Here is a 138385-nt window from a genome sequence, read left to right on the forward strand (position 1 = left end):
TCAATCATCAAACATCACTTAACGGAAATGATTTCTAACTTTTTGATATGGCGGTGACCTTTCAACACTATACGATTGACACTACAGCTGTTTGGTAAAGCTGTAGTGATCGTGATTTATTTTCCAGGACATGTTCCCGCTCCCCTTATCAAAGAATTTACCCTTTGTACGCATACAGTTAAAATGTTTTGTTCCGCGAGACGTTCTGAATTTGTCCGACAGGGGCCGCCACACGAAGCTTATAAAACGTCCGTCTTGTGTAGTAATTTTGGCTGAAGTTGGCATTTGAGCACATTCAAGGCTAGAGTGAAACTATTTATAGAACATGGCGCGTAAAACCAGAACGTGTAGTATAATGACTAGGACGGTGTAATTACAATACCACAAATACTTCCCACCAAAGGTCTATTCTGCACAGAGGCTTGAGCAATATTCAGAGATTATTAAAGTAAATGTCTTAACTTACCAGATTAAGTAATTTTCATTACAGTAAAAGGAAATATGATAAATTTGTTTGGAGTTTCATTGTATACATGTACAACTTTTTTGTTGGGTGTTGTACGTCCTCGAAGCAGTTAACGTTCTCTATTGCACGACGAAGTTGTGCAAGGTTGATAGGACCACCGGCGGACGATTTTATAGTACCATCCAACTGAAATGCCATATCTGGTCACGGTAGCATCCAATCCACTCACATCATTTAGACAACGAGCTTACCAGCTCCTACCGCACACTTATTTGAAGCTTAACGTCACACGAAAAACAGTTAGTACAATAAACTTTGGTTAATCTCGGTTCAAAAGATACAGTCCACATAACTAAATAAACTCAATCGCGACATATCGGCAGAGCCTTGACGGTATTGGCCGAATTGTTGGGATTGCCGACTGCTCATAACCCTAATTTCCACGCTACTAAAACAGAAAGCGAAGTGTTGTCAACACAAACATAAGAAATAGATATGTATTCGGTAGGTCAAGATATCGAGAGTGTAATAAAATCATATTGTTACCTCCGTACCGCGCAGTAATGATGCCCGGATAGTTCTAATCATACGGTAATTATTCGTTTGTTGGGTTTATCACCCACCATGAACAGCCATGGTCATCTTGAGACTGGGTCCCAGTGTAGTAGTTGGTGACTACTTCGCTGAACAGCAGACTTGAAGTCAGTCGTATGCGATCTAGAGCGATTAAGGTAAAGTGTCTAAGAACACAACCACAACAGCACAGAGCGGCCAGTTTCTCAGCTTCCCGAGAAACACAAACCGCCACGGGTAAGGAGCGTCGAACCATGTACCACCTGAGGTTACTTGGCCGACACTCTAACGTGGTATATATACATGTACTGTATCTGTATATATATCTGTATATATACTGTATGGTGTACCAATATGAAATTAAGAAACTGATGACTAAGTGTTTTACTTTAGGAATGAAAATGAACTGAAACTGATGACTACTAATAGTAGTATTAATACAAGTATTTGAAAGGTCAAGGTTGTCAAAAAACAAACGGTTAAACGGCCGGCTACACATCTGTTCCACGAGCCATGTATTCTCGTTTGTTCGATCGGTTGAGTGTTAGGCTAGCAAGTCAGAGGTCCCAGGTTCGAGCCCTACAGGACTTTTAAAAACTAAATTTAATTTATCATGGTTTCTGTTCTGTAAATATAAGGGATATTCAAGGCGAATCAGATAATAGTAAGCTTTAATGATAAAGTGTACGTGTAAAAGAATTTTGTTAGATATATCTTATTTTTAATAGAGCCATCGCAAAAAAAAAACAATCCGTGGAATCAGGCTTCCCATCGAGTGATTTCTAGTTTTGAAGACCGACTTTCAGACAGAATCAATACGGACGTCACTGTCTCTATTTGTTCTTGTGATAACGACATGCTTCGACACGTATAGTGGACAAAGCGAGCCTGGTATTGACCTTTTATACCCGGAAATAGCGAGACCTACCGGACATCTCACACTGTGAACATGTTTTAGAGGGAGTGAAATTAGCCCTATCTGACGATGTACAGGAGATAGCGGCAATCAACAACGACTATCTACAGACCAGACAATTTTCTGACAGTTTATAATGTCTACCTGTACGATTCACCACTCCGAGAAAATATATGTAAACAGTCCAACGTACTACACACACGTTAATTGATCTCGTGCGATCTATTGGTAAGGTCGGAGTCGGTTGAATGTTTATAAATAAAACACAGCCATCACTTACAGCTGTACATGTATGTTTATTGTTTCTCCCGATAAGTTTATTCAAATTTATGTAAATCAATGCAAATACCGACTCCTTCAATCGTCAGATCACAGACAGGTTCTCAATGAAGACAAGTAACGTCCGTCTTATTTTATCTTAACAGACAGTCAATCACCCGTTCTTGACCTCAACAAGTGTGTACATGTATCGGACCATAGACAAATTACTATTCAAATATGATACAACAACTTTTGTTATCCTGTTCAATCAAGGATAGGAACCTTATAACAACATTCATGAGCTCTTTGACAGGACGGTATAGAGACCGGAAGTCGATACCGATCTGTACTGCGCAATGTACAACCACAACTGATCTCCAACGAAAGTCCAAGTTGGTTTGAGGTCATACTTATGAGGACTATTCTTTTTATACTGAGTGTAACTATGCATTTACGTTATTTTGACAACAGGGACTGAAAAAGGTTATGTCAGGTACTGTACTGTCGCAAACGGGAAATCTCAAAATGGACTATATTACACTCTCCCAAGGTAACTCTCTCTCCCATGGTACATTGTAACTCTCTCGTGATAACTCTTTCTCTCTCCAATGGTAACTCTTTCTCTCAGGTTAACTCTCCCTCTTTCTCCAAGGCAATTATCCCACGGTAACTATCTGTCCCTGGGTAAATTGTAAATATTGAGAGGCTATCTTAGTCACCTCGTATAATAAGGAAAACAAATTGTCCCCGCGATCCAAATTCTGAACAAGCTCAGAAGCCGTATAAGTCCAGCCCTGTTGGCGGGACTTGGTATGCGGTTGTATTCTTATGTATATTGTTTCGTCAGTCTTAGAGTGTCGTTTATGAGTTTGACTTTTCAACTCATACAATGTTATCATAAATCCTATGTTCTCTTATTCCTTCCTATCTTCCTTACTGTTAATTGCTTTTTTCTTTCTCGTGTCTCATTAGCCAGATAAACCCAGAGAAAAACTCGTAGTTTTCCATAAATACAAACTCCATTACTTAGGGAGTCATGTCATGTACATTTGTACGTTTTAAAACAAAACATTTAAAAGCGCTGTTCATTTCTCTTAAGACTTTTTTTATGGAATGAAGATACTATTTCATCGCCTCGGCAGAATCCGCTTGCATTCTAAACATTTATTATATGTGCGATTTCTGACATTATTTCTCTCGATTAGAAATTCTTGTTTAATAGTGCCGTCAGACCATCAAAAAGTATATAAACATCCCATAATTCCGCTGTCAAAATGGCTCCCGTGGTTCCTTTATCGTGTCGGTATATAACGTTAACGTTAACGTACATAAATATCCGGAATTATATGGCGAGTGATAAATGGGAAAATCAGGTCCATACTACGCGTTTATCTTACAACACACAGGTGCTTAAAACATTGCCGCATTCTGTTTTTCCATATTCCGTATTTTCATATTCTTGGTATTTCAGAAATGAAATAATGATTTGGAACAGAAACTTTGCTATCTGATATACAGTTTTCTGACGCTAATGTCAAATATAATATCGTCTTACAATGAAATAACAACATGCAGGATTCTAAATATTTATTGTTTAAACGTTACAGAGAAAAGTATGTCTCACTAATTATGAAAACATCCTCACAGGAGTAATAAGGTACGAGTCATGCGTGTTGTTTACTATATGTATTATATGGATATGTATTGTGAAAAATATTTACTAATAAGATATAGCTATGTGAGGCTAAAACTAATAATTACGGTATAGTTTATTATTGAAGCGAGGAGTTTTAATTTTTGCTATTATCACAGCTGGTCATTTAATTTCAATACTGCTAAGGAACGACCTAGCTGTAATTATAGAATTGTATACCGATACCCAACCACCCGATTAGGGTTGGATTTGTATCTAAGGTGGTGAAGGAGGGATCCACGAGGATGTAAATGTACATCAACTGACTCGGAACTCCTCGACCCTTACTCAGACACTGTTGGTTTATCGAGACCATTCTCCGCCCGCATCGGCTATCACAGAGAGTCGGATCCCCTTGTCACTTTCTACCAAACTTTGGCAGACGAAGGCGAGGTGTTCCGATTGCTGTCACAGAAGGAAGGGAAGTAACTCTGATAGATAGGAATGATCGAGAGTGGATTTACTTAGACGCATTTCACTCCGCGAGGCTTCGCTCATGAATAGTATCTTTGAAGCTGAAGCCTAGCGGAGAGTAGACAAAGTACGACAGGCAATCCATCTATGGTTTATCTTGTTCATCATGAAAGCACCCCTGATGGAACCCCTGATGAGTTCCGATTGAATTTCAGCCGGTGGTCAAGCGTCTTTTTGAAAAGGATCACATGACAGTACAATATTATTGAAATATTCTGGTACATCAGCCAAACAACGCCCTCTTTTCTTATCACTTCTTGTATCAGATCTAACGCACAATAGCCATAAAACCGGTTTCTTGTACAGGTAGTGTTTTTGAGATATATAAACTTATGATATTCATTTTAATACGCCAGATGTTCATTTTATAAGTCATTATGTAGCTCAAAACCATTTCAAAGAATTTCTTGGTTTGATATGAAATAAGATAATAATTCATAGAAGAATTTGAAGAAAAAAATGCAGTATTAATATTACGTTACTCACCAAAAAAAATTAAGCAGATAACTAAATAGATATAGGTATCTGATTGAAGATTGGCGCGCGATTTTATTTCACTTAATCTTACTAGTGTTATATATGTTTTAGTAAAGGTCATGTCGGTGTGACTACTGAGAAGAGCTTTAATTACCAGTTGTTTACAGTTTCTTTTCTACTCAAAATACTCTCGATCTTTCCAATAACGTACTTAAGTTAATTCCTTAATTTCAAATTTCCCAAAGGAAAGGTTTACGGAATATAAGAAACATTCCTTATCCGATCACGAGATGTTTAGGAAACCGAGATCAGGGTACACTAAACCCGTGCAGAACTTAGTCTACGGCCATAAGACTTGGACAAGTTTTTAAGAACGTTGATTTTGTAGATGTACACGTACCATCAATAGTCTTTAAAACGTTCTGACCGGTCCGACAATGACACATCAACATCAGTGTCATGAGGCGTGGTGTAACCGGGTACCCGATAGCACTTGTCCGGCTATGAGGTCGCCAGGCGGATCTCAGGTTTTATTATATTTACATAGATAGCAAGGATAAACATGTACCATGGCTCCAAACGTTTAACACCATGGTAAGGCTGTGTTTATTGCTTACAAACATGTGGGCGAGACAGTTTATTATAAACTTATGGGTGACAATGATTTAAGCTTGTCCTTGACCTGGAATTATCTCAATGCATACGACGACACTCGTGCCAAAAGTTAAAAATTACTTCTGCTATTTTCTATTCATGAATAGCCTTCTGGAATATTTCAATTTCACTGTTGTCGGTATAATTTCTGACCCAGATAACACATATTTGATAAACTGGTTGTTTTAGTTGCCCACAGAGTTTGATACGTGAGGTAAAATGGTGCCGATCTTCCTACTTATCGCGGCACGAACTTCTGATAAAAACCGGTTATTTTTAGTCTATATTTACTGTTAACGATCGAAACGTTTCGATGTAAAGCATGTGTTCATATTGATGTAAAAAATTCCTATGTAATTCTGTTCATCGTGTATGACGAATCTTACTTTAATAGCGTTTTAGCCCAACCTTTCTGTGTGGCTATACTATACACGTATACAAGTAAACCCGAGCTGGCTAAAGTGTGATCATAGTTACCAAACATTCTATTTTATAGGAATTTATAAACAACGTATACCAGCTTACAATACTCACGCTTGTCTTACTGTGGGAGGATACCGGAGGATACCGGAGAATACCGGAGTATCCAGGGAAAATTAACGTGGTCGGATAGGTGATTACATACATTTTCACATCTGATCGGAGATTCGAACCCCGGTCACCTAGGAGATGATACTTTCTAATGGAATCGAACCCAGGACAACTAGCCTACATTGTGTACATGGTGCTTATCTGACGACATTGTCTATCGAACGAGTGAAGTTATCCCGAAGTTGAGTCTAAATGAAGCGGTTAATATTTCACAGAACACTTAACAGCTAAAAGATATCATAAAATAGTAATTTGAATAGAAATTAGAAACCAAATTAGGAGGCGACTAAATATGAGCACCGTATAAAATATCATATTCTAGCTTGCGTTTACATTGCCAAACCCGAAAATGAACTTGTTTTCCTCTAGGAGAGACCTGGCGGATTTATTAATGTTTCTACCCATAGCAATGTTACCTCACACCCATCCCACCCCCGACATTGTCTTTTGTTCACTTTTCCTTGTTCTGTCCCCATGCTATGCGAAACGCGACAATGCACTATGCGAAGAGAGACAGTGCGCCAATTGACGGACGACAATGCGCCTTGCGAAGAGCGACAATGCGCCAAGCGCAGAGCGTATATTTTGTCGCATGTCGCACTATCACTCTTTGCATGGCGCGCTGTCGCATTGTCACTCTTCGTTTGGCAGGGGCGCCGAAAGGACACATTCACATGTCCAAAATCAGCCACCATAACTGACCGTGGAATAATCATAGCACTTGATGTACTGCTTGACGATCGGTTTAACGGAATGCACACGGAAAATGGAACGGAAGTCATGGCATATCAATGTGCCCCCGATATGATATTTCAGTGAGACTATACTATAACACGGCCCTATTCAAGTAGCATCCTACCATTACGTTGACAGGACGCTTACTTAACAATGACAATCAGCCAGCCTCACAAAATCGATACCCAGTCCGCCGTTCTTATTTCAATCCCTGCACAAGGTCTTCTTTTTACGCACTTTATCCTCTGTTCAGTGTAAGCCAGTTTGTTAATTAGATGTGGGTTATTGTTTTATATATACTTTATCCTCTGTTCAGTGTAAGCCAGTTTGTTAATTAGATGTGGGTTATTGTTTTATATATACTTTATCCTCTGTTCATTGTAAGCCAGTTTGTTAATTAGATGTGGGTTATTGTTTTATATATACTTTATCCTCTGTTCATTGTAAGCCAGTTTGTTAATTAGATGTGGGTTATTGTTTTATATATACTTTATCCTCTGTTCAGTGTAAGCCAGTTTGTTAATTAGATGTGGGTTATTGTTTTATATATACTTTATCCTCTGTTCAGTGTAAGCCAGTTTGTTAATTAGATGTGGGTTATTGTTTTATATATACTTTATCCTCTGTTCAGTGTAAGCCAGTTTGTTAATTAGATGTGGGTTATTGTTTTATATATAACAAAGTTTTTTAATGACTTACTCCCTTAACACATTTGTCATGTGTGGACACCGTCGTAATTTGACGTTATCTGTTACAATGACGTTCGGTGCCACTAATCCACGCTTTAGGGAATCCCTTCTAAGGTTATATTTAGGAACTGAGAGATTCAATATAATATATAATTTTCTGACTCAGCGTCTTATAGTTAAAACAAGTGTTTCTTATTCAATCATGGTTTTAATCAAATGTTTTTATTGGAATATATCTGTTTTTGAATTAAATGATGTATTTTGTTTAAATTAAGATGTTATTACACGTAATTGAAACATTTGTGTACTTTTTGAAAATTCAGATGGAAATGTTTAATTGTGTACAACGTCACCAGATTTCTGCGTTCCGAGTTATCAATATGCTCCACGTCTAATCAAGCATGCATCTCGCGCAAATAGCAGAACATGCACTAGACTTACACAATTTTACTCCGACTGAGGAGCCCACGTCTCGCTCCTGCTGTCTGTATATATCAACACTTCATTTATCACTGAAACTAGTAATTACAAACGCTGTGCACACATTTCACAAGCTGGTGAATACCAGGAGAAAACGATGGTCTAGTCATCGGAGAGATCGCTGAGTCGGCTGGTTGCGAACACCTTGTTGTAGACTCAAAAGTCCCGTGGACAATTTTAATAAGAATACAGACATAGACACATTTGATTCCTCCGCTAGTTAAATCTACCATACATGTGTATAATGTTTCTGAGATATCACAGACTGCCACGCTACAGGGGTCGGAACTACCACAATGACAATGTTGTCACAAGCTGTACCAATGCTAGGTCTTCCTTATCTTTGGCATCGTCTATCACTGCGTCCGGAATGTGTTATTTTTTCGGTGAGAAAGTTAGTTGTGTGTGGGATATTTTTTAGAGTTGTTTTCCTGAATCCTCTATTTTTGTCCGATGACTCTTTCTATGAAGGACATGGGGGCAGCTGTACCCTAAATCATCTAGTATACTGTAAGGGAATTAAATGCAATTAGAAATTGCCTGGTTTACTACTGAAATAAAAGCGAAAAAATGGCGAGGGTACTAAATGACAGAGTGGTTCCCTATCTATCAATTATAACATTGTCACTTTCTGTAACACCTTTTATTTACCCGAAGTAAACTTGGCATTTTCTTATAGCAATTTCTTTTCCTTTCAGTAGAAACTAACCCACACTAATCTTACCTCTGTAAAATGTTGCGATTATGAAGGAAGTAGGCACTATGACTGAGCTGTAACGACGTGGTTAATACTATCATGCTGATGTCATGTCAGTGTGGGTTTTCTATATATATGTTGCAATGACGAGATCAAACTTTTTACCAAAAATGATTATGTATTTGAGTACTTTTGGTTGAAATTCCCGTCATTAAACATATAAAACAGATATTAGCTATAGTTCGATCCTTCCTCTATCCTCGTTAGCCGGTGTTTTTTCTCCGGGTACTCCGGCTTTCCTCCACCTCCAAAACCTGGCACGTCCTTAAATGACCCTGGCTGTTAATAGGACGTTAAACAAAAACAAACCAAACCAAAACCTCGTTAGCCATTTGGAAGTTCACATTTTGAGATACTAACATGATATTTCTATTTTTAGAAACACCGTGTTAATGTTTCGTTTTCGATTCATATCTAATACAAAAATTAAGGACCTTTGGTTCCGTTATCGGTATAACATCATGTAGACCTCGCCAAAGGTCCATAATTGCCGAGAAAAATATCAAATCTCGTCAAATCATGATGTTTACATAAAAAGGCGAAAGTACAAGAATTATGAAATACGTTTTATTTTTATTTATTTATCTTTTTTAGAGGACGAAAGATTCCATGCATACACGTAGGATATTCGCCTAGTGTACACAATGATGAACCCCAAACAAGAATGCAAATACAAAATGTACCAGCTTATTACATGTGACTGATATGGGAAGTATGTATTTAGAGATTAGAATTACATTTGTATGTGTCATGTCGGCGAGAAATATCTATCATTATTAAAATCTGTATGCTATCGTGAATCATGGAACATGTCCATTCCGTAATGTTATTATGACCTCTCGAATCTAAAAAAAAAAATACATTATGTAGCAAGCACTGATGGCATATGGTGATTCATAACGAAATGGACAAGGCGTCAACCGTTCAAATAAAACGTATACATATATCTACTTCAAATTAAAAAAGGCAAAGGAACCGACCGAAAATGTTTTAAACATCCCAGCTCGGCGTCAGAATGTGTCTTTAGTAAAAACAGTGTTATTTATGGGCTAGAGAAGGCAATGATAGTGAAACTACAGACCCTCGAATCAGAGAGCGCCAACGTAAATCCATTTGTGCATGTGCCATTCCCCCCTCCAGCCGCCCTCCTACTCCTCGCCGACTCTACACGTACATTACATGAGCTGGGAACAGCATCTGCAGCATTTATAGATGTTTATCAATCTGCTGACAGTAGGACAGAAAACATACAAAGTCAGGTTTTAATGTAGGCATTCGATATCGTGTACAGGTGAAAATCTCAATGATAAAAGTAGATAAGACGATACCTACTTTATCGTTGTAAACCTATACGGCCGATATAAACTTGATTGTGAAAGTTTAACAAGCTCGGGTACCTATCTAACTACCACCGAATCTGATTGGTCAACCTCGCTCTGGGCTGCAGATTTAAAATCCAATATTTCATTTGTGTACTTTATAGGTACCTAGCGGAGCTTCAGACTCGGTGTTGGTCATTCCATTAAAGCTCGGCCGTCTGTACACAGGTACCCACTAAAGTTTGCAGTCCAAGTTTCGGAGCGCTTGAAAGCGTTTTACTTTTGTCAAATAATATTAGGATTTTCGTGCAGAAGAGAAATACATAATGGCCAAGCCTGAGTTACCCAGGGGTTACCTCGGAGCCCAACCGAAATTCGGAGAGTTTGGATTATGCACCCATAGCCACAAGGATCCTGACGTCGTGTTAACCGGAAATGAGGTAAGTCTCCTTCAGATAGTCATTACCTCTGTACAACGGAACCCTGTCTTATCAGCAAGTATCGTGATACATAAACATTTTAGTAGGAATCCACTTCAGTGTCTCCAATTTCATTTCAATTATATGCACGGTTATCAATTTTTAAAAACAAATTTCATGATGCAGATGTATTAGAAATCATCGCATAATGATATATCTCTTAGTAACTTTATTCATTGAAAGCTTCGAACTATATAATGACACTCCTTTGAAGCTCTTGACGCTTAAATGAATTAAATTGTCGATGAACCGTAAGACAATACAAAAACAACCTATCAAAGCCAATAAAATAACAAAATTCCTTAAAGAACTAAATCGTCCATAGGACAGCGAGCAGATTTGATTTCGATTGAAACATATTTCATTGTTAAATATAACAACAGGAATAGGACACACGTTTTCGCAGATTTTAGCGAACAGAAATGATTCTAAGAAACTTAATAAGTCAACTATTGACTAAATGTCGATAGCGACACCCCTCTACTCTCATCATATCGTTTATAATGAAGTCCATTTAGAATGGCCAAATCCGCAGTAGGACTAGGCCATTTTGAGTATACTTCTAGTGTCTTTCAAATTTATTTGCATGCATAACAGTTAAAGCGATTTGTCAATAATGTGATATTCAATTATTGCGAAACACATTTCAACGTTAGTCTGTTTGCATATTGCGTATACAACTTTTTGTCAATAACGTAATCTTCATTGTGAATAGAGATATGTACGATTTGATATTGCAAATGTTGTCTGTGTGAATAACACTCGCAACATGTTCATGGTGTATGAATTCTCAAATTGCGAATACCGTGTAAGAATTACTTTCTTTGAAGTAAAAAAGGGAAAATTCGAGTGAATTCCCGAAATAGCAACACCCGGGCCCGAAACCCTGACGACATTACGTGTATACAACCGGGCCCGAAACCATGACGACATGGCGTGTTTACAACCGGGCCCGAAACCATGACGACATTACGTGTATACAACCGGGCCCGAAACCCTGACGACATTACGTGTATACAACCGGGCCCGAAACCATGACGACATTACGTGTATACAACCGGGCCCGAAACCATGACGACATTACGTGTATACAACCGGGCCCGAAACCCTGACGACATGGCGTGTTTACAACCGGGCCCGAAACCCTGACGACATGGCGTGTTTACAACCGGGCCCGAAACCATGACGACATTACGTGTTTACACCTGGACTCGAAACCATGACGACATTACGTGTTTACAACCGGGCCCGAAACCCTGACGACATGGCGTGTTGACAACTGGGCTCGAAACCATGACAACATTACGTGTTTACAACCGGGCCCGAAACCATGACGACATGGCGTGTTCAATTCACACGTTATGGTTTTCTCTTAATCAGTGTTGTATGGCTAATCATTTCTATTACAAGCAACATATTCCCCACACCACATCATTTGATAGAACACACCACCTCATTTGATAGAAATTAAAAAGACAATAATGAAAGATGATAACACTAAGATTTTGTTTCATGAAATAAAGTATTTTTGGGAGAAACGTGCATCGCGCATTCATATAGTAATTTTACACTCAGATGGAATAGATTTTAACAGACCTAACGGCATGTTTCCCCGATCAAATAACCGTTTGTCGAGTAAGAATGTTAACATTAGCATGAACGGATCACTACCATGAGAGACGTAAATATTATCTCATTAAACGTAGCACAAAGTTTTTATTCAATATTATTTAATCGAGGAACTTGCTCATTTATGACACCAGTAAATTCACCGACATGGAGTATGTTTTACATCAGCATATTTTGCATTGGTCTTCTAAAAATATACCGAGGCGCGAAAATGAGAGTATCAACACTGATGATAATGATAATGGTGAAAACAATGGTTTACCGCAAGCTTGTACATAGACAGAGCCAAGTGACGTAGGCTTTACGCACATTTCTACCACAATTCGCCATCGTGCTTTATCACTTACCAAATTATCTCGTCATTAGCAAACCTTGGCCAGCCACCCTCATGCTGAAAGTTCGTAAGATTGGATGAAAGAGGACTATACATGTAATAATGTAGTCATGCTTTTTATATAAGGTGTAGAATGTGTCTGTTTACGTGTCTACCGCGCGTGCTTCTATTTTTAGTTTTTATGCATCATAACTTGTAACGAAACAATCACATGTATATGTCTGTGTCATAATTGACATTTCCGATTTTATCTTGATTTCAACAATGCGAAGGTGCCAAATGCTTTTGGCAAGCAACTCTACGACACTGCCGAATCAGAGTGACTACTACAGCTGTACAGCCAGCGAGACCACTACAATATTACCTTTGTATATAAGATACCGATATACCAGTGTTAACAATGTGAACTGTTTTATTACTGTTTAACTCTCTAGTGTTTGGTAATATTTTGTTGATAGCATTTAACAACTTAAGATTAAAATCGTTAAAGATTAACAGCCAACTGCAAAAGGCCATGACACATGTACAAATGTTGGTAGTTTCGGTAAAATGTTTATTCTTGGAGGTTTTTGCTATACGATATCGATACATTGTCGGCGGCTGAAAACTGTTTTACCAGTCGGTTTAGGGTTTCCGTAAAAATGCGTCCAAGTAAAAGAACTTCTGGAACGGAAATGTTTACCCGGCGTTACGAAATATTTTGTAAAGATACGTCAGAACCTTAGAGACTTGCCAACCCGATACAGTAAAGCACGCAGACTGATAGCTGTCGTCTCTCACTCTGGTACCAAGTCCGCAAAGGACTACACCCTGTGACGGGTTTTTTTTTTCTTTCTCGGATATGATTTAAACAAATTGCCGAGCTAGCGATACGATTCTCCGGGAGAAAACCAGATTGCCAGTATCAATACACAAGGATAGCGGAAGTCTGTCTGTATCTTAGTTAATGATGCAGCACATGTTCAGGAAGTAAATGTAAACTCCTCGGGGTGGGAGGAGGAGGAGGAGGAGGAGGAGAGGAGGAGAAGGAGGAGGCAACTGTAGCTTGTGTGGTAGACCACTTTGGTAGAACCACAATGTGTCCGTTTCTGGTGGAGTGTTTTATATGGCCGGGAAATGTCGCAACACTTCATATGTCAAGGCAGGAAGGTTTCATTTTCTTTATGACTTGAGCTGTGCAATTATCGATATACATAAAAAGCGAGATAGAGAAAGAAATTCAATAGAGATGTCTCACTTTAGAATTGGTACGTTATATGATTCCTTAATGAGATAAACATGGTTATCAACGGTCGTTACCACAATCGACTTGTATGGCAGAAATCAGGACATATGATTCTCTTAAAACACTTCTCGTTATTTAATACAAACCTTACGGGTTTCAGTTTCGGTGTAGAATTTTGCTAAAACGCCGTCGTCTGGTACTATATTACGAACTGTATTAACCGAATTTGACCCTACATTTCGCATCCGTAAACTCTAAATACTCATTTTAACATTTTCATACAGTTTCCCTTGACAGTATTCAATTATATCCCGAAATAAACAATATTACAAATGATCGCCGCCATCTTGTTACATGTAAATATAGCTACATCCGTTAGCCGCTTACGGAGATGCCTATTGGTTGGTCATATCGTCGTATCAGCATACACTATGGTGCTTACTTGAATGAGTTCACTGAAGGACTATTTTGTAGCTCAAATTCACAGAAATATCGTGTCGCAGATGAATTGGGAAGAGTAACAATTCTCACATATATTGGCATTCCGCGTAATATCTCTCCCGGATCATTAAACTGACACCGGGTTAGGATTGTCCTATGCATCCTGTTCAGAGTTTCAAACAGTTAGCACCAACCGCTGTTTCAATGACTTTGGTGTGACACGGCCGGGGGAAATAACATGTCTTACAGACTTAAAGTAAGGCAGTATGGAGGGGAAAATAAGGAAGAAAATATGTTCCTACGAATTTTTCAATTAAGAATGCAATTGATTTAAACATGGTTTATTTATTGTCCACAGTAAAAAATGGATAAGAGACATGTTCGTGCAACTTACGGGTTCTTTTCCATAAATACAACATTTCCAATTTAATCTACATCACGTGACATGCATTATTTTGGACAGCTATTCTAAGTCCATTAACCTGCAGAATGTCGCATTAGCGCAAGCACGCGCGAAAATTTGTAAACTAGTCTTTAATTAACATTGTAAACGGAAACTTTGTAAGCACGATTGTTCTGTCAAGAAATGAGGTGTATCCCAATTACTTCGTGTAAACGGTAACAGAGGTAACAGCCTGCTGCCGTTACTTCTCATCATTTTTATTTGTCCATAATTAATTGAAATTAGCCGAACAAAACGCGTATAGCTACGCGGTACTATACACACGACAGTACCCCATACCTGGTTTAAACAGGTGCAGGATTCCACATAAAAACCTCAGAAATACTATACATTCTGTACTTTCATGGACTTACTCGTACCTCTCTTTGGGTCCGGGCTTAAAACTTGATAAGTATTATTCGTGTATCCAGTCTAGTGAAATTTGATTTGTTATGTAATAATGTCATAAAATCTTTTATATAATCTTCATGAAAAATTGATGCTGAGAAACTGATAAAAGATTTTTTTTTCTTGATATTTTTTATTCTATTACAAAAAATCCTTTTATTTATTATTATACCATTATTTGGCCACAACAGATAACCTGAACTTCTTAGCCGAATTTAATTTCAACGGGAATATTTCCTCTTATGTAAGCACACCAAACACATGGCCAGGTCAGAGGTAGTTCACCAGAGAGCGGTTAAAACGCTGGATTATGTCTATCTGAACTTGTCATAACACATATCGGCCGATTCCGCAAAGGCTCCGACTGTCGACAGTCCAATTATTTCAGAAACAAGCTATATTTGAGTGGCGATGCAGAAGGATGGTCAAGGTTATTTGTAATTTGACGATCTTGTGTACTTGTATTAAGTATACTTTAAATATAATATGCATTCAACGTGGTTTTCGGATAGAAGCTGAAGTATATACACCAATGTTTACTGACGACATGTACATTATTCTGAGGATCCTATCCAACCTACAAAAGTAACCCAGCCTTAATTCAAAGAGAGTTAGGCCAGATACATCCTATAATTATTAATTAGGCAATGTTGATTCCTGTTTTATTTATGAATGAACTGTCTGTAGATTATAGACAACAAACCTACACACTAAACACTTCTGAAATATAGAGGAAATCACACTTATAGTACTGTGTTTTAGTAAATTAAATAAAAATTTCAGTTTCCAGATAAAATGCATCCAAATTCATTTTTCAAGAGATGAGATAATACAGCGTTAGTTGTAGTTTTGTACACTTTATCTGTGACGTCACAGCCTCGGTCTGTTTGAGGTTTGGACTACGTCATAAGACACGTGTATATATGCCATTTTCATTGACACTGATGCATGTTTGTATCTACGATGCGGAACGGCACGAGGCACTACCACACATTTATTAGACTTCAATTGGAGTTTTATCAAAGTAATATGATTGAATAGAATTCTGGAGGGCCCTTGCTCTGAAGTCAGTCAACATTTTAGAAAGCTTTATTCTTTAGCGAAGTTGTCCGACAAATCATGTATAGCCCAGACATGAAGTTGGGAACTTTGAGATGGGTAATGCATCTTTTACGACAGTAGACTGTCTTAGTTTAGTAAATAAACACTATTCAACGAGATGCTCCCTGTCCTTCAACCTAACCAGACTTTAGGAATATGCCTATCTTGTGAAACTCGCCAAATCTGTACAGAAATTATTTGTGTTCCTTGTTTTATGACTTTTCATCATTTCAACGTGAATTCACATAAAAGAATGATATGTATCTGACTCACACAGATCGAGTTTCCCAGGTGTTTCCCAAACAAGGACAGAGGCGAGAGGCCAAGCAGAGACGAATTAACACTATCTAGTCACAATAACTGCATTGCATAATAGTTCATTTTAGTTTTTTGTAATTTGAAGGCTGTATATTTTGATAGGACAGATAGCACATTACCTCCTGTGGGGTAGGACAGATAGCACATTACCTCCTGTGGGATAGGACAGATACTACATTACCTCCTGTGGGGTAGGACAGATACCACATTACCTCCTGTGGGGTAGGACAGATACCACATTACCTCCTGTGGGATAGGACATATACCACATTACCTCCTGTGGGATAGGACAGATACCACACTACCTCCTGTGGGGTAGGACAGATACCACACTACCTCCTGTGGGGAAGGACAGATACCACATTACCTCCTGTGGGATAGGACAGATACCACACTACCTCCTGTGGGGTAGGACAGATACCACATTACCCCCTGTGGGGTAGGACAGGGACAGATACCACATTACCTCCTGTGGGGTAGGACAGATACCACATTACCTCCTGTGGGGTAGGACATATACCACATTACCTCCTGTGGGATAGGACAGATTCCACATTACCTCCTGTGGGGTAGGACATATACCACATTACCTCCTGTGGGGTAGGACAGATACCACATTACCTCCTGTGGGGTAGGACAGATACCACATTACCTCCTGTGGGGTAGGACAGATTCCACATTACCTCCTGTGGGGTAGGACAGATTCCACATTACCTCTGTAGGACAGGGACAGATACCACATTACCTCCTGTGGGGTAGGACAGATTCCACATTACCTCCTGTGGGGTAGGACATATACCACATTACCTCCTGTGGGGTAGGACAGATACCACATTACCTCCTGTGGGGTAGGACAGATACCACATTACCTCCTGTGGGGTAGGACAGATTCCACATTACCTCTGTAGGATAGGACAGATACCACATTACCTCCTGTGGGGTAGGACAGATACCACATTACCTCCTGTGGGGTAGGACAGATTCCACATTACCTCTGTAGGATAGGACAGATACCACATTACCTCCTGTGGGGTAGGACAGATACCACATTACCTCCTGTGGGGTAGGACAGATACCACATTACCTCCTGTGGGATAGGACAGATACCACACTACCTCCTGTGGGGTAGGACATATACCACATTACCTCCTGTGGGGTAGGACAGATACCACATTACCTCCTGTGGGGTAGGACAGATACCACATTACCTCATGTGGGGTAGGACAGGGACAGATACCACATTACCTCCTGTGGGATAGGACAGATACCACATTACCTCCTTTGGGGTAGGACAGATACCACATTACCTCCTGTGGGGTAGGACAGATACCACATTACCTCCTTTGGGGTAGGACATATACCACATTACCTCCTGTGGGGTAGGACAGATACCACATTACCTCCTGTGGGGTAGGACAGATACCACATTACCTCCTGTGGGGTAGGACAGATACCACATTACCTCCTGTGGGGTAGGACATATACCACATTACCTCCTGTGGGGTAGGACAGGGACAGATACCACATTACCTCCTGTGGGGTAGGACAGGGACAGATACCACATTACCTCCTGTGGGGTAGGACAGATACCACATTACCTCCTGTGGGGTAGGACAGGGACAGATACCACATTACCTCATGTGGGGTAGGACAGGGACAGATACCACATTACCTCCTGTGGGGTAGGACAGGGACAGATACCACATTACCTCATGTGGGGTAGGACAGATACCACATTACCTCCTGTGGGGTAGGACAGATACCACATTACCTCATGTGGGGTAGGACAGGGACAGATACCACATTACCTCCTGTGGGGTAGGACAGATACCACATTACCTCCTGTGGGGTAGGACAGGGACAGATACCACATTACCTCCTGTGGGGTAGGACAGATACCACATTACCTCCTGTGGGGTAGGACAGATACCACATTACCTCCTGTGGGGTAGGACAGATACCACATTACCTCCTGTGGGGTAGGACAGATACTACACTACCTCCTGTGGGGTAGGACAGATACCACATTACCTCCTGTGGGGTAGGACAGATACCACATTACCTCCTGTGGGGTAGGAAAGATACCACATTACCTCCTGCGGGGTAGGACAGATACCACACTACCTCCTGTGGGGTAGGACAGATACCACATTACCTCCTGTAGGGTAGGACAGATACCATATTACCTCCTGTGGGGTAGGACAGATACCACATTACCTCCTGTGGGGTAGGACAGGGACAGATACCACATTTCCTCCTGTGGGGTAGGACAGATACCATATTACCTCCTGTGGGGTAGGACAGATACCACATTACCTCCTGTGGGGTAGGACAGATACTACACTACCTCCTGTGGGGTAGGACAGATTCCACATTACCTCCTGTGGGGTAGGACAGATACCACATTACCTCCTGTGGGGTAGGACAGATTCCACATTACCTCCTGTGGGGTAGGACATATACCACATTACCTCCTGTGGGGTAGGACAGATACCACATTACCTCCTGTGGGGTAGGACAGATACCACATTACCTCCTGTGGGGTAGGACAGATTCCACATTACCTCTGTAGGATAGGACAGATACCACATTACCTCCTGTGGGGTAGGACAGATACCACATTACCTCCTGTGGGGTAGGACAGATTCCACATTACCTCTGTAGGATAGGACAGATACCACATTACCTCCTGTGGGGTAGGACAGATACCACATTACCTCCTGTGGGATAGGACAGATACCACACTACCTCCTGTGGGGTAGGACATATACCACATTACCTCCTGTGGGGTAGGACAGATACCACATTACCTCCTGTGGGGTAGGACAGATACCACATTACCTCATGTGGGGTAGGACAGGGACAGATACCACATTACCTCCTGTGGGATAGGACAGATACCACATTACCTCCTGTGGGATAGGACAGATACCACATTACCTCCTTTGGGGTAGGACAGATACCACATTACCTCCTGTGGGATAGGACAGATACCACATTACCTCCTGTGGGATAGGACAGTACCACATTACCTCCTGTGGGATAGGACAGATACCACATTACCTCCTGTGGGATAGGACAGATACCACATTACCTCCTGTGGGGTAGGACAGATACCACATTACCTCCTGTGGGATAGGACAGATACCATATTACCTCATGTGGGATAGGACAGGGACAGATACCACATTACCTCATGTGGGGTAGGACAGATACCACATTACCTCCTGTGGGGTAGGACAGATACCACATTACCTCCTGTGGGATAGGACAGGGACAGATACCACATTACCTCCTGTGGGATAGGACAGATACCACATTACCTCCTGTGGGGTAGGACAGATACCACATTACCTCCTGTGGGGTAGGACAGATACCACATTACCTCCTGTGGGATAGGACAGGGACAGATACCACATTACCTCATGTGGGATAGGACAGGGACAGATACCACATTACCTCATGTGGGGTAGGACAGATACCACATTACCTCCTGTGGGGTAGGACAGATACCACATTACCTCCTGTGGGATAGGACAGGGACAGATACCACATTACCTCCTGTGGGATAGGACAGATACCACATTACCTCCTGTGGGGTAGGACAGATACCACATTACCTCCTGTGGGGTAGGACAGATACCACATTACCTCCTGTGGGGTAGGACAGATACCACATTACCTCCTGTGGGATAGGACAGATACCACATTACCTCCTGTGGGGTAGGACAGATACCACATTACCTCCTGTGGGATAGGACAGATACCACATTACCTCCTGTGGGATAGGACAGATACCACATTACCTCCTGTGGGGTAGGACAGATACCACATTACCTCCTGTGGGGTAGGACAGATACCACATTACCTCCTGTGGGATAGGACAGGGACAGATACCACATTACCTCCTGTGGGGTAGGACAGATTTCTCTATGTATTCCACGTGTACGCTACTGATTTTAGAACAGTAAAGACAACAAAACACGATTCAATCCAGAGCGTCTTTACAACATGGTCCCGCTTTCAATTTGGTAGTTTAGCCGCTCCCTAGATTTTTTTTTGTCATGACAGAACTAATGATCACAATATTTCTTTTGTTAATATTTTGAAATATTCTTCTGTTATGAATGTTCAAGTATAAGAAAGCTCGGGAAATTTATGTAAGATTATCAAATTTATTAAATTGACAAAGTCTGTTCTCCTGTGTAAATAAAATACTACAATATATGCTGTTCTGAACACACCAATATATGTATATTATGTTAATAAATTGTATGAGAAATAAATGAATCTTGAATCTTAAAATTTGATAGGCATTGATACATGTAACATTTCGTGGTCTGTGTTGGCACAATGGTAACACAGTTGCTTTTCACCTAGGCGGTCGGTGTTCGATTCCCCGATCCGACGTGAAAAGGTATGGAGTCACGTGCCCGACCACGTGAGTCTCACCGAGTATTCCGGTTCCCTCCCACTAAGGCACTTTGCTTCCATCCGGACAAACAAGAGTGATTGATTTAAGTTGATTTAACTTGTTTCGGAATCGTTGTAAAATATATAAAGTCTATTTTTAAATTTCTTTAGCCACTTCGGTTATTCTATCTACTTATTAGTAATAATTAAAGCGCTACTATACGATTATTTCTATGTATTATGACATCACATTTTCCAGACAAGCTTTCAGATCCTATATTCTTCAACGTGATATTTACATGGACTTTGATTCTCAAATGGCACAGAGTCATCGAGTATATATCAAATCGTTAGATCCGAGTTAATGATATACCACTTATGTGTCGTTATGTTTGCCATACAATGTACCTTAATTATGGTGTTGTATTAAGAGATGTCACCATTTAAGGTTGAGCTACCTGACAAAATCTATATCTGTGTAGTTACGTTTCATTGTGACAACACTACACCAATTGCAAGGGTCGAGCCTTATATGTAATGACCGAGATGTTGGTCGGGCCTTGTCGAAATTGGCCGAGATGTTGCTCGAGCCTTGACGAAATTGGCCGAGATGTTGCTCGAGCCTTGACGAATTAGACCGAGACATTGTTCGGATCTTGGCGGCAGTGTACCAACCCCGTTTTATTAAAATGGATTTGTGACAACTAATGACGCAATTGGATGCGACTAGGATATGTGTACTTTATATACCAGTAAATATTATCAGAGGACAAGACATGGGTGAGATATCGGCAATGTTTCCCCGACTGCTATTGACACTTACAGAGACGTCCTTACACGCAGACCCTGGCTATCTTATCAGGGTGGAACGTTCAACCAAACTTGTGTATTCAATCTGAAAATTAATCACGACATATTTCATATATGAATCATCAGTTTAGACTTCACTGAGAAGGTTTGATATAAAACAAATCGATCTTGTCTCCCTTATCGTACTGGTCAATATCTGTGTTTGACCTGTGGTCAGTTTGGTCAATGACCGTATAAACATGTCGATATAATGGCGGACGTGTGTCTGACTCCGAGTCCGGCTAATCACGTTCTTTGGTATCTTACAAATGTCAATAAGAGATTTGTCGGACAGTAGATTCACCTCGCTCATCACGTCTGTACATCTTCACACCTTTTGTTACTAGCGCGCGATAACAGAGAATGTGAGCACGTGTTCTACAGGTATAGATAGGTGAGGTGAGTTCGATCAGCTCGCTGAAGCCCGTGAGCTATAAATAGGAGACAACTCGCCCGACATAAATCCTGATAAACTCTCACTTTTCGACAATCTTGAATCGTTTTTGATGCTTAATTTGTTACTTTTTGATTAAAACATATTTCATCATGATTAAACAAAAGCATTGGACACGAAATATATCCAAGATGATATATGATCTTACTACAATGTCAGGGTGCACTATGCAAATGATAAGGTATTTGACCATTTTTTTGTCATTCATAGAATCACTAATAGTGATTGATACACTCATTGATTAAGGTATTATCAAAGTTGTGTATCCACATGAAAATCTCCCATAGTCACACTGTCCGAGCATCGCACTCGAACGCACCAACTGTTACAAATTGGCCGATTCCGTCAACGCTTTGATTACAAACGGGTTTGCCGATATGTTGCGATTTATCGAAACATTGTGTCAAACAGAGCCGAATTAACGAAATAAATCTATTAAAAGCAGTTGAGCAAGTAGCTAGCATAGCGATCTGTATTCCAACACAAAAACCTCTTCCCTACATGTTCATACTGTATACATTATAATGTATACCTATGATATTGCTCATTCTACACTATCTACTTTCTGATATTAAATAAAACATCATTCATTAACGTATAATTGTGTAATATAGCCCCATTGTCAGAGATAATATTGTAAGTTACGTATGATTATAGTTACTGACCGTGTATAACATGTTGCGGTGATTTTGAATGCGTAACTGTAAGAGATGAAAACAACATTCAAGAAACAATGTGTTAGTTACTTAAAGACAGACGATATATTATAGCTCCGTTATCAAAAGACGATGGAACGAGCGATAGCGCTAAGAGGGTGAGTCTGTTCATGTAAGTAAAACGCTCGTAAACTTATGAATAGACACTCAGATAGATAATAAATTATGAAAATGTACATATGGGAAAGCTGATAGTTAGATGAAGTACGCCCTGACAGTGTGAGGTGTGCTTCTGCTGCCCATTAGCCCTATGTGCTGACACCGATAAGAAAAGTGTTTATTTATCTTAAACTACAAAATCTAGGCTTTTTTTTTGTTAAATTTTGATATTTTTAAAATTTCATTTAGCCTGTGTGTTACTGATTTTCTTTAAAAAAATAATTTGAAGAACTACAGGACAAACGAGATATAACGGAGTACATTTATAACTCGGCATTACTGTTGTACACGTACATATTTGGCGCTGAAATTTAGCTTATTAGCGGAAGTAATTACAATAATTAACTGGCGCATCCAGTATAAACACAACAGCTAAAATCACATTACCACTCTAATAACAGCTCTCAGTATTAGATCACGATATGCCGGTAATGCCCGGAATCAAGCGTGACGGAATTTGCCGAGTTAAATTTGAATGTTGCTTGAAATGCATAAATGTACAGTTTGGATATCAGATACGTGTATCGATCACAACATCATAAAGAATGGTTCTTTCCCTAATTTATTGATGTTCGTTAACCTTTTTCGCCCTTCCAGACGAAGGAATGGAGGAAATTATCACTCGCCCAACTATAACACACGGCGTTGGCTCTATCACATGGATCCTAATGTATAAACTTTTTTCTAAGCTGTGCTGCCGTCTCTCTTGTACGACCACGTTGGGAGGTATACTGTCAATTAGATGGACGCATTACCTGATGAGTTTGTAATTCTGTAGTTCATTTTAAATCCATTTACCGAGGATTTATTTCACATACACATTTACCCGCGTAAGTTATATGCCCGCGATCATATTAGATATCCAAATCCGCTCCGAGTAGGATTGGATTCATCATACCACCTACCGACACACAATTACAGACAAGCTGAGAAGCACCATGTTCTCCTTCAGAACATTCACTCATCTCTCAAGTATACATCTAAATACAGCGCTTATCATGGAGTCTTGAATGGATATTAAGTGTTTACTCAATCATACAAAAAGTTATATCTGAAAACAAAGATATTTCAGACGGATAAATTATTGTAAATATTATATTTACAGACTTAAAATAGCATTTTTTTTATCATCAACTTATTTTAAAACATGACATTAATTACAGACGGTGGCGTATATACGTGGTACAACAAAATCATTCTGATTGTAAGACTTCTCAACACTAAGGTCATATAGAGATGTCACTCTCCAATGATGGCACTTCTGACGGACTCTTTTATAGCGCTATCACACTGAACTGCCACGCCTGAATTCGGTATTATGCCATCCTTCTCAGTCACATATAACACGGATAAAACACATTTTACTATCAACTTTAAATCCGAATGTCAAGCAGAGAGTACCAATGTTATGGACTCTGGTTGGATACAGCAGGACATTATTCATATGACGTAGATATATTGCTGAGACAGATTATAACAATGGCATCTCGTTCTTTATATTGTCCAATGTCTTTGACAAATTTGTCTTGGCTACATTACCATTTCAGAATGACAGAGAGACAGTGACAGGCTGTGTCCCACATTATCTATGCGTTTCTTTTAATTTTCATAGAATACTCTTCCCTTCCCCACAGCCTAGGCGTCTGCTTCTGGTTAGTATTAATAGAAAAAAAAAATTAAACCCTAGTCAATAAGTTCACTTTCGTTCTTTTTACTTCAGGAATAGATCATGACAAATTGATGGTTCAATGACCCGCACTTTATGGATAAAACGAAAAGACGAGTTTGATACTTTGAAGTAGATCAAACAAATTTCATGGTCGCGGTAGCGTTAGATTCACTGGTGTTGAACTTCGTTGTTTCTCCTCTGTTATCTTCAAAAGAAACGCATCAGTTTAGCGATTGGTCAGCTTTTCTGGCATCAATATAGCAACTCCCCTCTTGTCTTTCCATGACAATGTCAACACATGTAGTAATGTTTTTATTGGTTGTCTGACTCTGAGTGACTACATGTTTCTGATTGGTTGTAGAGTTGTAGGCATATGATTGGCTGTGAAACAACGTCACGGTTTTTATTGGCAGTCAGGCTCTGAATGACTACATGTTTCTGATTGGTTGTATAGTTGTAGGCATATGATTGGCTGTGGGACAACGTCACGATTTTTATTGGCTGTCGGACACCAAGTGACAATTTGTTTTGTTGATTCTCTGGGAGTTTCGTTTCTTGGAATTTTTGCTTCTGTCTAAAAATGGACTTTTTTGTTTAAACATATGTCGTAAAATATGTCGAGAGATCATACAATATGTGCCGATGCAGTTGGTATGTTGTTATAGGACACGTCCGTGAAGTTAGCTACCGAAAGGAATGTACAAAATACAAAAGGCACACAAGGTGTAAACACCATTCACTGTGAAGTTAGATACAGTATAGCCAATCCTAAACGGGGTATGAAGGTTAACAACAGACGAGGACTTAACGTCCTTGTTCCGGTTATAACCGAGCCTAGGACACAATAACAACAAACCCTAAGGACTCCCAATATTATAATCGCAACACATACATGTACATGTGATTTTCTTATTCAGGCACAAGCAGCCATGTTTTGAATGTTGCCGTTTCCCGTTCTTTTATCTAATACACAAACAGACATCTGCTGACGGTAACAGAAATGTTGACTGAGAGAAATATCTTCCTTGACAGCTAAACTTTTTTGGTAGAACATGTCAGGCGAGGAGAATGGGTGATAGACGAGGGAATTAAGATAAAGATAAATGGGCAGACGAAATGGGATGAGAAGAATTTGTATGTAGACAGACAGAATGAATGAAACTAGGTTCAAACAGAAATTAATACATGTCTGAATTCGGTTCCATACGCAAAATTCTGAATTCTGATGTTATGATGAGTCATGTTCTACTGGATTAAATGAAACATTTGCTTACCTAAACAAACTGTCTGTCGATGAAACGCTAACGGTCTGTTGTTTATTGTATACCAGCATTTAATACAGCCTGTATTTATAAACTACTAAACTATTTGAAGTTTAAGGCCGGGTAATGATGGCGATGCCAAACGGTGACGCTTAGTTCGCCAGTCAAGAACAATTCATTTTTGTTACCATGGTAACATTACGTAAAGCTATGAAGACACGATATACACGTGTGTGACGTTGTTCCTGTTGTATATCTTTTATGTAAATCGACCAATTATCAAAATACAATGAAAACAATTATCTACTCACTTTCTCAGTATAGAAGACAACTATATGTACTTCCGGTGTATCACATGGGCATTCCTGGGAATATACGTCATGACAAAGTCAAAGACACGCGACTAGCTGTTTGATATAATGTGATGCGTTTTTATTGATGTTTACGAATGACCAACAACCAAATTCAAAGAAGAATCAAACTGTTTGTATATAGTTTCATCCACAAGGTGGTAGTGACAGAGCCTTCGATTCCTCATTATAATATTTCATGGATTCAAAGTTTAGAGCGAAAGTGAACGTAACCATACTAGAGTATCGAGGATACATTACCTCGCGTGGCAGCAATATACTTCCGTAAGGTTGTGACTAATCGTACAAAGCACTAAGTTCTAAATTATATAATAGATAACTCCAATGACATAGAAAAATACAAAGTTTCAATGCTGTCGATTTTTTTAAATATTTTGTAGGTCGAAATCCAGTTTAAGATGGACCGGCTGGTGAAGGTGACTGGGAAATCTCATTCAGGTGGCCACCCTCAAAGAACACACAGAATGCATCTTTACCCAGACACAGGGAGATATAGTAAGCTTCCTCGTCCAAATACCAGAACCAGGCTACTATAAACTCCAAATATACGCTCTTCCGGTCACTGACGACAGCAAGACACTTCCTGGAGTGTTTAACTATCTTCTTAACTGTCCCGGTATTTCGAAACCCGTTCATCCCTTCCCGAAACAATACGCTCAGTGGAAGGAGGGCTGCTTTATCTACGAACCTCTGGTAATCACTAAAGATGCATTAAATTGCGGAGTGAATTTCCGAGCAGTCGTTCCTAACGCTAAAGCGGTGGCAGCGGTCGTCAACGAGGAGTGGACACAGCTTGACAACAAGGGAGGCAATCTATGGGAAGGAAAGGTCAAAGGTAGTGCGGAAAAGCTTACTCTGAACGCAAACTTCGGAGGAGAAGAATCAAAATATTCCACATTATTGGAATATTCCATGTAGATTTCAATAACTTTTGATAGAAAATAATTAATCAATTTAGAATCGAGGTATTTATAATAGACTGCTTCCGGAAGTGACACACTCTAGTGATTTGAATTGACTTTAGTGATTTTGCACGAGTATTTAATATGATCTAGTATGTTGAGTATACGTTCGTCAACGTAGCATTGAGATATGACTGGATATAGTATAACTGTTCAGCGCATGCCCAACGAACAATCAACAGTGTAGCGCCTTTGTCTATGTGACGCCATTTCCATGTCATATATAGGAAGTCGTGCTCAAGAGAAAATTCTGTCAACAAATTACATGATATAACACTGTTATCTTAATTTTCTATTAAATATCTACAAAATAACCTTGGATGTGGTCATCTATTTTACCTTTAATTATCCACCCTATATGAACTTGATGTGGTCCTGCATTTCCCTGTAAATATCTATCCCATGAACCTAAGCTTAAACCTTTATTTTACCTGTAAATACCTTCGAACGAACTTAAGTGTGATCTTGTGTTTTAAAAGGTAAATATTTACCCAATGAACTAGGCATGGCCTAAAATATTTACCAAAGTTAATAACCACGCTAAGTATTGTTATAAGTCCCCCACCGGCCCCTGCTAAAATAGTAATGGTAAGCTTTACCCAAAAACCCAGTAACTCAAACCGAGATATTGTGGTCTTTTATCATTGTGTGATGTTTGATCAAAATCCCTCAAGGAAAGATTCTGTTACAGTGCAAACAGAATTTGGCTTTACGCGCATGCATACAGAATGGTCGGATGGGACACCTAGCTATAGTCATCCGGTTTCACCTGTAGGGGATTAATAACTACCAAATAAACCCGGTATGAATATCTATATTACTTGTAAATATCAACACAAAAAGCCTAGTTTGAACCTCTTTTAGCATATGAACCTCTACCCAATGAACCGCTTTATATTTAAACTTGTACATACTCAGAATCTGTGATAGAAGGAATTGTTTTGCTTTGCATTACGGAGTTTAACGTCGTCGCAACAGTCAATGTCATATGAAGATGGATGTCAAGAAGACAGAAAGATCGGAAACCAATAACAGAAAAGACGAGTAGACAGAAGAGAAGAGAAATCAAGATCCCGATGATGGCATGACGGGATACATGATAGTAGGATGAATTGAAGTGTAAGAAATTCACGTTCAGTGCCAGCGCAGCTCATACTATAAGAACTTGGCACGAAGTACCAACCCGTGGTCCATAAAACTCGATATAGGTATCATGTATTTAATGCAAATATAAATACCGTGTGTTATAATATATCTTATTAATCACAGACATCTGCTTCTGGTAAGTATTTATAGAAAATAAACTAGCCCCCACCAACTTCTACTTAATCAACAAGGTGTAACACTTTAAAAGTCGGAAGTGGGATGTGAGCTTCGATTCACATTAAATTTAAGTTCAATCCGACTAGAATATCAAATGCACATAAACTACAGTAACGTGCCTTGGTGTAGAATCTTTTGTCGTGTGACAATGATTTAAAGATGAGAAAATGGATCAAAAGTGATCGTGAGAGCCGACGATGCATCGACTGTGGAATGGTAGTAGTCTGAATGATTGGTATGCAAGGGTCAGTCTGATTGGTCGACAGCTCTATAAACAATACTAACTATAATTGTCGACCAATCAAGTCTACTTCCGTTCCCCAGCCGATGCATCGTAGATATTTTTTTCTATTAATACTATCAAGAAACAGACGCCCGTGTATTAATGGACCATGAGTTATAACATATTATATTAATGGGTTTAAACATATCATATTAATGGGTTATCGTTATAACATATTGATTAATAGACCATGGGTTATAACATATTATATTAATGGACCATGGGTTATAACATATTATATTAATGGACCATGGGTTGGGTACCCTTTTTAGTCCCTCTACGCCACACCTCTACCTCCTCACCTTCATAGCCCAATGGCCTCATTAGTTTAAATGGTACTGATTATCTATCCGATTTAATAGAATGTACGTAGCTGGCGAGTCTATCATATGTTACCTACACTGTACTGGTATCCAAGGGGCCACGTAACATCAGGTGAGGGGGCCGCGTTAGCTAAGTCGGTTAGAGCGCCGGCCACGTAACATCAGGTGACGGTCTGAGGTGTGCGGTTCGACGCTCGCTATTGGTTGGTGTTTTTCGGTAAGCTGAGAAACGGGCCCCTATGTGATATTGTGGTTGTGTCTTTGAGCAAGACCATGAACCTTAATTTCTCTGGATGGCATGTGACTGGCCTCCCATATGTTTATCTGTGAGGTAGCCACCAACTATTACAATGATACCCAACCTCAAAATGACCCTGGATGTCCACGGGGTGATAAACAAAACAAACAAAGAAACTTCTGTACACTATCCTAGTAATCATTATACTAATATCCATCGCGTGCCGACACTATTTTAGTATCCATCCGCTACCTACTTTTCTTGTTAGTATCCAAGGAAATCTGTTCAACTATTTTTGGAAATTCCCTTTTCTCATTACGACTCAACTCTTTACCTCTAAAGAAAACAGACTCTCCATTTAGTCTTCCATACGAAAGTTTATCAAATTCAAGGCCATTAAGATAAATATGCATCGAGGTATTTATCTCTAAATCACTTTTGGGCCCTCCTCCCTAAGACCCCACGGTGTCAGCTACATTTTATACAAAACTCGTTCCCCTTCACTCAAGGATGCTCCAGACCAAATTTGTTGGTCCTCTTCACATTTGGACCAAATCCTTTCATTACTGCAGAAAAAGGATTCTTAAGAACTGGCTGTATTACCAGGGGAGGCACGCCTTCCAATTAATACAACATTGCACCTCCTTTGCTAAATAAGCTACATACTACATTTCATCAAAATCCATTCTGTAGTTCAGGACAAGTAGCGATTAAAAGGATTTACCTCAATTTCCCCTATTGGGCACCACATCTCCGGCCCTTAGGGTGACACAGCCTCCATTTACATTGTATATGCATTTCGATCCACTTTGGATACTTATGCTCCAGACAGAATTTGACCGACGTCCATTCAGCTGTTCAGGACGAGTAGCGATTTTACAGGTCCTTCATACCAGGTGAGCCAAAAACCGGGCCATTAACATAAAAATCTTCAATATTTGTTTACATTTAGTCATAAATCATCAAGAACAAGCAAACGCTTGAGACAGAGCAAAAACAATGACAAGTGAAAGTTTACAACTGTCAGACTATACATTTATAAATCTTCCATTTATATAAATGAAATAGACGAAAATTCATTTGAAGCATATTTCATGAATGTTTGATATAGAAACTAAACATGTAATGCCGGTGGATAGAAATGTTATTAAAGTTTGTCAATGCAGGATTTAAGGTTTTAAGGGATACAATAATGCCGTGGTTTAAGTCTTTGGAAAGTAACACGTTATTACTCGTAACCTGCCGGGGGTATCGCTCGTCCGCGTTGTTTTATCTTGTGGACAACATCTTTTGGAGCATTTCCATCAACGGTATAAATATCGACAGACAGATGATGGTTGAAGTTATTGTACAATGGGAGTTTTTTAGATAAAAGTATTGCCGAACTAAAGTAAAATCAGTAGAATGGGCAAGCTACCTCTGATAACGGATATCATGTGACATGTACTGATGTAGGAATACCAGGGACTGGTCACAGCTGTAACGTTTATTGAAGAAATATCAAAACTCTCGTATAAATCACGCCGTTATCATTCACCGGACATTGTTATCTTGTAAAATGAGATTTTGTATTTTCATATCAAAAACGCGTAGTTTTATCCGAACTAAATTGATAGTAAGGCGTTAATAGAAAATACGGAGACTTAGAAATCTGCCAATTGTAACCTCTTGGCCAATTCCGTAAAGACCCGGAATCAACCGACTTGACGGAAATCGCGGCCGTTGAGACGTTGACAAATGTGGATAGTGAACCCTGCATATAAATGCCATATGCAATCTATTTCACCTGATAAGTTCATCCCATGCAGTATATCTGATAGTTTATTTGCATTGACTCTTCTGATACACACAGTACTTCCCGTTTTTGTAAGACTTTAAACTTGCCTTAATTCTGATTTATGGTTAGCCGAGTTTGCATTCGATATTGACTCCTATTTTTAATTATGTCATCATTGAAGTTCTCTACATAATAAAACTGATTGTTTAGCTTTAAGGAGATATAACAGTTTCGGTTGTGGTGTATAACATCTCGCCACGCCCAAGTTTATGACAACAGTTTGGGGAGGATAAAAGGTATAAGTGACACTCATTCAAGGATCTTCTGAAGAATTACCAATTACATGCAAATCTTGACATGTACACAACCCCTGGACGAGACCTAACGGTCTTTATAGCACCACTAACACACACGTGTCGTTAAAAATGTATAAACATAACGTTGATGTATTTAGAAGGGTCTTTGACTGATAAGAAGTTAGCTCGTCTTATAATTGACGATAAATCCAGAGGTAGTCCAATAGTTGCTGTACCTAAAATAGAATGGAATGTAACATCGGTACGAATGAATTCGAAACACAATATCCTTGTTATATCGACAAAACAGCCGTGAATGCTACCATGTACTACGGACGTCTAAAAAACAACACTTTTGACAATATTCCGTCGAGGATCGAAATCAAAACATCCCGATCATTGACGGAATTAGCCGAGATGTTGCGATTTCTGAAGTCCAATGAGCAGCCATATTGTTGAATTATCAGCAAAAGCTCATAGGCGTTGACTTATTCACAAAATTTTAGACCTTTCTTATTATTTGATGTTGTGGAATCTTTCGATTGGCTTTATAATTTGGAGAAAGCATATCATTATAATGTATTGTCCAATGTTTTCGAAAAATATTATGGGTTTTTTCTCAGCGGCATCTCTGATTTCGTTAAGAAGGAATCGTGCTGCACCATAAAAATAAAACTGACAGACAATGTTCTCTTTGTAATCGTACTTTTTAAAGGACTGACATATCAGCTATGGTAATTGATTAGTCAGGTTTTATTTACGTTTTTACTTTTATTATCACAAGGCTAAACCCCAACCCATCGATATTGTCATGACATATTCCACAAGCGTCTAGCAAAAACATGTTATCTTGAGTAGTGCCCTTGAATGATGAATGTATCCAATACTTAAAGGGACTTTCATTCGTTTGAATAAAGTTTAGGTCGTCAAAATTAAAATTACTGGAAAATATGTATTTTTCCCAGTAGTAAAAGTTATTATCTTTACATTAATAATTAATATACTCTCAAGGTAAACCAAAGTTCTTCGAGTATTAAATCCCGAAAATTCTTAATTCGACCCGAAATATCACTAATAACCGCAAAGACATACGGTATTTGTATACGTTACGCCTTTTCCTTGTACATTTCGGCGTCAATTTCATTACATGTAGGCACAGACACTCTTATATTGTATTGTATTGTATTGGTCGGACATTGATTTCACCAATAGAAATTGTGCATGTTTCTGATGTCCGAACGAAGGAATGCCCTTTAAAGTGCGTCTCCGCTTCAATTTACATATTAGCCTATTGCACATGCACATGTACGCCGACTAGCAGTAATTATGAATGCATGTGCGTGCGTGCGTGCGTGCATGTGCAGCATGTGAAATAGATATGCGCGTGAATCATACACTGTGATTCACGTGGGCTCCACAAGCTGATAAACAAGGACGTTTTTGTTACTATCTTGTCATCATAAGTTTTTATCTTTATGTAAACGTAGTGACGACATTGTATCATCATTCCATCTCTCTGACAATAATGAAGATGATGATATCCGTTCCATAGGCCTTAAAGGCATTGGATCCATTGGACATTTGTTTTAATCCCATTCTTTATTTTTGTGATACATATCGACAAAATCCAGACATGAGAACTCAAATTACTACCATTGGGGTCCAACGTATTTAGTATGAGCGTACTCAATCCGGGTACCGATACGGCATCAATCTTTGGCTTCGGAGGCCAGCGATGATATTATACATCAGGGTTCTGTCAACGTTTTAAGATGCCTATTCTTCCAATCATTCGTTCTACAATTCTGAGAGGTTCATAGCTTTCTTACATAATCTTAGATAATAAACTTAAATAAAACCAAGCAAACAATTTTTGGGTGACCACAATGTGCCTTCTAAATCAAATATCGAATTTTTCTTTGACCTTAGCCAGTCATGAAAGGTGACTTTGAAGGAAGCGCAACATATCAAAGATGGGAACACAAGCAAAGTGTCTTCATGTCAATTCGGGTCAAAATTGAGTCAATTTCATGTGAAAACGTTCATGTCAAATTAATCTGAAAAGAGCAGAATAGACAATTCATGTTAAGAAATTGACCTGAAATTAACCTTGACCTGAAAATGACCTAAAATTGACCTGAATTTGACATGAAAATTTCTTCATGTGAAATTGACCTTATTTTCAGGTCATCTTCAGGTCAATTTCAGATGAATATCTTTTTTTCTGGTCATATTCACCTAAAGACATTTTGCCTGTGTATGGCCTTTTTGTGTAATGACTATTGCTTATGGATGGACTTTTTTTTCTATGTTTGACCAATATGACCTTGATTAAATAAATGTCAAATAAGTTCATTCAAATAGCATAACAGGTCAACAACATGTCGTGGTCATAGGTCTTAAGATTCTTTAAAAGTAGACTTTTCCCCATCCAACCCCTGTGGCCCTAAATACGATGATTATTGTAGTTGATTAAGGTACCTCATTTAAATACTTTTGATAGACCTTCGTCCTATAAATTAGAATGTATGTGTTTACTGTAAAATCCCATCGCGTTCTGCAACTTATCATAAGGTGATCTTGTATGGGGGTAATTTGTCAATTTAAGAAATTAGCAATAAGTTATCAAAATATATTCAGCATATATGTTATACGGAGGCATGGCCTCCCTACAGACCTGAGAATGAGGATGACACAATACATTGTGCACGTTACCCACAGGGACTTGGAAAAATGATACATATGCAAAATATACACATATTATTGGAATATCTGAAATCTTAATAAAATATGCTGTCTCTAAATCCTTGGCCAAACAATAATTTGTGTCTTGCATTGGACGTTATCTCAAGCCAAGAAGGTATGGGTTGTGTCCGAGACGTAGGCCTAAACCAAAGTCCTCAGAATTAAGGTTATCACCCTGTACCAAGCACCAGAATTAAAGTATATGGGCTAGTTCGCATACAATAGCAACGACTGCTCGTGTGTGTAAGGAACGACAACTCTGTGAGACGAATTATGCTTGTTAGATCAGTTCACACACCTTGCAGGTATTCATTTCTGATATAAATAAATAAGGAAACTGAAAAGGACCAAAAATAAACAAAATTAACTAGAGATTTAAAAGTAGTTTTTATAACTTTATAAGTTGTTTTTATGAGATAGGAAGTCGTTATTGCGATATCATGAAAAAATCGTTATTACCAGATTTTTTTTTCTTTCATTGTACAATTCAAATTTTATGTTTTTCTTTGTGGTCCTATTCGGCTTCCGTAAATAAATATTTGTTCCTATGTATATATACTGTAAGATACAATATATATGATAAAAGTCACAGTCTCTGGTTTATACCAGAAATGAAAAACTTTCATGGGTTCAGTTTAAAAATACCGTGTGATTGATACCGTTTTGTAAACCACAACACTAGTACTTACAATGTTAGATATCTTATCACTCTTTTTACACTAGTAACTTACCTTGAATCAGAGACGTATATCTGATATACAAGTCTCTGCTTGAATGAAGGTCAATGGTATTAATATGACCGAAGAGGAAATACAGGTGAAACGGCCCATGAAGTATTTTCCAAGAAATACATGTAGCTGTAGTGCTCAAACTTTCAAATTTTAAGATGGCCACCATATGATAAAGATCTATGATGTCTTGAGAAATAACAATAAATAATCAGACGTATAGCTATTATTTACAGGGCGTCTTCACTTCAATTGTCAAAATGTTAGATGGCATCTAATATTTAAGGGACCAAGGGGAACCTACTTAAAAAAGGCTCTTCTGAAGCTGTTTTTTTAGAAATAACAATCTGTAATTGATAATTAGGCAGAGATTTATATGTCTGTTTTTAAGTCTCTGATTAAGCGGCCAACTGTGGGCCCTAATTATAATGGAAGCTGTGAAACGTACATGCAGTACTTCCGAGACAAATTTACATTAGCAATCTTCAAATCTGCAAATCCAAGATTGCCGTTCTTTATTGTGATGTTTTATAATTGAACATTCAGAACTAAGTTCCAGTCTGAACCTACACAGGAAATTTGATTCTTCCCTTTATTTTTCAAGAATAAGGCATCGTAAGCGATACACATCCCCTCGCGGACCAAGTACATATCCTGTTATAAGCTGCCGACTTTGTTGGAGGTATTATCATACATGTACTTGACCAATGTATGAAGCTTGATAGAAACATGTTTAAAGATCACGTGGCGTGATGGGCGACAAATGCTTTTCTTTAAATAGTAAGAGTGACATTGTCCTTGGCACCGTGAAACACGAACTACATGACCAAAGTATTAAGTTTGATTAAAATGCATCGTACGTGTAATTTGATGAAGTTGCTATACAACTGACAAATATTTTCTACAAATGATGGCAGTGGCCTTGTCCTACTCCTATACGTATATGAGGTCATATTCCACCTGATTACATTTGTCCATGACGTTGGCACCTTGAACGCACAAAACTCCTTTGATGAATTTGCATACCTGACTATTAAATGAAGTTTGATTGAAATCACAGTTAAAATGAAGTCACTTGAGCACTGATAAAAAGCGAACATACTGTAGGACGTACACGTGCACATACAAATTGGACAAGAGATGTGCTATGTACCACAGACAAATGGGACAAGAGATGGGCCATGTACATGTACCACAGACAAATGGGACAAGAGATGGGCCATGTACCACAGACAAATGGGACAAGAGATGGGCCAGGTACCACAGACAAATGGGACAAGAGATGGGTCATGTACCCAGACAAATGGGACAAGATATGGGCCATGTACCAGACAAATGGGACAAGAGATGGGCCATGTACCACAGACAAATGGGACAAGATATGGGCTATGTACCACAGACAAATGGGACAAGATATGGGCCATGTACCACAGACAAATGGGACAAGAGATGGGCTATGTACCACAGACAAATGGGACAAGAGATGGGCCATATACCACAGACAAATGGGACAAGAGATGGGCCATGTACCACAGACAAATGGGACAAGAGATGGGCCAGGTACCACAGACAAATGGGACAAGAGATGGGGTCATGTACCCAGACAAATGGGACAAGATATGGGCCATGTACCAGACAAATGGGACAAGAGATGGGCCATGTACATGTACCACAGACAAATGGGACAAGAGATGGTCATGTACCACAGACAAATGGGACAAGAGATGGGCCATGTACCACAGACAAATGGGACAAGAGATCGGCCATGTACCACAGACAAATGGGACAAGAGATCGGCCATGTACCACAGACAAATGGGACAAGATATGGGCCATGTACCACATACAAATGGGACAGGAGATGGGCCATGTACCACAGACAAATGGGACAAGAGATGGGTCATGTACCACAGACAAATGGGACAAGAGATGGGCCATGTACCAGACAAATGGGACAAGATATGGGCCATGTACCACAGACAAATGGAACAAGAGATGGCCCATGTACCACAGACAAATGGGACAAGAGATGGGCTATGTACCACAGACAAATGGGACAAGAGATGGCCCATGTACCACAGACAAATGGGACAAGAGATGGGCCATGTACCAGACAAATGGGACAAGAGATGGGCCATGTACCACAGACAAATGGGACAAGAGATGGGCCATGTACATGTACCACAGACAAATGGGACAAGAGATGGGCCATGTACCACAGACAAAGGGCCAAAATGTACAGCCCATCTTCATCAGATGGCTGGCTAATACAAAACACAAATGCTGTTTAAAATAGTAATTTTTTTATTGCACCTTCTAATGATATACATATATACACAGCATGACTGATGATAACAGTCATGTTTAACAAGAAAACAACAGAATGCGTACCAGGAATGATTTAACCCCTAGTAGTACCAACACCATATTATTTTCTGTTTAGTGAAAGACACTCTCTAGCACATGTTTAAGCAATTAAGTTAATTGTTTTAATTGAATTTTCTATGAAATTGAAGCAATGTTTTACAACCCCTTACTTTTTTTTCAATCTGAATAAAAATATGTTGTAAACATAAATAAGAAATAACAAGTTACTCATTATATATGTACAGTATAGGGTTTGAGTCTTTGATTTATCCTCAAGTGTACATAAAACAACAAGAAAAGGAAGATAATTGTTCCTCGACTTCGCCATGCCATAACAGCCATCTTTCGAAACCTACAGTAGCAGCACATGTACATGTATGCTGGAGCCAGCCAGTCTTGCATAGATAGCACTATTTTCCCAACATCTAGGGCCCTAATGTGGTACATGATGAGGTATATTTACATAAAATGCAGTGAATTATTCTCCAGGCCCTGATGTAGTATATGTAAGCAGTTTTGTCAATGTGTAAATACAAAGTCTTGTACATGGGTATTGTTTCTACACTCAGATGGTAAAACACATGTTCAGTCCTCATTACATCTGTAGGCCCTGATAATGTCTTTGATTGGGGCCCTGCACACTGGACATTTTGACCCACGTTCCATCAGGTTGCGTCCACAAGTGAAGCACACGCACATGTGTCCACACTGGTAGAGAACAGAGTCAGAGTGATTGTCCAGGCAGATCAGACAGTGGGTCTCGTTAACAGGCTTAGACTTTGCTGCCACAGGCAAGGCTGTATTTCCGTCAGCTCCTGTGATTAAAATATGATCATACAATCAATCCATTTCTCAGATTTTCCTAAATATTGGAAGTAGTTGAACATTTTTTTCTGTCGAAGGGAGATAACTCCTGGAATGCATCGTACATCTTTGACTTCTGAAGGGAAATTACTCCTATAATAATGTGTATGTAAAATTTGCCCTATAAATCACAATGCAAAAGACAAGATTGTGTTTTTCAGTACACTAGCTCACAGATTACGCATCATTTGATCTCTTGAACCATTTTGTGTAAATGTCTTTATCTGAACTAGAGGGTTTGTCAAAGAAAACAATCAACTTACGCTTTACGTCATTCATTGCTGCAGCAACTTCCTGTCTGATTGACCTCTGAATGTCCATTTGAAGGTCAAAGCTCAGCTTCATCATGTTTTTCATCTCCATCAGCTGTGCCTTCAAACTCTGAATCTCCCGGCTCATGTATCGACTCGACTGTGGAGGCAAAGATAACCAAAACTCTTAAAATCTAAAACTTAAGCAACATTTGCAATGAAAGGGATTTTTCACTGTTCCACAAGGAAAAGGACCTTTTCTGGGTTTTTTTTTGAGAAAATTAACAAATTCAGAAGAAATTTTTAAGATTAACTGCAAATTTAAGTTAATTATGCAAAAAAAATTCCTATTCTTTAATTAAGGCTGGGGCAAATTATTGGCCACAACGTCATTGGAAATCATCAGCAATTTTATAATAATTTCAAATCATTATCACATTTATGATGTTAGAAATATTTACCTGTGTATAAGGAACTGCATGTGCGCTGACACTTGTTACAGAGATGTTATCCCAGTTGTCAGTTGGAGCATTAACATTAATTCCCAGGTTGGAGAAATCATTCCGTTCAATAGGCTGTGATGGGTTGATATTCTGTACAAATTCTTGGACTCTTGAGCCATCAAAGCCACTGCTGGCAAGTCGTTCCTGTTGATGAAGACAAAGTGCGTAAGAATATATACTAAGGGAGGTAACTCTTACAACATTTTTACTTTTTTACTTTCAAAAAAGATGTGATGCACAGACAAAAAAATAAAAATAAAATAAAAGCAATAAATATATATCACACTATAAAAAGAAAATCATTTGTATTTTATCTCTTAAGTGACATTTCCATTGAATAGTCATTTTTCAGAGGGAAGTATTTCTACATTTAACACTTTTTGAAAGCAGTTGATTTAGAAACTTATTAACTATATTCTGTCTAAAAAGTCTACTCAGATATGTTATAAATGGATATGAACCCTCCTTATAGATATGAAACTTTAATGTGAATGAGTTGACCAGTCTATGAATTCATAAACACTAATCAAAACACCGTTTGATTTCTCATCATAAAACAAAATTAATGAATTGCTTCCCCTTAGATATACATTTACCTGCATGCTTATTTCCAAACGAGTCCTGAAGTCGCCATCAAGGGTAGAGGAGACGATGCGACTGTGGACCAGTTCACTGATCTCCTGGACCACGTCTTCGTGATGTCTGTCCTCCCAGTCGTAGCCCAGAAGCCTCCCGTATGTCCTGTAAAATTAAACACTTCTAATGTCAAGTACAAGTAACATGTTTGCAAAATCTAGAAATCTAAAATCTCGAAAGTTCTTCTGTAACTTCACATTTCTAAATTCTTGTAACAAAATACAAAAAACAACTTATGAAAAAATAGTCAAAATGTTATTGAAGATTAGAAGAAAAAAATCTACTGTTGTGAAGAATAAAACCCACAAATACCAGTTATGTAATATGTCAAAGCTCATCAGAGTTCTGTTTCCCTTTAACCCACAGGCAACCCACTGTATTCTTACAGGCTGGATAAGCAGAGAAACTATAGCCAGATGACATTAATCAATATCTATTAGATTTTTTTTCCTGATGACTTACTGTGGTATAGGATTCCTCACTTCCGGATCTTGTGGAATAGACGCGGTCTCAGAGGCGGTGGTGGTACCTGTAAAAATATTTATTATGATTACCTTTTCAATTTCATCCTGAAAACAATTTTAATACATTGTAATATAATACCATACAGGTGGTTTCACTCTTAAAAAAACAGCCAGTTTTCCTGACAAAAACTTACATAAATATATACATGTATGTAGGTTAATCTGGTTATGCCTATTGTAAGCAATTAAAAAACTTGTGAGACATAATAGTAATACCTGGCCAAACAATAGCTATGAAAATAATGACACACAGGATTTAATATGAAAACAATTAAGCAGATATCATAAGGACTTACTGTGTGTGGTTGAGCTGTTGTTTGAACTAATGGTATTGCTTCTGCTTCTGTCGGTGGTTGTAGCTGCGGTGACAAATGGAGAAGCTTCTGGTACCACAGGTGGAACCTCTGGAGGTTGTGGGATTGCTTGCTCTCGAGGGGATGGTGCAGGTGATGGAGAGGAGGACGGCTGTCTTGAAGAATTGGGACGTGGGGTGTGATTTCTTGCTACTGCTGAAATGCTCCCTCTAATGATGTTTTCGAGATGTCTGCGGAAGTTTGTTCCAAGTGATGTGGACACACGCTGCTGTTCCACAAGTCCCTGAATTTCCACCACAATCGTCTCAGGTCGGTGCTCTTCAACGTTGTCCTCATTTACTGGGACATTTTCTTTCCCATGACTTGCTGCTTGTTCCTGAGCAGACTGTTTCTTGGAGAAGAATTTATTTATCATCTCCTTATGCCCTTGGCTAGACACAGGTTTTGCTCCGTGTTGCAGATTCCGTAATTCATACAGACGCTCACTAAAATAATAATAGTGTAATAAATAGTTTTCTGCGATATCAACCACAAACTATACTAGGTTAACAAACAATATCAATCTGATATTCACAATTTATTTTCAATACATTTGGAAAGTATAAGTTCACCTTACTAGCTCAGGCTAGTGAGGAAATCCCTTTAGCCTTATATATAGTGTATCTCTTTTGGAATTGGAAAATTGATTTGAACATACACAATATAATATATATATATCATGTACCCATTTAGGCATTGAAAATATTTATTTCCTTTTTATGCTAGATCTTACTATGTACAGCAGTCAGCAGTTTTGGACAATATGTCACAAATCTTAAACTGTTAATATATTTGCACATGTGATTAATCAATTATAATAAAAAAAATATATAGTAATTTAAAATTATAATTCTAGAGTATCTGGATATACTGTTGACCGGAGGTAGGTATTGGCCTAAATCGATCCTAAACTCACCATTGTGATTTCTGCAGGAATCGTTGCATTGTTTCCTCGTCAGAACTTGTGTCAGTAGTCAGTCCGGTGTCTCTACTTGTGCTCGCCATATTTTCTGATGACTGCTGCAAGTCTGTAATAATACCAGATGTGTCAACTTCTACTTCAGGTGAACAATATCCTCCCTCTGCCATGGTTGTTTCTTTTATACCTACACCCTTAAATCATACGGTCATGTGCTAAATTTAGCAATGACATGTATTTCACCATGTAGTGATTCATAGATACGGTCTGCAAACATAAACAAATCGATTCAAAGAACACCGGTCAATTCCGCGAATTATTACGACACATCTTAAAATAGATGTAGATAAGTCTAGAGGAGTTCCAAATAATGGGTCGGATAAGTCTAGAGAGATTCCAAACATACAAAATATCGTCATCTTTCTTGCGTTTGATATGAGCGGGTTACAGAAGCTTCCAAGTAACATTGTGTGTAGTTTTTGTGGGAACATTTAAGTAGAAATGTCGTCCTCTCTTAACGATTTGTTTGAGCAGATTATTAATTCGGAACGAAGAACACATGAAAGAAAGAGCTATTTACAAGAAGGTGAGGAGACACGTAACATTATATAATCAAATTATTTTAACTATCAGTGTCACAATGAAATGAGGAGCGGGTGGATTGCGTGTAAACCACAGGGGCATATCTGTTTAAAAAAAATAGCCAAAAACCATGTCCATATATATATAGGTATATCTGGTTACTTATTTAATATAAGACTTTACATCCCCTTGTATTGTGACTGAGAGTAGCAGCACTTATATTCATTTTAAGTTTAAGCTAATTGACGAACACATGCTTATTCAATTGTAGATCTGCCATCCTTTTCTGCCAATAGATATATCTCGGACTTACGGACTAGTGAAAAATACACTGCCGACGCTGGGACTCGAACTAGCGACCTCTCACTCTCTAGACAAATATCATTCTATTAAAGGGAATTTCCCGCTGGTCTGAGCTAGCTAGTATAAAGGCGGCTTATTTGCTTCACTCTTAAAGGCTATTTGATATTGAAACAAACCTAAGTTTGTAGCATGTACAAACTAACACACAGTCACTGACCAAGTGGTCTAAAATACAAATATTGACTATGACGTGATAAAGTCGGACTGCTAAGGCCGCTAGATTTTTCTTGTCATTTTCCTTCCATTTCTATTTTTTGTCGTCTTTTCCTTTTATCTCTGATTTTTTTACTCTTTCCTTTTTTCATATAATCGGAAGCGAAAAATATTAAGTTTGCTCTTATCCGCCTTAATTTCATTCATCGATGTCTGCCTGTTTCCCTGTCCTTTTCATTTTCATCTGCACATAATAATACACGTGTATTTTTTTTCTTCAGTGTGATTTCCTATGATATATATCAGCATTTCAATTGAGTTTCATTGACCTTGTTGAATGGCATGCCAGTGCTCATGATGTATTTATTATAAATGCCATCTTAAAGGTCAAAAGCTGCATTATAAGTCATGCATGCATATAATTTATGTTAAACACTGACATTCGGAAGAATTATTGAAGTTTGTGAAATTGGATCAATAGAAAAACACTGCCCGTTGCCTCCAGGGTCGCTGATATCTGTAATAATGACTAGCAATAAATACGACATTTATCCACACAAATCCCTCTTATTTCAGTCCACTCGCAATTTTTACACTTTAATCGCCATCTATACCTGTAAATTCCGTTTCAAATATCATTAGATGTTTTGTTCGGCCTGTGATATGCCGAAAAAGCTTTCAATTCACGATGATAATAATAAAAAAGATGACGATAGATTATCAGAACGGTTGGTAGTATTTACTGGCTGGTAGATAATATAGAAGATTTGATAGACTAGTCGTTTGGAGGCAGGACCATTTTGTCCCATTTGGGAAGAAACTTGGCAAATTGGTAGAGGAATTTTTCTGGGGAAATTAACATGAAACAATTTCAATTGGTATGTAGTATTAAGTCTCATGTAGTCTATGAACGATGTTAGGCTAGAACAGATGGTATCGTTAAACCAATGCCATCGCATATAAAAGATAAAAACTAGTATTCTAGTCACTAGAGTTAGCAATCTATCATTTGTTGTCGTTTTTGCGACATGCGATCTGATCGTTCAAGGGCAACGCTAATGTGTACCTTCACTAAAATGTCATATCCCGGACAAAAAGTCATATCCCGGACAAAAATGTCATATCCCGGACAAAAGTCATATCCCGGACAAAAATGTCATATCCCGGACAAAAATGTCATATCCCGGACAATGCTTTAGCACTACATCAGGTCCCATTATACCGAAACCTTTCCAGATATGACTTCAGAAACACAACTGAAGGAAGCAGGCTGTGAAAATGACTGATGCAAAGGCCAACATTTGACATATGACAGAAACCCCGTAAGAGCACTAGAATAGAGACGGAAGGGACTGGTAGTAACATTAAGGCCGGTTAACGGTTTGCAAATCTTCAAATCCAAAACGCTGTTCCCGATATTATATATTCTTTGTTAATGAACTTTGCAATGTTTGGCTGGAAAGTAAAATGTTGGGCCCCGGGTTTATTAACAACAAAGGTGAGTGGAAACTAGGGAAAGGGTTTTATTGCAAAATATGATTTGTTGCCAGTTAAAAACAAGATACGACAAAAAGATGCAGACATCATTCAATTAAAACAAGAGAAAGAAGTACTACGGAAGGAACTGGATGTTAAGGTATGTGAACCAACCCTTTTAATATGTAAACACCAACTTGTCATATATTGTTAGCTCGTCTCTGGTACAGTTCTTCACATAGAATCATTGTAGTGTCACGTTCAATGGTATCGCTATCAGAATCATCATACGACCGTTAATTACTGATAGTTGTAAAATGAAATGAAACATGTCCGACTAGAAATTATGGAAATGAGTTTGAATAAAGATGTACATGGTATGCGATGCCCAATAAGTTCTAAATCAATGAAACCGTAAAACACACGTTTTAGAATTAGGTCAAATTGTCATCCCAAATCTTACCACTTCCCTTGCTCGTTCTTGCGAGTAGATTTGTTTGGAAACTTATCCGTCAAAATCATTACTAATGGTCATGCCTTCTGTGCGACACTTTCTGTAATGTAATATATGGGAATGTGAACAAGTCAGAGCTCCGTATAAATTTGTATTTTGGCATGTTAAATTATGTGCAAATGGTATTGGTGTATTGATACTATACCTCTGCTTTTCGCCATCGAATTACACTATATTTAATATAAACGATATTGATGGAGATTATATCAGGAGTGCCAATCTACGTCATAACCCGGTTGTGTTTTGGGTGGAAAGACGGCCTTTTTTTACCGCCTCGTCGGTAAGATAGCCATATAATCATCTTTAGCGATCATTGGTATGAAAAAGATTAGCTCTTGAATATTGCAAAGTCGTACACGGCTACCAAATCGGACACTGTGCGAAAGAAATAAGATGATGCGTAGCTAAACTTCATGTGTCTTGGTTTCACAAAGGCTGTCTTGTTCACACTAATGATAGATACAGATGACTAATATGGAAAACATACCTGCGAGGCTGTCAAATTGGCCGCCTTTCCACCCAAAACATAACCGGGCGACCACGTAGATTTGTACCCATGTATATGTATACAGGCACATAGATACATTTATGTTCTGTGTCGCAGGTGGCCGAACTCAACAAAGTCGAAGTATATTTGACGCTGATAAACAACAAGAAAGAGATTCTCCTGAATCAAAAGTCTCAGTTCCAGAAGGAAAGACAAGGATTGGAAAATCAACTGGTATACCGTTACTTTGGTCTTTTATTACAAGAAAAAATATGTTGTTAATATAATGCATCCGAGTTATTTCTAAAATAATCTCATTCTTTTCAGAAATCATTGAAAATAAATGTTTGAGTGATTATTGCGTAATCAATTAATCATGCAATAAAATTATTAATTTTCTTAAATGAAATATGATACAAAGGATCATTTACAACGTTTATAATTTGATGATTGTCACAGGAACACCTAGAAGAGGAGCTGTTTAGTTTGAATGAGAAATTTTGTTCCGATGTAGAGACATTTGTCACCGAGTTTGGACTGCTGGGTAACGGTGCCGATCAGCGAAGAGAGGAAGCACTTCGCCAACTGGCAGAATTATCGGAAGAGAAAAGCAAACTGCAGCAAGGTATGTACTGGTTTAGTGAAAGTCGATTGTCTTTTGTTCTTAGAGCAATAGTTGATTACATTGAATGGAGTATATTTTGGTGCATGCTTACCTTAGTAATGCTGGGATTAATTGTCATTTATTATTAATTTTTATTCTAAAACGCATAAACAAGAGAGAATACCGTGGGAATCAAAGTAGGTGGTCTTTATAGACAAGTGTTTTCTATACAACAGAAAGTTCTATTGTAGATTTAACATCACGAAGAAAACCGAAAAGTTGTGTCATTCTTTCACCCACCCAAAATGTTCTTTCTTAAAAACAATATAGACATACGGGTTTGCGAAATGCTGCAAAAACGTCAAAGAACAAGAGAATATATATCGACATAGTCAACGAGACCCTAATTCTAACTCAGAATCGATAAAACAAGACGAAATAAGAGCAAAATATAGAGTTTTGATGATATAACGGTGCTTTAAAGGATAATATAACAGGTATAACGATGGTTTAAAGTACTGAAAAAGATATTACCTTACGATGTAGAATTAACATTGATAATGTGTAATTTTCTGGAAATATGGGTGTGTTTCAAACATGTCAGAGGAAGTCTTGATATAGGCGAATAATTTATCATAAACGCGCTGAGGTGGTAGAGTGTAGACATTTCTTCATATAGATAGATTTGTGGACGAAGAAAATTTCTTGACGGAATACACTCTTGTTAATATGATTGTATTAATGTTTATCCACAGATGAAATGGAATGGAAAAAGCATACAAGTGGTACCAGCAAAATCAGATATGATTTGAGACATATTTAGACATATACCGAATGGAAACATTTTTTCGTTAACTCTATTTCCACAATTTTTGCCCCTAGCATCACCGAAAAAGAACGAAACAGCTGTATGGTGCAATTTGTACATTCCTAATTCTGCATACCTTACCTAATTTCTGCTACAGTGTATTTATTTGGGGATTTTTTGTACGATTTTCCTGCATTATGGGATGAAAATGCGAGAATCTGCGATGATTTCCAATTGTCGATTTTAGTTGTTATCTTGTGGCGCAAGAACATGCAAATAGCATACAGTACCTTGAAAAGTCATTCCATGTACTATGTCACAAGAGTCATATTTATTAAGAAACTATGAGAAATGTAAAACATAAGTGCTATTGTTTCTATCGTCTTGTGTTTCACATTTCGTTTTTTTCTTTTCTGTTTTGCATTGTTTAATGTCATATCAAAAACCACGATATCTCCGCTGTTCACGAGTTACATGCGTGTAGTGATTGTGTGCGAATACTAGTAGGCTGCGGTATGTTTGTTGCCTTGGGATAGAGTGAAACTGATGCCGAATCATACTGCCGAAGACGGCAGACAGGACACCCCATTCGGTCACATTGCACTGACAACAAGCAAACCAGTCGTAATATACACAAGATAATACCATTTTAGAAACCGTGGTATATTTTGACCATAACCCAAAGCTTTCCTCATAGGGAGAACGCTCAACTAAATGTCAAAAGTATACATATATATTAAGTATAGTGATCCCCCCCCCCCCCCCCCCCCCCCCCTCAAACCTCAAATTTCATCACTATCTGATACTGTTATCACTTTTTGTAGGTTGTCTTATTTTGTTTACAGATATTCAGGACTACGAGGAACGCATGAAGTCTCTAAGAGAGCTAAGAGACAGAGAGACATGCCTGATGGATTTACTTCAAGATACCAAGTCTCAACACTTAGGTAATGTTTTATCACTTCTGGTCACAGTTGTTCAAAAGGTGATTAGCTTAATCAAATGATTGATGAAAATCTATTATTGTTTCATAACTTTCACAATTTTGTCAAGTTATTTTTATCAGAAATGATTTTATCAGGATTTTAAAATTGTTGGTAAACTGTGATTAGCGTAATCATAGTTGTCAATATATATCAAAACGGTGTATTAAAACCGCTTTGATTTTGTTGTTTAATGTCCTATCAACAGCTACTATAATTTAAGTACGGTGACTTTGCATTTAAAGGATATAAGTTGAAGGGGTAAACTGATGCCTGTTGTGTACTGTATGAATACACTACATGTATTTGACCATTTTGATAGATTGTTTATATGGAACTAGTTTATTTTTCAGAACTATGTGAAAAGGTCGCTGAAGAAAAACTGAAGTTGGTGAAGCAGGAAGAAGAGAAACAAAAAATTCAGCTGCTGCCAACGACGGATGTAGAATTCATCAGGTGATGTTATTAACGTATATAAATGGTAGCTAAGTAGTAACAGCTAATTTATGTTTGTTACTCCATATCAAGTGCCATTATTATATTACTATTTAACATGTTATTTGAAATACACTTCATGTATGTTGCCAGAATTTTTATGGGATGAGACGCCTTGATTAAGTACAGTCTGTATTTTGATAAATATAGGAATAAGACACTTTATAGTATTGATTGGTGGCTGATGACGTGATGGAAATAAGGGACCCCAATTGGCCTCAGAGGTTGCATCACTTACCTCAATCGGCAGCCGTCTTTGAATTGTAAAATAAGAAGAAAACAGTGTTTTAATTACGTTTTTATGTAATTGCTCATGTTGTATGGTTGCAACTACATTGTATTACTTTTGTAGTAATAAATCAAAGTGTCACCCAACTCATCCTTGTGGTTGGCTATTTTCAATTTCACGTTGTTGTTGGTGTTATTCTCGTTATGTGTGGAGTAACATAAAATGTGTATATGTTATGAAATTAAGTTTATGTACTGATGCAATGTCGAGTGAAAACATAGTTTTGTTCCTGGAAGGAATTAACGCCGTTTTTTAATAATAATTAATATAAATTAACCGTTCGGATGTATTATCTAGTGTTTGAACATTTAAAATTTACGTCAGACTTCAGACAGAGTTAGACTCTGCCAAAGAAGAGGATCTAGAGGGAACGTGTCACCGCCTACAACAGCAAGTTCAGAATCTACAACAACAGTTGTGGCAAAGAAAGGTCAAGGACAGACATCAACAGAAACACCAGTCACCAAACCAGACCTATATACCTTCAAATCATCAGCAAACAGCAAGACAGCATCCGACTTCTCAAACAAAAGCAACCCACCAGGTCTGTACATATCATCAAACAGACCAGATTGTTTTAGTACTGTTACTTACATGTGCTTGTATGTATCTTTTGCATAATCATTGACTCGTTAGGAATATGCATTGTTCTAGTTTCATAATTGAGTTTAATCAATAATTTTTGACAGAATGAAGATGTACCGATTGTGTCAACAAGTAATCGTATTTGCGTGTCCAACTTCACCAAGGCTTCATCAGGGACTGACCAACCAGAGGTGTGATTTTATACCAGTCAAATATCCATTTCTAGTCGACATACCACTTTACTGTATTCACATGCAAAATGTTTATTTCAAAGTGCTCTTCAGTTGTAAACATTTTTAAATAGTACTTCCCGTGCTTACTGTAATATTTATGCTTATCTTTAATAACACACAGCTACAATAAAAAAAATGTATTTTTAAAGATAATTACACTCCCTGTGAAGAGTATATAAGCTATGTAAGAACGGGATGTTTTATTTATTTTAGATTGTACATTTGATTGCAAAGCTAAAAACCTTTTTTGTAACAAAAAGAAACGTAATTGACAGGATATTGTGAGCCAATTTGTTACAATGTGTCACTTTGTGACAACTATTTTGCAACAAATCGGGACATACTTGACAAGATACTTTGTTGCGTGCCAAATTGTGACAAGTAATAGATACATAATGGGTACGAGTGATGTATCGGATATATCACACGAGTGCGTAGCACGAGTGTGATATATGCGATATGTCACGAGTACCCATTTTGTATCTGTTTTATCCAATGACAGCCGAGGTTTTGTCACCCACGTGCCTAGGGGTGGAGCTATAAAATTGATAAAAACATGTCACTGTGATATGTTTCCCGCCAATTTCTGACACGTTTCATTCTGTCACAGTAGCCTATTCATTTCTAGTGAGACTGTCAACCATGGCGGATCAGGTACTGATCATTGATGTCGATGTGTTTACCGACCTCGACCAAGTATGAGTATGAACTGGAAGATAGTGACACGGTAGCTACTGACATTGGATTATTTGACCAAGGAATTAACGCAACCAATTGTTGTAAATAAACTGAATGGTAATGTGAAAAACATGTGAAAGACTGCAGAATTCGAGGGAAATTACACAAACGGTAACTGCTCCGGAAAGAGGACTGCGCTACTTCCCTTTACCAAGCAGGTAAGTCTAAAATCATATTGTCTGAACAAATTATGAAATGAAATATTTTTCGTAAATTTCGACGTTCACGATGTCACGAATCTTTCAAAGTCCATGAAATTGTTTAAATACATCGATGAATCGGTTAATCGGCATTTTTATCCACTCGTCCTGTTATCATTTTCATCACTATTTTTTTTATGATAAGATTTTTGTGCAACGAAAATGTATGATTACATTTGGCGTAATCTGCATAACCATTTTTTTTAAATGACTGAAATTGTATATGTAATCATGAATGCGGTTTTTTTTACTGATCTGTTAAAATATATATACTGAACAGGGTTTTATATTCTGTTTCGTCAGGTTTTGATGAACAACTCAATATGGACAGGACGGAACATCGCAGCACGGCTGTACGTTCATACAAGGTGAAGAAAGAAGACAACAAAGAACATTTCTAAACGGCACTCGTATTTCATTAAATTTTATTCAAAATGTATTTCCTGTCTTTGTTCATTTGTCACGCCCACATTTGAAATTGGCCCCGCCTCAAGACTGAGGCATGGACCAATCAGAAATGCCATGTGATATTTCAGATATCACATATGTGATATTTGAAATATCACATAGTATGCAATATATCGCCAACAAAAGATCAAAGAAAAACCGAGGCGTCATTGGATAACGTTCGTTACAACTACATGTTTTTATAACAAATTGAGACGTTCTTCTAAACATCATAGCAAATGCAAAACAATTTACATCAACTTATATGAGTCATACTTGTTGGCCCGGATAGAAGCGCGCGAAACCTATGTGGTCAGGCAGATGACCTCGTACCTTTACACGTCCGATCGGGGAATCGAATTCTGGCGGCCTATGTGAAAGGCAGTTGTATTACCATTGTGTCAACCGATCATTCATTGGACGTACATAACAGGATCAGATGTTGCGTATCAGTTTAGAATTATCTTGGTAACAAATTGAGACTGATACCACAGCCAATGTGTTACAAATACTTATGTAACGATTAGGACGTACGTGACAGGATAAAAAGTGTTGTTACGTCGTCGCAATTTGTTAAAAAAAATGTCTGGCAATATCCTGTCAAATACGCCCCCGTATGTTACAGAAAGTAGCTGTAATACACCGACACGCTTCAAGTGTAACAATCCTTGTTGTTATACCTCTCAGTTGTATACCTTCAGGATGTAGTTATAGAAGAGCTGAAAGTAGACAACTTAGACGACATATTTGATGACGAGCTTGTACACCTTCCTCAGCAGAACAACATTCCACCTGTGAAAAAACAAATTTTTAGAAAAGGTATGTTGGCACTTTCTTGATTTTAATGTTATAGTGACGATTGCAACGGAAATGTATCAAATGTATACATGAATGAAATATATACAACGCGAAATAAATGGAGATTGAACATCTGGCGAACAGATATGTTTGAATTGCGATGTTTCTTATTCTTTTTCTTCTGCCGTATTTTGTGGCCTTTTAGTTAATTGGTAGGTACGATGTTCAAAGTCTGGCAAGTATAAAATAGGACATACAATAAAGAGTCATTGCAATATTCTATATATTAATATATTTATCTATATACAAATGTATTCATATTATTTGAAGATACCCTTTGGTTTATTCAAGGTCACAGGGGTCAAATGTGTTTAAATCGTTTTACGTTTATCCTATTTTGTGGTTAAAGATATCTGTTTAAGATAAATATATTACATGTATACAAAAAAAAAAAAAAACCCATTAAAATCATAGACAATGAACTTTTTATCCCCGAGCATCCCGGTCTATTTTCTACACAGATGAAACGTAAGCTCGCGCTGTCTAGTTTGTGTCAAATACTAACTATGATGAACAAGGGATAACAACTCTTGCTTAATTGTATACTCACTACTCAAAACAATATCAGAAATGAAAATAGACAAAGTAATTAATTGCATACTAAAAGTTGCTGGTTAACAATTTGATGATTTTCTACATGACCTTTATATAGTGGTATCTCTCCTTGCCCAATTCGTTTAATTGCTCTCATCCGTCGAATACCATTTCTTGACACATAGCATCTCCGATGGTGGCTGTATTTGATAATCAAAATCAGAATTTGGACGGGTGCCTATGAAATATTTTACACTAGTTTTTGCTTCTTTTAAAAACATTAAGCCTTTAGGTCTTGTGTGTAATGTACAGTATGTGAAAAGCCCGTCAAATTGTTAGTCAACATTTTTTAGTATTTTATTAACTTATTTTCTATATTTTCATTTCTTGTATTGTTTTAAATTGTTCATTAATTTCTTTTCTATATTTCAGGCCATTCCTCAAAATGATGAGACAAATTATAGATATCCGCGTAAGGACTAAGCCACATCTCTCTACATCCCTGTTTATAATGTAAATATGTATATTACAAGTGTAAATAGAATAGTAAAATATGGCTTTTAACTTGGAAGTTGCTGGTTAAAAACAATTGAAACGATTTATAAGAGAGTATTATTTTATGTTAAAGTCTAGTCATTACGTATGGACGTTTTTCTTGTTTTCTTATACACAGAGAGATAAATAAATAACTGATTTACTGATGAAATTTAATTCGTTATTTATTTCCGAATTTTCATAATATGACCGGATGCGGTGTAATGCTAACGTATCCAGGTTATCAGAATACAGGAACATGCTACTTTACATTGGCTAATGACTATGAATGGTCCCATTGTAAGTGGACGCTGTCATCATATGTCCGTCATAGTTGTTATAAACCAAACTAATTCAAGGGAGAATCTTGTAGTTTGGCCCATGATGAAAACGTCAAGCAATTAAAGTTTGACTAAATATTGGGGTAGTGCACATTCCTATCTTCTCCTGTATAAATCTCCACACTTCCATTCTAGGATTCCACAATGTTGAATCCTAGTCTTACTGACGAGTCCTAGAAGGACGAAACAGCTGTTCGATTGTCACTCGCCTCACTAACGAGTCGTAGAACGAAACAGCTGTTTGATGTCAATAACTAACTGACGAGTCTTAAAATGACGAAACAGTTGGTTTATGTCATTAGCCTTACTGACATGTCATAGAAGGACGAAACGGCTGTTTGATGTCACTAGCCTCATTGACGTGCCTAGAAGTACGAAACAGCCGTATGGTGTCCCTAGCATCACTGATGAGTCCTAGAAGGGCCATATAGCTGTATGATGTCACAAGCATCACTGACGAGTCCTAGAAGGGCCATACAGCTGTATGTTGTCACTAGCACCACTGACGAGTCCTAGATGGGCGAAACAGCTGTATGATGTCACAAGCATCACTGACAGGTCCTAGAAGGACAAACAGCTGTATGATGTCACAAGCATCACTGACAGGTCCTAGAAGGACAAACAGCTGTATGATGTCACAAGCATCACTGACGAGTCCTAGAAGGGCCATACAGCTGTATGATGTCACAAGCATCACTGACGAGTCCTAGAAGGGCCATACAGCTGTATGTTGTCACTAGCACCACTGACGAGTCCTAGATGGGCGAAACAGCTGTATGATGTCACAAGCATCACTGACAGGTCCTAGAAGGACAAACAGCTGTATGATGTCACAAGCATCACTGACAGGTCCTAGAAGGACAAACAGCTGTATGATGTCACAAGCATCACTGACGGGTCCTAGAAGGGCGAAACAGCTGTATGATGTCACAAGCATCACTGACGGCCCTAGAAGGGCGAAACAGCTGTATGATGTCACAAGCATCACTGACGGTCCTAGAAGGGCGAAACAGCTGTATGATGTCACAAGCATCACTGACGGGTCCTAGAAGGGCGAAACAGCTGTATGATGTCACAAGCATCACTGACGAGTCCTAGAAGGGCGAAACAGCTGTATGATGTCACAAGCATCACTGACGAGTCCTAGAAGGGTCATACAGCTGTATGATGTCACAAGCATCACTGACGAGTCCTAGAAGGGCGAAACAGCTGTATGATGTCACAGGCATCACTGACGGGTCCTAGAAGGGTGAAACAGCTGTATGATGTCACTAGCATCACTGACGGGTCCTAGAAGGGCCATATAGCTGTATGATGTCACAAGCACCACTGAAGGGTCCTAGAAGGGCCATACAGCTGTATGATGTCACAAGCATCACTGACAGGTCCTAGAAGGGCCATACAGCTGTATGATGTCACAAGCATCACTGACAGGTCCTAGAAGGGCCATACAGCTGTATGATGTCACTAGCACCACTGACGAGTCCTAGAAGAGCGAAACAGCTGTATGATGTCACAAGCATCACTGACGAGTCCTAGAAAGGCGAAACAGCTGTATGATGTCACAAGCATCACTGACGGGTCCTAGAAGGGCCATACAGCTTATGGTGTCACTGGCATCACTGACGGGTCCTAGAAGGACTAACAGCTGTATGATGTCACTAGCACCACTGACATGTCCTAGAAGGATGAAACAGGAAGAACCCTATACTGACATCTTACATTCATAAGAAAATATTTGCGTTTTTTGTACAACCCTAAGAAAAGCCACATCTAGAATAATTCCTCGTGCCATATCTATGTCAGTTTGGTACAGTGTCCGACATATTTTGATAAAACCTTCATACTACTTTCAACAAATGACCAAGAAAGTAGTAACAAAAACAGGAAGTTTTTTTTGTATGATCTAGTTAAAATGAAATAAGATTTACAATCATTTATTTGAAATTAATCATTTCCAATGGAAAACAAATATGAGAATGTCATTAAGCTAAAATGAAAACCAGTGCAATTTGGAACTAACAGGAGTTGAGATAGAAGGATAAAGAATGGGCCCGGGCCTCTAGTAGAGTAAACAAAAGGCACAATGAAATATACACAACTATAAACCAACGTTAGCCTAGATTAGGATCATGCATGTAGTAAATTTGAAAGAAAGAAAGACACAATAAGCTAAAGTAAAATAACCAAAGCGAGTCAATGTGTTTCTGAAAACAAAGAAAAAAAGCCTTCTAGTATGTTCAGAGCACTTTGTATTAAACCCCTTTTTGTACCAGACAGCTTTCTTAACAATTTCATTCCTCTCCTTATTAGTAATCTGACACGGCAGTGTCTCATGTTTTCTACTACGTGTTCACCCTAGCCATTACGGACGCACCTGGTACACACTTGATATCCTGTATAGAAGACGGTGGGTGACAGTGTCCCAATACAAAACATATCAGGTTACTATTGCGCAATATTACATTCATGTAGATTATGTAGACGTTTAATGCGTAAATGTATTTAATCCAGTCTTAACAAACCTGCCAAGTCCGTCACTGAGAGACCACTCCGTGAATTGACAGACGAGGTATTGTGGTTAGTCTTTACCACCACTGACCGATATCACAGGCGTCTTCTTCTGGTTAGTATTAATAGTATTAATACAGCCTCCATTATCATAGAGGAACTGCTACTTTACATACGAGATCACAGGCGTCTGCTTCTGGTTAGTATTAATAGAAGAAAAAAATGGCCACTACTCCTACTTTTTCAAGTAGTTAGAGTTCTGTTAATACTTTCCAGAAGTAGACGCCGGTGCCCAGATGTTGCAAGATGTCATGGACACCAGCCTCCATTATCATAGAGGAACTGCTACTTTACATATTTCAAACACGCCTCGTGTAAATATTTTATACACGGTTATCCAATCCAACATTGAATGATCTATGCTGGTGCTGTGTAAGTCTGATCTTTTTGCTCTGTGTCCCATGGCAAGGAAAAACTTACTTCGCTCCTTTTTTTTTATATATATAATACAGAAATACAATAAATGATGCGAGCTTTGTTTGCTTTATATACAGATAACAATGACACAGAATCATGGCAAAAATATTTGGGCTCACCTGGGTGGCCTTTAGAGTATTATCTTTATTAAAACGAACATAAAAACACATAAAAAGCAAAGGTGTGCGGCAAAATTACACCAAAATGGCCGGTATGTTTACATATCGGTCATCCGCCACTTTTGCATTCTTCCTTCTTCATCATTTGATAACATGGGCAACTTCCATATGAATCCTAAAAAAGAACTTTCTCAGAAATACAGAGGTTGGCCATCTGTGGGCTGTTTTGTTTTCCCAATCGGACTCATAATTCAATGAGCACAACTAGCGCTTGGACCTTCATATGAAGATTAAGAAATATCATTCAGTACTACTAAAAAAAACCGCTAAAATATTCAATCGCCAAAATTGAATTGCCCGCCTATCATCCGATCCCGATCAGACAAAATTTAACGGGCACAACTAGAGACCAATGGTAATTTCCATATAAAGTTTAAACAATATTCTCAAGATATAGCGATAACAAGAATTGTTTGTAAATAGTGGAACGGGTTCCTAAAAACCATATCCCGAATAAGTCATCATCATCATCATCAAACTTTATTTCCTCCCAAAGGAGATAAGTGGAATACATCAAAATCGACAGAAAAAAAAAGTAATATCAAAATAAGTGAAGAGTTCATTTAGCGCGCTTTCCATGAGTAGCTACTATGTAGCTTACTCACTATCGCGTACTTGCATCAGAATCAGGGCGAGAATAAGCGCGTGACGCTAACAACGAATCGAGCCGCCTTCATAAGGAAGCGATTCCTGCAAATATCATCATCAAATGGAATGTTCTTACTAGCGCCTAGTAGGACTTGAACAAATGATGCGTTGTTCTCGCATGTCATGATGTTGAAAACACGTGGGCCAAAATCGTTCAGAATATCTTGTAGGAAACGTTCACGTGATTCCCTGAAGTGGGGGCAGATGGAGCTGCTATGCACGATGACATCGCTGAAGGGCTGGTTGCACAAGACACACACTGCACTAACATGGCTTGAGGTCAATGTTGCACATAACGATTGAATTATCTGGGTGTCTGGTAGAGATTCCGCGACTTGCCACATAACGTAAGGTCCATATGAGCAGTGGCACGCACGAAACAACTCAAAATCGCGATCAGATGCCATGCGATCCTGTAAGGCTTTGTTTTCGGTACTAGATATAGCCGCCTTTACTAGACGTTTCCATTGCCGTTTCGGAGGAAAGACGTAGGTTTGAGTATATGTAACAAGGTACGGAAATAGTTTATATCTCTGGAGCACATTGGTTATATCTGGGAAGTACCCGTTGGCGCGAGGGCATCCAGGTTTGAAGGCATGCGCACTCAGAAACGTGGATGCCCTCGCGCCAACGGGTACTTCCCAGATATAACCAATGTGCTCCCGAATAAGTGTATCTTCTCTTCTATATCAAACATTTGTCTCAGCCGATTCGGATCTTCCTTACATACTGGGTTCCCATTTTTGTACCCCATCCACCCACCATCAAGGAAATGAGGCCTAAAGGACTGTACAAATTGATGTTGAGATTTCGTTTGTGCCATATGTTGTTAAGGATATGTCAACCTAATATAGATAAATGGGATGTGATACTACTATGTCAACTCAATCTACATCATTTGAGCGTGATGTGTCAACTCAATCCAAATCACTGGAACGTGATGTGTCAACTCAATCTACATGATTGGAGCGTGATGTGTCAACCCAATCTTCATCATTTGAGTGTGATATGTCAACCTTATCTACATTATTGGAGTGTGATATCTCAACCTAATCTACGTTATTGTGGCGTGATATCTCAACCTAATCTACGTTATTGTGGCGTGATATAGCAACCCAATCTACATTATTGAAGTGTTTTACATCAACATAATCTACATTATTGTGAAGAGATATATCAACCTAATCTACATTATTGGTGTGATAAATCAACCCAATCTACATTTTGGGGCGTGATATATCAACCTTATCTTCATTATTGGTGTGTGATGTGTCAACCTAATCTACATTATTGGATTGATATATCAACCCAATCTACATTATTGGGGTGTGATATATCAACCTAATGATGTATTGAGGTTACACAACGAGTGGTTCCTTGATTTAGGTAGTGTCTGTTAAGTATTATTTTAGTGAAGGCCATGTACCCGAAGATGGCAATCGAGTATTATTGCACCAATCCCAAAACCAAAAACCGATAACTTGGATCATTTAACGTTTTCATTTTACACAGGCCTATTTCTTTGATATCGATTCCGTGCAAAATTGCAGAATTTGTACGGATGACTGGAACAGAATGAAATTTTAGTTGAGGAACAAAATGGTTTTCGGGAAAAACGAGGCTGTTTAACAGAAGAATACAGTGAAAGGATATATTCGTATGTTTTATTGATGCAAAGCGGGCTTTTGATAATATTCATCGTGATTGTGGCCTGTAACTGTTGGGGGATAAATTCAATATCACCAAATATTTTGTCTAACAGTATAATTATATGAATATTAATATTTTATTGCTTTGTATTATTCACTGATAATATAATAACCCAGTATTTAAAATTAAGTACCCTTAGCCAAAGGGGTTACTCTCCTAAACCACATTGAATAGTCTAGCAACCTCAAGGAGTTACTTCCCCTTAAGTCAATTTGTCATATCAATGTCTACATATACATTTATTGTCTATATTTCTTACCACCTGTTGTTACTAAGGAGGAGACTTAGATAGGCTATGTCTGATGTTTAATCCTATTGACTTTCCATCCATGTCAATGAAATTTGTTGAAATTGAAACTGAAATTCATCGTGATTTACTGTGGTACAAACTGATGGAGCTTTGGATTACGGGTCTTTCTTTTTAAACGCTATCGTTGAATACATCACCGAGGATTGCTGTGAAGCTAGGAAATTCGTCCGACATCCTCACTTTTAAATTCGGGGCGAAACAAGACTCTAAGTTGTCCCGATGAAGTAAAAACGGACAATTTTGGTTTGTTTTTGTTTAACGTCCTATTAACAGCCAGGGTCATTTAAGGACGTGCCAGGTTTTGGAGGTGGAGGAAAGCCGGAGTACCCGGAGAAAAACCACCGGCCTACGGTCAGTACCTGGCAACTGCCCCACGTAGGTTTCGAACTCGCAACCCAGAGGTGGAGAGCTAGTGATAAAGTGTCGGGAAACCTTAACCACTCGGCCACCGCGGCCCCATATAAACGGACAAAATCTAGCAATCCTATTATGTGCAGATGACATTGCATAAGTTGCTGAAGATGAAAAAGTCTACAAAAAAATGTTAGATGTGGTTAACTCATGTGCCGTAAATGGAGGATATTCTATAAATACTGGAAAAAAAAGGGTTTACACTTCGGGGGAAAAGGTTCGCCCAGATCTAATTACATATTTAAGTGCGGATATAAACATATTGACTATGACACCTGATATCGTTATCTAGGATTAACTTCCAATGAATTTATGGACTTCAAAAACACAGTACAAAATATGACTGATCAGGGCGTTACTTGCCAAGTTCCTATCAAGTGCAGGTTTCCGTTTGATGAGTTCAAACATCTATACCGTACAGTCGTGGAACTTGTACTCTACTATGTACAGGGATATGGGGAATATCAAAATTGACATATGTAAAAATTATACAGAATAAAGTATGTCGATAATTTCTAGGATCATCGAAAAACGCCTGAAGTACAGCGAGTCTGCGATATGGGATTCATGTCGACACATCACAAGTAAAGTATTAAAGTACTACGTCTTCGTCTACGAATACATGGTGAGAGAAACCCGCTAAACTAAACATATTTATAACGCTTCTGAAAATAGTGCGAACTCCTGGAGAAAGAAAATGAGACAATATTATAAACACTATCGGATTAGCTGATGTAATGACTAGACAACGCTCCACAAAAATTAAGCTTCGTGATATTAAACGGATACTGTATGAACGTGGCAAGGTAAACTGGAGAAGGGATCCTTTTAATGATAATAACCGGGAAAATTGAAACAAGTTATGTACCTACCGCCTATATACTAGGGCTGATTGATATGTTGTGAGGCTTCTATTGAAGGATTTGAATTTTGCCGGACATATTGTATTATTTTTCAAAATAATCCCCTTCAGTACCTATACTTTTGTCAGCGGTGTTTAAGGGCATCAATGCCACTTTTATATAACTCCTTTTCTTGGCTGTTCAGAAAGTCATCCACTGCATGTATGACGTCATCATCGGACTGAAAGTGGGTGCCTGAAATAGCTGTTTTCAATTTTGGAAACAGATGAAAGTCTGATGGAGCAAGATCAGGTGAATAAGGCGGATGTTCAATCAATTTAAAGCCACAATCGTGAATGGCAGTCATGACAATGACTTGTGAACAGGAGCATTGTCGTGATCGAATAACACACCTTTAGTGAGCTTTCTGCGCCGCTCAAGTTTAATATTTACCCGTAACTGCCTCAGAAGTGAAGCATAGTATGTTCCATTGATTGTTTATCCCTTTTGCAGATAATCTATCAGCAGAATACCATCTGTATCACAGAAAACCGAGGCCATAACCTGCCCAGCTGATGGAACAGTCTTTGCCTTCTTTGGCAGGGGAAAAGCCAGGGTGCTTCCATTGTTTTGATTGTTGTTTGGCCTCTGGATTAAAATGATGGACCCATGTTTCATCCATAGTGACAAATCTCTGAGGGGAGTTGGAAGAATCTTCCTCAAATAAGTTCAGTGGAGATTAGCACGCGATAATGTGCGCCTGGTGTGCTTCTGATCAACTGTCAGACGTCTTGGTATACCCATCGGACTTTGTCATTGCAAGATCCTCGGTCAGAATGGAATGTACTCTTCCCTGTAGAATGCTAACTCTACTGGCTATATATCTTTATGTGACTCGTCTGTTAGTCATAACAATATCATGAACAGTATTGACCATTTCTTGGGTTGCAACATTGACAGGCCTTCCAGGACGGGGGTTAATCACAAGGCTCTGTCGGCCGCGCTTAAATTCCACCACCCACCTTTTCACTCATTCGGAACACTCTCGGCCTTTTAAAAAAAATTGTCGTTCACGGAAATGGCCGAGTAGTTACGATTGCTTTTCACTGTAGCATATGTCCCTGGTGTTGCTACCATATTATTACGGATATCCCTAGGTGTTAAACCTTGTATTGCATTGTATTGTATTGTATCGCTGCTCTTTCACCGATTTTGTCTATTTGGCAAAAGCCACTTGTCTTCTTTATCCTAGAGTGCTACCTCGTCGATATAAACTAACCAAATGAGACCAGTCCTTGGGTACACGGCCCTATATAGTCAGAGAATAGTAGGACTTAAAAAGAACATCCTTGAGTACCTCCTTCAATACGAGACTCACAACATATCAATCATCCCTCGTAAAAATGAAACTGGTACACGTCACTATGTTAAAATGTTAAATAGATATCGTGGAAGAATTTGGTCTATCTTTAGAAGTGGTTATCTGCCATAAGCTATCGAAACGGGTAGATACGTCAGGCCAAACATAATTTTACAAGAAAGAAAATGTAAATACTGTATTGAGGATGAAACTCACTTTTTTCTTGACTGCGTTTTTTTTATTGACATTAGACTTTTGATTATATCATAACATTTAAATAGTGAAGATAAACGTATCTTTCCTATGAAAGATAATTTACAAAAAAAAAATGAATAAATGAAAATTGACGTCAAATCAATGTTTTGTATGCATCAGCGAATTCGAAGACAGGACCTTTTATCATTTTTTTATTAGCGCGATTTATTAAATTTTCCTGTCGGCTTGATCAGCCGATAACTTCCAACTGAAAGCAGATCAATGCTTCAATAGTCCTTCAACTGTCAGCACGTTTACACAATGGTTCGAGAGTGGAATAATGCAGCATGTTGTTGTAGAAATCGTCCTAATCTACAATATTGGGCCATAGGATATATAACATTTTTGTATATGTGTGAAAGACGTGCATGATTTATCAACCGAATCTACATTATTGGTGCAAGATATGTCATAGATCTTATCTACATTATTGGTGCGTGATATATCAACCTAGTAAATCACGGTAGCGTGGTATTGCTAATTATTAAATAGATCAAATCATAATTTGGTTTGAGCTTTGATTGCAAAACCTTTTCACAACACAAGTGAAAGACAACATTGACAGAAAAAGAAATGATAACAAAGTAGAACATTTCAAAGCAAGATTATTTAATATCAAATAATTAGCATATTTTAAATATCCGGAATATTTTATATGCAACTTTCAACATAAATATCATATTATCATGTAAATACGTGAAGAGACAAGTATACCTTTCCGATATGTGGGTATGTGTAACACTGAAAATTACGGTATTCAGTCTAACAAACACCAGCAGAGACATATATACATCTATGTCTCTGACACCAGTAATACTTTTGACAATTACATCATTTAATCTTATATCTAAAATCCACCTACTTCAAAAAACCTAATTTTAAATCAAGACCCAATCAAGAGTAACCATAAATTGCCAGGAGTTTCAAGTTTTTATATGTACATGTTTGTCGATGTCAGAAAATGGCGTGCTGTTTTAAAGTCTGGTACGTTATCCCGTTTGATAGGGTGCTTATTATATCAGGAACGGTATTATGTATGTTTGGGTGTATTAGGTCGGGTACAGTATTATGTCTGTCAGGGTGTATTAGGTCGGGTACAGTATTATGTCTGTTTGGGTGTATTAGGTCGGGTACGGTATTATGTCTGTTTGGGTGTATTAGGTCGGGTACGGTAATATGTCTGTTTGGGTGTATTAGGTCGGGTACAGTATTATGTCTGTTTGGGTGTATTAGGTGGGGTACAGTATTATGTCTGTTTGGGTGTATTAGGTCGGGTACGGTATTATGTCTGTTTGGGTGTATTAGATCGGGTACGGTATTATGTCTGGTTGGGTGTATTAGGTCGGGTACGGTATTATGTCTGTTTGGGTGTATTAGGTCGGGTACAGTATTGTGTCTGTTTGGGTGTATTAGGTCGGGTACGGTAATATGTCTGTTTGGGTGTATTAGGTCGGGTACAGTATTGTGTCTGTTTGGGTGTATTAGGTCGGGTACAGTATTATGTCTGTTTGGGTGTATTAGGTCGGGTACAGTATTATGTCTGTTTGGGTGTATTAGGTCGGGTACGGTATTATGTCTGTTTGGGTGTATTAGGTCGGGTACGGTATTATGTCTGTTTGGGTGTATTAGGTCGGGTACGGTATTATGTCTGTTTGGGTGTATTAGGTCGGGTACGGTATTATGTCTGTTTGGGTGTATTAGGTCGGGTACGGTATTATGTCTGTTTGGGTGTATTAGGTCGGGTACGGTATTATGTCTGTTTGGGTGTATTAGGTGGGGTACAGTATTATGTCTGTTTGGGTGTATTAGGTCGGGTACGGTATTATGTCTGGTTGGGTGTATTAGGTCGGGTACGGTATTATGTCTGTTTGGGTGTATTAGGTCGGGTACAATATTATGTCTGTTTGGGTGTATTAGGTCGGGTACAATATTATGTCTGTTTGGGTGTATTAGGTCGGGTACGGTATTATGTCTGTTTGGGTGTATTAGGTCGGGTACGGTATTATGTCTGTTTGGGTGTATTAGGTCGGGTACGGTATTATGTCTGTTTGGGTGTATTAGGTCGGGTACGGTATTATGTCTGTTTGGGTGTATTAGGTCGGGTACGGTATTATGTCTGTTTGGGTGTATTAGGTCGGGTACGGTATTATGTCTGTTTGGGTGTATTAGGTCGGGTACGGTATTAGGTCTGTTTGGGTGTATTAGATCGGGTACGGTATTAGGTATGTTTGGGTGTATTAGGTAGGGTACGGTATTATGTCTGTTTGGGTGTATTAGGTCGGGTACAGTATTATGTCTGTTTGGGTGTATTAGGTCGGGTACAGTATTTGTCTGGTTGGGTGTATTAGGTCGGGTACAGTATTATGTCTGTTTGGGTGTATTAGGTCAGGTACGGTATTATGTCTGTTTGGGTGTATTAGGTTGGGTACAGTATTATGTCTGGTTGTGTGTAATAGGTTGGGTACGGTATTATGTCTGTTTGGGTGTATTAGGTCGGGTATGGTATTATGTCTGTTTGGGTGTATTAGGTCGGGTACGGTATTATGTCTGTTTGGGTTATTAGGTCGGGTACGGTATTATGTCTGTTTGGGTGTATTAGGTCGGGTACAGTATTATGTTTGTTTGGGGTGTACATGTATTAGGTCGGGTACGGTATTATGTCTGTTTGGTATGATATCATGCCTGATTGGATGTGTATGGAATACATAAATCTCTGCTTAATGTTAGTAAAAATCAAAACTGTAACACATCAACATACATGTACAAGTGTATTAGCTAAAAATATATTTCCATCCTTAAAAGTCACACCATAATTCATAGGCAAAAATGTCCATGTTTTAAAATAATTTTTTTAGTAACTAAATAAATAATTAACAAAGAGGTCCAATGGGCCTGTATGATGACCTGTTATTTGTTGCTGTTTGCAATTTCACTTTACAAATATGATTTTCAAAAATTTCAAAATTGTGTGATTTTAATCTAAAATCATTGTATTAATATTCTAACAAGTTGTTTCTTTAAATTCACAATGTGTTGTCATTCATTAATTGATTTTTGGTTAAATGTAAAAGAAAAAGTCCACCAGAAGTCATTATTGTATATAATTTATTGATATGGATATAGAGGTTCACAGCCTGCATCCATTATTTTTGTAGTAAATTAAATTCATCAGAAAACAATCAGTCAAGTTTTTTCCCCCTCTGGCTAACAAAGGTCTAAACAACTCTAAAGTAGAAAGGATTAATGTTGACATTTAATCAGAAAAACATTGTGTTCAAGGATCTTCAATAAACAAAATGAGAATTAATTAACCTGTACATGTTTATCATTAAAAATTTGAAGCATTTTTGCCTTCTTTAACAATTAGGTCATCTGGTTAGGAATTAAAAGACTAAAGAATTTTAAAAATATTGCATATGTATTTCTCTTTAAGAGATTGAGAGTCTTAATCAGCAGGTAATAATCAAATAAGTAAAAATGCATGTTAGACAAATGTCATGTTATAAGGGGATGTCAATGTACATATATGAACCCACAGGGACTTGGCACATATCCCATATCTATAGTATAAGTGCCATAGTGTCAGGATTCTATGCCATGCCCCTGTGAACTTGCCACCCCTTCCTCGATAATTCAAAAAAAAAATCAAAAAGAATTTTATTTTTCTCTCTTTAACTGACGTGAATATAACTCCCAGCTTGGGTATACAGGATGATGCCAATCTAAGTCATTCAATCACTATTCATTTAATTTCTTCCAGTTTTATTTCCATTGCAAACAATTAGCAACAGTAGACTTAATCACTGTAATCTTACAGGAAACACTTCTCACGATCAGCTTACAAAATTAAAACTATGTAGCTTATAATCAAACAGCTTGAATCTGATCAGCTTCCCAAATAAGGTGACAGTGTAAAGGACTACGTGTTGTGACTTAATACTGAACAATGGTACAAAACAATTTCACCTCGTAACTTACCTCATTAAACCTTCAATTCATGGCAATGAATCGTGGAATATACTGTTTATACACATATCAAAATACAGAAATGTACATTCATGTAAATTGAATTTATTTGACATAAGTCAATTATATAAGTATAAAGCTTCTTTAAAAATGGAATGTTATTCACAAAAACAATAATATCACACCATAATAATCTTGTAATAAATACTTCTCAAATTCAACTTCTAGTAACCGTAAGAAAAATGCATATATTCACATATTTTCATATATTCGATATGGTCCGATTTTTCCTCAATTCTTAATTTCTAAAACATTATCAGATGTACATGAAATCAATATTTTGAGATATTGACTCAATGTTTTTATTTTTATCAACACCAATTGCAAGTCAATATTGGGTTTATAACGTAATAATTATTTTAACGTCACAATGCTGCAGTGTAAATTTCCTTTTATCAAGATAATAAGAATTCAGCACCTTGCTTTGATTCGGTCTATATGTGGTACACCGACCTAGCAGTGTCTGTAACATTGATATCAGACTTTATCTTCGGTACTTTATTCTACCATGTCGTATTATATAAATACAGACTTTGGTTGAGGGCAATCCATGATTTACGGACCTGACCTGGACAATATTTCCTGAGGCCAAAGGCTGAGGGGGATATAGTTCAGGGCAACATGGATTGCCCGAAACTGCATTTACTTTATTATATGATTTGCATTAATCTAAAAACAAAAAAAGTAAGAAAGTTCCTTTAAAATACCTCATTACATCACCTGGGGGTGAATATAATGTTTCACCAGGTCCATGGAATGTTATATTGACCTCTGCTAAAAACATCTCAACACAGATGACATAATTTCTACTTTTAACGGGATCCAGAGTCAATATAAGATTCCACGGACCTGACAAAACATTATATTAACTCCTCGGGGATGTCATGGGGGAATTTCCAAGGAAATAATTGATGTCATGTGATCTCATTAGGACCAATGAGTGATACAATGTAGTGTTACATACCAATCATATAATAAAACACTATATTCACCTAACTGAAGGTCCACAATTGATCAACAGTAATTCATTACTGTTGTTATTCCATTAAAATTGTTGCAAATACATGAAGTTTTATTATAAAAAGAAGGGGCTTATTGCAGGATAGCATTTCTTAGCATTTTTACTGGATTGCAGTATAGTCAGCAATAATATCCGACATGAGCTTTTTGCTGGACAAACACAGCAATATTTATAACCAAGCTATGTCGTACCGACTGGAACTCACTATAGCTATGATCAGCATAAATTAACAAAACTCCCTGTTTAAAAATGGTACAAAACATTTGTATTGAGATTTTGGGGTTAATTGATTCACAGTTTGTTTGTGTATTAATGTTATTTGCAAATTTTGGGTTGTAAAAGGGTATGTATACATTTACAAATATTTTCTATAAATATAATAACAAAGTAACACAAATGATGGAGGAGGACAATTTTATGACTCGTGCCATGACTGGGCCTCAAAACTCACAATCTACGGCACCTTATCACCTACCTAGCCAGAATTATTATTGGCAGCTTATATTTTATACCGCAGCGTATCCACATTATTGTAGATTATCAAATACCTATTTATCAGAGCAAAAATCAATTGTGTATATATTTTTGATCAGGTGAGCTCAAATTTAGACAATATCCCGATTTTACTTTTATTCACACTGCATGTTGTTTTTTTTTTATTTATTCTTTCAAATATCATATTTACCGGTATATGTAAGGGATCAATAATAAAAGACTTAGAACAACTCACTTATCTTATCCTCTATGTTCTATTATATAATTACCGCATGCAAGATTTTACACTAAGATGTAAGCCAAGTTCCAATCTGGTGTTGTAATTCTTTAGATAAAAACATGAAAACTTCCTTGAATATTCGCCAGTAACAATAGGTCCCAACAGAAGAGCAGAAAAGCCAGGCAAATTCCTCTCATCTTTAGCACAGAATTGCTATAATATCTTCACAGTGTGAGAGACAGATTTATAAAGAAGCTGTTGCCATGGATACCGACAAACCAGGATTAACTGATAATTCTTAATGACTGCAAGTAATATTGCAAGGCAGTTCAATGCTTGCAATTGAATGAAATGTATTTTGTGAGTTATTAGTTACCAAGGTATTGCCAAACAATAATTAAACTTTACAAGTAGGGACTGACTTTCTCAGCCTTGAGTTTGTTTGATTTGGTTTATTTTGTTTAATGTCCTATTAACAGCCAGGGTCATTTAAGGATGTGCCAGGTTTTGGAGGTGGAGAAAAGCCGGAGTACCCGGAGAAAAACCACTGGCCTACGGTCAGTACCTCTAGCAACTGCCCCATGTAGGTTTCCAACTGGCAACCCAGAGATGGAGGGCTAGTGTTAAAGTGTCATGACACCTTGCCCACTCAGCTAGTGTGTTAAGTGGATGGTAAAAAGAGCCAACAATTACCTACTTACATAATGTAAGTAGTATGCTCTATACAATGTATATAATAGATATTGCAACAGGAAGTTGTTCAATGTGTACCAGCTGTCCATGCACTATATTAACAAAACATAAGGTCAAGGATGAAACATTATTCAGTTGTCAGCATTCACCCACCAAAAAAAAGAAAGATGAAAAAAAATCAGCTTACAATTAAAATAGTAAGTTTAATTTTAATTATAATACAAAGCTGAAGGTCAAGTGGGCTGTAAAGCTTCTACCCCATTTTAGTGTTGGTGATCAGAAGACCTATTTTTTTATGTAATTTTCATAAAGAATTTCAAAAACTCCATTTCACAACAGACTTTTCAAATAAGTCTAAAAACTGTTCTAACACACTTGTGAAAGAGAAATAAATGTAAGATAGATCACATAATCTAAAGTCTCAAGCCTCCATTGTACATGTGACATCAGATCACTTTATTTATTATAGGACATATGATCGAGTTCACATGCAAACTACTTTGTATATATGATAACATCAATAGATCTGTGCCTGGTAATAAGCTCATTTTAATATCTAATACATCTCAGTTCCAAAGCTAACAAATTCCAATACTTTGTTTATCATCAAATAAACCCCTTCACTAGTGTAAAAGTTTAGTACTGTATTTATCTTCAAAAAAGACCCCTCCTCTAGTATACATTTTTTTAACCCAATCCTCTAGTGTAAAAGATGAATACCATATTCATTCTCAAATAAGCCCCTTCATCTGGTGTAAAAGTTTAGTACCATATTTATCCTCAAATAATAAGCCCCAACCTCTAGTGTAAAAAGTTTAGTACCATATTTATCCTCAAATAAGCCCCACCCTTGGCATCTAGTGTAAAAGTTTGTTATCATATTCATCCTCAAATAAGACCCAACCTCTAGTGTAAAAGTTAAGTACCATATTTATCCTGAAATGAACCCCATCCTCTAGTGTAAAAGTTTATTACCATATATATTTATCCTCAAATAAGCCCCTTCCTCTAGTGTGAAAGTTAAGTACCATATTCATCCTCAAATAAGCACACCCCCCCCCCCCCCCCACCTTCTAGTCTAAAGTGTAAAAGTTTAGTACCATATTTATCCTCAAATAAGCCCCTTCCTCTAGTGTGAAAGTTAAGTACCATATTCATCCTCAAATAAGCACACACCCCCCCCCCCCCACCTTCTAGTCTAAAGTGTAAAAGTTTAGTACCATATTTATCCTCAATTAAGACCCATCCTCTAGTGTAAAAGTTAAGTACCATATTTATCCTGAAATGAACCCCATCTTCTAGTGTAAAAGTTTAGTACCATATTCATCAAAGTAAGGAGAAGGCTTATTTGTGACCCACATTAAGCTAATTACTATTTTGAAATTGATGATTCTGCAAAAATGAATAATGGCCTTCTTTTTGGGCAGGGTCTTATTTGTAGATAAATGGTATGTTAAATTATCCTGCATTAAGCTCTCTTTTATTACTTTGATTCAACGTTTATGTTAAATTGAAAGTGGGCCATTCATATTACAGAATACATGTTTAAATATATCTAGTATGGTAGTCTTGTTTTATAAAGCTTAACAAATTTCTCAAAAAATAGAATAACTAATATATGATAAAAACAATAAGGCCTACCATATTTATTCTAATAAACGCCCTGGGGGCGTGAAATTTTTCCAAGGGGGGGCGTTTAATGGAGATCAAAATTTCAGAGTCAGTAAGTTGTGAGATCTGTTGTATGTACCCATTTCACACCATGATATAGTTACTGAAACTTTGTTTTGTGGTTTGTGTTAGTTTTATGTTGGATATCCTTTAAATTTTAAATAATTACCTCTGGACACACGTGGATGGATATATAACTGTGCCACGGTAAGTTCTTTTCCTCGAATTGAGGAATTTTTCTATCCAAAAAATTGGGGGGGGGGGGGGCATTTATTAGGGTGGGGGCGTTTATTAGAATAAATACGGTATATATATATGTAATAAGAAAATACTGGATATTAATATATACATGTAAGATACTGGATATTTTATACAAATTGTTCAAAAAATAACTAGGAAACAGATTGCATAGCAATTACAAAATACTGAAAAGTATGTATGTGAATGCTTGGTGAACAAGCTACAGATTAGGGTATTTTTTTAACAGGGTTCACACATGTATGTACAGTTATATATTTACATTGACTCTTAGTACAAAGGTCTACATTTTCTCTCCAATATCCTGGAAGTAAGGATTTAGAATGGAGTTCAAAATATAATGAGAACACCGTATTTGACCTTGGAAGCGTCCCTTATCCATTTTGTGGTCAAAGAGACCTTATTTACAGATTTACTTGAAGAAAAGTTCCTCATTAAATGTAGACATGGCTAAAGAAGGCTCTTCAATCATTCTACTTTAAAAAATTTTCAAATGTTGCTCTGAATGGTTTCCTACAGTTTTCACGATTCAATTGAAACATCTTAAACAATTTCACATCCTTTCGATTATTGCATACATAATTTCTATAATCATGAAATCAATATATTGTAAATGTATACCAAAATTTCCATATGATCTTCTGATAAAATCATAAAACTATCAATCAGCAATATTAGCCCATCATTCCAGGATCTGTAATACTGCATATCATTCTTTACAAACTTTGGATAGTTGAAAACATGTTTGTTTGTTTGTTTTTGTTTAACGTCCTATTAACAACATTAACCAGGGTCATTTAAGGACGTGCCAGGTTTTGGAGGTGGAGGAAAGCCGGAGTACCCGGAGAAAAACCACCGGCCTATATACGGTCAGTACCTGGCAACTGCCCCACGTAGGTTTCGAACTCGCAACCCAGTGGTGGAGGGCTAGTGTTAAAGTGTCGGTACAACTTAACCACTCGGCCACCGCGGCCGGAAAACATGTTTACATGTCCACTAGCCTATAGCTATATCATCTTCAAGATGGCCAAAAAAAAATTGCATCTGGTTAGTATCTATAGGAAAAATTTAGCCTCTACTTACTATATCAATGTGGTATATATACGCGGTAACACTTGAATATCGCACGATGCATCTACTGTAGAACTTATATATCTTAGAGCTGTTTTGAAATGGACAATGTGCAAGTGATTGGTCAACAATTATAGTTATTATTGTTTACAGAGCTGTCGACCAATCAGATTGCCTGTTGCTTAACCGCTCTTATTTATAGCCAACTTTCATTCTACAATTGACACATTGTTGGTTATTCCGACCTCTTCTGGTCCATTTTCTTACTGTATCTTTAAATCATTATCACACTACAAAAGAATAATGTGCATTGATATTTATGGATTCTAAACTAAGGTACATTACTGATATTTTTGTTGGATTGAACTTACTGGTAAAAGTGAATCGAAGCTCAACCCTCATAGCAGAAGAGGCTAATATTTTTTTTTTCTATAAATACTATCCAGATGCATGCAGATGCCATTGGTGCCACCTGGAGTTTATGTTCAACAAAAAATATTTTAAACAGAATAGAGAATGTGTAATATAATTCCAATTTTTTTCTATGTAAGTTGAATTTTTTTCATGCAAACTTGTTGTTGAATTTGTTTTTACAATTCTCCAATCCAATTCCTGGATCTACGGAATATCCACAGTTTCATACTCGCAAGCCTCATCTTCATACTGAATCTGTACATGTGGTTTAGACTGGAAAGATGCCACATCATCATATGTTTCATCATCCAGTTCACTACTTGGTTGAATTCCTTGTAGTGGTCGTCCGCTGGTGTTACCGTAGAGACCCTCCTCCGGGGGCTCACTCCTGGGCTTCTCACCTCCTTTAGGATCCAACATGTCATACAAGTCTTCGTCGTCGTTCTTAAGAGGAGGATCCATCTTATTTCCCTTGTTTTCTTTAGCTGCTGCTAACAAACTACCATAGTTTTCCACATGTATTTCAGATGATCTTTGACCATGAGTTTTCCAGTTACCAGGGTTTTTCTGCACCTCAGAATATACATCGACATCTCCACCAGAAGACAAAATGGGTTGAATTTGGGGAACTGCTTCATCATATATATGATCGTCAAATTTTTGTCTTTGCTGTTTTGGGGAAGATTTACTTTCCACACTTTCTTGTTCCTTTACTTTTTTGTCTTTCTTTTTACCAAACAAATGAAAACCCCCTTTTTTATCCTCTTTCTTGTCTTTTTCATCTTTCTTATCCTTTTCCTTTTCCTCGGTTTTCTTACTGGATTTCTGTTTATCAGATGATTGTCTGGAAGCAATACTTGCAGATAATTCCTTTTGGAATTTTTCAGCTTTACCAGCACCTTTTAAACTTGACCTTGAGACAGCCTCAGTGTTATCAGCCTTTCCCACAGGGCTACTTAAAGGCCGCTTTGATGATGCAGAACTTCGGAGACTTTCTGAACCCGTTTCTGAATCATTGCCCCTGGAATGCTGCATTTTAAGATTAAATTTCCGTTGAGTTTGCAAATCAATAGCCTGGTCAACTGCTTTAGGATTAGCAACTTTGAAAGAAAACTCCCCTTCTCCCGTCTCTGACCGTCGCCCAGAAGATATTGTAAATAACCCTGTGGTTTTTGCAGTTCCATATGATCGTATGAATTCAAACATCCAACGGAAGAGCAACGGATTTTCATCCTGCGATGGATCTTCCAAAGCGATATTTGTCATGGTAACCAGTAGTCGGTAGGGCTTGTCGGGATCAAGGTGTTTCTTATCAGATGCTGGTGTTGGTTCAATCATCACATCAAATGCGATAGCTGAAAAACACAAATGAATTCAAATACATATGTACCAACATTGTACAATTAATACTTTCTTAATATTTTACCCAAAAGAAATATAAGCCCATATACTCAGGCTTGTTACTCCATCCCATCATTTAGATAAAATTTGCTAAAATGAGATAAGTGCTTGAATTGTGGTAAGTGGAATATAGCAGTGACATGTACAGCAGTGTAACGTACGGAAAATGAAAGTGAAAGTGAAGCAATCTTTTTAATTAACACATAACGTATTAAATCAGCTTTAAACCTGATCTTTGTGAGAGTACTGTTACAACATGCAGTATTGAAGGATAGTTACAAATGTAAGTAGTTTATATAGGTAAATATGTATCTCTTTATAATCAATAAATCACAAAACTAACAGAATTTTCACGCACAGCTGACTGTATGGCATGTAATTTTTTTTTTATGTGTATAAACAATCTTATTAAGCTAACTCCAAAATTCACTAAACTTTCAGTATTTTATAAAAAAAAAAAAACAAGTAAAATAAAAACTCGACATAGTATGGAAACACCCTGTATACATTAGACATCGATCTGTAAATGTTGATATATTGCAAAACAAATATCAAATTTTTGCTACCGTCATTCTCAAAATTCACCTAAATATGTCACTTTTACCCCCCCAAAAAACACTCTTTCTGATAAGTGAAAACAAATAAATTATAAATGAACATCTGATTTATTATGGAATTCATTCTGATCATGATTTGGCTTTAAACTACTGTAAATCCTTCTTGTAAATCAATTGGAGAAGGGATACAAATTTTTATATCAATTTCTCAAAATAAATGTTTTTACCCCCAAAATAGAGCTATAAATTAGTGTTCATGTAATTTGTAGGGTATATGATGAAAGTGTCCATATACTACAATGCAACTATACAAGATTTGGTTGGAATAACATTAAATTATACTTTTTGAGAAACTGAGCCAAACACACTTTAAGGGTCCATATTCCAGGGCTTTTTCTCATAGGTTTGGGATGGGCCTTTTTGTGTAATTTTTGGAAGAAATTTGGTGAACCGGGAAAGATTTTTTCAGAAGTAAACTGCAAGTTTTGGGATATTAGCTTAATTAGAAATAATTTTAATTGGGAATCACCGAATGGGGCCCATTAATGACACCAAAAAGCCCTTCAAGCATCCCTAGCTTTCAAAGTCATTGGACCATAATTTCTTGATGATAATATAAAAAAAAGATTAATGTAATTATGATATTGATCGGTCATATTGAGGAATTAAATGTGTAAAAACGTTGAGCCCAGCATGGAGATTCATTCAATGGTCGATTTATTGGAGAGGGTTGTTTACATGTTTCAGCTATAGGGTATAACTAGCCATCATCAGAACAATACTACATTGTGACGTCTAGTAGTATTGATATTCTGATGATGGCTACCCTTTAGCCGAATTATCTCAACAACGTTCTCCAATAAATCAGACCATTGAATGAATCTCAGTGTTGGGCTCACCATTTTTTTAACAATCATAACCTGGATTTTTGGTGAGACCTTGCACAAGTATCCACGGCAGATTCGTCTGGATTTCTACAACTCCCTACCTTCTTGGACGTTGTGCCTAATTAAGGAATTAAGTTTACACAAGCTACTTACTGTCCTCTGAAGACTCATACAGCATGTTGCGTTTGAATGTTGTTCCGTCCTCATCTTCATCCGCCATGTTAGCACCAGAAACCCCGTCCGAAGATATGATCGGAATATAATTATGCAGCATCGTACTCCATGCTTCTAGGTCAGTCTCACATTCAAAGCACAGAGTTAGTCTCTCTTTCTTCATGTGGATATCTATGTAATAATCTTTACTGCTCGATTTATTGACGGTGTCAATGCTTTTCACTTGTTTTAACTGATAGGATTTCTTGTGCTTTTTCTCTTCTTCGGGACTATCATAAAATTCTAAATGCTGGTCGTCATCACTTCTGTTGTAGAAGACACACCACTTTTTCTGTTTTGTTCTCTGAAACACAATCAACAACTCTGTATTATTTCCATGTTATCAATATTTCAATTTATAATAAGATTTTATTATTTGTGACATCAAGTAGTACAGAACCGTAATTAAATATTCCACCGACTAATTATATGTATTTGTTAATCTGAATCGTCCTTGTCAGGATTGTAGACATAGATTTATAAATTTTAAAGTGCATACACCTGTATAATTGATACTTTAAATCACTGCCTCAGCTACGGATTGAACCTAGGACCTCTGAATTAGAGTATTATGCTCAACCGATCAAGCTAAAGAGAAGATCTCTCTAGCCGAGCAGCATATTGCGTCTAGTATTTACCAGGATTACATACTCCCTCTCCTGGAAAGAACTTATACTAAAGCTTTTCCAGATGTATCAGTGATGCCTGTGAAGCAAGGCTGAGTATTTTCCTCGGGTCCCTACATGGGCGCCAATGTAACAGAGTGCATGATTAATTAAATCTAAACCATTGCCTCTGCTAGGAATCAAACCCAGGACCTCTGGCTTACTAGTCTTACACTCAACCGATCGAGCTAAAGAGTATTGTGGCTAATTAATTTACCAGGGTTACATACAAGATACATTCTAAACAATGATTAAATTTGCCATAATTTTCAAATTCATCACATCTGGATTACCACTAGCCTGTGTATAATATGCAAACTGGCCTGTCATAAGAACACCAATTGGGGTTTGCAGGGATTGGTTACTAAAAATAGCAAAAATCACTTAAAACTTATTTAAAACACTTTCAAAATTGTTGTCTGAGTGGCATTTAAGTCATGAAATGTCAAACAATTACTATAATAAAATGTATCAGCATGTGGGAAAGTATACAAAATTGATGCACTACATTGGTGACTGTTACTCTATATATAGCCAATACTTTTTGTAAACATCTTTTAGTTAAATGTTATATGAATATGCAACTTTTAATAATATATTGCGAAAGTCACTGTACATGTTGAAGCATTTTTTTTAATAACAAATCCATATTCCTACTACCATATAAAAGTGTAGCGGGACTGGACTGGGTCGATCATCGGTGACCAGGTAGCTCAATTGGTAGAGCATCCGGCTAGTGTTCGGAGGTCCCGGGTTCAAACCCCGGTCTGGCCACTACATTTTCTCCTCTCCTGTTACAAAATTGGCGCCCAACTAAAATACCCACGGTGGTGGTACCGGGGTATATGGGTCTCGTGTGTCTTTGAGGGCAAAGACTTGGAAAAAAGGAGGGAGGTGTGTAGCGGGACTGGACTGGGTCGATCATCGGTGACCAGGTAGCTCAATTGGTAGAGCATCCGGCTAGTGTTCGGAGGTCCCGGGTTCGAACCCCGGTCTGGCCGCTACATTTTCTCCTCTCCTGTTACAAAAGGACAGTTTGCAATGTGATTATACCTTTCCCTCGATGTTGTCCTGCATATGTGTAACCCTGGTAAAAGCCATAATTTTCTCTGGCCCCGACACCATGCATATGCCTGGTGTTTGACCAGAGTGCACTACTATATGAACATGTGCAGTTCTCAAACTACATTTGGTTTCACTAAGATGTTAGTTCAGATAAATATAAAATAAAACTGTGACATAACACCTACCTTACGGATATCATATATGTGCATAATGCACACCATATCGACACATGAATATAAATAATACACATGTGCACACTATCAAGGACTTGTGGTAAGACTTTTGCTGAATTCAGAAAAAAACGTAGGTAGGCTTATCTGTGTTTACTTCCGTTTCCTGGACCCTTTAAAGAGGCCTGTCCGTGAATGAACTGTACCATATTGATTGGGTAGCATAAATCCAAAAAATACATAAATAAAAATCATCAAAAGGCCAACTCTAGATCTGTTGTTAATGTTCTTATCCAGCTGCTAAATACCAGCTGCAATATATTTAATGCTCGGCTAGAGAAAACTTCTCTTTAGTTCGATCGGATTAAGCGTAAGTTAGAGGGTCCAGGTTTGATTCCTAATGGACGCATTGAAATATTTATCATGCTTTCTGGTACAATGCATTTGTGCAAGTACAATGTATATATGGAGATGTGAGAATTATATTTAGCGTTTCTTGTGAAAGCATCACTGTAACCCCCAAATCTTGAGGACGAATTCTTCCCTGCAGGGGCGAGTATATGTAACCCTGGTAAATACTAGACAGCGTAGCAGCAATAAAACGTTGGCTAGTAAAAACTTCTCTTTAGCTTGATCGTTTAAGAGTAAGACTAGTTAGCCAGAGGTTGATCTCTAGCTAGCAGCTGAGGCATTGAATTCAATTCATCATACTCTGTTCCTGTACAATTAATATGTACCATCAACATCTCCCTCGGCACGTTGGATAACAAATTTTACAAATAACTTTGTAACATTGTCGAAATACAAGTTCATTCGAGCTTATGTTACTGTGTTATATATATTCGACATAAAATAAAGTTTCTGGTAACAACCACATAGAGGAAATCTACTTCTGAAAGTTGTAACTAAGTTTAAATTTTAAATCTTAATACAATCTCTAAAATATCAATAACAGTATCATTAAAACTAGTAATGATGTCATATTAGCAATTCACGATTTAAAGCCAGTAAGAATCCTAATGCCAAACCTGCCGCGGAAGTGGCAGAACATTTGTAAAGTTTTACAACCCGTTTTAAAGATTTCTCATTTCTGAGTTCAGAATAGTTCAACATGTTGGCCTGACATGCAATTGGTTGTTAGACATGTAAAAAAATGCTCACCATTACACCAGCTTTCAATGTAACATGTCCGGCCTTCAATTTCCCGTCCATATTGGAAGAGCATAACTAGAATGGCCTGAGCTCTGCCTCTTTCTTAATTACACTTCCTCGTTGAGCTCTAACGCGGAAGTATTTACAAGGGTTATGGGTCTAGTGCATACTAATATACGGGGCAGTTTCCAATCCGGAATGATTGACGCTATCGAGATTATTATTTTTCTCCAGTAATGTAGATCTAGTTACGTTGATATTATAAAGATATATGTTGATTAGCTAGATAGTCAGTATGGACTGATAACAAAAACAAAAACAAACTCCCAAGAAAAGTGGCAGACGATTCGTCCCAAAACTGAAACGGATAATACTATTTCGCCCCAAAAACTCATAACGCACCATCCGACATCCCAAAATTGTCTCGCCTCGTCCCGCTTTGCCATGATATATAGTAGCCTACGATTTAAGCAAAATCCAAAATTCTATAAAATGGCTGTATCTCCCCCTCTCCCTCATAAACACACAAGCAAACCGCAGCATTAGTTCAATATTCAATATAATTGTTTGTTTTGTTTAACGTCCTATTAAGGGTCTTCTATATACACTGTAGCAGAATAATGTTGAATTTCAAACACGAATAAATATCTTAAAATTTGCACGAAAATAGTCATGTCATATACCAAAATGTTTGTTTGGACATGTAGTGTCTTAAAATCACAAATAATTTGATGTAGATGCTAACAATTTCTTCTATAGAGTTACTTTGTGGTAAGTTGTAGCATGGAATAATTCTAAGTCACAAAAATAACCAAACCTGAAAAATAGCCCAGCTATCATGCTCACTAGTGTCAGTAGCACAGGGTAGGAGCATTTTTTTGACCGGATTTGACTTTATGTACGTATAAACACATATTTTGTTTTGACCTTGAAATGCAAATGGCGGCTGTGGATGATATTACACAAATATGGCATAAAGGGAGGCATTTCAGCCATTAAAAATGCTCCTATATAATACTTTTAAGACATCTGATTATATAGTAAGAATGACTTTTTTTTAAGACGAATTGTTAAACTTGTGAGTTTTGGGCCTTTTTCAGAAATATATATCTTTTACCCCAAACTCAACGGATGAACATTATTTCCTAAAAACAGTCTTCCTGTCATGTCTAGAGTTCTCTATAGTATCTAATATGAGCATTTTTGACGTTTGAAATACCTTCTTATATGCCATAATTGTGTGATATTATTCACAACCGCCATTTGCATTTCAAGGTCTAAATAAAATCAGTGTTAATACATATCATAAAGTCCAATCTTGTCAAACCAATACTCCTATTTTGTGCTTTAGACCCTTGTGAGCAAAACGACATGACTGTTTTGCACAATAAATGCGATACAAATGAGTTAATTATGTCCCCCTGAAACATGCATTTTTCTCATGTTTTGTTGAAATTTACGAACTACTGAACAAATTAAATGTCAACAGCAAGGCCCACAGTTTGACATGATACATATCAAAATTTTATCAAGTTACTTCTATCAAATTGCACCCTAGTACGGATTGATAGCCTTGTAAAATATCAACTGTTTTGGCTGGATTTGCTGTTTAGATGCCCCTTAAGGACGTGCCAGGTTTTGGAGGTGGAAGAAAGCCGGAGTACCCGGAGAAAAACCACCGGCCTGCGCTCAAGTACCTAGCTAGCAACTGCCCCACTTAGGTTTCGAACTCGCAACCTATAACCACTCTGCCACCGCGGCCCCCAATATTCAATAAAATTAATACATTGATACTATTTAAGCACCGACATGCGCGTAAATATTGATACACAATATACATTAATTTATTGTAAAAGAAACAGTTTTTTTTCAAATTCACTTATTCTCAGAATTCACCAATGCATAACAATTTTACCCCCCAAAATTACTCTGTAAAAATTGAATAGAATTAAAATAATCTGATGTATTACAGAACTTGATTGCTATAAATTTGTGTCGACCACATGAATGTAGATCATGTATATAACTCCGATAAAGTATTTCATAAAAAGTTTAGATTGTTCTTCATTACACACAGCATTTATACATTCGATGGAATTCTAGTTTAATTATGACAGGCATGCTAATTTGAAAATTTAACGCGAAATATGCGATTTCTACTCTTTTTATATTTCATGTTCGCAAATTAATTTTCATATTTAAATTACGGCTTTATCAAGTAAATCAAGTATTTGCTTGGTTTCTGATACTCAGGTACTAGATGCTTAAACTAAATAAAGTCAAATTCTTGGCTATCAAGACCGAAGCGAAAAAAGGCGTCGGTGTCAATCTGCTGTACTATACTAATCCAATCACTATTCAGAAATTCATGGTTTGGTTTATTTTGTTTAACGTCCTATTAACAGCTAAGGTCATTTAAGGACGGCCTCCCGTGCGTGCGACATGCATGCGTGTGGTGAGTGCGTATGTGTGTTTTGGGAGGCTGCGGTATGTTCGTGTTAAGTCTCCTTGTGATAGGCCGGAACTTTTGCCGATTTATAGTGCTACCTCACTGAAGCATACTGCCGAAGACACCCAGCAGGACACCCCACCCGGTCACATTATACTGACAACGGGCAATGCAGTCGTCCCACTCCTAATATGCTGAGCGCTTAGCAGGAGCAAGAACTACCATTTTTAAAGACTCTGGTATGTCTCGGCTAGGGGACAGAACCCAAAGCCTTCCTCACAGGGGCGAACGCTCAACTAAAGGCCAAACGTGAGGCATTGTCAAGGGAGACATTAGGAAGAAGAAAGTTGTTCAGAAAGAAGAGAAAAGATAAGATCCCAAATTTAGTCGCCTCTTACGATCATGCAATGTGGGCAGCAGGTACAATTCTTACACCCTACCTGCAGGACAGAGATGCGCCCATCACTAAGTACTAGTATGTAACATGTACTTGATATGGATCATTATCCAAGGCGTCACGAATAAGATATATTACAATTTATTCTTTTCACCACATGTATATGCTAGTTGTTCACTTAAGCTTATTATTAGTCATCCTACATGTATATTGTAAACAAGGAGTGTCCAGATACGAAGATTCATTTGCCTTTGTATGTACTTGGGAAAGGAATCAATATCAGCTTTAGCTTGTTTCCCGATCCGAAATTATAAAAAAAATGTATGTATACTGAAATGAATTTTAAATAAAATATTGTTGAATTAAGAGCCAAAGGAAAGAGTCTTTAACATGTTCACAGTCAAGCCAGTGAAACATTCTCCCCTACACCAATATCCGGCCTTTGCTTCAACATATCAACATCCCTCCTATGGAGCCAGCTCCAGACGTAACATTTTTTCCATTAGTACAAAGAATAAATTACATTTCTTTGGTAGACTGTAGTGATTTCAGAACAGGAGACAATGTTTCCGTGCGTGTTAAGTTGAAACTTTACTTTCGGCAATATTAAAGCTACTGATGACGGGTCGTAGAGGACCTTGTCACCTGTAAAACCCGGAACATCAGAGAAGGGCAGTTTTACCACAGGCGCTTGCATAGAAAATGCGATTTTCAAAAAAAAAAAAAAAAATTGATATGACAGTGGTAAATGTATGTGTAATAACAGATTACACATACCACTGTCATATAATTTTTTTTTTTTTTTTTTTGAAAATCGTATTTCCTATGCAAGCGCCTGTGGTAAAACTGCCCTTCTCTGATGTTCCGGGTTTTTGAGGCTTCCATAAAGTACTTCTCACGTAGCCCCACTCGATTTGCACTCTTCTTCTTATAGAATATATCTTCTGGTCACTCTATTTGTAGCTCTTCTGCTTCTGGAAGATCTTCTACTTCTTCCGTCTCGAAGCTGGAAGATTTATCTTCCAAGATGGCGGCGACCATGTTTTAAGTGTGCGAGTGATGAGTTTCACTAGAGAAGGATTTATGACACATACATGCACGTGTTTGTGTCATAGTGTTTGAGAAAACTTAAAAACTTGTTTATTTTGGGTTATATTCTCCCGGTTTACTCGATTTACATATAACGGAATGTGATCTTCTAAGAAGACTTCTCTTCTGAGAAGAGTGCAAATCGAGTGGGGCTCCGGAACAGACGGTAACCAGAGCCGTTTTCGTTTTTGAGGTCCAAACGATTGGACCAGTTGGACCGATGTTGTTCGTTTATGAAATAAAGAAGGACCTGGGAATTTTATATTGTTTTCCAGCGAGCCATGACAAAGACTTTCAAGGCCTGTATCAACATTTGTAGGTCGGTCAAGACATATGTTTGAAATATTACATTTAAAAACTGAAGAACCGGTTTGTCCGCATAAACGAACACGCCCCAGTTTTCCAAAATCGTTTAGCGAGGTCTGAATAATGCGTTTCTGAAGATGTACACTTGTAGTGAAAAACAAAACAAATAGTCTCCAACAAACAAAAACAGTGATATTATATATATATATAATTACCAAAGGGGTATTTACAGTATCGTTTACGAGGTGAACCCAAATTGTAAAAACTGGGTTGTCAAAGTAAAACACGAGCTGTGCTCACTAGGTATGATGAACACGCGGGGTTCCCAACACGTTACAAATATAAGTTATTTCATAGCTACAGTAAAACAGCGATTGTTAGACAATTTCGAACAAGAATGTGAGAATTTTTTTTGTGTCATCGCCGAAATGTGTTTTATACAGGCATGCTGTAGATCATTTAACGTTGCAAACATATCTTTTAAAACCAATTCCTGCGAATTACAAAAAATCTATTGTTAGATTACGTTTATCTTCCCATTGTCTTCTTATCGAATCAGGTAGACATAGAAACGTACCTAGGCATCTTAGAACCGGCCCTGTTTGTCTTACTGACATCGAGGATGAATATCACTTCATTTTTAAATGCCCATTGTACAGTGAGATGAGAATCAAATATATTAAGCCCTATTTTCGAATAAATCTCTTATATTTCTATCACCTATTAATACAAAAGAATTGTGTAATTTAGGAAAATTTGTTCATCATGCAAACATATTACGAGGAAATTATTTAGCAGAAAATTAGATTTTGTATGATTGTCCCTGTAAATATTTATTGTAATTTAATGTATGCAAATCTTATATCCATGAACTGTATCAGTTTACGATTAATAAAGAAATGAATTGCTGCAAGTTCAAGAAACGGTAGAAGCTCTCTCTCAAAAATAATTCCATCTAGTTATCATAGGACCTCGTAAACCAGTTCGTGTTGTCTGTCGTGGTATTCACTAACACTGCACACATAAAGGCGATGGTAGAACGTAACAGGTCGAGAAACAGAGACTTGATATCAGGGAGGGAGAAAGAGATGTTACGCTGCCGTTTTTGAGGTCAATATTTTCACTGATATGACTGGTTTTTCGTTTTTTGATTTTTGTGGGTTTTTTGTCCAGAATACGATTAATTAAGTACAACAGAGACACACCTTTGTCTTTTATAGCAACAAATTTCTTTCTTTTAGCGTTCCAGTATCTGAAACCTCCATTTCCAGTTCCAGATTATCTACGGAGTCCATGGTGATGATCTGAATTTGATTTCATTAATATTCTTAGACATGACTTTGAAACTATGCGTCCTGTATCCAAGTTGTTCAGATTCGACAGTCAAATTGAGATATCTAACTTTAATACTTAAATGGCAGAGTATATCCCATTTTTGCAACCTGCAAACCAAACTTTGACAGAAATTACAAGTTTCCCTTGCATTGAGTTGCAATAATTTTGATGAAATAAGTACATTCGTGATATTGTCTTCGTCATTGAATTTCTTCAATAACAATACTGATCCCTCCTCTACTTTATGTTGTAATTTCAATAAAATGCAAGTAATATTAAGTGTATAACAGTAAACGAAGACACTCACGTGTTTCCTCGCTTCGTTCTGAAATGAAACCAAATACAAACCTCCTGTATCGGTGTGTAAACCAAACACAAACCTCCTGTATCGGTGTGTAAACCAAACACAAACCTCCTGTATCGATGTGGAAACCAAACACAAACCTCCTGTATCGGTGTGGAAACCAAACACAAACCTCCTGTATCGGTGTGGAAACCAAACACAAACCTCCTGTATCGGTGCGTAAACCAAACACAAACCTCCTGTATCGGTGTGTAAACCAAACACAAACCTCCTGTATCGGTGCGTAAACCAAACACAAACCTCCTGTATCGGTGTGTAAACCAAACACAAACCTCCTGTATCGGTGTGGAAACCAAACACAAACCTCTTGTATCGGTGCGTAAACCAAACACAAACCTCATGTATCGGTGCGTAAACCAAACACAAACCTCCTGTATCGGTGTGGAAACCAAACACAAACCTCCTGTATCGGTGTGTAAACCAAATACAAACCTCTTGTATTGGTGAGGAAACCAAACACAAGCCTCTTGTTTCGGTGTGGCAACCAAACACAAACCTCCTGTATCGGTGTGGAAACCAAACACAAGCCTCCTGTATCGGTGTGTAAACCAAACACAAACCTCCTGTATCGGTGTCTAAACCAAACACAAACCTCCTGTATCGATGTGGAAACCAAACACAAACCTCCTGTATCGGTGTGGAAACCAAACACAAACCTCTTGTATCGGTGTGTAAACCAAATACAAACCTCTTGTATTGGTGAGGAAACCAAACACAAGCCTCTTGTTTCGGTGTGGCAACCAAACACAAACCTCCTGTATTGGTGTGTAAGCCAAATACAAACCTCCTGTATCGGTGTGTAAACCAAACACAAACCTCCTGTATCGGTGTGTAAACCAAACACAAACCTCCTGTATCGGTGTGGAAACCAAACACAAACCTCCTGTATCGATGGGAAACCAAACACAAACCTCCTGTATCGGTGTGTAAACCAAACACAAGCCTCCTGTATCGGTGTGTAAACCAAACACAAACCTCCTGTATCGGTATGGAAACCAAACACAAACCTCCTGTATCGGTGTGTAAACCAAGCACAAACCTCCTGTATCGGTGTGTAAACCAAATACAAACCTCCTGTCTCGATGGGAAACCAAACACAAACCTCCTGTATTGGTGTGGAAACAAAAAAAACCCACAAACTTCCTGTATCGGTGTGTAAACCAAACACAAACCTCCTGTATCGGTGTGGAAACCAAACACAAACCTCCTGTATCGGTGTGGAAACCAAGCACAAACCTCCTGTATCGGTGTGTAAACCAAACACAAACCTCCTGTATCGGTGTGTAAACCAAATACAAACATACTGTCTCGATGGGAAACCAAACACAAACCTCCTGTATTGGTGTGGAAACCAAGCACAAACCTCCTGTATCGGTGTGTAAACCAAATACAAACCTCCTGTCTCGATGGGAAACCAAACACAAACCTCCTGTATTGGTGTGGAAACAAAAAAACCCACAAACTTCCTGTATCGGTGTGTAAACCAAACACAAACCTCCTGTATCGGTGTGGAAACCAAACACAAAGCCTCCTGTATCGGTGTGGAAACCAAGCACAAACCTCCTGTATCGGTGTGTAAACCAAACACAAACCTCCTGTATCGGTGTGTAAACCAAATACAAACATACTGTCTCGATGGGAAACCAAACACAAGCCTCCTGTATCGGTGTGTAAACCAAATACAAACCTCCTGTATTGGTGTGGAAACCAAGCACAAACCTCCTGTATCGGTGTGTAAACCAAACACAAACCTCCTGTATCGGTGTGTAAACCAAATACAAACCTCCTGTCTCGATGGGAAACCAAACACAAACCTCCTGTATTGGTGTGTAAGCCAAACACAAACCTCCTGTATCGGTGTGGAAACCAAACACAAACCTCCTGTATCGAAGGGAAACCAAACACAAACCTCCTGTATCGGTGTGGAAACCAAATACAAACTTCCTGTATCGGTGTGGAAACCAAACACAAACCTCCTGTATCGGTGTGGAAACCAAGCACAAACCTCCTGTATCGGTGTGGAAACCAAACACAAACCTCCTGTATCGATGGGAAACCAAACACAAACCTCCTGTATCGGTGTGGAAACCAAACACAAACCTCTTGTATCGGTGTGGAAACCAAACACAAACCTCCTGTATCGATGGGAAACCAAACACAAACCTCCTGTATCGGTGTGGAAACCAAATACAAACCTCCTGTATCGATGGGAAACCAAACACAAACCTCCTGTATCGGTGTGTAAACCAAACACAAGCCTCCTGTATCGGTGTGGAAACCAAATACAAACCTCCTGTATCGGTGTGGAAACCAAACACAAACCTCCTGTATCGGTGTCTAAACCAAACACAAACCTCCTGTATCGGTGTCTAAACCAAACACAAACATCCTGTATCGGTGTGGAAACCAAACACAAACCTCCTGTATCGGTGTGGAAACCAAAACCAAATACAAACCTCCTGTATCGGTGTGGAAACCAAATACAAACCTCCTGTATCCGTGTGGAAACCAAACACAAACCTCCTGTATCGGTGTGGAAACCAAACACAAACCTCCTGTATCGGTGTGTAAACCAAATACAAACCTCCTGTCTCGGTGTGGAAACCAAATACATGTACAAACCTCCTGTATCGGTGTGGAGTCCTGACATTACTCTTACTCACTGTGGTTCCGATATATGGAGGATCGAACAGAGGCTGTGTATGAGAATAATGGCCATGTCTTAAACTATTTATCGCATATATCTGTTAGAATACAGCAAACGTGTATTACATGTTAATATCACATCTAAACGGGGCCGTGGTGACCTAGTGGTTAATAAAAAGATAAAAAAGAAAGGTTTCTGGACACTTTATCACTAGCCCTCCATATTTCTGGGTCATGGGTCGCGAGTTCGAAACCCACGTTGGCAGTTGCCTGGTACTGACCGTTGGCCGGTGATTTTTTTTTTTGGGGGGGGGGGGGGGCGAATTGCAAGACTCGACATCGATCGAGGCATGAAGACCCCCGTATGACATCCGCTTTTAAGCAATATGATGTTTTGCTCACATCCCTGAGTGAGACGTTGTACTCGTCTCAGTCAGATTGTTCTATAAATAAGTGATTTCGTAGCTCACCATGGCCCGCCATCTTAAAGACCATATGTTGAACGCCAATGTGTTAATTTTTAATATGAAATTACGTTTCGTGGAAATACTTTATAGTGGATCATGTTTCCTGTTGAAATGCGCAGGAAATTTGAGAACAATACAGGGTATATATATACACCGGATAAACTTGGTATTGTTCTATATCTGATTCTACATTATGGTTAATAAATATATATACATGTACATGTATTTCACATTTTTTCTTAAGTAATGTGTGCAATTTTTTTTATCATTATTATTGTCTAGCACGAGCATATGTTCCGAATCTTACTTGTAACCGCCCAATAAGTTCCACTCTAAGTCATATTTATGATGCATAGAAGTAGGCTATATAGAAAAAAACCAACAAGATACGTGGTTCGACGCTCCCTATCCATGTCGGGTTGTGTTTCTCGGGAAGCTGACAAACGGGCATCAAGTTTGTTTTTCAGTGAGGTAGCAAGCAAACAAACGAAATAACCCATCAGGCAAGTACTGGCACTGCCTTGCAATAATCTATACATGTATATTCTCTAGAAGTTGAGCAATACAACCCTTGCATGCTTTCCTGGAAAAGCACTTTTAATTATTTTAAAATCTAAATGACCAGGTGCGAAATTAGAAACGTAAATGTCACACATGTAACATTACATTTGAATAGATGCAGAAGACATCACAAAAGGTGTTTCGACATGCGACTAAAGAAGACTGTCTGTACACGACTCTGTCTGCCTTAGATGCTGCTCCCATGTCCGATCCAAAGTGCCTTGAGAACCTACCAATTAAAGGGTACCACAGCTACTGCCGTGGAAGGAGACAGGAAACCTGTAAACCAGTCTGAACACAACTACTGCCATAGGAGACAGAAACCATGTAAACCAGTCTGAACACATCTACTGCCATAGGCGACGGAAACCCTGTAAATCAGTCTGAACACAGCTACTGACGTAGGAGACGGAAACCCTGTAAATCAGTCTGAACACAGCTACTGACGTAGGTGACGGAAACCCTGTAAACCAGTCTGAACACGGCTACTTACGTAGGAGACGGAAACCCCGTAAACCAGTCTGAACACAGCTACTGTCATAGGAGACAGAAACCCTGTTAACCAGTCTGAACACATCTACTACCATAGGAGACAGAAACCATGTAAACCAGTCTGAACACAGCTACTGATGTAGGAGACGGAAACCCCGTAAACCAGTCTGAACACAGCTACTGTCATAGGAGACAGAAACCCTGTAAACCAGTCTGAACACATCTACTACCATAGGAGACAGAAACCATGTAAACCAGTCTGAACACAGCTACTGATGTAGGAGACGGAAACCCTGTAAACCAGTCTGAACACAGCTACTGACGTAGATGACGGAAACCCTGTAAACCAGTCTGAACACAGCTACTGACGTAGAAGGAGACAGAAACCCTGTAAATCAGTCTGAACACAGCTACTGACGTAGAAGGAGACAGAAACCCTGTAAATCAGTCTGAACACAGCTACTGACGTAGGAGACGGAAACCCTGTAAACCAGTCTGAACACAGCTACTGTCATAGGAGACGGAAACCCTGCAAACCAGTCTGAACACAGCTACTGACGTAGGAGACGGAAACCCTGTAAACCAGTCTGAACACAGCTACTGACGTAGGTGACGGAAACCCTGTAAACCAGTCTGAACACAGCTACTGATGTAGGTGACGGAAACCCTGTAAACCAGTCTGAACACAGCTACTGACGTAGGTGACGGAAACCCTGTAAACCAGTCTGAACACAGCTACTGACGTAGGTGACGGAAACCCTGTAAATCAGCCTGAAATAGCTATACTGACGTAGAAGGATACGGAAACCCTGTATTTTTTCCCTCTGTATAAATTTTCCTCTATTTTGGCTGATTGTTTTCAGACAGACTTCATAAAACAGCAGCTATAGGTATACAGTACTTAAACTTCCGTTTCCGCTCCAAATTATCACTTTTCTCGAGCTGCAAAAATATTGTGTGTTGAGATGCTCATACTACATACTGTACGTATATATTCCGTGTATGCTGGAAAAACACTGATAATCCGAATTCCAAGAAACTGAGCTCAACCCCAAACTTTTAGGTTAAAATTACCCAGCATCCCTAATTTAAAATTTGTTTATCGGGCAGAAATCAAAAATATTAAGAGTGCAATGCCGCTGGAAAAGAAACGGTCTTATTTTTCGTCTTGGTGACTTACATCGCGGACGAAACAACACGTTCATAGATAATAGGCCTATTGGTGCGATGATATTTTGGGTGCGAATCAGTTTGGTGGAGCGATATGGTCGTGATTTTGGGGCGAAATGACTTGTAAATTGGTACGACAACCGGGACGTCAAATCGATATTTATCTTATTGCTTTGTTTTTGTTTTTTCTGATATCCACACATAAAAATTAAATCAAAAATAGATACACGATTAAAATGATAATTTGCAGTTCCATTTTTTGCTCTAAAGTATAAACGCTACTGTAGGTATTCTCCGGATTATGACACCGGTATCTTGTCCGGATCCTTTAGGCATTTTACATTTACCGGAAGTTTGTTTACATATGGCGGCGGTATTTAGAAATCATGTTATCAAACGATAACATTATGCAGAAACAAAACAATCATAACACACCTAGAGGAAATGGATAAAAGTCGCAAAGGACAGGCTGGAGGCGGTAAGCGGAATGTGATATTTCAGCCTGGAAGTAAGAGAATGACTGTTGAAAAAGATGACGAACTTGAACCAACTGGCAAGACCCGTGCGGGTAGGCCTACCACATCAAAACTGTCTGTGCTAAAGGAACTGAATGCAGAGCTTTCCATTCGTGCTGGGCGCATGAAACTCCTTGCTCGAGCAGAGGAGGGGCTTGTCCTAGCATCTGAAAGTTTTAACCCGAACTCTACGAAAACTATCATTGGGAAAACCGGAACTGCTGCAGACGATATCGGGTAATGTGTCCAAACACGTTTTTCGTCGTTAGCGAAACAATTACATGGGGTTATTTTTGCTTATTTGACCACTTTTCTGAAGGGTTTTGTATTGTATAGCCAAAATTATTGTTTTGATTACTTGAATAATATGATACTTATCACGAAATATTAACAAATCCTTCAAATGCCATCAGTGTCAACTCTACTCCATTGAGAAATGTCGACCAATTGGATCAAGGTGAATGTATAGTTAGCTTTTTCATCCAATCAAGAGCTTTTTCAGTGTTGTGTGAATGGCATAAACACTTTAATTGTGTGTTATTGGGCCGGGACAGTATACCAAGTAACATTACAGCGATCATTCATGTGAAAATAGAATTCTCTTAACATTCCTTTCAAAACTTCCCTATTTCAATAAACAAAAAGTAAGAATAGTACTCTAGACTTATTATTCCATTGGAAATTGTATAATACTTACGCTCCTTCAGAATCTTCTCTCTGGACAAAACAATATAATTTAACCAAACTCCCATGTGCAATATCTGTCTACCAGAATGGTAAAAAAGGTTCTATAGACCTAATAATGTATATGAAACTTCCTAAGCATTTTTGTAATTTAATATTTGAACATTGCAATCAAAATTCATTTCTTCTTTATGTGCTGGAGTTGTTAACATGTATCTTGCATTTTTAATTTGTTCTAGAAAAGTTCAGTTAAAGAGATGCTACATTGCTTATATACTGAAAAGGACTTAATTCCCACACTATAGAAATTATATATCTAGTTAACACGAACAACTAAAAAATAATAACAGTGTCCTGAAAATGGTCCCTTGTAAGACTGAAAGCTACATACATACTAAAAAATAGAGACAATGTGTAATATTATTTCTTCGAGATGTAATTTTTTTCCCTCAAAATTTAAAAAGAGACTTAGAGTGTGGTAATAATGTAAAATATGTAGCATTTGATATTGTATGTCTGTGTATGATCATCTATACCAGTGACTGTGATTGTACTCTTTGTCTGAGATGTAGCATCTTTAATGCATATATCTATTCATTTATGTAACAGGGGAAATATCTGGCCAAGTGAAAATAGCAAGGCAAAGAATGGCACGCCAAAGCAGTCATCTAAAATACCGGTATCTGGTGCTAGACAGCGAAGACGAGACAAGATGTCAAATTATACAAAGCCAACTGCTGTCAGGTCAAAGGTCAAGACCTACCGACCAGGTTACACCTGGGATAGAGGCGGAAGGTTGAAAGAAATTAGGATCAGGTACATATATAAGTTTAATTTATAACGTTAGTTCTTGCTCAACAAATCATAGCTTGATTAAATGATATACCACAAAAATAAGTAAAATAAAATCTTTCCTACCTACCGACCCTACCAAATTCGCAACTTGTAACCCTTTACACATATATGCTTTTATTTGGCCTAAACATAATTATGTATATGCACCACCAGTCAGTTTATTACAATTTAAATGGATGCTGTAAAGAAAAATAATTTAAAAGTTGCATGTTGGGGAAATATATTTTCTAGATTTTCCTACATTTAAGTTTTTTATGTTGTTTTACTTGTTAACAGATGCTTAGCTAGAAAATTTTCATCAATTTGGAAAAAGAAAACGTTTGGAAGAATAATGCCTTCAGTTGCAAGGTTTGTATATGTTTGAGGGCAATGGATGTTTTATTGAACCCAAATTGAAGCTGCTGAAATGTTAGAGGTTAAGTTATAGTTATGTTTTAATCATGAGTTCTATGAGATTGTTGTGTTTCTATCAGATTGATCAACCATTAAAGTTAGTTGTAATTTGAATTTGAAATTATCAAAGATCATAATATAATATAACATTGTGAAATGATATTTCAAAGATGCCATGTGAAAGTTTAGTTCAGTATAACCGTTTAAAATATATAGTTAAAGATATGCTACAAACTCATATTGGTCGTTAATTCCATTTTCTTTTTGTCAATAAAATTATAGGGCACACTACCATAGGAAGCTGATGCGAGAAGCTTTCAAGGAATGGTATGACATGTGGTGGGTTGTCCGTAAGGAGTGGCGTCTTCTTGTCCGGGCCGAGTGTCACTACAGGTACATGTACATGTTGTCATGTGCATTTAATGCACCAAAGTTTATCAAATTTAAAGAATGCAATGATAAAATGGTATGTTAACCATGTATGCCAAAGTACTCGTTGATAAGAACTGAAATTAGTACCCTCCTTACCCTCCAAGCCTTATCAAATATTCTACAAAGAATCTTTTTTTGTAACACACACATACACACCCCCCCTCTCTCTCTCTACAATGTATGTAATGTATGCATTAGAGTTATTCAAACTTTGAGCTGCAGTCAAATCACATGCAGTCCAATCACATTGATTTTTACAAGAATGGTCAAGTTAAAAAAACCAAATCTTTTTGTCAGGTACACAATATACTCCAGAACTGTTCATGCATGGAAACGCTTTGTCATCATGCAGAAGATAAAATCAGGTCGATTCTCAATGGCCCAGAGACACTGTAAGTACAAGTACATGTATGTTGATTTTGTTTATTAACAAACTTTGTGCTTTGTTCATTGATTACATGAATTTTCTCATTACATGTACTTCTTATAGAGTGTATAAGTATAATGTCAAGTATCTGGTGATTAATGATATAATTCGTGATATAATGGAAATTTATCAATCTAAATTTTATTTCGTTGTTTCGATTCCATTTGAACAATAATTTTAAACCATAATTGCAAAAATTAAAAAAAGGTAAAATCAAATAAGCTTTATTATGAATAAGTAAGAAGTTTAATATTTTGTTAATGCAATGTAGATTGTATAATGCACTTAAGGATTGATTACTGTAAATCACTTATATTTCGCGAGTACTTAATTTCGCGAACTTGCCTAATTTGACTTATTCGCGAATACATAATTTCGCGAATTCTGATCTCAAAATGACTTTGAATTCGCGAATGATGTTAACAGATCGCCGATATTTCCATGTTGGTAGCCATTTTGTTTATGAGAGTCATGTGACGGTACAAGAAAAGTCATGTGATTCAATCATGTGATATCGGTGTCTGGCCATACTGAATTGTATTTACAGAACCTGTATTCGCCTCTCGGCTATATACAAGTGTATTAAACAAAAGAAACCTGTTGTTTCAAGTGTGTTTATATTTGGAGGGTGAAATGAGTTGTTTTCAATATAAATAAAGCTTTCACGCCCGTTCATATGTAGTTAGTCTGGATTATTTCACCGACATGACCACGCCACAGATCTTAATTTTTAGTGAACAATAACTTGTAGAAAGGGAACTTCAAAAAATGACACTGGACAGTAGTGGGAAAAAAAGGAAACGTGAATATGGAGATTACTCGGCAGAGACCAGGGCTAAAATAGCCCGATACGCTATTGAAAATTACGCAAGTGCTGTCGCTGAACAGTTGAAGACAAAACATGTAAACAAACTTAATATTGACCTTAAACTGTCAACGATCAAACCGTTACATGCTAAATGGCTTACAAAGGCGGTATCAAACATTGAACAAAACCCCATGGCTCATTAAGAATTCCTGGAAGATGACGGGACTACAATAGGTTGTGAGTTAACGAATGTTGTAATTAACGTACATGCGTATATAGTGATACCGATGAACAGTTCTTGGGACAGTCTATTGCAAATTATTTATACTCCAGGCGATTATTTGCTCTGAATGAATTATATAAATAATTTGTTTGATTTCAACTTTGTTATGGTAAATATCTTTTCGAGAATCAAGCGATGTGAAGTGCTATATATACATGTAACCTTACATAACTTACAACAGCGTGGCTAATAAAGTATGACGCATTCCGGGTGACCATCTGGAATCCTCGGGACCGTACATATTGTACTTAATTTAGGTCGAGTTCAACCACAATATCAGTGTTCAGTGCGGTTTTTTGTGTGTGAAATTTTGGTGTTTTGTGATATAAAAACACACTCTGATATAAGTATATAATCTATCATTCTCTCATTACTTAACGGCGACGTTTGCTCACCAACTAAAGATTACGGTAGATTTAAAATGGACACCACTTAGTATTCTTGTCATTCTTATACAAATATTCGCAAGGGATTTTAATTTGCGTTTGACTCTCCTAGCGAATTAACGCGAAAAGAAATACCACAAGGAATATAAGTGATTTACAGTACTTAATTTAAACAGATACTGTAAGAATTTGTCTGTGTTCAAGTAACAGCTCCAGAAACAACACCATTGATTACTACAATCATACTATAGCAATGGCGTAAAACGTGAAAAGTGCTCAAAATAAAATTACCATGAAAATATGTACATTTACAAAAAAACTTTAAAAAAGTCATACTATCTGGATGACCCTACCTGTACATTATAACATTTATAATGAAATATTTGTTAATTTACCTAGATACAGAGAAACTTAGCCATAAAGTGCTGCTGACCTGGATACGGTTCACTGCACAAAGGAGAGAGGAGAGAAAAAGAACCAACATCGCAATCAACTATCACAACACTCGCTGTCTAGGGTAGGGGTCATATGTGGTCATAACGTTAACTAGTCCTGTCTAGGGTAGGGGTCATATGTGGTCATAACGTTAACTAGTCCTGTCTAGGGTAGGGGTCATATGTGGTCATAAGGGTTAACTAGTGCTGTCTAAGGTAGGGGTCATATGTGGTCATAACGTTAACTAGTGCTGTCTAGGGTAGGGGTCATGTGGTCATAAGGGTTAACTAGTCCTGTCTAGGGTAGGGGTCATGTGGTCATAAGGGTTAACTAGTCCTGTCTAGGGTAGGGGTCATGTGGTCATAAGGGTTAACTAGTCTTGTCTAGGGTAGGGGTCATATGTGGTCATAAGGGTTAACTAGTGCTGTCTAGGGTAGGGGTCATATGTGGTCATAACGTTAACTAGTGCTGTCTAGGGTAGGGGTCATATGTGGTCATAACGTTAACTAGTGCTGTCTAGGGTAGGGGTCATATGTGGTCATAAGGGTTAACTAGTCTTGTCTAGGGTAGGGGTCATGTGGTCATAAGGGTTAACTAGTCTTGTCTAGGGTAGGGGTCATGTGGTCATAAGGGTTAACTAGTGCTGTCTAGGGTAGGGGTCATATGTGGTCATAAGGGTTAACTAGTCCTGTCTAGGGTAGGGGTTTTGTGGGTTAATTAGTGCTGTCTAGGGTAGGGGCAATGTGGGTTAATAAGTGCTGTCTAGGGTAGGGGCAATGTGGGTTAATTAGTGCTGTCTAGGGTAGGGGTCATGTGGGTTAATTAGTGCTGTCTAGGGTAGGGGCAATGTGGGTTAATTAGTGCTGTCTAGGGTAGGGGTCATGTGGGTTAATTAGTGCTGTCTAGGGTAGGGGTCATGTGAGTTAATTAGTGCTGTCTAGGGTATACGTAGGGGTCATGTGGGTTAATTAGTATTGTCTAGGGTAGAGGTCATGTGGGTTAATTAGTACTGTCTAGGGTAGAGGTCATGTGGGTTAATTAGTGCTGTCTAGGGTATGGGTCATGTAGGTTAATTAGTGCTGTCTAGGGTAAGGGTATGTGGGTTCATTAGAGTTCGGGGACTGTGCTGAAATGTTTCATGGATTGTACTTTACTTTTATTTGGGGAAATAGCATCATTTTACTCTAACAAAAAAGTATTTGATGGGGATGTCATATGGGAATCAGAATATATACCTGTCTTCACTTACAACTTGGTTAGGGTTTTGTCAGTCTTTGCAGAAATAATTATTATCTTTTTCTTATAACAGATGTTTTTGTTTTCATACCTTCAGATTTCTGACAGAAATTTTAGGGATCACAGTCGTATCTTTTTAAGTTTCTGCTGTGATAATTCTGATTCTTACCTACAGACAGGCCTGGCTTCAGTGGAAGAATCAGCACATACTTGTACAAGAAAGAGCAGACATGGAAACAACAGCACTTCAGTTCTGGGCATACCGCATCCAGACACAGGTGCTTAAAACAGTTATTTAATGTTCATGCTCCTGCCTTTTTATGGGGGCCTGCCTTTTTATGGAGGTATGCCCCTATCTGTCCCCTTCTGTCACAATCCTTATCACTGATACGCCCAAGAAACTTACTTTATTTTCCTTCAGACTGGTTCTGTTCTTTTTGGATCAGTTTAAAATAGAACAATTCGCATCATTATGTACCACTCCTTAATTACAAAATATAATTCAAAGTCTGAGTTAGTGATAGATGGTAATTATTGTTAAAAATATGTTCTGCAGTACTAGTAAGGCTTTATGGGGCCAATAACGGACCTATACCCAGCTAAAGTTATTTTGTATATTAATACAAGGTAATAAGTATGACTTATCATTGTTTGTAGTTCTGGCTTATCTGGCGTAGGAAGTTAGAAGTACTACAGGAGAGAGAGGCAAAATATAATCTGGCAGTCAGGTTTCACAGATATACTCTGAAAAAGAAGTTACTCGCAGCGTGGGTGAAATATTGGTTGGGAAGGAAAGAGACACAGCAAGAAAAAGGTAGCTATATTTTTTGTGTTTCACCATTCTCAGAGTGGTCCGATGTGCATTGGTAACATGCTTTAAAAAAATTTCAACTAGATGACCAGGGTTCATTCTCCAATTGGACATGAAAAGACATGATCGTGAATCGTGATCAGGAAAACAGAATGGTGAAAATAATTTCATGTCTAGTTTTTATAAACCAATGTATATTAATTTTGTAGATAGAATTATTAAAGTTTTTTGTCCATTGCTGACAACAATCTATGTCAAACCTGGCTCACAACATTAAATTTTATACTTGATCTAGTTGATCATATTACCTATTTATTTTAAAATCTTGCTGCAATTATACTTTTTTTATTATTATAATTCAATGATACACACCACAAAAAGTAGTGAATTTATTAAACACTTGAAAGGAAGAAAGAGACCATTGGAGACCAGAGAGTTCTATTTTGTAATGACGTAATATTTGTCGAGGTTGCAAAACATTCTCTGTAATAATTAAGACAGTTGGATTAGTGTTTATGAATTCTAGGTTTTGATATTTCAGAGACACTTTATAAAGTCTCCCATCATTCGTGAATGCAGATGACCATGACTTTCGTCAGGATGTAAACCCTACACAAACAAGGATTAGAGCCAAAATAAATTTAATTCCTATGATATATAATTCTTGTTTGTAGGGTATGCTACTTTGCTGTACCACCGACATCTAAAACGCTGGATGTTTAATCTGTGGATTCGACGCTACAACATGACTCAGTCCATCAAGGCACATGAGGAATATATGGTTATCCTTGGTCAACAATTTCAGATGCGTAGGGCATTTGTACGCTGGAAATCATGTATCCTTTCACCGAAAAATTATACTTTGATGTTATGACACGGCTAGAGGTGTTACCGGGTAGTTACATGTATGTGTAGATGTTTTACTTAAAACTATCATGCAAGAGGAATATATTTACCTTTGTTTCCATTGAAGTCAACTGATATGATTCTAATGTGATTATCCTTAACTTCATAAAAAGATGTTGATGGAATTCACCAAGAAAGATATGCACACCAGGTGGCAGCACAGCATCATCTTCAGAGACTCAAGGTAAGTATTTAGCTGGCCTTTTGAAGAATTTGGAGTAGGGGTTGGGGGAGGGCATTCGCAGTGCTTTTAATGTGATCTTTGTAGTAAGTGTGAAATAAAAAACTGATATAATCTGCAAAGAATTTGAATTGATACAAAAAAGTAGAAAACAGTATTACAGTGACTTTTGGAAACCAGCAATGGGATTTCGAAACAAAGGTAGGCACTAAATGTATACCTTTTACCATAGATCTGTGTACATGTACATAATTGAATTACTGACAGATGGTCTTCCTTTCACAGAGGTTTGGCCTGTCCTGTCTAAAGCTGAATGTGATCCAGCAAAGAGTTCAACAGACCAGAATTGAGGTGGCCCTTCAGCACAGGGACAAAATGGTTGGTTTATCAACAGACATCAATAAAAATCTGTATAAGTTATCATAATGTGACACTACTTAACTGTACTGCAAACTCAATATATGTGAATGAAGTACATGTAATGCTACACATGTGTATTTTCAAAAGGCATGTTATTTTGTATCAAAAAACTGAAATTCTGTTAAATGCAGCCTTAATTGTTTGGTCAAATACATTTGAGTGTACTTTTATATTCAGAAAATATAACACTTGACCTATTTATCACCCAAGTATTCATATTTATGAAGGGGCCGCGGTGGCCGAGTGGTTAAGGTGTCCCGACACTTTACCACTAACTCATACTTGCCAACTTTCCCGATTTAGTCGGGAATTTCCCGATTCCAGACTCCCTGCCCCGTCTCCCGATCGTATAGATAAAACATAGTGTATTCTCCCGATTTTGGAGAATATGTCTTGATAACCCCGTATGGAGCCCCTATTCATCTTGTTAGATTCACTTAGGCCTATGACAGGTAACGCTTGCTGGCTAGTGAAAGACATATTTGTAGGGCATTGGTCAGTTAACTGACCTGCTCACAGACCGTAACGAAATTCTGACACTTCACTGACTGCAAGGGTGACAATACCCCGATAAATAAACAATTAATTAAACCAATTAAGCTGAGGACGCGTGGTGATGGTTTTGTAGCAGGTCAGTCATGGTTGATTAAACGCTTGTAAATGGCTTCGTATACTGCCTTTGATGTCAAGCGCATAAACGACCTCTACTTGACAGTATATCTCGGACAGAAAAAGTGAAAACAACACTGGCAATGTTATCAACGGAGTATCAAATTTGACAGATTACTTATTGAAATGTTAACTACATTTAAACATTGGTTGATCTTTAGATAATTAGCACAAGGAAATAAATTCACAATAACGACCATATAGACCGAAGGCCTGGTTGCCGGTAGGTAACGTCGTTTCAATCACCGTATCATCAGCATACTTAGTGTCAATTAGCAGAGACTTATTTTGGCAGAAACTTTCCCAATTCACATTTTGAAAGACAAAAACATGTCCACAAATACTCACTTTCTTAAACTAAATACTGTCATGTTAAAAACTTAGAATTTAAGTATCAGTTGTAAGCCTATAGTGAGTACAACTGCTAGTACAGCCCTTTTTATTTTATTTTTTTTTGTATTATTGTCTTTGTTGTAATCCAAAGGAAACTTTTGAAATTTCATTCAGATATTATATTGTACTCTAGATATTTATCGTGACATTTTAGGTATTTTCTTTTGAAGTTTACTGCCGGAGAGAAAGCTTGATAGAAAGTGATATCATTGTGATAATTTGAATTTAATTGACTGACATCTATCTTACAACATAATTTTCATAACATATCTAAGTAAATACTTTTATTTAGAGTGAACAGTGAGTTAAATAATTTCCAGAAATAATTAAAAATGATGTAATTTTGCAGCTATTTTTTTGTAACTTGTTGCTTATATAATTATCTTTCCAAACTTGAATAAAAAAAATCATTGGCCAAGCTTGAAATAAGTTTTTTCCCCTTTTTTTCAGTGAGGGAAGGAAGCTTAAGTGATCATGCAAGGAATTTATTTTCCAATAGCAAATTATCTCCCCTTAGTTTTTGTTTGCTAAATGTGTCGCGCGTGAAATGTGTTTTCCGGTCAAAAATGTCGCTCACGCACTTTCTCCCCCATGAGAATTTTAAAAAGTTGGCAAGTATGCTAACTGGGTTGCGAGTGCGAAACCTGCGTGGAGCAGTTGTCAGGTACTGACCGTAGGCCGGTGGTTTTTAGCTCACCTGGACCGAAGGTCCGGTGAGCTTATGCCATGGTGCGGCGTCCGTCATCCGTCGTCCGGCGTCCGGCGTCCGTCGTCCGTCAACATTTGCTTCAAATCGCTACTAGTCAAAAAGTTCTTATTGGATTTTGACCAAATTTGGTCAGAAACATCCTTGGCAGAAGGGGATCAGATTTTGCATAAATGATGACTCTGACCCCCGAGGGGCCTGAGGGGCGGGGCCCAATAGGGGAAATTGAGGCAATTCCTTTAAATCGCTACTTGTCATAAAGTTATGAATGGATTTGAACCCAATTTGGTCAGAAACATCCTTCAGGTAAGGGGAACAGATTTTGCATAAATGGTGACTCTGACCCCCAAGGGGCCAAAGGGGCGGGGCCTAATGGGGAAATAGAGGTAATTCCTTCAAATCGCTACTAGTCATAAAGTTATGAATGGATTTGAACCCAATTTGGTCAGAAACATCCTTTGGGGAAGGGGAACAGATTTTGCATAAATGGTGACTCTGACCCCCAAGGGTCCAAAGGGGCGGGGCCTAATGGGGAAATAGAGGTAATTCCTTCAAATCGCTACTAGTCACAAAGTTATGAATGGATTTGAACCCAATTTGGTCAGAAACATCCTTCAGGGAAGGGGATCAGATTTTGCATAAATGGTGACTCTGACCCCCAAGGGGCCTGAGGGGCGGGGCCCAATAGGGGAAATTAAGGCAATTCCTTTAAATCGCTACTAGTCATAAAGTTATGAATGGATTTGAACCCAATTTGGTCAGAAACATCCTTTGGGGAAGGGGAACAGATTTTGCATAAATGGTGACTCTGACCCCCAAGGGGCCAAATGGACGGGGCCTAATGGGGAAATAGAGGTAATTCCTTCAAATCGCTACTAGTCATAAAGTTATGAATGGATTTGAACCCAATTTGGTCAGAAACATCCTTTGGGGAAGGGGAACAGATTTTGCATAAATGGTGACTCTGACCCCCAAGGGGCCTGAGGGGCGGGGCCCAATAGGGGAAATTGAGGCAATTCCTTTAAATCGCTACTTGTCATAAAGTTATGAATGGATTTGAACCCAATTTGGTCAGAAACGTCCTTTGGGGATGGGGAATAGATTTTGCATAAATGGTGACTCTGACCCCCAAGGGGCCAAAGGGGCGGGGACTAATGGGGAAATAGAGGTAATTCCTTCAAATCGCTACTAGTCATAAAGTTATGAATGTATTTATACCCAAATTGGTCAGAAACATTCTTATGTGAAGGGGAACAGATTTTGCATAAATGGTGACTCTGACCCCCGTGGGGCCAAAGAGGCAGGGCCCCATATGGGAAATAGAGGTAATTCCTTCAAATCGCTACTAGTCATAAAGTTATGAATGGATTTGAACCCAATTTAATAAGAAACATCCTTTTGGGAAGGGGAACAGATTTTGCATAAATGGTGACTCTGACCCCCAAGGGGCCTGAGGGGCGGGGCCCAATAGGGGAAATTAAGGCAATTCCTTTAAATCGCTACTAGTCATAAAGTTATGAATGGATTTGAACCCAATTTGGTCAGAAACATCCTTTGGGGAAGGGGAACAGATTTTGCATAAATGGTGACTCTGACCCCCAAGGGGCCAAATGGGCGGGGCCTAATGGGGAAATAGAGGTAATTCCTTAAAATCGCTACTAGTCATAAAGTTTTGAATGGATTTGAACCCAATTTGGTAGGAAACATTCTTGGGGGAAGGGGGACAGATTTTGCATAAATGGTGACTCTGACCCCCGAGGGGCCAAAGGGGCGGGGCCCCATATGGGAAATAGAGGTAATTCCTTAAAATCGCTACTAGTCATAAAGTTATGAATGGATTTGAACCCAATTTGGTAAGAAACATTCTTGGGGGAAGGGGAACAGATTTTGCATAAATGGTGACTCTGACCCCTGAGGGGCAAAAGGGGCGGGGCCCCATATGAGAAATAGAGGTAATTCCTTTAAATCACTACTAGTCATAAAGTTATAAATGCATGTTGTAAACTCAGAGAGTCTGGACTTCATTATTTCTTTAAAGCAGTTGGGATCCCCACGCTATAACCATAAATAGCATTGTTTGAGGTTAACAAACAAAAGGAATTGAACATGAACATTATTTTGACATTTGGTCAAATCGAACCAGGTGAGCGATACAGGCCCCATGGGCCTCTTGTTCTCTGGGTACTCTGGCTTTCCTCCACCTCCAAAACCTGGCACGTCCTTAAATGACCCTGGCTGTTAATAGGATGTTAAACAAAAACAAAGCAAACAAGCCAAATTCATATTTATGAATAACTACAATGTACGTTGTATAAAATTATGTCAGTATGAAGTTTTACAATGTAGGTTGTATAAAATTATGTCAATATGAAGTTTTACAATGTAGGTTGTATTAAATTATGTCAATATGAAGTTTTACAATGTAGGTTGTATAAAATTATGTCAATATGAAGTTTTACAATGTACGTTGTATTAAATTATGTCAATATGAAGTTTTACAATGTAGGTTGTATAAAATTATGTCAATATGAAGTTTTACAATGTACGTTGTATTAAATTATGTCAATATGAAGTTTCCTTTAGATTATTGTTGAAAGCATCAGAATAGATCAACGTACTAAGTCAGACATATGATGGGAGAATCTATTGTTTAAGAAGCAAATATAGTAGATTTCCCTGTCTTACAGTACATTTTGAAATTTTAATGAGATTTCAAAAAGAAGAAAAAATGAGAAAAGATTTCCTAACATCAAGTTATTCTAGCAATGCTAGGGGCACAGCTAGGCATTAGTGTTTACCACCGGAGCCATACATGTCTAGTTGAACATGTGTTTATAAGTCACTTTCAACTTGAAGTGGTCCCTTGATACAGGTTACCTTTGAATTAAACACTACATTAGGGAGTTATATGTGTAGTCTCTTAACTGAGGTGGTCCTTCTAACAGGCTTGACTGTATACCAACACTGTAGAGAGAATGATCCAGACTGATGACTGGACTATCACTATTTATTATATATTCGAGACATTTCAGTCATGTTTACAATATATGTTTTTGAAGTTAATTACGAGGTAAGTGAGCTGAAGTAAGTTGACTTTGATTTTTACAGCTACTCAAAACACATTGGGAAATGTGGATGACTCGATGTGAAAACAACGAAGAACTAGAACTCATACCTCTAACCAGGAAAGCTAGCAACCACTACAGGTGAGCCTTTAATCTGTGTCACACAGAGGTTTGTCTCTACCATTAAAAGATAACTATACCACTACAAAGCCCCACTCGATTTGCACTCTTCTCTTTCTAGAAGATATCTTCCGGTCGCTCAATTTGTAGCTCTTCTGCTTCTAGAAGATCTTCTACCTCTTCCATCTCGAAGCTGAAAGATTTATCTTCCAAGATGGTGGCGACCATGTTTCAAGTGTGCGAATGATGAGTTTCACTTAAGAAGGATTTATGACACATGCATGCACCTGTTTGTGTCGTAGTGTTTAAGAAAACTTAAAGACTTGTTTATATTGGGTTATATTCTCCCGGTTTACTCGATTTACATATAACGGAATGCGATCTTCTTAGAAGGCTTCTCTTCCGAGAAGAGTGCAATTCGAGTGGGGCTCAGGTGAGCCTTTAATCTGTGTCACACACAAGTTTGTCTCTACCATTAAAACCTAACTACCACTACATGTGATCCTTAAATCTGTGTCACACGGATGTTTGACTCTACCATTAAAAGCTAACTACTACTACGGAGCCCCGTTCGATTTGCACTCTTCTAAGAAGAGAAGCCTTCTAAGAAGATCGTATTCCGTTATATGTAAATCGAGTAAACCGGGAGAATAAAACAAAAAATAAGCAAGTTTTTAAGTTTTCTCAAACACGATGACACAAACATGTGCATGTATGTGTTATAAATCCTTCTCTAGTGAAACTCATCACTCGCACACTTAAAACATGGTCGCCGCCATCTTGGAAGATAAATCTTCCAGCTTTGAGACGGAAGAGTAGAAGATCTTCCAGAAGCAGAAGAGCTTCAAATCGAGTGACCGGAAGATATCTTCTAGAATCAGAAGCGTGCAAATCGAACAGGGCTCAGGTGAGCCTTAAATCTGTGTCACACAGATGTTTGACTCTACCATTAAAAGCTAACTTTTACTACAGGTGAGCCTTAAATCATTATCACATCGAAGTTTGACTTTACTATTAAGTTATATGATTAACTCCGTTATCATGGATAAAATCATCTTCTGTAGACAAGTGTTGCTGTCCAAAGTCTGGCAGGGCCTGGAAATGTATGTACACTGGAGGCGTCACAGAAAGGTTTGTACAGGGGAAACAAACATCGTGTTGATGATTACCATGTGTAGTTATATTAGGGTACCATTTTAGGCTGCCTTGTTTCTGTCAGTTTTATCAGGTACTTTTTTTGAGGTGAAACCTAAGTCATTAGAAGGGGAAAATTCTAGAATTTATTAACAAAACTGCTGTTTTTGTCTCTCCAGCGCGATGAACAGTTACAGAAGCAAAACTGTTGTGTTACTTTTCCTATTGCGATGATGTCATCATGATCATTTCACTAAAAAAACATTTGTTTAGATCCATTACTCAAATTGTTTAAGTACAACTTTAACTAAACTTGGTAGTATGTACACATGTATATGATTAGATCACATTGTAGACAGATCAACACTCTTTTGACTTACAAAATATCATAAAAAAGCATAAAACATGATAAGTTAAACTATGACAGAAGCCTTTCTCTGTGTAAGTTGTGATACCTGATTGGTAACATATCACCGTTACTTGTTTTATCCTCCCAGACTCAGTACGCCCACGCAGACGCACACTTCTACTGTACAGTGATGCCCAAATACCTACAGAAAATGGTGCTCTTTGTAAACATTGTGAAACTCCAGAGAGAGAATCAACAGTACTCTGAAGAATTTCGCAGGTATGTTGTTTTAGATCACCACTGTACATTGATAGATAAAATTATAGTCTCTTCAGATTTTCTAAACTCACTGGTTAAGAATAACTTGAGAAGCTAGTTATGCTATAGCCATACATCCCACAGCGTAACTATTTGGTAGTATTGATAATCATTAGCTGTCAAGGTGTGATGTTACGGCAAAATAATGTTGAAATATTTTGTAATGTTTTCAAATTTCACCATTTTTTTTTTTTACTTATTCACAAATTTGTTTGAATTAAACATTTTAATTTTGGTTTAATTTTTTTATGTCACAGTATATGAATTTTCCCCTATTTTGAATTTAACTGTTAAACACCAAAACTAATTGAAAAAATTGTTGGACTTACTTAAAATTTGGAATTTGTTTCATGATTGATATAAGTAGTACTTATACAACAAGGACCTTTGACCTCTGACCTATGACCTCTAGGGGGCCGCGGTGGCAGAGTGGTTAAGGTGTCACAACACTTTATCACTAGCCCTCCACCACTGGGTTGCAAGGTCGAAACCTACGTGGGGCTGTTGCCAGGTACTGACCGTAGGTTGGTGGTTTTTCTCCAGGTACTCCGGCTTTCCTCCACCTCCAAATCCTAGCACGTCCTTAAATGACCCTGGTTGTTAATAGGACGTTAAATAAAATAAACCAAACCTCTGACCTCTGACCTCTAACCCAAGTCATTGAACCAGTTTGTTGGGGACTTAATCCTATAGAATTTCACAGTGAGCTACTTTGTTAATATCTAAATGACTATAGACAGTGAATTGACCAATGGTTGATTGGGTAAAGCAGGTTTCCGGGTTTATTCTCATTTAAGACCCCATGCTTCTATCCGTGTCGACAAGAGTGATTAGACATCAGTTAATATAACTTGTTTGGAATTTGTGGTAAAATAAATACAGTTATAAGTTAACAATGGCTTTGTTTACATATTGATTATGATGTGGCTGACAACACTAATATATATATATAGTTACTTAGATTTTATTTAACAAATCAAACATGTTATGGTTCTATTATTTTTTTTGGAAGGATAGAACCAAATCTGAAAAAACAGATAGCAGGTATATTGAAAGTAAAACCTATGCAGAAAATCATGATCCATCTTCTCATTTCTGCCAAAAAGAAAATTATTCTTCAAAAAGTTGAAAAAAAAACCAGAAAATTTGAATCATGGGTAAGCAGCCTTGTATTTATAACCAGAGATATGTGTACGAACCCATCCTGATATGTTGAATTGTCACATTTTCCAGTTGTGTAACAAGTTATATGTTTTAATTTTAAAGAGAAAATCTTCAGGCACGTTTTTTCTACCAGTGGCATAAGTCCTATCTACAGAGTACAGACAACAGGATGAACCTCAGAATGGTAAGTGAAGTTTGTATAATCATCTTTTGGAATTATTTTAAACATAACGAAATGTGCTTTCAAGCAATTATCATTAACAGTTTTCAGGTAGGCTTAAACAGAAAAACATTCAAAGGAATGAGAACTCAGAATTCATTAATAGCCTTTCCTGTAAATCTTACCAAGGCAAATTAAATACCTTTAATTATGGACAGGTGAAAAGTTATTACATGGAAATTTTTTTCATTTTTTTTTTTTTTTTTCAAAAATGATCTTGCAAATGCCCGTATGAAAAAAATTAAATGTTCAAATCTTTTTAGGCCATCCTGCATTATGATGAGTGTGTAAAGAAACGTTTCTTGGCTTGTTGGAAAAGGAAAACAGTCAAAGTCCAACAAGAAAATGAAAAACAAGTAAGTGATTAACAACACTAAAGTCATGTACTGTATCTCTGACTGAGAGCCTCACTCTGAAATATGCTGTTATTTCTATCACATGACAGAGAGCCTCACTCTGAAATATGCTGTTATTTCTATCACATGACAGAGAGCCTCACTCTGAAATATGCTGTTATTTCTATCACATGTACTGTATCTCTGACTGAGAGCCTCACTCCGAAATATGCTGCTATTTCTATCACATGTACTGTATCTCTGACTGAGAGCCTCACTCTGAAATATGCTGTTATTTCTATCACATGACTGAGAGCCTCACTCTGAAATATGCTGTTATTTCTATCACATGACAGAGAGCCTCACTCTGAAATATGCTGTTATTTCTATCACATGTACTGTATCTCTGACAGAGAGCCTCACTCCGAAATATGCTGTTATTTCTATCACATGACAGAGAGCCTCACTCTGAAATATGCTTTTATTTCTATCACATGTACTGTATCTCTGACTGAGAGCCTCACTCCGAAATATGCTGTTATTTCTATCACATGTACTGTATCTCTGACTGAGAGCCTCACTCTGAAATATGCTGTTATTTCTATCACATGTACTGTATCTCTGACTGAGAGCCTCACTCTGAAATATGCTGTTATTTCTATCACATGTACTGTATCTCTGACTGAGAGCCTCACTCTGAAATATGCTGTTATTTCTATCACATGTACTGTATCTCTGACAGAGAGCCTCACTCTGAAATATGCTGTTATTTCTATCACATGACAGAGAGCCTCACTCTGAAATATGCTGTTATTTCTATCACATGACAGAAAGCCTCACTCCGAAATATGCTGTTATTTCTATCACATGTACTGTATCTCTGACAGAGAGCCTCACTCTGAAATATGCTGTTATTTCTATCACATGACAGAGAGCCTCACTCCGAAATATGCTGTTATTTCTATCACATGTACTGTATCTCTGACAGAGAGCCTCACTCTGAAATATGCTGTTATTTCTATCACATGACAGAGAGCCTCACTCCGAAATATGCTGTTATTTCTATCACATGTACTGTATCTCTGACTGAGAGCCTCACTCTGAAATATGCTGTTATTTCTATCACATGTACTGTATCTCTGACTGAGAGCCTCACTCTGAAATATGCTGTTATTTCTATCACATGTACTGTATCTCTGACTGAGAGCCTCACTCCGAAATATGCTGTTATTTCTATCACATGACAGAGAGCCTCACTCTGAAATATGCTGTTATTTCTATCACATGTACTGTATCTCTGACTGAGAGCCTCACTCTGAAATATGCTGTTATTTCTATCACATGTACTGTATCTCTGACTGAGAGCCTCACTCTGAAATATGCTGTTATTTCTATCACATGTACTGTATCTCTGACTGAGAGCCTCACTCTGAAATATGCTGTTATTTCTATCACATGTACTGTATCTCTGACTGAGAGCCTCACTCTGAAATATGCTGTTATTTCTATCACATGTACTGTATCTCTGACTGAGAGCCTCACTCTGAAATATGCTGTTATTTCTATCACATGTACTGTATCTCTGACTGAGAGCCTCACTCCGAAATATGCTGTTATTTCTATCACATGCACTGTATCTCTGACTGAGAGCCTCACTCTGAAATATGCTGTTATTTCTATCACATGTACTGTATCTCTGACTGAGAGCCTCACTCTGAAATATGCTGTTATTTCTATCACATGACAGAGAGCCTCACTCTGAAATATGCTGTTATTTCTATCACATGTACTGTATCTCTGACTGAGAGCCTCACTCCGAAATATGTTGTTATTTCTATCACATGTACTGTATCTCTGACTGAGAGCCTCACTCCGAAATATGCTGTTATTTCTATCACATGTACTGTATCTCTGACTGAGAGCCTCACTCTGAAATATGCTGTTATTTCTATCACATGTACTGTATCTCTGACTGAGAGCCTCACTCCGAAATATGCTGTTATTTCTATCACATGTACTGTATCTCTGACTGAGAGCCTCACTCCGAAATATGCTGTTATTTCTATCACATGCACTGTATCTCTGACTGAGAGCCTCACTCCGAAATATGCTGTTATTTCTATCACATGTACTGTATCTCTGACTGAGAGCCTCACTCCGAAATATGCTGTTATTTCTATCACATGTACTGTATCTCTGACTGAGAGCCTCACTCCGAAATATGCTGTTATTTCTATCACATGCACTGTATCTCTGACTGAGAGCCTCACTCTGAAATATGCTGTTATTTCTATCACATGACAGAGAGCCTCACTCTGAAATATGCTGTTATTTCTATCACATGACAGAGAGCCTCACTCTGAAATATGCTGTTATTTCTATCACATGTACTGTATCTCTGACTGAGAGCCTCACTCCGAAATATGCTGTTATTTCTATCACATGACAGAGAGCCTCACTCTGAAATATGCTGTTATTTCTATCACATGACAGAGAGCCTCACTCTGAAATATGCTGTTATTTCTATCACATGTACTATATCTCTGACAGAGAGCCTCACTCTGAAATATGCTGCTATTTCTATCACATGTTTTATAATTACACTATTTTACTGAATTTTCCACATGTTTTCAAGAAATACCCATAAAAATTGGTGATCCAGTCTTATTCAAACACTACATTAAAATACACAAACAAGATGCAGACTTTTTGTGACCTGAATCTCAGATACCTAGTATTAAAATGTTTTTTAGGAATTCGCACATGAACATTACTGTACCAGTCTGGTGGAAAAGAGTTTCAAAGGATGGAGAGCTTACATAAATGATTGCAAGCACAGGTAAGGCTAGAGATAAATTCTACATCTATTCTCTCTCACAAGGCTGCTTTGTTATGTTACAAAAATGGGCTGTTAGGGGGCTATCTGTGATAATTGTACATACAATTAGTTGAATATTCTATTATTAAAAATAATTTGTGTATAAATGATAACAAATCACATTTGAGAAGTTACTTCATATCACCTTAGACCACAGGTGTCTGCATCTGGTTGGTATTTATAGGAAAAAATATTGGTCCCTACTCCTACTCCTTTATTTTAGTGCGGGTTCGCAACGGGCAATCTGATTAGTAGACAGCTCTGAAAACAAAACTGCATGTAACAATAATAGTCAACCAATCAGACTGTCCGTTTTAAAACAGCTCTGAGATAAATACTCTACTTCCGTTCCACAGTTGATGCATCGTTCAATTTTCAAGTGTTACACCTTGTTGATATAGTAGGAGTAGGCGCTATTTTTTTTCTACAAATACTGTCCAGATGCAGATGCCTGTACTGAGGCACTGATTAATTGGTGGTACAAGGGTAATTAAAACTTAATACCTTGAAAAGGGATAAAATTCTGGTGTGTGTTTGGATAATATTACAAAATCTCATGTTTTGTTTAATCAACTCTATAACAGAGTCTGATTTCTTTTTGAAAGAATTTCAACCCCATTCCAAAAAAAAAAAAAAATAGAATTTAACAATATTGCAGGACACAAGATTTTAAAAGTGCTAAAAATGCTCAGTCTGTGAACCTTGAACAGAAGCTTGTTTTTTTTGTCTATAAATTTAGTATTGATTTTCAGGACACTTGTGTTTATAAAATGCATTAAGATCTAATACTAGATACATATATTTTAGTAGGCTTTTTATTCATTTTTTGTATATTTTGATATCATGATTTGAAGTAATTCCACTATAAAATGTGACATCTATATGAGAATGTGTTAGTTTCTAGACAAACTGAACACGTTAAAAAATAAAATGCTTGATTTCCCTGTCAGCAACTGTCTTATATAATCCAGTTAATGTAATCACTCCTATGTAGTTGTTACACTGATGATAATATCGTTTATTTACAGCAAGAGCAACGAAATACATGCTGCCAAACACCATTATGTCAAACTCTTGTCCAAAGTGTTTTCGGCGATAAGAAAGGTGAGTTAAAGTGGGTCTCTATTGGAGGCAGCAGTGTTGGCATCTTTGGACTGGAACCTGACTTTTATCTCAGTAAAATCTTATAACTTACAAGTCTTTAATTTAGGACTGGAGCCTCAAGTTTATCTCAGTAACTCTTACAACCTGACAATTCTCTGTCTTAGGACTGGAGTGTCCAGTTTATCCCCATAAATCAAAACTGCCTGACCGTTGAAGCAACACAGAATAATGACTAAGTTGAAATTTTTCAGTATGCAGAACATCGGAGGGCGAAACACAGGAAAACTTGCCAAGCTCGAGACTTCAGACAAAGATATGTCTGTCAGAAAGTCATGGCAACATGGAAAGGCCTGGTGGTTCAGGGGAGACAATTCAAGCACAAAGCCGACCAGAAATACCATGAGAAATCTAAAATTCTCCTCAGGTAGACTAACATTTCCCCTGTGAAAAAAACATGGAAAAATTTGATTTAATGTTTGGGTTTTTGTTTTCATTTTCATTTTACATGTCCTTACTTTTGAAAAAAAAAAATGATGAAAATGTTAAGTTTACAATATTTACAAATCACATTCTACCGTTAATGCTGTAACAGAAGATTTTTTAAATACATTAGGTATAAGGTACACTAGTTGATATTAAAAACAAAATATTCATGTCTCTAACATTTATCTCTAGATTATAAATACGTATACATGTATCACCAATTTATGGTAAAATTATACCTAGGACGATTTCAGTGGAAATATATAAAATTACATATTTATCTAAATGTGTAAATGTGTTTACTTTTTTATGCATAAATGTATATTGCATGATAATATAAAAACAAATTGAATGTACATGGATTTTTTTACCTATGTGATTTCATAATTTACCAGTTTGCTATATTTTACAGGCAAACACTAAAAACTTGGCATGAGAATGTTGAGACTCAGATTCTAGATAGAATTATCAACCAGACTGCAAAGCTACACTATAGGAGATGTCTACTAGGCAAGGTAACTTTAGTTAGATAGAATTATCAACCAGACTGCTCAGCTACACTATAGGACGTGTCTACTAGGCAAGGTAACTTTAGTTAGATAGAATTATCAACCAGACTGCTCAGCTACACTATAGGAGATGTCTCCTTGGCAAGGTAACTTTAGTTAGATAGAATTATCAACCAGACTGCTCAGCTACACTATAGGAGATGTCTACTAGGCAAGGTAACTTTAGTTAGATAGAATTATCAACCAGACTGCTCAGCTACACTATAGGAGATGTCTACTAGGCAAGGTAACTTTAGTTAGATAGAATTATCAACCAGACGGCTCAGCTACACTTCAGGAGATGTCTACTAGGCAAGGTAACTTTAGTTAGATAGAATTATCAACCAGACTGCTCAGCTACACTATAGGAGATGTCTACTAGGCAAGGTAACTTTAGTTAGATAGAATTATCAACCAGACTGCTCAGCTACACTATAGGAGATGTCTACTAGGCAAGGTAACTTTAGTTAGATAGAATTATCAACCAGACTGCTCAGCTACACTATAGGAGATGTCTACTAGGCAAGGTAACTTTAGTTAGATAGAATTATCAACCAGACTGCTCAGCTACACTATAGGAGATGTCTACTAGGCAAGGTAACTTTAGTTAGATAGAATTATCAACCAGACTGCTCAGCTACACTATAGGAGATGTCTACTAGGCAAGGTAACTTTAGTTAGATAGAATTATCAACCAGACTGCTCAGCTACACTATAGGACGTGTCTACTAGGCAAGGTAACTTTACATGGATTTTAAATGTTACAACAGCCTTCATTTTGATATTGGGAAAACTTTGTCTACTTGGCATGGTAACTTTACACAAATCAAAAGCATTTTGGGAGTCATTGGTCGCAATGGTGTGGTATCTTGAAAACAATCTTTAATCAGTAACATATTTCTGTATGGGAATAGGCACCAAGACATTTATCTTCTAAAACAGGCTAATTGTTTGCCACCTGAATAACCAACATGAGAGATTTTATCCTATGGTGTAGTACACATGATCCTATATCTAACTGTAGGTGCTGACCACCTGGCATAGGTATGCTGCCATCCATGCCTACAAGAAGTCCGAGACAAGACAATGGGTGGAATCTACACAGGAGGCGTTAAGTCGGAGTCAGTGTCCCTTTACAATCCACTGTATTAAAATACATAAACAAATATGTACCTTTAGAAAAGTGTTCTGAATTGATGAAAAAATTGTGCTGGTTATGAAAAGAAAAGTATTAGTGCATATTGTGATTTAAAAGGATGTTTTCTTTTCATCTTTGAGCAAAAAGAAAAAAAATATATAATCAAAAAGAAAATAAATAAAGGGAAAAAAGATGTATGTAACTTAAAACTTACATCGTACAACATAGAGAAAAGTAACCAGACTGTAACCTTTGTTGTTACAGATAAACTACAGAGGTACTTTGGTCAGTGGAGACTAGCCAGGGAACGATCACTGCTCTTCCAGTTACGACAGGCCCAGGCCGAGCAACATCACAACCGTTATATACTACAGCAGGTGTTTAGGGCCTGGGGAACATTCACAGAACAGTCGCACTCAAAAAAGGTGAGACCGGGGAATGTTAACAGAACAGTCACACTCAAAAAAGGTGAGTCCGGGGAACATTCACAGAACAGTCACACTCAAAAAAGGTGAGTCCGGGGAATGTTTACAGAACAGTCACACTCAAAAAAGGTGAGTCCGGGGAACATTCACACTCAAAAAAGAGTGAGTCTGGGGAATGTTTACAGAGCAGTCGCACTCAAAAAAGGTGAGTCCGGGGAACATTCACAGTCCAGTCGCTCTCAAAAATGGTACAGCCATTTACAAAAATGTAAGTGTTCTCTATATGAAACAGAAGTCACTCATTTTGAAAATGTTTTCCCTACCTCAAAATCTTTTCAAAGCGAACATTTCCTTTCTGTAGAAGAAGTCTCTAAATTTTCAATAGAAAATTCTTAATGTGAAAACGTTCCAAAATTTTCTTGACAAAAATGATCAAGAAGTGAAATGTGTCTTTTGAGGGTTGTCTAGTCTGAACTCCAGCCTAGTTTCAAGGTTTGTAATTGAATTCTACTTTAAAGATACTCTTGTTTGACTGCAGTTGCTGACAAAGCAGTGTAACTGGTTCAACAATAAACGACTGACGATCCGTTTCTTTGCTACATGGAAGTCTCAGTATAATCTGGCAGAAGAAGAGCACAGGAAATCAGGATTAGCGTTGTGGCACTGGAGCCTCGTCGTACAGAGAAAGGTATACTGTTTACTGAGTCATCAGTTTATTATCACTGCTGTAGGTGTAGGGTGATAGAAAAAAATTCTTTGTCAAGGTCACTGCTAGTCCAAACGAAAACACATTTAGGATATCCAAGTTTGAAATACAATAAATTTAAGACTGGGAACCTGGAATTGACACCAAGGATTGCAAAAAAGACACAAGATATCAGACCCTTTCGAAACAAATTGAGAGTTTGGTCTAGACTAGTAGAAATGAATTAAACTGCAACATACAGTTGTTTTGACATTCCAGGATGTGTCAGTGATGCTAAGGACGTACAGTGGTCATAGGAGGCGACCAAACTCAAAACTGGTCAAGAGAAATGTCAAAATCAGGATGGGGTGGTGCAAAAAATCCATTATTCAATAATTTTCATAATTTTCAAAATTTTCAATATTGGATTTTTAAAGAACATTAAAATGCATGTGTGCATTCTGAACTGTTTCCCTATTCAAATGAAGTAAAACGTTATGATAATTCTCAGGGAATACAAAATCCACCAACAGTGTCTGCCATCTGATTACCTTGGTTTTCTAGATCAATATCAAAGTTAATTTAAAAAAAACTACTTTAAAATATAACAGCGCCTTTTATGTAGAAATCAAGTTTTATAAATCAAGTTTTTGCACTGCTGTTATATGAAAACAAATTGGAACATATTTGTTCAAACCATGAAACTTCTTTCAAGATACTAAATAGAATATGAAGTATTTGTGGACTATTTTCTGGTGTCCCAGTTATATGTCAATTGGTGTCCCTGTTATATGTCAAATGGTGTCCCAGTTATATGTCAAATGGTGTCCCAGTTACATGTCAAATGGTGTCCCAGTTATATGTCAAATGGTGTCCCAGTTACATGTCAAATAGTGTCCCAGTTATATGTCAAATGGTGTCCCAGTTATATGTCAAATGGTGTCCCAGTTATATGTCAAATAGTGTTCCAGTTATATGTCAAATGGTGTCCCAGTTATAACAAATGTTGTCCCTGTTATATGTCAAATGGTGTCCCTGTTACATGTCAAATGGTGTCCCAGTTATATGTCAAATGGTGTTCCAGTTATATGTCAATTGGTGTCCCTGTTACATGTCAAATGGTGTCCCAGTTATATGTCAAATAGTGTTCCAGTTATATGTCAAATGGTGTCCCAGTTATAACAAATGTTGTCCCTGTTATATGTCAAATGGTGTCCCTGTTACATGTCAAATGGTGTCCCAGTTATATGTCAAATGGTGTTCCAGTTATATGTCAAATGGTGTCCCCGTTAAATGTCAAATGGTGTCCCTGTTATATGTCAAATGGTGTCCCTGTTACATGTCAAATGATGTCCCAGTTATATGTCAAATGGTGTTCCAGTTATATGTCAATTGGTGTCCCTGTTACATGTCAAATGGTGTCCCAGTTATATGTCAATTGGTGTCCCTGTTACATGTCAAATAGTGTCCCTGTTATATGTCAAATGGTGTCCCAGTTATATGTCAATTGGTGTCCCTGTTACATGTCAAATGGTGTCCCAGTTATATGTCAATTGGTGTCCCTGTTACATGTCAAATGGTGTCCCAGTTATATGTCAAATGGTGTCCCAGTTATATGTCAAATGGTGTCCCTGTTACATGTCAAATGTTGTCCCTGTTATATGTCAAATGGTGTCCCTGTTACATGTCAAATGGTGTCCCAGTTATATGTTAAATGGTGTCCCAGTTCTAATCTTCTAATCATTATTTCAGTTCTATCAGGACTAGTCTAGTAACATAGGATAGCTATTTTCATCTGGAAGGAGTGACTTTCATGACCAAATGGATTTCATTTCAATTCAAGACCTGCTTAACCCTTCCAAGGCATACAGACCGAGAAAAGGGATTAATAAACTTGTTTTATATATTTGTTGTGATTTTTAAACTGAATTATTTATTATCTAGACAACGTTATTAATCTCAATGTTCAATGTTTTACTTAATCTTGTTTGAAGGCTTTGGTCACCTGGTATGTTGAAACTCAGAACAAGAAGCGAAAGAAACAGCGCCTCCTGGAGGCACTGGAGAGAAGAAGGAAAAGATTACTAAGACAAGGAGTGGTTCAATGGCTCACGATGGCATCAGACCTTACAGAGATGAGGGCCAAGTTTGCAGCACAGCAACATGCTAAGGTTATTCAATGAAAAAAATTAATTTGAAAAAAAAACTTAAGAATTTTTTTTCTTTAAAGATTATTTAAAAGCTTATTATTTTCATAATAATGAATATGTTCCTATGATCACAAACAGCCTTTTGATAGGAAAAATAAAATTTGGAAGGATTTTTAGCTGTGTTCATGTTAACAGATATACTTCAGATTTAAAGAAATCTTTTTGACGAGTATATTTAAGATATAAGAACATTTTGTAGTCATATTGTGATTAATTGTCAAAGGGATGTAACACTTATGCAAAAACAATTTAAATCAAATTGAAGTTTAATGATGTGATGAATTTTTTTTTATGATGTCTGAGATAGATGAAATGCATTTCAGGAACAATTTGTTTTTAAATTTGCAGTTTCAAATTAGAATTATGCATATACATGTATTGAGTTCTACGGACATGATTTTCTCATGTTACAGAATGCGTTTGTAAAGCATCAGCTGATCCAGAGGTGTGCACTTCACTGGCGTCATTGGACAGCGAAGAGGAAGCTGCAAAGGGGAGATAACTACAAAGTTCCTAGCAAACAGCCAATCGCTCCCCCATCCTCACACAGCGATGTCTTCTATCTCAAAGTCTCGGATCTACCAGGCAGGAAGCAGATTGCCACTGCAGAAGTGGGAGTACCACAGCCTGTTCTCTCTGCATCACCTGGTAAAAGTGGAGCTACCAATCCAACGTCTGGGCTGGAAGTCCCTGCACCAAATCTGAGGTAAATGTATCGTTATTTACCAGAGATACAACACATAGAATTCTCTTTTTCTTGATAAAAAGGAGGAAAATGAACACCATAATGAGAGTATCATTGGTCTATTTTTTTCTCTATTTACTCTGAGACATTAGACCTGCAGGTTTTGTGAGTTAAGTTGAGGAATTTAGACTGAACCTAAGAATAATTATATCAGCGTTGGTGAAGATGATGTGTATTTCATTGTGATATATCCAACTCATTGAGACATTGACTGCCAACTGTTGTCTATGAGACAGACCAATCATTAGGACTTAAGGAGTTATTTCTGTATATCTGTATATAATGATAATAATTTAGTTTTATATACCGCTATATCACAGCAATATAGCTGTCTCAATGAGGCTCACAAATTATTTAGTATAATACATCTGTATTTCGAAACATTGGCCATGCCTGTTGATTTTCAAAATAATGAACTCCATATGTTATATTCATCTTCTTATTCAACATGCAGAATAGAACGACAGTTTAAATATCACATTTAGGAGCAAGTGTTTTAGTAGATATCGGTCCTTTATACAGGTTACAGTCCCGGAGGAAACCTCGTCATCCAGCTTTTTTGGCTGATTCTTTGAAGAGAGCAGGACTGATTGTTAAGGAACCAGATATAACGTAAGTGTAAATAATCTGTAAAATAGTGTTTTTAATTATTGTAAATTTATGTAGTTGCGTAATGCATGTGCTGTTCCTGTTTGTGACACTTTGTTATTTCTCGGTCAATAATGATTTTACGATTAATTAGGATAATGACACTTCACAATGAAAGTTTTTTGTTTTCTGGTTTAACAAAGATGATGAGTTGAGAAAAAAGACAATTATTTAAACTTTCTAATACAGGTTATATTTAAACTTATAGGAGCCAAAATAAGCTTTGAGGAAAAAATGTAGTTTGAAATTTTTGTTAGGTTTGTAACTCCATTTCTGTCAGAGGCATATATGTTTCAAAAATATTTGATAGTTTTTACATTACATACATAACAGGCCTGGTATTCTAACATTCTCCTTGTAGAAGTGACCCTCTTCAAAGGAATTCTACTTCTCCGTCACAGACTGAGGACAATCCTGTGCCAAATGAAGAAACAACACAAACAGAAAAACTGGAAAACATACCATCTTCCTATATACCAAAATCTGATATGTTCTTGCCCGGTACGACTATTGTTCATCCTACTCAGCCTACAGAAGATTCCATAACAAGGAATGTGAGCGAGTTGCCACCTTTATTACAAGAGACGAAACTGGTGTCTTGGAAACCAAACAGTGAAAAGACCCAGATTTCCAAGCTTTCTCTTGAAAGTGATCAAAGAACTACAAACACACTCAGGAAGCAAATGCCAAAATCAGAGGCTTTAGAGAAATGTGTAGAAAACAGGGCATTAGATTACCATGATACAAAGTCAGAATTTCGGCTTCTTACCCCCGCTGATTTCATGACCCCGGGCAGTTGTGATGGAGATACTGACTTTTCACCCCTGTCAACGCCACGATCTGTCGATTCTGAGAGGAGTAATTTAGAGATACCATATTCTAAGGAATCAGCTGATAAACAAATTATCAGGATCAGAAACCATCTGAAGGAGTTTGAGAGGAAGAAGAAAAAACTCAGGTACAGTGTTATTTAACAAAATATTGAAAATAATTTTATATTAAAAGCAATATTTGTTTATACATATATATTTGTTTTTTCACATGAAAAATATTAATAATAGATCATGATCATTGCTTATAATCTAAAGCTGTACACTTAAAAATATTTGTTGAAAGGAATATAATCACAAGTGGAGAACTTTTTGTGTATGTGAAGGCTTCGTTTGAGACCCCATATACATCATCGAGAAGTTCTTGTATAGGATCACACACCTCTCCATAGTGTGAACCGAAAACAGCCCTAAACCTTTGTTGTGTTCAGGGCCCATATTCAAGAAACCATTTTCAAACATAATTTTTTTTTTGCGGGCTATTCCATTAAAATATCTACCTGAACCCAGGACTCCAAAATATATCACTTCCATCCATAGTTGAATTTCCTTCCTATTACTTAAATATGTAATAGCCCTCAGCTGAACATTCTTCAAAATCACTGATAAAATCATGAAATAACCGTTTAAAAGAAAAATTGATATATTGAAAATAATGTCTCACTTGAAAAATAGTAATTCAAATATTAGATTTATAACCAAACGTATTTGAGTCTGAGCACAAAATGTGTATTTAAGTATGACTATGGTTTAATGAATACAGGTCCAGATCTATCCCTATAAGTAAATTTAGTTCAGTTGGTAAATTTGTTTTTAAAAATCATCTATTCTAGACTATATGTTATCAGTTTTGATATTTTTTATAGATTTGACCTATTAACTCTTTCATGTTTCACAGAAAATTGCACAAACAACACCAGCAGTTGAGGGATTGGATCAGGCTTGAAGAGGCCAAAGGTCAACCAGATGTTGACGTGAACCAGGTCAGGGTGGAAGTTGAACAAGTAAGATATTAGCTTCATTTCTATCATAGAAGTGGGTGCATCATTTATATTGTACAATTTACAAACTTTTTCAAGTTTTAATTGAAAATAGTTCCTTTAATACATGGCTCTGCTGAGGTAAATAGAAAATTAAAGTAATACTTAGGACAGGTAAATCTGTAGTTATTGTAGTTTTATTAATCATACTATAAAATTATGATAGAAGAGGGAACAATTTCTGTATATTGTTTTAATACATTTCCAGGACAAATGTTGGTTATAATACCTCAAATTTAACACTGTAATATCGTAACATGACGTTCTACACCTGATCACATTCTGGTGGTCTTGGTCAAACTCATTGGTGAAGCATTAAATGTTAAATGTCAAAGGGCCTTTGGGTCTAACATATCACAGCCTCCCAAAACACACACACATACCGTGTGTTCCTTTATTGGGTTTGTACCAGTTGTACGGTATCAGATAATGGAACGCAAATGAATCTCAAGTAAGTTCCCAAGATGGCAGCCATCGCTCGCTTCAAACATAAAAATCAATTCTTTAGCTTTTACAAGGTAATGGATGTAAAATCAATACTTAAATGGTTTCATCATACTTGACTTACATAATTTCTAAAAGTTCATCCTCTTCTCGTTTTTAACAAATGAAAAATCACAGTTCCGCCATCTAGAATCCAAGTGGTACGTTTGAAAAAACGATCCATTAGAACGGTTCAATTCTGCTGGTACAGCGTATTCCATTATGAGTACAGTAGACTGGTACTGGTACAACTGGTACGAAACCGATAAAGGAACGCACGGATACACTACACACATGCATCTAGCACACAGGGGGGCTGTCCTTAAATGACCTTAGCTGTTGATAGGACGTTAAACAATACTGAACCAAACCATACAAACCCTTTCTGTAGGGGACACATTATTGTATATGAGTGGGGACATTCAATTCTGACATTCAATTCTGATACAGACATTTTGTAGTGTTCACATTGAATGAGACATACTATAATGGCTTCTTTGGTATTAGGATCATCATCTATTAATGTCAGTAGAGGGAGCTTACCTATGAGTTTTAATTTGTTGCAGATGGAAATTGAACTAGAATTGCTGCGGACCTCGGTTGAAGAAGACAAGCCTCATTGTGCTAAACTTGTCAAGACTGTCACACAATTAGTGCAGGAACTCCATAGCATTGACTAAAAACTTGATGAAAACATTGATATGTAAAAATATCATTAAAGGGTCGGAAAGTTCAGTTCTTCCAATGTTCCAATCGGTGTGTATCCATCGTAAGTCTGGTATCAGGATTGAATAAACAAAGGGTACATATCTACATTTGAACATCTCGGTGAATAGCTACATATATAGATTTCTCCCTGATAAGATTTCCACTGTTCATCCCGTCATCTCCATAAATTTCACAAGGCTATTTATATAATGTAATTAAAGTGATATTATATCTTTTCTCCAGAATCTTTTTGCATCTCTGTTTTGAAAAATTGATTCAAACTGAACTCTCCAAAACCTGTATCACTGAAAAATCCATTAAAAATGAACTCTTCAAAACCTGTAAAACTACATTGTATAGACATACAGGTTTTGAAGAGTTCATTTCTTAATGGATTTTTCAGTGATACAGGTTTTGGAAGTCTCAAAATGATAAAAATAATTCTGGATAAATGATTTCATAATCATAGCAATATTGTGTTATAAAAATAGCTTTGTGTTATTAACGGAGATGATATGGGAGCTACAGTGAAAATCTTCATCACAGAGAAACCTATACATGTAGCATGAAAACAACAACATGTATATAAAGAGAACAAAAATAACTGAAATTTGGTGATGTTTAAAAAGATTGAATCCCATTTGAATGGATTTGTGTTTGAAATCAAAAAATTGAAAACATGTAAAGTGAACATTTTCATTACAATCGTTTGGAATCATGTTTGAATGTGATGTTATGCTCAAATTCTAATTTACATAATTCATGCATCTCCTCTATACAGCTGTTTGATCTTGGCAGGCATATTGCCTCTCTTAACTGATTAATGAAGTCTGAAAGATGATTATGAAAGTCTTTTTAAGGCCAAATCATGTCATTGAATCCTACTATTGTGTAGTACATGTGATGAACACAGAGTTTTCCGTTAAGCAGGTAGGAGATGTTCGTGTGAGATGTTCATCTGATTGTTCTTTTACCCAAAGTAGCATAATGATTTTGCTTTCATATTGAAGTTGAACAATTTCCTTATTTGGAGACATAAGTTGTTATAATAATTTACCGAACTCATTGTTCTCTATATACATCCACATTGGGACTGAAAAATACCCTACAAGATAATATCTTATAGGCATTGTTAGAAAGTATATCTTTTGGAATATTTAAAGATGTTAGAATATTAGTGTTAGGTATTGGACACAAAGTTCCTGATATTCAATTTGATTTAAAATACAGATCATCATTAATTTATGGACAAAGTTAAGACATTACATAGTGGTGATATGTATTTTTGTCAGATTGTCTCATATTATACAATATAGATGTAAAGAATTACATTTAACTTATTACTTTTTTAATATAAAATAAAAAAATGATTAAAGATAAAACACACAGTTTTGTTATTCTTAACTCTTTTCAACAAAGTGTTTCTCCTTATCAAATTGTGTGTCAGCCTGTAGATCTGTCTGTATTCCCTCCTATAAAGTATTGCTCTTCATCAGATTGTGTCTCTGTTCGTCAATATGAGTCTTTTTGAACCCATCTGTTCTATGTCTTGCAGTATTTAGCTTGTTTGGTTCACCCCTCCATGCTAAAATAGTTAAAATATATAATATTTGATCAAACATTTTCTTATGCCCTTTAAGTCTTGTCGTCTTGCAACCTTGTGTTAAATATGTACAATACTGCCAACATTGTGCAGTAAAACCTTTAGATAGTGTCACCATTGAACAGTAAAACTTTGTTATATTGCCACCATTGAAAAGTAAAACCTTGTTATACTGCCACCATTGTACAGTAAATTTTGTTAGGTCATCTGACCCAAAGGGTCAGAATGGCCTATAACCCTTGTGCTTCGTCCGTCGCCGTCCGCCGTCCGTAAACTTTTCACATTTCAATCTTCTTCTCAAGTTCCACCAGTGGGATTAAGCTGAAACTTGCCAGAAATGATCCTGAGATGATCCTGACCAAGTGTTAATATTTTTCGGGTCGGTCCGAAATCCAAGGTGGCCGCCATAACCGCCATTTTGAAAACACATTTTAAACTTCTTCTCATGTTCCACCAGTGCTATTGAGCTGACACTTGCCAGAAATGATCCTGAGATGGTCCTGACCAAGTGTTGTTATTTTTCGGGTCAGTCCGAAATCCAAGATGGCCGCCGTGACCGCCATCTTGAAAAACACATTTTAAACTTCTTCTCAAGTTCCACCAATGCTATTGAGCTGAAACTTGCCAGAAATGATCCTGATATGATCCCGACCAAGTGTTGTTATTTTTCGGGTTGGTCCAAAATCCAAGATGGCCGCCATAGCCGCCATCTTGAAAAACACATTTTTAACTTCTTCTCCAGTTCCCCAGTGCTATTAAGCTGAAACTTGCCTGAAACGATCCTGATATGATCCCGACCAAGTTTTGTTATTTTCGGGTTGGTCTGAAATCCAAGATGGCCGCCATGGCAGCCATCTTGAAAAACACATTTTAAACATCTTCTCCAGTTCCATTGAGCTGGAAATGGGTGAGGATGTCAAGGAAAGCGAGCCAACATAGTGTTTTTATTTTGCGGCCTCTAAAAACTTTGACATGGCAGCAATGGTGGCCATTTTGTAACATGATTGCACTATCATGGTTTTCCTGAACAATACCTATTTCAAACTACTCAAATTCCACTGGTGGGATTCAGCCCTAACTTACCAGAAATGATCCTGAGATGGTCCTTACCAAGTGTTGCTATTTATCAGGTCGGCCAGAAATCCAAGATGGTCCAGACCAAGTGTTGTAATTTCTTGGGTCGGTCAGAAATCCAAGTGACACTATATACTTGCTACAGAGAATACATACTACAATAATATAAGGTTTTTAATTTAGAGTCAGATGACTGTTAAGGCCCCTGGGCCTCTTGTTATACTGCCACCATTGTACAGTAAAATCTTGTTATACTGCCACCATTATACAGTAAAACCTTGTTATACTGTCAAAATGTACAGTAAAACCTTGTTATACTGTCACCATTGTACAGTAAACCTTGTAATACTGCCAACATTGTACAGTAAAACCTTGTAATACTACCAACATTGTACAGTAAAACCTTGTAATACTGTCACCATTGTACAGTAAACCTTGTAATACTGCCAACATTGTACAGTAAACCTTGTTATACTGCCACCATTGTACAGTAAACCTTAGTATACTGTCAACATTGTACAGTAAACCTTGTAATACTGCCAACATTGTACAGTAAAACCTTGTTATATTGCCATCATTTTACAATGAAACCTTGTTATACTGCCATCATTGTACAGTAAACTATTGTTATACTGATGTCATTGTAAAGTAAACCTTGTTGTACTGTCACCATTGTACAGTAAAACCTTGTTATACTGCCAACATTGTACAGTAAAACCTTGTTATATTGCCATCATTGTACAGTGAAACCTTGTTATACTGCCATCATTATACAGTAAAATATTGTTATACTGCCACCATTATACAGTAAAACCTTGTTATACTACCACCATTATACAGTAAACCCTTGGTATACTGCTACCATTTTTACAGTAAAACCTTGTTATACTGCCACCATTGTACAGTTAAATATTGTTATACTTACAACATTGTACAGTAAAACCTTGTTATACTGCCACCATTGTACAGTAAAACCATGTTATACTGCCACCATTATACAGTAAAACCTTGTTATACTGCCATCATTGTACAGTAAAACCTTGTTATACTGCCACCATTATACAGTAAAACCTTGTTATACTGTCACCATTGTACAGTAAAACCATGTTACAGTGCCACCATTGTACAGTAAACCTTGTTATACTGCCACCATTGTACAGTAAAACCATGTTATACTGCCACCATTATACAGTAAAACCTTGTTATACTGCCATCATTGTACAGTAAAACCTTGTTATACTGCCACCATTATACAGTAAAACCTTGTTATACTGTCACCATTGTACAGTAAAACCATGTTACAGTGCCACCATTGTACAGTAAACCATGTTATACTGCCACCATTGTACAGTAAAACCCTGTTATAGTGCCACCATTGTACAGTAAAACCTTGTTATACTGCTACCATGGTACAGTAAAACCTTGTTATACTGCCACCATTGTACAGTAAAACCTTATTATAATGCCACCATTGTACAGTAAAACCTTGTTATACTGCCACCATTGTACAGTAAAACCTTATTATAATGCCACCATTGTACAGTAAAACCTTGTTATACTGCCACCATTGTACAGTAAAACCCTGTTATACTGCCTTCATTGTACAGTAAAACCTTGTTATACTGCCACCATTGTACACTAAAACCTTGTGATACTGCCACCATTGTACAGTAAAACCTTGTTATACTGCCACCATTGTACAGTAAAACCTTTTTATAATGCCACCATTGTACAGTAAAACCTTGTTATACTGCCACCATTGTACCGTAAAACCTTGTTATACTGCCACCACTGTACAGTAAAACCTTGTTATACTGCCACCACTGTACAGTAAAACCTTGTTATACTGCCACCATTGTACAGTAAAACCTTTTTATAATGCCACCATTGTACAGTAAAACCTTGTTATACTGCCACCATTATACAGTAAAACCTTGTTATACTGTCACCATTGTACAGTAAACCCTTGGTATACTGCTACAATTTTTACAGTAAAACCTTGTTATACTGCCACCATTGTACAGTAAACCCTTGGTATACTGCTACCATTTTTACAGTAAAACCTTGTTATACTGCCACCATTGTACAGTAAAACCTTGTTATACTGCCACCAATGTACAGTAAAACCTTGTTATACTGACAACATTGTACAGTTAAATCTTGTTATACTTACAACATTGTACAGTAAAACCTTGTTATACTGCCACCATTGTACAGTAAAGCCATGTTATACTGACACCATTATACAGTAAACCCTTGGTATACTGCTACCATTTTTACAGTAAAACCTTGTTATACTGCCACCATTGTACAGTTAAATCTTGTTATACTTACAACATTGTACAGTAAAACCTTGTTATACTGCCACCATTATACAGTAAAACCTTGTTATACTGCCACCATTGTACAGTAAAACCATGTTATACTGACACCATTATACAGTAAAACCTTGTTATACTGCCATCATTATACAGTAAAACCTTGTTATACTGTCACCATTGTACAGTAAAACCCTGTTACAGTGCCACCATTGTACAGTAAAACCTTGTTATACTGCCACCATTATACAGTAAAACCATGTTATACTGACACCATTGTACAGTAAAACCTTGTTATAATGCCACCATTGTACAGTAAAACCTTGTTATACTGCCACCATTATACAGTAAAACCATGTTATACTGACACCATTGTACAGTAAAACCTTGTTATAATGCCACCATTGTACAGTAAAACCTTGTTATACTGCCACCATTGTACAGTAAAACCTTGTTATACTGCCACCATTATACAGTAAAACCTTGTTATATTGCCACCATTATACAGTAAAACCATGTTATACTGACACCATTGTACAGTAAAACCTTGTTATAATGCCACCATTGTACAGTAAAACCTTGTTATACTGCCACCATTGTACAGTAAAACCTTGTTATAATGCCACCATTGTACAGTAAAACCTTGTTATACTGCCACCATTGTACAGTAAAACCTTGTTATACTGACAACATTGTACAGTTAAACCTTGTTATACTGCCACCATTGTACAGTAAAACCATGTTATAATGCCACCATTGTACAGTAAAACCTTGTTATACTGCCACCATTGTACAGTAAAACCTTGTTATACTGCCACCATTATACAGTAAAACCATGTTATACTGACACCATTATACAGTAAAACCTTGTTATACTGACACCATTGTACAGTAAAACCTTGTTATACTGCCACCATTATACAGTAAAACCATGTTATACTGCCATCATTGTACAGTAAAGCCTTGTTATACTGCCACCATTATACAGTAAAACCATGTTATACTGACACCATTGTACAGTAAAACCTTGTTATACTGCCACCATTATACAGTAAAACCTTGTTATACTGCCACCATTGTACAGTAAAACCTTGTTATACTGCCACCATTATACAGTAAAACCTTGTTATACTGACACCATTGTACAGTAAAACCTTGTTATACTGACACCATTATACAGTAAAACCTTGTTATACTGCCATCATTGTACAGTAAAACCTTGTTATACTGCCACCATTATACAGTAAAACCATGTTATACTGACACCATTGTACAGTAAAACCTTGTTATAATGCCACCATTGTACAGTAAAACCTTGTTATACTGACACCATTGTACAGTAAAACCTTGTTATACTGCCACCATTATACAGTAAAACCTTGTTATACTGCCACCAATGTACAGTTAAACCTTGTTATACTGACACCATTGTACAGTAAAACCTTGTTATAATGCCACCATTGTACAGTAAAACCATGTTATACTGCCACCATTATACAGTAAAACCTTGTTATACTGCCACCATTGTACAGTAAAACCTTGTTATAATGCCACCATTGTACAGTAAAACCTTGTTATACTGCCACCATTGTACAGTAAAACCTTGTTATACTTACAACATTGTACAGTAAAACCTTGTTATACTGCCACCATTGTACAATAAAACCATGTTATACTGACACCATTATACAGTAAACCCTTGGTATACTGCTACCATTTTTACAGTAAAACCTTGTTATACTGGAACCATTGTACAGTTAAATCTTGTTATACTTACAACATTGTACAGTAAAACCTTGTTATACTGCCACCATTGTACAGTAAAACCATGTTATACTGACACCATTATACAGTAAACCCTTGGTATACTGCTACCATTTTTACAGTAAAACCTTGTTATACTGGAACCATTGTACAGTTAAATCTTGTTATACTTACAACATTGTACAGTAAAACCTTGTTATACTGCCACCATTGTACAGTAAAACCTTGTTATACTGCCACCATTATACAGTAAAACCTTGTTATACTGCCGTCATTGTACAGTAAAACCTTGTTATACTGCCATCATTGTACAGTAAAACCTTGTTATACTGCCACCATTGTACAGTAAAACCTTGTTATACTGTCACCATTGTACAGTAAAACCATGTTACAGTGCCACCATTGTACAGTAAAACCCTGTTATAGTGCCACCATTGTACAGTAAAACCTTGTTATACTGCCACCATTGTACAGTAAAACCTTGTTATACTGCCACCATTGTACAGTAAAACCTTGTTATAATGCCACCATTGTACAGTAAAACCTTGTTATACTGCCACCATTGTACCGTAAAACCTTGTTATACTGCCACCATTGTACAGTAAAACCTTGTTATAATGCCACCATTGTACAGTAAAACCTTGTTATACTGCCACCATTGTACCGTAAAACCTTGTTATACTGCCACCATTGTACAGTAAAACCTTGTTATACTGCCACCATTGTACAGTAAAACCTTGTTATACTGCCGTCATTGTACAGTAAAACCTTGTTATACTTACAACATTGTACAGTAAAACCTTGTTATACTGCCACCATTGTACAGTAAAACCATGTTATACTGACACCATTATACAGTAAACCCTTGTTATACTGCCACCATTGTACAGTAAAACCTTGTTATAATGCCATCATTGTACAGTAAAACCTTGTTATACTGCCACCATTGTACAGTAAAACCTTGTTATACTTACAACATTGTACAGTAAAACCTTGTTATACTGCCACCATTGTACAGTAAAACCATGTTATACTGACACCATTATACAGTAAACCCTTGGTATACTGCTACCATTTTTACAGTAAAACCTTGTTATACTGGAACCATTGTACAGTTAAATCTTGTTATACTTACAACATTGTACAGTAAAACCTTGTTATACTGCCACCATTGTACAGTAAAACCATGTTATACTGACACTATTATACAGTAAACCCTTGGTATACTGCTACCATTTTTACAGTAAAACCTTGTTATACTGGAACCATTGTACAGTTAAATCTTGTTATACTTACAACATTGTACAGTAAAACCTTGTTATACTGCCACCATTGTACAGTAAAACCTTGTTATACTGCCACCATTATACAGTAAAACCTTGTTATACTGCCGTCATTGTACAGTAAAACCTTGTTATACTCCCACCATTATACAGTAAAACCTTGTTATACTGCCACCATTATACAGTAAAACCTTGTTATACTGCCACCATTATACAGTAAAACCTTGTTATGCTGCCACCATTATACAGTAAAACCCTGTTACAGTGCCACCATTGTACAGTAAAACGTTGTTATACTGCCACCATTGTACAGTAATACCTTGTTATACTGTCACCATTGTACAGTAAAACCATGTTACAGTGCCACCATTGTACAGTAAAACCTTATTATAATGCCACCATTGTACAGTAAAACCTTGTTATACTGCCACCATTGTACAGTAAAACCTTATTATACTGACACCATTGTACAGTAAAACCTTGTTATACTGCCACCATTGTACAGTAAAACCTTGTTATACTGCCACCATTGTACAGTAAAACCTTGTTATACTGCCACCATTGTACAGTAAACCATGTTACAGTGCCACCATTGTACAGTAAACCATGTTATACTGCTCCCACTGTGCAGTAAACCTTGTTATACTGCTCCCACTGTACAATAAACCTTGTTATACTGCTCCCACTGTACAGTAAACCTTGTTATACTGCTCTCACTGTACAGTAAAACCTTGTTATACTGCCACCATTGTACAGTAAACCATGTTACAGTGCCACCATTGTACAGTAAACCATGTTATACTGCCACCATTGTACAGTAAAACCATGTTACAGTGCCACCATTGTACAGTAAAACCTTGTTATACTGCCACCATGGTACAGTAAAACCTTGTTATACTGCCACCATTGTACAGTAAAACCTTATTATAATGCCACCATTGTACAGTAAAGCTTTGTTATACTGCCACCATTGTACAGTAAAACCTTGTTATACTGCCTTCATTGTACAGTAAAACCTTGTTATACTGCCACCATTGTACACTAAAACCTTGTTATACTGCCACCATTGTACAGTAAAACCTTGTTATAATGCCACCATTGTGCAGTAAAACCTTGTTATACTGCCACCATTGTACCGTAAAACCTTGTTATACTGCCACCACTGTACAGTAAAACCTTGTTATACTGCCACCATTGTACAGTAAAACCTTGTTATAATGTCACCATTGTACAGTAAAACCTTGTTATACTGCCACCATTGTACAGTAAAACCTTGTTATACTGCCACCAATGTACAGTAAAACCTTGTTATACTGCCACCATATTACATTAAAACCTTTTTTACTGCCACCATTATACAGTAAAACCTTGTTATACTGCCACCAATGTACAGTAAAACCTTGTTATACTGCCACCATTGTACCGTAAAACCTTGTTATACTGCCACCATTGTACAGTAAAACCATGTTATACTGACACCATTATACAGTAAAACCTTGTTATACTGCAGTCATTATACAGTAAAACCTTGTTATACTGCCACCATTATACAGTAAAACCATGTTATACTGACACCATTATACAGTAAAACCTTGTTATACTGCCACCATTGTACAGTAAAACCTTGTTATACTGCCACCATTATACAGTAAAACCATGTTATACTGACACCATTATACAGTAAAACCTTGTTATACTGCAGTCATTATACAGTAAAACCTTGTTATACTGCCACCATTATACAGTAAAACCATGTTATACTGACACCATTATACAGTAAAACCTTGTTATACTGCCACCATTGTACAGTAAAACCTTGTTATACTGCCACCATTATACAGTAAAACCATGTTATACTGACACCATTATACAGTAAAACCTTGTTATACTGCCACCATTATACAGTAAAACCCTGTTATAGTGCCACCATTATACAGTAAAACCATGTTACAGTGCCACCATTGTACAGTAAAACCTTGTTATACTGCCACCATGGTACAGTAAAACCTTGTTATATTTTCTCCGTTATACAGTAAAACCCTGTTATACTGCCGCCATTATACAGTAAAACCTTGTTATACTGCCACCATTGTACAGTAAAACCTTGTTATACTGACACCATTTTACAGTAAAACCCTGTTATACTGCCACCATTTTACAGTTAAACCTTGTTATACTGCCGTCATTGTAGTGAAACCTTGCTATACTGCCACCATTGTACAGTAAAACCTTGTTATACTGTCATCATTGTACAGTTATCCCGGTGATAATGTTAACATATTAAATAATGGTCATTATATAGAGGTTTTACTGTAGATAATGGGCGGTTCGTCGTGGTTTTAATGAATGCAAGAGAGAAGATACTGTGCACAAATGAGGGATAGTGAGGTTTTAATGTAGATGAATATGCTATGTTTTAAGCGAGAAGCATTGTATTTTACTGTATATAAAAGTATGACAGTATATAGATAGTTTACTGTATATAAAATAGGAAAGTTATATAAGGGTTTTGGACATTGTATCGATGTTTTACTGTATATAAACGAGGAACAGTATATTGAGGTTTTAAAGATAAAATAAAGGGGCATTTTATTGAGATTTGGCTATATATATATATACATACAGTATATACATTTGGGACTGTTAACAGAGGTTTATCATACATAAGAATACACGTGGATGTTTATGTAGGTTTTGGCGTATTTTTTCTCTTCAATTTTCATTTTAAGGCGATTTTTTTTGCTTCTAAGCACAGTTGCAATATATGATTTCCGTAATACAGTGAGATAATGCCGTACTTAGCTATGTACATGTACATGTAATTGATTAATTCCTTAGTACGTCCGAGAGTCTAAAAGACATCAAAAACTAAGGTCAGTAGACTTTTATTACATTTGTACTTTGTCGTGAGTTTAATGGGCCTTTGATTACATCCGTAGTGTACAACACACAAAATAAATTAAAATGAACTCGAATGAAGCTGCACTGTTACTCCTGAACAAACTGTATCAGGTGTTATACCGACAAGGACAATAACCTACCCACCTGTACGACATACCTTGATGTACCTGTGTGACTAGCACACCTTGACCGTACATTTTTATCACCTGTATCACACCTACCTCATACCACACCCCCGTACGTAACGCTCTCCCTGTCTGTGAATATCATTTAACATAATTCTTAAAATAATACCACTATTATATTCTCTTCTGCTCAGTTGAACAGTGGCTATTTAGAATTATCACGAGACCCGTGAAATAAGCACTGCTCGAGACATAATGACACCGTTATAACGTACTAACTCGTAATACAGAGATAAATTATGTGGTTCCGGAAGGTCGGTCCCGTCTCCACCAGGTTTATTAGATTAATCATACGGTACTCGGTAGCGGCGTGTTTTCTTTCATTCTTTATCTGAAAGTCATAACGAAAAAATCTACAAGGGCTTATTCAATAAAAACAAAAACAATATATATATACCATTTCAATTCGATTCTACATTTTTATCGGAGTGGGTTGTAATTTTGTTTATGTTGTCAAACCTTAATTCTTGTTGACTGTTTACATTGACGGGTACAGGAGCGAAATTTTATGGAATCTAGGGTGTTTTGTTGATAAATATGTTGTAATGTTGATTGTTTGCTTAATCTGGCCGTTTACTTTCTGAACATAACCCGATGCGTGTATAATTCAAGCTATTTAATCGTATGCGATATAATCATTTTAATGAAGGAAAAAGTAATGAATAAAATCTAGGTTAAAACTTAGAATGCGTTAATTAATGAAAATCCGGAGAAATAAATTTAAAAGGCGATAAACAATAAACATCTGGGGGAAATTTAGTCACAAGTCATTAAAAATTTTGAGAATTTATACTGTAAATCACTTATACTTCGCATGGGATTTATTTTCGTTGTGATATGCGATGAAAGTCAATCGCGAATTCAAATCCCATGCGATTAATAACAAATCTGGATGGTGGCTCAGGCCAAGCTATTGGGCATCGATATGGGAACCTTGCGAGTTCACGACTCTTATAGCTCGTCATTTGCAAATTTAAAGTCATTTCTAGATCAGCGTTCGCGAAATCATGTATTCGCGAATATGTCTGAAGAGGAAAGTTCGCAAAAAAAGTATTCGCGAAATCTAAGTGAGTTAAAGTAGTTAGATGCATTAAGCAACGAAGATCGTGGAAAAGTGAAGATGTTCACTACGTGTAGTATTTAGGTAGGAACAGGTTGGTATTGGGAAGGTATTTTATACAAACTTATCTATTACGTTAAACTGTACCGACGAAGACGACGAACTGTGTAGACATAGACACCATCTGTACGTGTGATGTATCACAGTTTATAAGACGTACGCGACAGCTAGATGAGACGACTTCTACTACAAACCGGAATTATTCCAAACTAGCGCGTGCATAGTCTTTGTGATGTATTTCGCTGTGCTACAAGCCGGTAAACAGAATCCTATAATTTAATTATGAGGTTGATAAAATCCATAAACTTATCACGGACAAATCATTGGCACATTCTTTACTTTTTTGACAGTTCCGGCTCCTCGGAATCTGATACTCTGACGATAACGTACCGGTCACGTGTATCAGGATGTAAGTCGGTCTCCGATTCATTTGGATTCAAAATCTCATACCTTCCCAAATTTATATTTGACATTGCATTGATATTCTGCGTCATTCGGTCACAGAAAAAACAATCATTATATGATGAAATAGTTTGAACAATGTGTTTGAAATTTTTTATTTCCATTACAAACAAAAACATCTCGGTCCTGAGCAAAACTAACATATTATCTTTACTTAACAGAAACAAAAACGACTCGAACCAAGAAATATATACATACATTTGTAGGGTTACATTTCCGTCTTTGGCGAGTTTACCCGTCAGTAACTTGTTTGTATCCGTCTTTGGTAAGTTTACACGTCAGTAACTTGTTTGTGTCCGTCTTTGGCGAGTGAACCCGTCAGTAAGTTGTTTGATGTCCGTCTTTGGTAAGTTTGCACGTCCGTTACTTGTTTAATGTCCGTCTTTTGTGAGTTTACCCGTTCGTAACTTGTTTGGTGTCCGTCTTTTGTGAGTTTAACCCGTCCGTAAATTGTTTGGTGTCCGTCTTTAGCAAATTTACCCGTCAGTAAGTTGTTTGATGTCCGTCTTTGGTAAGTTTACCTGTCCGTAACTTGTTTGGTGTCTGTCTTTTGTGAGTATGTCCGTCTGTAACTTGTTTAGTGTCCGTCTTTTGTGAGTATGTCCGTCTGTAACTTGTTTAGTGTCCGTCTTTTGTGAGTTTACCCGTCAGTAACTTGGTTAGTGTCCGTCTTTGGCGAGTTTACCCGTCAGTAACTTGTTTGGTGACCGTCTTTTGTGAGTTTACCCGTCCAGTAACTTGTTTGGTGTCCGTCTTTTGTGAGTTTACCCGTCAGTAAGTTGTTTGATGTCCATCTTTGGCGAGTTTACCCGTCAGTAAGTTGTTTGATTCCCGTCTTTGGTGGGTTAATCCGTCCGTAACTTGTTTGGTGTCCGTCTTTTGTGAGTTAACCCGTCCGTAACCTGTTTGGTGTCCGTCTTTTGTGAGTTAACCCGTCCGTAACTTGTTTGATGTCCGTCTTTTGTGAGTTCTTCCGTTCGGAACTTGTCTGATGTCCGAATTTGGTGGGTTTACCTGTCCGTAACTTGTCTGATGTCCGACTTTGGTTAGTTTATCCGTCCGTTACTTGTTCGATATCCGTCGTTTGTGACTTTGATGTCTGTCTTTTGTGAGTTTACACGACTCTGTTCCGGAGTGTATGTTTTGACGACGATTCCCGTCCCCTTCGTACCGGACTGTAATACAGACACTCCCCGCGCATCACACTTTTACTCGCCACGCCCCACTGTCCTGTGCAGTTGATCCCCGCATGACTTGCTATTACAAAAAATATGTACGTCAGTGTAAACGTTAAAAAATATGAAAGAGAAATAAAAGAAGACACTGGAGATTAGAGGATTAATGTGATAAAAGGTTCGACTGTAGGTCTGTGTTAACTTATCAAAAACAGCAATATGGTACAGATAGCTGACCCGGCACTGTTTGTAAACAGTTGCATTTTGTTTGAAGGTGGATCATTTGTACATTTATCAGTGCATAAACATAATTTCCATGCATGTTGAATTAGTAAATACACTACAATGAACCATCATTTTCAGCGAAATAATATTGTAACAGAGCGCAGGAATTATATAAATTTAAATCACTGCCTCCGCTAGGGATCGAACCCGGGACCTCTGGCTTACTAGTCTTACGCTCAACCGATCGAGCTAAAGAGAAGATCTCTCTAGCCGAGCGGTATATTGCGGCTAGTATTTACCAGGGTTACATACTCCCCCTCCAGGAAAGAACTCGTCCTCGAGTTTCCAGGAGTAACAGCGATGCTTGTGGAGCAATCCTGAGTATTTTCCCCGGGTCCCTACATGGGCGCCAATGTAACAGAGCGCAGGAATTATATAAATTTAAATCACTGCCTCCGCTAGGGATCGAACCCGGGACCTCTGGCTTACTAGTCTTACGCTCAACCGATCGAGCTAAAGAGAAGATCTCTCTAGCCGAGCGGTATATTGCGGCTAGTATTTACCAGGGTTACAATATACATTTTGTATTCCAACTAACGACAAGGCCTACATGTGTATCACTATGCAACTGCAAAAGACCATCGATCACTGCACGGTAGATCACTGATTCAACTCGGCTTCAATACATTCGAATTTCTCAGTATAGCGAAACGTCCTAATTTTCCTGATGCAGTGGGTACTTTGGGTATTTGCTTTTCGTACAACAAAGGTACCCACGATTTAAACCGTTTGTATCTCACATCAAAAGAAATGAGTGTATTGTACTTTAAGATGTTTTAAACATTTTCAAATTATTTTAAATTCATTAAAAACGCTATAAGAACAATACTTGCAATTAATTTAAATCAAAAGAAATTAAAATTTTCAATAAAGGTTTCTTTGAGATAAGGAGTTAAATACAACTAGACGATATATGTAAGAACAGATATAAGTTAACAGTAAAGAACATTTCTCCAGGTTCTTACAATTGTGATTTGTAGACAAGAAATCGAGTTATTGTAACAAAGTACCTCGTAAACTATTTCTATACAAAGCCACCCGAATCCTTTGAAAGCTCTCTGTATTCCGCTTTATCATTAAGTAGATATTGACACGCCAGGTCAGGATGTTAGCCTTGCGTCTGCCTTAGTATCACTACTTGTTTGTGTAGGTCCATTGTATACACACATATTCAGTGTACGAGGATTAAATGATAGCACGCGAAAAATCGCCAAATGCTCCCTTGTCATAGCAACGGTATCAACGCGCGGAACTCTCGTGTCGCCATCGCCTGTTGTAAAGAAGAAAACAGTCCTTTTGAAACAGTATTTCATATCGCATTTTTTTTTCTACTGAAACAAGTGACTTTTATAGTACGTATTATGAAATAGAGACAGTCTCTATTCTAAAATAATGAGCAAGTTTTTGACTGTGGAGTTGGCAGGAGACTGTATACACATTTTTTTTAAAATTTACACAGACAAAATTTATATAACAGTTAGTGTTGTGAACTAGACTAGCGTTTTAAAACAAAAATAACAACAAACAACATACCCTATTCTAAACCATTTTAAGAATTTCACACAATTTTGTTGAAAAACCTACAATACCTACTCACATACCTACTCACAGTTTACGAGCGTCCGGTCAGCATCTATAATTGTTGTGTTGTTTGCCTCACGTAAATGGATTTCTTTTTTCATTCGTTAAATTTCACATTGAATCATCCAGCTGTTAATATCGGCATGAATTCAATTGACTGTTAAAACGCTAAACACTACAATAGTCGTGTGTGGTTTTGATGACTTTTACTGATTGTATTTACATTTCAGTTGATTCAATGTATTAGATTTCGTTTCTTTTTTCTTTTTGTTTTAATTTTTCGTAATCTTCAGGTGTAGTAGAATCTTGTAATTCGGTATAATCGATGTCAGGACGAATTATATGCAGTATACACACGTCTAAAAAAACTGCAGTCACGACTTCTGACAGTATTACCTAAAAAAAGCGTTCCCTTGTAATATATTGCGAAAATACCGGTTAAACAATATCGATAACACCTACGATCTGTTGGTGGTTGCTGTTCAACACCCCCCCCCCCCCCCCCCCCCCCCCCCCCACACCCACCCCTTCGTCCGAAGGGGCCGCGGTGACCGATGTCCTGACACTTTGTCACCAACCTTCCACCTCTGAGCCGTGAGTTAGAATCCACGTAGGGCAGGTGCCTGGTACTGACCGTAGGCCGGTGGTTTTTCACCGGGTACTCCGGTTTTTCCCCACCTCCAAAAACCTGGCACGTCCTTAAATGACTCTGGCTGTTAATAGGACGTTAAACAAAATAAACCAAACCCTTCGTCCGCAGTCTGTCTATATCCTTAAAAAATCGCTGTTATCACTATTTCTTGATAAAGCAGCCCCCCTCCCCCCTCCTGGGATAAATGGCGGACACTAACGTACCTCTGGGATCTCTAGTTTTATACGGTGACGATCCTATAATGGCGGTCACTAACGTCACTCTGGGATCTCTAGTTTTATACGGTGACGATCCTACAATGGCGGACACTAACGTCCCTCTGGGATCTCTAGTTTCATGTGGTGACGATCCTACAATGGCGGACACTAACGTCCCTCTGGGATCTCTAGTTTTATACGGTGACGTTCCTACAATGGCGGACACTAACGTCCCTCTGGGATCTCTAGTTTTATGTGGTGACGATCCTACAATGGCGGACACTATAACGTCACTCTGGGATCTCTAGTTTTATGTGGTGACGATCCTACAATGGCGGACACTAACGTCCCTCTGGGATCTCTAGTTTTATACGGTGACGATCCTACAATGGCGGACACTAACGTCCCTCTGGGATCTCTAGTTTTATACGGTGACGATCCTACAATGGCGGACACTAACGTCCCTCTGGGATATCTAGTTTTATGTGGTGACGATCCTACAATGGCGGACACTAACGTCACTCTGGGATCTCTAGTTTTATACGGTGACGATCCTACAATGGCGGACACTAACGTCCCTCTGGGATCTCTAGTTTTATACGGTGCCGATTCTAAAATGGCGGTCACTAACGTCCCTCTGGGATCTCTAGTTTGATGTGGTGACGATCCTATAATGGTGGTCACTAACGTCCCTCTGGGATCTCTAGTTTTATACGGTGACGATCCTACAATGGCGGTCACTAACGTCCCTCTGGGATCTCTAGTTTTATACGGTGACGATCCTACCATGGCGGACACTAACGTCCCTCTGGGATCTCTAGTTTTATGTGGTGACGATCCTACAATGGCGGACACTAACGTACCTCTGGGATCTCTAGTTTTATACGGTGACGATCCTACAATGGCGGACACTAACGTCCCTCGGGGATCTCTAGTTTTATGTGGTGACGATCCTACAATGGCGGACACTAACGTCCCTCTGGGATCTCTAGTTTTATACGGTGACGTTCCTACAATGGCGGACACTAACGTCCCTCTGGGATCTCTAGTTTTATACGGTGACGATCCTACAATGGCGGTCACTAACGTCCCTCTGGGATCTCTAGCTTTATGTGGTGCGATCCTATAATGGCGGTCACTAACGTCCCTCTGGGATCTCTAGTTTTATACGGTGACGATCCTACAATGGCGGACACTAACGTCCCTCTGGGATCTCTAGTTTTATACGGTGCCGATTCTAAAATGGCGGTCACTAACGTCCCTCTGGGATCTCTAGCTTTATACGGTGACGATCCTACAATGGCGGACACTAACGTCCCTCTGGGATCACTAGTTTTATACGGTGACGATCCTACAATGGCGGACACTAACGTCCCTCTGGGATCTCTAGTTTTATGTGGTGACGATCCTACAATGGCGGACACTAACGTCCCTCTGGGATCTCTAGTTTTATGTGGTGACGTTCCTACAATGGCGGACACTAACGTCCCTCTGGGATCTCTAGTTTTATGTGGTGACGTTCCTACAATGGCGGACACTAACGTCCCTCTGAGATCTCTAGTTTTATACGGTGACGATCCTACAATGGCGGACACTAACGTCCCTCTGGGATCTCTAGTTTTATGTGGTGACGATCCTACAATGGCGGACACTAACGTCCCTCTGGGATCTCTAGTTTTATACGGTGACGTTCCTACAAGGGCGGTCACTAACGTCACTCTGGGATCTCTAGTTTTATACGGTGACGATCCTACAATGGCGGTCACTAACGTCCCTCTGAGATCTCTAGTTTTATACGGTGACGTTCCTACAATGGCGGACACTAACGTCCCTCTGGGATCTCTAGTTTTATACGGTGACGATCCTACAATGGCGGTCACTAACGTCCCTCTGAGATCTCTAGTTTTATACGGTGACGTTCCTACAATGGCGGACACTAACGTCCCTCTGGGATCTCTAGTTTCATGTGGTGACGATCCTACAATGG

The 138385-nt window shown here is 37.7% G+C and overlaps 5 protein-coding genes and 1 long non-coding RNA gene across 6 annotated transcripts; 4 read left to right on the plus strand and 2 right to left on the minus strand.

Moving 5' to 3' along the window:
* Nucleotides 1-9941: 9941 nt before the first annotated feature.
* LOC117339183 lies at nucleotides 9942-27632 on the plus strand. The gene is given in 3 exon segments (XM_033900631.1): nucleotides 9942-10525; nucleotides 26736-26777; nucleotides 26779-27632. Coding segments are annotated over 3 exon segments (651 nt in total). The 5' UTR covers nucleotides 9942-10411; the 3' UTR covers nucleotides 27274-27632.
* Nucleotides 27633-37315: 9683 nt separating this feature from the next.
* Nucleotides 37316-41675, minus strand: LOC117339184. Its single transcript, XM_033900632.1, has 7 exons — nucleotides 41444-41675; nucleotides 40471-40973; nucleotides 40113-40179; nucleotides 39611-39755; nucleotides 38973-39158; nucleotides 38524-38671; nucleotides 37316-38211 (listed from the first exon to the last, which is right to left on the minus strand). The coding sequence occupies exons 1-7, from the start codon at nucleotides 41614-41616 to the stop codon at nucleotides 37982-37984; spliced, it is 1452 nt and encodes a 483-aa protein (XP_033756523.1). The 5' UTR covers nucleotides 41617-41675; the 3' UTR covers nucleotides 37316-37981.
* A 231-nt stretch (nucleotides 41676-41906) lies between these two features.
* On the plus strand, nucleotides 41907-52494 carry LOC117339185 (protein Hook homolog 3-like). The gene is made up of 10 exons (XM_033900633.1): nucleotides 41907-42032; nucleotides 44095-44180; nucleotides 45139-45255; nucleotides 45481-45646; nucleotides 47279-47380; nucleotides 47770-47872; nucleotides 48525-48744; nucleotides 48890-48976; nucleotides 51105-51222; nucleotides 52228-52494. The coding sequence occupies exons 1-10, from the start codon at nucleotides 41948-41950 to the stop codon at nucleotides 52242-52244; spliced, it is 1101 nt and encodes a 366-aa protein (XP_033756524.1). The 5' UTR covers nucleotides 41907-41947; the 3' UTR covers nucleotides 52245-52494.
* Nucleotides 52495-63845: 11351 nt separating this feature from the next.
* LOC117339186 lies at nucleotides 63846-65018 on the plus strand. Its single transcript, XR_004535132.1, has 2 exons — nucleotides 63846-63972; nucleotides 64016-65018. It is a non-coding gene; the product is annotated as an uncharacterized LOC117339186 (long non-coding RNA).
* Nucleotides 65019-71255: 6237 nt separating this feature from the next.
* On the minus strand, nucleotides 71256-77524 carry LOC117339188. The gene is made up of 3 exons (XM_033900634.1): nucleotides 77362-77524; nucleotides 74241-74604; nucleotides 71256-72597 (listed from the first exon to the last, which is right to left on the minus strand). The coding sequence occupies exons 1-3, from the start codon at nucleotides 77410-77412 to the stop codon at nucleotides 71447-71449; spliced, it is 1566 nt and encodes a 521-aa protein (XP_033756525.1). The 5' UTR covers nucleotides 77413-77524; the 3' UTR covers nucleotides 71256-71446.
* An 11462-nt stretch (nucleotides 77525-88986) lies between these two features.
* On the plus strand, nucleotides 88987-121177 carry LOC117339189 (protein SFI1 homolog). Its single transcript, XM_033900635.1, has 29 exons — nucleotides 88987-89380; nucleotides 90437-90643; nucleotides 90959-91030; nucleotides 91358-91468; nucleotides 91805-91899; nucleotides 93811-93928; nucleotides 95258-95360; nucleotides 95740-95896; nucleotides 96568-96729; nucleotides 96913-96983; nucleotides 97266-97358; nucleotides 102277-102374; nucleotides 103418-103484; nucleotides 103985-104115; nucleotides 105421-105502; nucleotides 105802-105894; nucleotides 108627-108712; nucleotides 109780-109855; nucleotides 110107-110279; nucleotides 110751-110853; nucleotides 111911-112007; nucleotides 112289-112449; nucleotides 112988-113137; nucleotides 115129-115305; nucleotides 115758-116050; nucleotides 116612-116701; nucleotides 117099-117695; nucleotides 118466-118571; nucleotides 119657-121177. The coding sequence occupies exons 1-29, from the start codon at nucleotides 89073-89075 to the stop codon at nucleotides 119768-119770; spliced, it is 4191 nt and encodes a 1396-aa protein (XP_033756526.1). The 5' UTR covers nucleotides 88987-89072; the 3' UTR covers nucleotides 119771-121177.
* Nucleotides 121178-138385: the final 17208 nt, after the last annotated feature.

The sequence above is a fragment of the Pecten maximus genome, chromosome 12 (genome assembly GCF_902652985.1).
Source record: "Pecten maximus chromosome 12, xPecMax1.1, whole genome shotgun sequence".
NCBI classification, from domain to species: domain Eukaryota; kingdom Metazoa; phylum Mollusca; class Bivalvia; order Pectinida; family Pectinidae; genus Pecten; species Pecten maximus.

Bases quoted from the DNA above. Each gene is read 5' to 3' on its own strand.
- LOC117339185 (XM_033900633.1), top strand. From the start codon at position 41,948: ATGTCGTCCTCTCTTAACGATTTGTTTGAGCAGATTATTAATTCGGAA. The intron at 42,033-44,094 runs GTGAGGAGACAC...ATTTGTTGCCAG, and splicing joins AAAGAGCTATTTACAAGAAG to TTAAAAACAAGATACGACAA. The intron at 48,745-48,889 runs GTCTGTACATAT...AATTTTTGACAG, and splicing joins AAACAAAAGCAACCCACCAG to AATGAAGATGTACCGATTGT.
- LOC117339189 (XM_033900635.1), top strand. From the start codon at position 89,073: ATGGATAAAAGTCGCAAAGGACAGGCTGGAGGCGGTAAGCGGAATGTG. The intron at 91,469-91,804 runs GTACATGTACAT...TCTTTTTGTCAG, and splicing joins CGGGCCGAGTGTCACTACAG to GTACACAATATACTCCAGAA. The intron at 105,895-108,626 runs GTAAGTGATTAA...AATGTTTTTTAG, and splicing joins AACAAGAAAATGAAAAACAA to GAATTCGCACATGAACATTA.
- LOC117339188 (XM_033900634.1), bottom strand. From the start codon at position 77,412: ATGGACGGGAAATTGAAGGCCGGACATGTTACATTGAAAGCTGGTGTA. The intron at 74,605-77,361 runs GTGAGCATTTTT...ATTGTGTTTCAG, and splicing joins CATTGAAAGCTGGTGTAATG to AGAACAAAACAGAAAAAGTG. The intron at 72,598-74,240 runs GTAAGTAGCTTG...TGTGTTTTTCAG, and splicing joins GTATGAGTCTTCAGAGGACA to CTATCGCATTTGATGTGATG.
- LOC117339184 (XM_033900632.1), bottom strand. From the start codon at position 41,616: ATGGCAGAGGGAGGATATTGTTCACCTGAAGTAGAAGTTGACACATCT. The intron at 40,974-41,443 runs GTGAGTTTAGGA...TTATTATTTTAG, and splicing joins TTCCTGCAGAAATCACAATG to TGAGCGTCTGTATGAATTAC. The intron at 40,180-40,470 runs GTAAGTCCTTAT...ATATTTTTACAG, and splicing joins CAACAGCTCAACCACACACA to GTACCACCACCGCCTCTGAG.